The sequence below is a fragment of the Malus sylvestris genome, chromosome 7, assembly GCF_916048215.2.
Source record: "Malus sylvestris chromosome 7, drMalSylv7.2, whole genome shotgun sequence".
Classification (NCBI taxonomy): domain Eukaryota; kingdom Viridiplantae; phylum Streptophyta; class Magnoliopsida; order Rosales; family Rosaceae; genus Malus; species Malus sylvestris.
This window is the reverse complement of record NC_062266.1, coordinates 32,331,929-32,473,395: the sequence shown is the minus strand read 5'-3', so window position 1 is coordinate 32,473,395 and position 141,467 is coordinate 32,331,929. Positions and strand designations below refer to the sequence as shown.

The window sequence follows — 141,467 nt, the reverse complement described above, 5'->3', positions numbered from 1 at the left end:
AATGTTTTATTTTCTTTTTTAAGTCCAACTAATTTATATAATAAAAATTGGGAAGTGTTACTGGTACTCCAAAAATCTCATTGTACATTCCTCACAAGTGTATTTTTCTTTCCTAATATAGAAAATTTGGAGTGTAGAATGAGATTTTTGGATTGCTAATAACAATTCCCTAAACATATACAATAAATTATTTAAATTGGCCAAGTGTTTTATGGAGAAATATTCTCAAGATATTAAATAAGAAATAATATCTTGAGATAATGCAGTAATTATCCCTAATTTATTTAAATTGGAATTACTTGATTGGAGTCAATCTTCAATTAGGAATGTATTAAAGATAGGATTTGGGTAATTAATCATTATCTTTAATGATTTGACTTTTCTTTGCCAATGGCAGATGAGCTGTGGGCAGTCGTATTCAACTGCTGGGACCTTCAAGGGTGTGAGTTGCGCATGGGAGCATCTAAGAGGCCTGACCATTTATTGAGGGCAATCTTGTCTTTCTTGAGCAAAAGTCCACGTGTTACCTCTAGAATTTTTGGGATTATTTTAGGCTCTACAAATGCTCCCACACCTACTAAGCTGCATGCAGGAAAAAGATATTAGGTGTAGGAATCCCAAGCTGCTTAGGCTTGTGAAATTGTTTCCCAATTTGAATTTGATCTATTTTCTTGATTTGCAGATAGACTTCTTCTAGGAAAAGGAAACCAATTGCCCCAAATACCTATTTAATTCTGCCTTAAGCAGGGGATTAAATAAATTTGGAGAACAATCATCATTCCAACAAGGAAGAGAAGCTAGAGGAAATTTTTCTTCCCCCTCCCTTAGCTTTCTTTTTCTTTTTCCTTTGCAAATGGTCATCTCTTATTGTTGTTCTTCTTTTTTGGGCTGCACTAAGGTAAGAAAAATTTGAATTTTCTTCTTCTTGAATTTTTTGGTAGTCTTGGGACTTGAAAAATTGGTTCGACGGGGTCTGAGGACGTGGGTGACACACGACAAATAAGCCATGGGGTTGCTGTGCACTGTGGGCAGCAAGATGGTGCAGCACGGAGATCGGCTGGTGTGGGCTACGTGGACTGCTCAGCTTGGGTCGAGGTGGCTGGGCGCTAGGGGGCAGAAAGGCTGGCTTGGGCCAGGCCCTTGAGATTGCTGGGCACAGGCTCGTGTAGGCGCGAGGTGAAGGAGAGAAAGATACATGCTTGGGTCAGGTCTTTCTTGTGGATATAACGGGCCGAGAAGCCTTGGGCCTTGCTGGGGTTGAGGGGAATGAGAGAGGTACAGGGCACTCGCCCTCTCTCTGTTGAATTGGGCCGTAAGGTCACTAGGCTTGCCTGGGCTACTTGACGCGAGAGGAAGAGGGGAAGGAGGCACGTGCCTCCTCCCGTGTTGGGCTCAACGGTGCGGGCCGCGAGTAAGAGAGAAAGTGAGGGTTGCGAGCTGGGCTCTATAATCCTCAGTTTTTTTTTCTTTTTTTTTAGCTGCCTTCTACATATTTTCCTTCGTACTTTTTAGAGATTTTGAGATGTCTTCTTCCGATCGCAAAAGTGATGAATATCCTCCACCTTTATACCATCAAAGTGTTTTTTCTGGTAAGGTGTGCCACTGCTAGGAAAATGTGTTCGGCGTATTCTTCGGGTTTCCATCCTAATTCATTTGCCAGGGCATTATCGACCTTGACACCATCTTCTTGACCTGCTTACTGTGATTTTTATTTGGTGGAGGTAGAATCGTCTTTCTGCACTTCAATTGCTACTGCTGGAGTAAAAGACTTTTTCTTCGACTCCTTCAGAACTTGTGCAGTACATTTTCGAGACATGGTTTGGTCACCTTTGATCTTTCTGACTGCTTCTCCCGGGTTGCGAAATTAGATTTTTTGGTACTCGATCGAGGTCACAGCTCCAATATTCACTAGCTAGGGTTAGCACAATATCCCATTATAGAGAGATGGGTCGCTGACGATCATGAAGGTCTGCGTTAAGACAATCGATAGGATGGTTACGTCGAGTGTGATAGTGCCAATGACAGTTGAGATGAGTCTGTTGAATCCAGTTAAGACCTCTGCTGTGCGTTGGATCGTGTTTTCCAGGCTCATCTTCTAGACGATTGACATTTGCAGGATATTGATTGAGCTGCCGTTGTCCATCATAATTCTGTCAACAATAGCGTAGGCTAGTTGAACAAAAATCACCAAGGCGTCGTTGTGGGGAAAGTTTACTCCATCTATATCCTGCTTGGTGAAACTGACGATTGGTCCAAGTACAACATCTATGGCTTGAACCTGAAAGACCGATATCGCATATTGGATCTTTATCTTCTTAGAACTATTGGTGGCCCCCAGATGCTCGGATTCAGCACAGATTTCGTTGATTCAGATTGTCTTGGCTAAGGGTTGGACATCGGTGTCTGTTTCTCGCCTAGGCCGGGCAGCTGGCCTGTCAACATATTGGTCGCACTTGCCTTCCTTCACATGCTTTTCAAGGTACCTCTTCCACGTGGTGTAGTCGTTGGTTGGGGAATGCGCAGTACTTTGACTGGTCCATCCTAGATGTGTCCCTCATCATGGGTGGTGGCAGCTTGAATGGCTTGTCCTTGAGGTCACGAAGGATTTGGTTGATTGGGACAGAGTAGGGGTGGGCGCAGTTCTGTTTGATGCGGTTTTGAGTGAAACCAAACCAAAACCGCAAGTTTTTGTGGTTTGGTTCGGTGCGATTTTGAGGCTAAAACCGAAATGAAACCAAACCATTTGGTTTGGTTTGGTTTTAAACGATTTTGGTTTGGTTTCATTGTTTGAAAAAGCTATTATGGTTACCTAACCTAATTGTATCCCATTTCATCTAATTTAATAAAAACGTTTTGGTGTTTAAACTTTTGACATTAAAAACAAGTCATTCGATAGCCCAAATGCAGCATTATTTATTGTAGTCAGCAACCAAGCATGCAATACACATTCAATCTTAAGTTCAAGAAAGTTCACATCATGATGCAGGGATTGAAATCAACATACAGCCCTAAGTAATGCGAACATCTCCTTAATCAAGGTGGCAGATTCAATTTGTGTAGGTGTGTGTAATTGTGTATACTGATTGAAACCTATCTAGTATCTACCCATTATTCACATGTTATATAAAAATTAGAGGCAAATTAAATTTCAAGGCATGGACATTCTAGTAAGCAACAAGCTTAATTAATACTTAATCTGCTAAATTTAATACTTAAATCTAATTAGAAGTGGATTATATCAATAGATATGAAATTTTGTCTTTTTTTTGCAGAACCTGTGAACTTGAATCATATTCAATTTTACTCTGATTTATCAGGTTTATACTTATGAATAATTTATTTACCAATCAACAACATTCTGACATTCTGATGTTCATGAACGAAGAAAATTCGAAGACTAACCAACGAAAAACTTAACCCTCTTTTGATTCAAAACCCAACCCTGAACTCTAGAGGCTAGGAGCTGGAATGAAGGGGAGGCTGAGCGAGAAAGTTAGAAGCTTAGATGAATAAAGTTGAGCGGTACATACTAGAAGAAAGAAAAGATAGAGATTATGTGGACATATTATGATGAGGTTGAGTCCATAGTCAATGTATGAACTCGATGAAATAACCAATTAGAATTTAACATTTAATAAAGTTATGCGGTTTCGGTTTCGGTGAGGTTTTCAAAAGGCAAAATCAAAACCAAACCATTTCCTACTTTGCGGTTCAGTTTCAAAACCGCAGAACCAAACCGTTCGGTGCGGTTCAATTTGGTTTGTATTTCAATTTCGGTTTTTGATTCCAAGTGCCCACCCCTAGGACCAAGAACTTGGTGTAGGTCTTGGGCGTCATGCCTCCCTTCATCGAGGATCGATCCCTGTGTATGCTCCTTGGCTTGTTTTTGTCATTGAGCGGTTTATTGCTTGCCTTCTTCTAAGTCGGCTCTGCATCATCTTCGCCTTCTCCACCTTGAACCTTTTGACGTATGTGCGGAATGACTCATTCGGGTCTTTCTTCATATTTAAGAGGTGGTCAGATTTCTTCTTGATCAAGCGGTAGGACAAATATTCCTTAGTGAAAACCAAGGAAAGTTCGCTTAAGTTCCGAATTGATCGTGGCGGCAAGGTATGGAACTAGTCTTGCGCATTGCCTTGGAGCATCGTGGTGAAGATTTTGCACATGAGAGCGTCATTGTTGGCATAAAGTGTCATGGCGCTTTGGTAGTGCATTAAGTACCTGTCCGGATCTTCATCTCTTTTAAACAAAGTGAAATGTGGCGGGCTGAACTTATTCTTGTTTGTAAAAGGTGACCTACTCAAGTTGGTCAAGGCATCGTCAGTAATGTTAATGCATTAGAATCCACGCAGCTGTTCCATTACGAGTCTTTGTACTTTATCTTGGATTTGCGCCTAGTGAGGCAGCGGAGCCTCCACCTACCCTTAGTGTTGACCTGATGGTCTAAGTTGCTCTTCAGAATGTCATGTTCTTTTGTATCACGTTGTGCACATGGTTTGTTTTGTGTTGCTCGCCATCACGCTTGGAGATGGCTGCCAGTGGAACTCAAGTTAGACTGTTCTCGTGCTCTCTTCTGTCTGTCATGCGACTGCCTACTCTAGTGCTTCGCATGAGGATCTCCTTGTGGGCCTAGCCTCGTGTGAAGGTTTCTTCTAGAATGTCCTGAGTGCTCGTCGGAGTGTGGATCCAACCTCGAATACCCATTGACTTGTGAGTCGAGTTAGGAATGAACGCTTCTTTGCGCATCTAGGTGGGAAAAGACGTTTCCCTGAGGGCCCAAACGAGAGTGCACATTACCCTAACGCACAGTTCGTGGTGGGCTGAGCGACTCTTTGTCAAGACGTTGCTAGAATGGGTCACATTATTCTATCATTATCTTGCTTCATAACACTTCATCTGGGACACGTTACATCTCGATGTGCTTGAGGAGTTGGTTCACCAAAGTGGTTTGCTGCGCGAGGGCACTCGTCCAATTGACGACCTGCTGGGGCAGGTAGTGCTCGCCCTTTGGATTGGAAAAGTTTGGATAATGGGCGTCTCCATGTGTGATGGAAGTATAGTGGATTGCAGGTATAAAACTCGAGCCAAAAGCAGACATTCTTGCAGAAAAGTAGGGTGAAAGTAACCCTGAATCGATCGCGGGACGCATGGTCGGAATATGAATTGTCGGAGGTGGCATTGGATTGGATTGGGCCTCAGGCCAGATCATCGAAATGGGTCGCAGAGCGGGCCAACCCAGCTGGGTAGTCGGGCTAGCGCCTGCACGGGATTGGGCCTTCTTGGCCATTAGGCTGCCACGCTGTGGCCTGCTGGCTGGATGGCTTGGGCTTGGACTTGTTGGGCTGCTTGGCTGGCAGCAGCTGCCATGGTCTGGGCTTAGGTCTAGGTCTGCTGTGTAGCAAGGTCTACTGCTATGGTAGGCTGGGCCTTCTGCCCTGGGCTTGCCATGGCAAGTGGCGTGGGCTAGGCTTCCTGCCCGTGGCCTGCTTGTTCCCTAACAACGTGGTGGGCACCTGCAGCATGCATCTGGGCCTCGACTTGGGTTGCTGCTGTTACGGTGGTCTTTACCATGGGTTGCAAGGTGGTGGCGTGGCTCCGCGGTAGTGGGGCTTCTCCTGTCATCGTGATGAGCCTCAAGGATCTTCATCATGGGGCTATGTTCTCGGCTCCACTCTCCGGTCCAAATCATTGGAAGTACAGGGTTCCGTTAGTCGTGGTTTCCAAATTTCTTACCATTGTATCTTTTCCTCAGGGATTGATCAATAAATTTTTCTAAGAAAAATTAATTGATATGACATGTGGGAAATTCAACGTAACAGAAAATTCAAGAAATCAATGCAAGAGGTTTCTTTAAGTATTTGAATCAGATTTTAATGAAAGCACTAATTTGTCGATGTGGGACCCATGGTTGGAATCTGGATCGCCGGATGTGGCCTTGGATTGGATTGGGTCGCGAGCGGGGTCATCGGAACGGGTCGAAGGGTGGGCCAACCTAGCTGGGTGGTCGGGCTGGCGCCTGCACGGGATTGGGCCTTCTTGACCATTAGGCTACCATGCCGTGGCCTGTTGGCTGGGTGGCTTGGGCTTGGACCTGTTGGGCTGCCTGGCTAGCAGCAATTGCCAAGTTCTGGGCTTAGGTCTGGGCCTGCTGTGTAGCAAGGTCTACTGCTGCGGTGGGCTGGGGCTCCTGCCCTGGTTTTGCTATGGCAATTGGCGTAGGCTGGGCTTCCTGCCCGTAGCCTGCTTATGCCCTTGCAGCACGCATCTGGGCCTCGGCTTGGGCTGTTGCTGTTGTGATAGTCCTTGTCGTGGGTTGCAAGGTGGTGGCGTGGCTCTGAGGCAGTAGGGCTCATCCTGTCATCGTGATGAGCCTCGAGGATCTTTAGCGTGGGCTATGTCCTCGTCTCCACTCTTCCGTCTAAATCCTTGCACGTACAGGGTTCCGTTAGTCGTGATTTCCAAATTTCTTACCATTGTATCCTTTCCTCAGGGATTCATCAATAAATTTTTCTAAGAAAAATTTATTGATATGACATGTGGGAAATTCAACGTAACAAAAAATTCAAGAAAACAATGTAAGAGGTTTCCTTAAGTATTTGAATCAGCTCTTAATGAAAGCACCAATTGGTCGATGCAAATTTTCGCCATCTTTAATCTTGACGAAAATGAACATGCAAAACAATTAACACCTTTGATCAATGACCTAAGCCTCACGCGCCCATGAGGTGGAAAGGGTTAGGCCAAGGGATCTCCAATGCCTAAGTCAGTTTCTCTGAAGAGAATAAAGTGTTTAGGGTTTTTTTAGGGTAACAAAAGCTTCTAAAATTTGGTAGAATATGACGTATTTATAGTGATAGGGCCGGCCATAGTGTTAGGGTTTTACTCTACACGTAGGGGGCATCCTATTGGCCAAGTGTTTTATGGAGAAATATTCTCTAAATATTCTCAAGATATTAAATAAGAAATAATATTTTGAGATAATGGAGTAATTATCCCTAATTTATTTAAATTGAGATTACTTACTTGATTGGAGTCAATCTTCAATTGGGAAAGTATTAAAGATAGGATTTGGGTAATTAATCATTATATTTAATGCTTTGACTTTTCTTTGTCAATGGCAGGTGAGCTGTGGACAGTTATATTCAGCTGGTGGGACCTTCAGGGGTGTGAGCTGACTGTGGGAGCATCTGAGAGGCTAGCCCATTTATTGAGGGCAATATTGTCTTTCTTGAGCAAAAGTCTACGTGTCACCTCTAGAATTTTTGGGATTATTTTAGGCTTCTTTTGATAATTAATTATTCGTACATCCCAAAACCCAACCCCAAGGTTGAGCCAAATTTCATTCTCTATGGTCCATCACTCCAATCATTATCTATAAAGAATAAAGCCTTATAAAGTAAGGGAACATTTTGGTAGTATCAATGTGGGATAATAAAATTTCTACTCAAAATTTTTAAAAAGCAAAATGACGAAAATGTAACTCAGAGCATAGTTCATAAAAATTGCTACAATTAACCTAGAAAACTAACAATTGATAATGTAACAATGTACGTATTTAGAATAAGTTCCAAGTCATACGTATAGAGAATAAATTCCAAGTCACACTTCCCCAGTGGCGGATCTACAGAGGGACCTGGGAGGTCCCATGACCCCTCGGCGATCCTAAATTGCTGCTAGAAATTTTCCGGAGGACCCCTCGTACTCGACACGAGGTCTGTGCTACGGGTTGGAGTTGCAGGTTCTAATGGAGAAGAAGACAGCTGGGAGGGGAAGAAGAAAGAAAACAGGGCCTTTTAACAATTGGTCCAAAACGGCATAGTTTTGGCCAATTGTTTTAATTTAATAAAAAAATCAATGAGACAAACTCTGCTGTTTGTCCATGATGTTCCATATTCTTTTAAAGCCCCACATGGGCCGCATCCTTCCCGAGAGTCCCTCCCGTTTCCTTTCCCCACTCCTCTGCTTTTCCCCTAATCCCCATCTTTCTTATATTCACCCAAAACCCAATTTCTAATCCCACCCAATTCCTAATCCCACCCAATTTCATATTATAATTACATTACTCCAATATCATACCTCCACTTGTTTCAATTCTCCAAGCCACCACTATTTAGTTCAAAGTTCAAGTATGTTTTTTGGTATTCTAATCTAATCTCAACTAAATTATATTAGATATTGGTGGAGATTTTTAGTCTATTATTGATATGGTTGTTGATATGTTTTATGTTTGTATACTCATTTTATCATTGCAATTTAGATGGATTTTTTGTTTATTGGTTGATTGGTATATATTTTGTGTTTTTGGTTAAATGTGTAGTTTAGAAATGAGAAATATGGAAAGATTTTTCAAGCCAAAGCCAATAGCACCATCTAATTTTTGAATGAAGTGTATTATATTTAACTTTTCAATGTTATTTTTATCTATAAATTTTTTTACCTTTATTATTGGGACCCCCCGAATTTAAAATCCTGGATCCGCCACTGCACTTCCCTGCTTCTACATAGCTCCACCGCCACATTATCCCGCTTCACCGCCCGGACCACTCGTTCGACCTCCACCGCAAAGTCTTGAGAAATACGAGTGGTCCCAACCAACCAAGTGACCTCGACGAACTCGGACCTCCATTCAGGAACGGGACCGAACCAGCTCTTTTCGATCAAGAACAAGCTCCCATTTTCAGCCAAATCAAGCGGTTCGGGGTGAGTTTTGGCTATTTGGCTCTTGAGTCCACTGATATTTCTGACCTGAAATCGAAGTCCGGCGGAGGCGGTTTGATGGAAATCTTGGAGGGTTTGTGAGGCTTGGGGTGAGGAAAACTGGGTTGGTGCGAAAAATTGGGAAGCTTCATGATTGAATGGTCTCCATGGCTGCCTTAGATGGGGAAACTAACCTCAAGACAAGGAAACTTACTTTTAACGGTCGGGCAGGGAAAGAGGGTAAAGGTATGAAGGTTTTTTATTTTGTTATTTGTTGATGGTGTAAATGTGGGTCTTTTGTGGCCATACAAAATGGGATTTGGTGTTTTGTGGATTTAGAGAGAGATCTTAGGAAATTGAGTTTGACAAATTAATAGGGTTTTCTTTTAAAAAGGTGATGAGACAGAGAAAATGTTGGAGCTAATATATTAACATGAGCTAGTTTAGCACTGTGGATTGTAACTTGGCTACTAGATTAGTAGTGAAGGAGAATCATAGACATTTAGACATGTCACGGTTTTCTTTATTTCGTCTGAATTTACGATTTATTTAAGATTGAGTCTATTCTACTAATTAACTAACTTACAACCATACACTACAAGCTCGACACTTCAATTTTTTTTCTTCTAGTTTTTGGTATGGAAAAATACTAGTTTAATTTTTATTCTTAATGACAATATAGACTAGTCAGAATAAAATGTCAAACTTATTACAAATGTAAATTGACTTTACATTCATGTGACTACAATTTCTTGCAAATTAAAGAATCCCTAATAAGGATTAATCAGAATCTCCAACACCAAAAGAAAATCGATTAAAGTAAATTCACTTTTATTATTTTAAAAAATCTTACTTTGTTATGTCAAAAGAAAAGGATTCTCGCCGGATCATTTTCCTAGGGATTACGTGATATTATTCGTTTATCGTATATCTTACGGTCATTTTTCGTTATGTACTATTCATATCTAGTTTTAAATTTTAAATTTTAAAATAATTTCTAATTGTACAATGTACGTACGATAAATAGGTAAGATCACAGAATCTCTAGAATCTCTAAGAAAATGATCCGGCAAGAATCCTTTTCCAAAAGAAAATTCACCTTGATACTCTACTTTTATTTTTTATATTAAAAAGAAAAAGAAAAATTGTTAATGGTGTAGATGACATCCTTACGGTCAACCAAAGCAAAGAGGCTGATGCAGATGCTGCAAAAGTGGTCAGCATGATGCAATTAAATTATGAATATCATCCCCAAAGCCCACAGCACAAACACTAACCAAAACATGAACCAAATAATAGGGAAGAAGAAAGATAATTAAAAGAACACTTGTTAGCTTCTGATGCGTAAGAATCACTTTTTATATGAAGATGTGATAATATGTTAATATACAAATATTACAAATGAGCTTTATCATTATTTCTACAAATTTTATTCAATTTAAAAACAGTTTAGTTATTCATACGAATAAAATAAACTTAGCGTTTAATAATGAGAAAAAAAACAATTCTTTTGTTTTATATGAATAAAAAGGACGTATTTGTGACATCATTTTTTTATACAATTTTTTACATAAGTTTTTGTGGAGCGCATTATTTATAGGGGTGTATTCAATTGAGATTTTGAGGGATTTGAATTCTTTTAATGAATCTAAGGGTATTCAATCAGGATTTTAAGTGATTCTCTGAAATTCAAGGTGTATTCAATTAGAATTTTAAGATAGTTTATTAAAATCCTTAGAAATCCAGGTGTATTCAATTATGATTTTAAAGAAGTTTATAACATTCCAGGTGTATTCAATTAGGATTTTAAAGAAGTTTATAACATTCCAGGTGTATTCAATTAGGATTTTAAAGAAGTTTATAACATTCCAGGTGTATTCAATTAGAAATTAATTTTAAAGAATTTGAGAAAGTTGAGGAATTAGAGGGAATTGGTGAGATTTCGTAGTGTATTTTAAGCATCCACAAATCTCACCTCTCCCCATGAGATTTCGAGAGAATTGAATCAAAATTTTATATGGAATCTCTACAAATCAATTAAACTCCATAAAAATCCATGGATTTTTAAATCCATTAAAATCTCTCAAATTCTCAATTGAATACACCCCCTTAATATATTTCAACTATCCAAATTGTATATCTTTTAGGTATTTCCTTAAAGATCATGTTAACTAAAAATCACCCAAACCTAAAACCATTAGAGTTTCTTTGTAGAACTGTATTCGTTTATTTTCTTCACTACAAATGAATGTCTTAAAGGTTTTGGATTTGTCTAATTTTTTGCAATGATGATCTGTAAATGATATTCTAAATTATAGATAGTTCGAATTGTTAAAATTCATTACGAAGTGAGTCTCGCAAAAACTTACGTCAAAATTTGTATAAAAAAAGTAATGTTACAGATCTGTTTCATGAATAAAACAGTCTCTAAATAAAATAAAAAATATCTTTAGATGAAAACAATGAACAATTTGAATTAATGTTGGTACGATAAAAATGTGTCACGTGTTGATGTAACGAACAATCTAAAGGACTCAGTCTGAGTATTGTACTAAATAAAATTCAAAGGGAAGATCTTTATGAGCAGACCCAGTCGAAAACAGCTAATCTCTAGCTGCTTTAATGCGTGTGCTCTTTGTGGTCTCATTTCACATCAACACCGTCTCACTCACAAAGTATTAATTCTTAATTATTATTAATCTTATTTAGTCACACTCACACACAGTATATACAGAAAGCAGAAAAAATATATATAAATAAAATAAAGAAAGCCAGCAAAGGCTCCGCGACTTTCCCACGCTTCTTACAAAAACAAAACAAAACAAAACGCCGTTTTTGCATATATCATAGCATTTGGTCACGAATCCACATATATATAAATTACATACATGCACACAAAAATTGTATGTGGATATATTTATGGCCGATCCGTATAGCAACGTGCCCAAAATCCCAATTGACCAACCAACTACAACCTCCAATCCCAACCCCTTTATACAAATTCCTCCTACTCTTCCTAACCCTCCCACATCAACCCTACCTGACGATTTCTCCTCCTCCTCATCCCCGCGAGGCTCGACATCAGGATCGTCGAGGAGGCATCCGGTCTACCGGGGAATCCGGTGTCGGAGCGGGAAATGGGTGTCCGAGATTCGGGAGCCACGTAAGACTACAAGGATATGGCTTGGCACTTACCCTAAGCCGGAGATGGCTGCGGCTGCGTACGACGTGGCGGCGATCGCGCTGAAAGGGCCGGATACTCCCTTGAACTTCCCTAACTCGATTCTTACGTACCCAATACCGGCTTCCTCCGCCGCGAGTGATATAAGGTCTGCGGCGGCTAGGGCAGCACAGTCGAGGGCAGATATGTTGATTCCTCAGGAGAGGGAGAGCGGAGGGAGATCGGAGCCGGGTGGGGTTGATAATGAGGGTGGTGGTGGTGGGGTGGTGAGCCAGCAGCAGGAGGAGTATATGGATGAGGAGGAGCTTTTGAATATGCCGAATCTGCTGGTGGACATGGCGGAGGGAATGCTGGTGAGTCCGCCAAGGATTTCTTCCGACAATTCCCCTGGGAATTCCGACGGAGAAAATCTTTGGAGCTATTAATTAACTATTTAATCAGATTTCCAGTATCGTAGCTAGGGTCACGATTTGGATCTTCATTCGGGAAAGAAGAAGCGAAATCAATGCTTCCATTGTAACGGATATCATCAGTGCTGATTAAGGGTATGACTCACGAATCGCAACATATTAATTAATTAGTTATTTTTGTGTGTTTTTGTTGGAATGATTTTAGGTTAGCTGCTTCAGCACACGTACTGCTTTCTTTCGTTTTTGAAGCTGATTTGTATTTGTGTTAAAGCGTGTATAATACTAGCTCTGGGAAATTAATGGTTATTAGGTGATGGATTTTTCTACTACTATCGTATGATTATAACTATAACTAGATGTATATTACTAGTTTGCTGTTTTCTTTGAGTAGTGTGTACATGTGTTGACCGATGGTATGAAACTGCTCCTGAATTTGCTTATTTCCTTTTTGGATTTGTGATTAGCACCTACAAATTTAGGTCATGGTTATAATTCAAATTGCAAGACTAGAAGCAAAGGTTGTGCCCAAGATTTAGGGCATATCATGATCATATAAATACACTTTGCATTATCAAAATTACCGAAACAATCTCTTCTAAGTTACAATTTTTGGTGATTGGACTTGTTAATGATAGGGTTTAGGAGATACAAAAAAATGACGTTGAGAATGAGTTTCATATATTGATGGGAGAAGAGACCTTACATGAGCTAGCTTATATGTAAGTTGAGTTACTCTCTATGTATAGTCAATTGGTTTTATGGTGGAACCCCAACTTTCTTCAAGAGAGAACTTAACAATAAGAGAAGTAAGCAAAAGGAGAGTAGAATCAACTAGCACCCTAGTTCATCTGATTTGTTATTTTTAGGTATGATCAAGGATTTCAATAGGAAAGTAATAGTTTTCTGATTCCATGTGTTTATAACACATGAGAAAGTTTAGAAGTGAGGGCTAGAAATTGGAGAAGCAATTAAGGAATTAGAGAGCTTAGAAATAGATGAAGTAAGGAAAGGAGCTTAGAAATAGATGAAGTAAGGAAAGGAAATTGAATCAATTAGCTAGCCCCTAGTAGGCTAGTTGATACGATTCATGATTTTTAGATATTTGATTACGATTTTAAGGAGATACTTGCACTTTTTAATTCCATGTGCTAGTAAACACGTGGAGAAGTTAAAGAGTGAAACGATTATTATACGCAAACATTCAATGATTTCAATTTATATTCTTAGCAAGTAAACATGCATGTACCATATTAGTAAACACATAAAAATTATAGAGACGACGACTTAGTATCTGTTTATATATACTTGAAATCTAATTCCTACCCAGATTTGCGATTGAGAATTGGGTTTGGTTTTCAGATCAGAAGCAGCAATATAAAGGAGAAGAAGTTATTAATCCCTTGCATATAGACAATAATGATATAGTACTAGTCTTACGTACGTAGCTAGGTAGGTGTATTTGGTAAGCAGACTTTAATATGAAACTTATTATTTAGAGTGGCGGAGGTATAAGAAGAGATATTATATGCTGCTGCAACTTGTGGCAGTAGAAGGCAAAACGTTCTATTTCTATATATGCCCCCCCCCCCCCCCCCCCCCCCCTGTGTGAACTGACAATGGCCATGTCCTTCTCTCACACCCTGTCCTTCCAAAAATGGAAAAGATTCTTACAGATCTATTTCTATAATTCTTGGAATCAAAACATCATATCTGTCTAAAATGTATATATACACCAGCGCAAAAACAAACACAAAAACAGGAATAATATCTGTATTTTCATGTCAATGAGTATTGCAAATTTACAACTACTTAACCGAAAATCGGTGTTACCTGGGAATTGGAAACAACAAATAAGCAATTGAATCAGTAGCATACATAGAAAAGCTGCAACAAATGTATTTTTTCTCATCCACTGATTTGTGTCTGAAGAGATTGCCACTCGTCTGCTAATTGGTTGTTCAAATAATTACTTATAGAACACAATGGTGAATGAAATTTTAGAGGTTAGAGTGTTTTGGTTTCAGTGATCTTCTAGTTCCAGGTTAGAATGCATAGATTAAGGTTGTACACTACCACCAGAACAAAACCAGCGACTCTAGCCGTATCGATCGGTTGTGTTGCCACTACTAGAAAATCGCCATTTTATTAGAGACGGCTATAAAAGCGGTTTCTATAGAATGCTATAGGGGACTAATCAATAGACTTCCATGCCTAACAATATAAAGTGACCAACATCTGTGGCATGCTTGGCTAGAACTGACTACTCCAGAGCTTACAACAATAAAGGTCTGTTTCTGAATTTAATTTTTAGTTTTCATTTTCAAGAGAAAAATATATGGGACAGTAAGAGGAGCCAAGATGAAGAAATGAAAGAGAATGTACGAAAAAAATTGAAACTAATTAAAAAAGTTTCATACTTTTATGCTTGATTATCTCTATTAAGTAATGAAACTCTATTTGTCAATCAAAAGAGGGTGAAAATACTACTTAGTCTTCTATCACAAAAAAAAAAAAGGGCAATATAATTTCACAAGTCCAAATTTTACTTTTTTTTATTAAAGCTTCACCTACATGTGATGTTCAAATACCTCTAATATCAAAAAAAAAAAAACCAAAAACAAAAACCTCTCACTCCTCCACGTTCTCTTTCTCTCTCCCTCTCTTCTCATTTTCTAAAAAAAAATTGTTTATACACACAAAGTGTGTGGGCATATGCTAGTTTCAAAAGAAAGAGACGTATAAAAGAAACTCATTTGAAAAAAAAACAGGAACAAACTAAAAGGAGGTTAATATGAACTTTTCTATTTATTTGGAATGAGAGAAGTTATCAACAAGAAAGGCAAAAAGGGCAAAAAGGGAACGAAATGGATTTTAGTAAATATAGGATAAATCAGGAATTTGAATAATTTCAATATCCATGTTTAAGTTTTTATGACATCTTTACTTGGAAAGCGAGTCTGCACCCAAAACCCTCTATTGCCTCTATATGCTCAATCTACTTGAGTGACATATGTTGTTTTTTACTTAACTTCAACTAACACTGTCGGCGAGCATGTCCGACAGGTTTCACATCGAAATTTCAAGTATACATCAATGATTCCAATACCCAATAATCTCAAAGCCACCCGCAAAATCAATACCCTACACTCTCTCCATCTCGCTCTGTAATCTATATGTCGTATGGTTCAAAATCTAAGAGCAAGATCAATTATTTTGTTTGGTTTGGTGATGACGGAATCGATATATAGATCTAGATATAAATCTGGTGCAGCGATTTTTTTTTTTAAAAAAGGGAAAAGGCTTGTTCGGCGACAATGAGGAGATGAAGTAGAACGTTTGTTGAGATTGAGTGGGTGATTGTCGTCAGGGTTGGGGTTGATGGGGATGTTAAGTTGCTGCTGTGAATTTATCTTAGTTTTTAGAATAATGCTAATAAGACTAAATTTGTAGACAAAGTTTTGAAAACTAAAGGACATGGAAATTGATGATTGGTTTATTACTTGCACGTTGATAAACGTGCTTATTCTTATTGGTGACACATCATTTAGTTTGCAAATTTAGTCTCCCTAGCACTATCATAGTTTATATATTTTTTTTAATTGAGGTGAGAAGTTGAAGAGTTACACTATTAAGTAGAATTTAAATGAATGGTTAGGTGTCAATAAATGAGATATGTCACAGAAAGGCCACGTAGAGTTAACACTATGTAAGAGTAATGCTATTTAAACTCCATTTACTAACTTCTTTGGTGAACCCCACTTATCTATATATGTGAGACTCACATATATTAGAGAAGTGGTTAACAAGATGGTTAGTAAATGGAGTCCAAAATCACCACCCTTTCAATAGGGTTCTTTAGAGATAGGTCATTGCAATTTTTATTTTCTATACAAAAACCACCTATATTTAAAAAATAAAAAAAATGATATTATCGACACTAAGGAGAGTGGGGAAGTGGGATAAACCTTAGAATAAGTTACCAATAATGTGGTTCAAGTTTCATTTCAGCGAGAATTAAACCTAAGACCTTTCACTTATAAATGAAGAAGAATATCACTAGACTGTAGTACTAAGTGGCAAAAACCACCTATATTTAAACATCCAATTAAAACTCAAAAATTTAAAGTCATTGTCATGTAGACAAAGAAATAACCTGTTATTACAAACTAGGATTTGGATCCTCTCTGGATCCCCTCACTAGGGATCCCAGGGATCAATGCACAAGGACCGTTCATCAAAGATCGTGCGGCCACAATTAAATGCTTTTTACGCAAAACGAGGCTGCTTTACTTTTAAAAATATAAAAAACATTTAATTGTGGCCACACGATTTTTAATGAACGGTCCTTGTGCATTGATTCCCGGGATCCCAAGTGAAGGGATCCGGAGAGGATCCAAATCTTACAAACTATTTACAACTTATGACACAACACCCTAATTATGTCACCAAACTTTATTAGTACCTATAATGATGATGAAATCCTAACAATAATGATGAAATCCTAAATTTCATCTAGTTTCATCCATGTTTTTTTGGCAAGCATTTAAAGTTCATCACGTAGGTGCATTATACTTTAAAATTGTTTTAGTCAACACTTGTTCAAAATTTTATAAGCTAAAATTGAAATATGTATAATTGAAACAATATACATATATATAGGGTATTGTTATTGCCACTCTAAAATTCTCATTTTTCACTTCAAACTTTTTATATTTAGAAAAAAAAAAATACACTTGTGAGGAGTGTCAAATGAAAATTTTGAAGTGCCAAAAACAGTTCCCTATATATATTCTTTTTTTATTATATAAATATAATTCCTTATAATCTTCGTCAAAATAATTTAATTATATTTTTAAACCAAATAAGCTATCACAATTTACATCCTTTATCTTGAACCAAATGGCATTCTTTATCTTGAAGCAAATGACATCATTTATCTTCAATCATTGTGTTATTAATATGCAATGAAATAATGACATTAAATTTTGTTTTTAATCTGACATAAGCTATTAGGGGTATTTTAGGCATCCAAAGATACAAAATTGTCAGACTTAATTAAGGAAGTTGTTGAGTCGGAGCCTAGTCTTTCGGTTTTTGCTACGAAAATATACTATGGTGGGTTTTAGTATATTTTACATCGATATATTTACACTAAGGAAGTGGGATAATAAATTGGTATCGAACTCACAATTTATTACAAGCCAAGATCTTCAAATTAATGAATGACATTAATCTCTTAAAGTTTTTTTTTACAAAAATATATAAGGTGGGTTTTAGTTAAAAATAAAAAATAAATTTCAAGGGGTAAAAGTCATATTTTCAATATATTTTACATCGATATATTTACACTAAGGACGTGGAATAATAAATTGGTGTTTAACTCGTAGTGAGAGCATCAGTAGTAAATAACGAGTTATTAACAGAGAAAAAAAAAGTTTGTAAAATGGGTATATACACTATTGTAGTATAATATCGTTCACAAATTAGCTTGAAAGATAACAAAGTAACACTAGCCTCTGCTATAGAAGAAAGATACGTCATTAACCAAATGATAAGAATGCATGTGATAACCCAAGAAATATATAGCAATAATATTGCTCCCGGAGCAGAGTCCAGCTCTCTCCGATGGTCTCTTTTAATTGTCAGACAGAAGATACGATCAGTTTCATGTATTACTCATAGACCATCGATATACATGTGTGTGTGTGTGTAGATCACAGAATCCTAGTTACAGAAAACTTATTGCGTTACCTCTAAATGCATCCACGCAGAATATTGATGATGATTTCCTTTCCTTCAAATAATGAAACTCTTCTGCCATGTCTGACTTGATCTGTCACCGAGCATGGAGCTGCATCCTTTCCGCTTGATATATAATTAAACCAAACCAATAAACATCTAGGGTTGAGCGCTAGGTTTTAACCTCTTGCCCAACTTGTCTAATATATATTTATATATATAGAAAATGAATATTTATCTAATATAATTTGTATATGGGTACCCTTCGTATATATCTTAATTAAACGAAGATGAGAGTTAGCCAAACCAATTATGTTGTCCAGACAACTCTTATTTTTTTAGGGACACAAGTTTCGGTGATTAGTGATCACACATGTGATGAGCAATATATATGCTTGTACATGACCAAAATGCACAATTAAATATTAATTAAGGGCCAATTTGCACCCTAATCCAGCATTTTATTTAGCATGAGTTTACTCAAAAAGGTGAAAATTGATGACATGAACTTTTTCAAGCAGGCAGAAGATTGTCTTTTCTATTTCTCGAAATAAAAATGTCGATCAAACTAAGGTGTTAAAAACTTAAAAATTAGGGTATGAAAAAGTGGTGGTCCAAAAGACACTTTACGTTAAAACTTAACGACACCCAACTAAGATCCGCTTTAAAAAAGCGGTGAATGCTGTCGGAGCGTATAATGAAATAGCAAGTGGATAGATTCAATTGATCAGGAGGACGATTACTGTTGCTAAAGTGGCTACAAAAATTGTATGAAAAAAAAAAGAATGGGATAATGACTGATGTAGAACAGAAATTTTGTTATTTTATATGTAATAGAATTAAAAGAAGAAAATAAATATGAAACAAAAGTGATTTGCCTGACTATTATGTTTGGTACAAATGGTTATTTAATATTTTAGCCTCGGATATAAACATTTTGATTTGATTATAAATGAATTAATATTTGCTCTTGACAAAAAAAATTCAACAAATTATCTGTTGGTGCCACTTGAATGTGGATGTTTTGAACTTTTTGGGTTGTACGAATTAATGTAGTTTTGGTTTGACCTCCAAAAGACTATTGTCTTATTTTCAATTTTATTCAATAAACGTGAGTTTTCTCTCTATTTTTCTAGTAGATTGTAGGGCATGGTAGTAAATTCTAGTGTGGGAATTCCATTCTATTTTCCTTGTTATATAATCACTGCGTCAATGACTTATATGCACAACTCTATTATCGTGACATTACGTGCGAATGAGTCAATTTTATGTGTAAATTTCTTAGCACATACATTATATGATTGATATGACATATTAATGGTGTATATGTGCCATATATATTTGAAAAGGAAATTTATGCAATAACAGAGTTAGCTCTCTAAAGTTGGGAGCCGACTGTTGCTAAAGTGGCTACAAAAATTACATGAAAACAGAAAAGAGTACAACAAAGCTTGGGGGATAAGACGACTGTTGCTAACGCGGCTACAAAAATTATATGAAGAAAAAAAAACAAAAAAACTGAGGAATCCTACCTTTTTTTGCACTAGAAAATATGGTTAAACGAATCAGAACATAGCTAGGTTTGTTTTTTTTTGGAGACAAAGACACTCGGCCTTTGCATTTCAAATTTTAATTAGTCAAGAATCAAAGGAGCACTCAATGTCTCTCCATGTCGGCTGACTGGCTCGGAGGAAAAGAGCACTAGCTCTATCTAGTTGATATCTGCATTTCAATGGTCGACGTACTCATGATCTTTGAATGGATGGGCGATCACATCACACCACACCACTTGGGGTTGGTTGGTTCCTCAAGACAGTAGTATATGGAAATTGGGGGCTTAGCATACTATTGAACCGTTTTTTATAACTTGTGGATTAACTTCAACACTGCATATAAGTATTAGCCGACCATTATCGTCATTTCATTGAACATGAGGTCCAAATTTGATGACATTTAGAAAAGAGTAGTGCTATTCACATACACATTTTTATTTCTCACACATTTCTCTCAATTTTTTACCGTCAGACCGAAAATGAATTAAAGAAGATCAATGACAAAAAATTAATAAGGCATGTAGGTAAAATGAGTGTGTAGTGACACTATCCTTAGATAAAATGGAGGACGAATGCTGGTTTTTTTAGGGAGAATAAACCAATAAGCATATGTTGATAGGATAAGTGGTTTCAAGTACGTACCCTAGTCGTGATAAATGACGAGAATGTCAAAAAGGCCTCAAGAAGTTTGGATGCCAAATTGTAACACAAAGTTAGTTTGGGTGGTTAGTTGTATAATATTTAGATGATGGTAAAGAAAATGAACGATTCAATCTATGACATGTGAACAATCAAATAATGACAAATCGTCATATAAAAGGAAATGACTTCTTATACGTCAAAAACTAAATATTATCTTGATTGATTTAAAATTGTATGATCTTGCATATAAAGGAGAGTACGTAAGAAGCACCACTTCTCCTAGATGTGTTACAGGGCAAACCGGCCTGTCTCCACAACCTAACTTGACTGATCCCAACAATCAAAAATCAAACTTGAATTAAGTCAAGAAAAACTTCCAAGTTCAAACCCTTGACTAACTCCTCTTAATCCACCTAGAAATTCCTACCTTTACCCAAAAAAAAAAAAACCTAGAAATTCCTACTTGACGGCCCAAAGAAGAAAAATGGACGGAGACAGGTTATTTGCCCTCCTGTTTGGATGTTTTTCTCATTCCCTTTTATTTGTACAGTCACAGTTAAGCCACGTCAATATTTTATATTAATTTTTTTTTATAGAGATAATAAAACAAAAAACAATAAGAATATAAAATGTTGACGTGGCTTAACCGTGACCGCACAAATAAGAAGGGATAGGAAGAACATCCAAACAGGAGGGCAGACAATCTGCCTCCAAAATGGACCCTTGACTTTTAAGTTATAAATACGTCACGATGACTCACGTCCTTTAATGTTGCCTTTTCTTCTGTACAAAGGGACCAACTCTCTATATATTGTACTAGTTTTAATGAGTCCATGTGGATATTGGAAACCCTAAACCCTAATTGGGCTCATGGCGTTTTCCACCCACTCAATGGTTGGCTAATTTATAACATGCACGGTATATAGTTGTTAAAAACTAATGGTTAACTTGATAAAATGACAAAAAAGAAATTGATTAGGAAGCACGCACGAAAGTTATACTATTAGCCATTAGATACTTAGCTATCCTTAGTTGCACACAACCTAGGCAGTCCATTTTTAGTATGCCTTATATATAATGGCTAGAAACTGACTGATTAGCTCAAGAAAAGTATGAAAAGAGATTGATTAGGAAGGTTGGACCTGTCTTGGTACACAGAGGATCTTTGACTATTATGCGTTCGATGCTTCTATAACAAATGTTTCGTTATTCTAATAGAGGTAGAGCTCACTTAACACATGTAGGTTCTATCTCTATTAGAAAAGTTCTATAAATGGGGTATGAAAAATATGGTAAGAGTAGCATAACTCTTCTTTTGGCTATCTTCAATTGCACACAACCTAGACGGTCCAAAATTTGATGTGAAAATTAAGTTGACACACAAATTAAACCCTATTGATGACAATTGTAGTAATGATGCAAGTAGGGATCGTTCTAGACCGGTGATTAACTAGGGATGCTAATCAACACAAATAAGACTCAAAAACACTAAACTAGACTCTATAGACTCAAAACTAACTCAAAACACTCAAAATAGCAAATAACAATAAAAAAGACTCAATTCTAGACCTAGCAAGTGATTTGGACGAAAATAGAACTTCAAAGACTCAAAAGACTTAAAGGAAACAAGTTTTGACTCTAAAAACAAGACTTAAAAGTAAGGGGATTGGTTTTGACGAAATTGGACTTTAAAACATAAACTTTAAAAACAAACTTAACAAAAACAATTTTGGATGAAAAAAGAATGGTGAAAGGCTAGTTAGAAGGTTCCTTCTCCACACATGAAGCATATGCATACAACTCCATTTCCAGTTACTCTTTCAACAAACCATGAATGACAATGCCCCAAATTAACTAGATTGCACCAATTAATTCTCATATTTCCCTAGATTCATTGAATTGAATGGAATACGCATTACAACCAAATTATTCTTATCAAGGACCCTAACTATGGAATACGCATGATAGAGACACATATTAAAGATCATTAAGTTCAATGGAAATCATAAGCATTGACGAGGCATTCATAACTATGGAATACGCATGTTACTCTTGCCAAGGATTTACTTAACACAATCGTGACTAGCGACTTTTACTACTTATGAATATAAGTTAATAACGATTAGGTGAAATTCCCTTATACTCTAGCATCAAATTCATGCATGCGAACTAAGTATGCATCCTTAATTAACACACACGAACAAGTTATCAATCAAATAGATAAGTAAACCACATTCACGATTTATGAAATCATAACTGGAGGAAATCAAGTCATATAAAACATATGATTATGGCTTTGAATTCCCCTCTAACTATAAAGGAATTAGTTCCTCATGTTCGCAAATAAACAAAGATAAATAAATTTAAACATTGACATAAAGATAGAAAACACCTAGAAACGCTCCAACAATCCAAGCTCCTTGAATGGCATGCACGGCTCCAAGAGTCTCCTTCATTCTCCTTTGCAAACTCATGACACAAGAGGGATGTTTGGGTGAATGGTGTAGAGAAAATATGGTAGAGGGTGGTGAGAATGAAAGGGTGCGGCACTACATATATATAGGCTGAAAATCACAGCCCCTAGGTAGCAAAGGAAAAGGATTTAAAGGCCAAATTTGCATAGGAATATAAAACACAATCCTTGAAGGAAAACAAATCAGAAATCCAAAGGGAATGGGAGGATAAGGTGCGGCACTAAACTAGGAAGAGATAAGGGCTTCTAGAAACCAAAATCCCAAGGGAATTGGGTAAAAACTCACGGCACAATTTGGAGGGAAAATGGCTGAATTGCAATGCAAGGCAAAGGTCTTCTAGAAAGGTTCTAGGGGCCACCTTTGTAGGACAGTGCTTAATTGAAGATGAAATCCTAGTCAACAAAGGATTCCTAGTTGAAGTTGGATTTCTAGAAGATTGAAGTTTCCTATTCAAACAAGGTTTCCTACTTGAAGATGGAAGTTAAAGCCAAAGAATCAGCTCAAGTGAAGAATTAACATGCATTGGTATATAATATCTAAAAGCTGTTAGTATAGGGTGCAAGATTGAGACACTTGTCATAATCCTATTGAAGTAGTTAGTTGGATATTTCTTTAGTTACTATATAAGTCTAACCTCATGTAATTACTTAGTTAAGAAGAAATATGAAAGATCTTTTCTCTCTCTTTTTATCTCTTTCTCTCTCTAAAACTCTCCTCGATTCTTCCTTCGATATTCAAGATTATAATGTATGAATGATCATCTGATATAGCTTAGTATCAATCGCCATTGTAGCTTACGCTTAAGCTTCAATCGTTGTTGCTTCCGCATCTTCTCTCTTCGATTTCTATGACTTCGTCTTCTCCGAACTCTGTTCTTTACAATTTCTAGGGTTTCTGTATTGATCTTCAGTTCTTGATTGATCTTTCTATCAAATCTTGCATCAAAGGAGTTTGTGGAATTACCTTACTTGAAATTTATTCTTGAATTCACAATGGTGACTGCATCGCAACTTCAGCTGCTTCAATATCCGATTACGGCCCTGATTCCATCCATTTCTACATCAGTTAATGTCAAACTTAACGACTTGAACTACATCAATTGGCACTTCCAAATGCAGCTTCTACTCGAAAGAAATGGAATTATGGGGTATGTTGATGGCTTAACTCATTGTCTCTCTCCACAGGTCTCGAGTTCTGGTGAATGTGGTATCAATTCTCCTGTTACTTCTTCTTTTACTCTCAATGATGAATATGTTGTATGGAAAATGCATGATAAAGTCTGTTGATGCACAAAACCGGAGGTCTTGGAATAACGTAAATTCGACCGTGAATCTGCAAATAATGTAAATAACACAAGATGTATCGTGGTTCACCCCAAGGTTTGGGCTACGTCCACACTGATTGTATTGTATTTATCTGAGAGGTGGGGGAGAAAACCTCTGTAATGAGAGGAGACGTGAGAGGGGTGAGAAGGCTCCAGAAATCGCCTTCCCTAATTGTGAGGGTGATGGGTTCTTTTATAGAATAAGGACTTCTCACTTATTACATATTTTCTCATTCCTTTATCACATAATTACATTTAAGTCCCCCGAGTATTTGTACGAGATCTAAATACGAGGCCCTAAATATGGTATAAACAGTAGCCTCCCAAGTCTTCAATCAAGAGAGCCTTTTGGCTGGAGACATGAAATTCAGTCCATGTGTGGGCCGAAGTAACTAGATATTGTCTTGAATTAATGTTCGATATGAGGCAGTGCTCAATCTGAAATGATGCTCCACTAGAAGTAGTACACGCTACGAGGCTGCTCGGTTCGTGGCTTATGTTGCCTTGGTTGGCTTGGTTTGTGGCATTTGAAGGTGAGGGAGTCCCTTTTATAGAATAAGGGCTCGCTCCTCAATACATGAATGATGGGTTAGAGTTGATGCTCGCGGCGAGGCGGTTGCTCAGTAGGCGGCGATGCTCTCTAATGATGGTGAGGGAGTCTCTTTTATAGAATAAGGGCTCGCTCCTCAATACATGAATAATGTGCTAGAGTTGATGCTCTCTAATGATGGTGAGGGAGTCCTTTTTACAGAACAAGGGCTCGCTCCTCAATACATGAATGATGGGTTAGAGTCCCCCAAGTATTTTTCATGAGGCCCAGTTGAGGCCCAATATATGGTGTATATTGTAGTCCCCCAAGTCTTCGGTCAATAGAGTCTGTTGGCTGGAGACTTCAAATTGAATCCATGTATGGGCCAAATTGGCGGTTGTTCGGAGGCGGTATTTGTATACCCTGCACTGAAGCTTTGTAGGTGAAGCTTTGCAAGTGAAGCTTTGAAGCTAGAGCTATGTAAATGAAGCTTTCGAAGCTGGAGCTTTTGTCAATGAAGCTTTTGAAGCTAGAGCTATGTAAATGAAGCTTTTGAAGCTAAAGCTTTGTAAATGAAGCTTTTGAAGCTGATGGACATGAGTGATGCTCATGAATGTTTATGTTGTTTGACATGAGTGATGCTCATGGATGTTGTCATAAGTGATGCTCATGAATGTTAACATAAGTGATGTTCATGAATGTTGACATGAATGATGGTCATGAATGTTTTATGTATGATTGTCATGAGTGATGCTCATGAATGTTTATGTATGAATGACATGAGTAATGCTCGGTATAATTTGGAGTACTGGGCGTACTTTTGATCACCTGGTTGGTGGCATGAAGGAGAGAACGGGTTGTACATTTTATCACCTGGTTGGTGGCATGAATGGCTAGTTGCCAAATAATATTAGAGTACGGGTTGTAATTTTTATCACCTGGTTGGTGGCATGAATGGCTATTTTCCAAATGATATTGGAGTATGGGTTGTACATTTCATCACCTGGTTGGTGGTAATAGCGGCAGGTTGCCGAATAATTTTGGAGTACTGGGCGTATTTTTGGTCACATGGTTGGTGATAATAGAGGCATGTTGCCAAATAATTGTGGAGTACTGGGCGTACTTTTGGTCACCTGGTTGGTGCTATTTTGGGCTTATGGGCCTTCGCCCTCCACAACATGCCAACCCATTTATTTTGGGCTTTTTTTTTTACCCTCTGATGGGGTTTATACAGGTGTCTGCAAAAGATAAGAAAAGTAAATTACATCACTTTAAAGTAAGGAACCCTTATCTTCCTCCAATGTCTTCCCGTAGCTTTCTCAAAAAATAGGAACATGCATGATGAAAGTGTGGACATCTTCTTTGGCTTTAGTAAGATCTCATTTTTTTTCTTTTTCTTTTGCGTTGTCCCCCATGTGCTCTCGAGGACAGCCTTTCTTTTTCTTTTTCTTTTTTTTGCTGTCTGAAATTTTTTCTTTTCACTACGCCTCTCTGTCTCTGTCTCTGTGCTGCAGTCATGCATGTGCACCTGCACTTTATTGCTGTCATTTCTATCGCACAGTGGGAGAATCCATGACCTCCAACACCTTTTGCTTGGCGCGATTGGTGCCGGACTAAGACAAAACGACGAGGGGAGAAATCACTCATTCGCTGGCCACCATATTACGGTGAACATCATTGTTCTCGCAAATTTGAGGATAAGAATGACAACCTGACCATCTAATAACGCTCCAAATCCAATTGCTTCGAAACCTGACCTGCGCTGACCCGGCAAACCATCATCGCCCTCTGTCCCTTGGCCCCATCAGCACCTACGCTCTAGTGGGCCACGTCGTTGGACAGATGGGTAATCGCCGTTTTTGTGGCTCCCAGACCGATTTCCACAGATGGGTAATTGCTGCGCGACCCTCCAGACGGGTTCTTCGTTGAAGGACAATAAGAACAGGTCACTAAATTAATGTCTACTGCAATCTGTGACTCTTCGCACAAAAACTCAAAGAGAAGAAAATTTATGTCCTTAAGAGAAGAAAACGAAATCATCGCTTATGGATCTTAAACCTTGACTCGTGAAGTTAGAAAAGATATGATGGTGGTGTTTGAGTGCTTGGTTTCGCTGATGTATAAGGCCATTTGTGCATTCGGATCATCAGCTGTCTGGAGCTTTTGCTTCTGGACCGCGTCCTATGACTGGTGCAAGGCAGAAGTCACCAACGAGTTTGCTAGTTCAAGCCCCGCACTGCTAATTTGGTTGTTCATCTTAGGTAGTTTCTGTAATATATGCTTTGCTGTTCATGAATAAGCTTGCCTATTTGGAAGAACCAGAGGGCAAGATCTCCACGATGATTTTATGGGGCAGATTGTCAAAATGGGTCGGGTTATTTTCACGGGCCATCAAGCACAGGCATGTGACTTGGACGGAGCTCCGTGATTTGAGAAGGAGATCTACGGCGGGGAAGTGAGAGGCGCAGATGCGGAAAACGATTGTGCCATTCTGATCAGCATCAACTTCACTGATCATGTCCTGCAATTCAGCCTCAGTGGGATTCTGTCCCAAAGATCTCATCACAGTCCCCAACTCTTTGGTAGCGATGCAACCATCGCCATCTTTGTCAAAGAGGCAAAAAGCTTCCTTGAACTCGGCGATCTACTCCTCTGTTAGTTGCTCCGCCATTTTTTGTCTCAGCTCTGAAGATTTTGGCCAAACGTGGATTGCAGCTTCATCTCGTTCTCTCTTCTCATATGCTGATTGAATGGGTGTGATTGTAACTGACAAATAATGGTAGAGAGTGAGAGAAGTGAGAAAGTGTGTGGAGAATGTGAGATGGGAGAGAGTTGGTAAGAGCTTTTCTATTTCTGAGTTTTTGTGTGGATTTTACAGATTCACGGCGGAGGTGGAAATTGAGAGATAACCGACATAACTTTTCGTGTCGATTCCCATAGATGGCGTCAAATGTTGATGCACAAAACCGGAGGTCTTGGTACAACGTAAATCCAACTGTGAATCTGCAAGTAATGTAAATAACACAAGATGTATCATGGTTCACCCCAAGGTTTGGGCTACGTCCACACTAAATATGTATTTATTTGAGGGAGAGAGAGGGGGGGAGCTCTGTAATGTGAGAGCTTTGAGAGGGGGTGAGAAGCTTAGGGTTTGTGAGGGTGAGGAGGCCCTTTTATAGAATAAGGGCTCCTCCCCTAATTACATATTTGCCCCTTCCTCTATTACATAATTACATTTAAGTCCCCCGAGTATTTATACGAGGTCTAAATACGAGGCCCTAAATATGGTATAAACAAAGTCATTATGCAACTGATTACTGCCACCTTATCCCCTATTGCTATGTCTTGTGCCATTGGTAGTATGAGTTCCAAAGATCTGTGGACTAGGCTAAAAGAGCAATTTTCCATAGTCTTTAGGACTAGTATCTTCTAGATGAAGTCTAATTTGCAGACAATTAAGAAAGGATCAGACTCTGTCTCTCAATACTTGCATCGCATTAAAGAATCTAGGGACTATCTTTCTGTTGCTGGTGTGCACTTTGCAGATAAAGACATTGTTATTCTTGCATTGAATGGCCTTTCAACGAAGTATAATACATTTAGGTGTGTAATAAGGAGGGGTGAAAGTGTGATTTCTCTAAAAGATTTCTGATCACAGTTGCTTGCCAAGGAAACAATTGTTAAGAACTTCATCAATGCACTTTTCATGACAGCTATGGTTGTTAATACAAGTCTTACTACCTCAAAAGGTCATAATCTTCAAACTCGAGGTTTTTCTCACCCTCAAGGTCAATCTCAGTTTGCTACTGGTGGGTTTAAGTCATTCCAAGGAAATACGAACAAGGGTAAAAACAGGTTCAATCAAGGATCTAGATTCTATAATGCTCGACCTGTGTTTTCCACTCAAACCCATGTCTTACCTAATACTAATCCTGGCATGCTTGGTCAGTCTCCCACTCCACAATTTGGCAGCCCTTCTGCTCAAATACTTCAAATATGTCAACTTTGCAACTCAGAGGGTCACACTGCTCCATTATGTGGTTCGACTTCAGTTGAGAAAAACAAATGCCATATTTGTGGTCACAGTAATCATACCACATGGTTTTGCTTCTACAATGACCAGGGTCAGAACTATATTAGGATGCATACCACTGCACCTTATTCTCAACCGTCTTCTTATTCCATGTCTCCACAAAATGTCAACTATTCTACTTTCACACCCTCTTAGTTCTAATCACAGCAACATCTCATGCAAGCCATGCACACAATGCTTAATCATAGTGCACCTTTAACCTCAAGACCTCAAACTTCTCCTCAAGTGTGGCTCACTGACTCGGGGGCCACTAATCACATGACAGCTGACTTGAGCAACTTGTCCCTAGCATCATCTTACCCAACTAATGAGATTATACAAACTGCAAATGGTGAAGGTTTGATAATATCTCATATTAGTTCTTCCATTATTCATACACCAGTTTCTCCCATCAAACTCAACTTTGTGCTTTATGTCCCTCAGTTAACTCATAATCTTTTATCAGTACATCGAATTTGTCTTGACAACAATGGTTGGCTTATATTTGATGCTTTTTGTTTTTGGATTCAGGACAAAGTCATAGGGATGATTCTCTACAAAGGGTTGTGCAGTAATGGACTATACCCTATTCATTCTTTGACACACTCAACCTCACAGAAGAACTTTTAAGCTCGGGCACTTCTTGGATAGCTTGTTCAGTCTAATCTTTGGCATCATAGGTTAGGTCACCCTACCAATAATGTGGTTTCTTTGATGCTACACAAAGCTAATGTACCCTTCACAAAGTCCTCACTACCTACATTGTGTCATACTTGTCTAGAAGGGAAGTTTAGTAAACTCCCATTCCAACAACATGTTAATAAGTCTGTAATTTTTGAGATCATTCACAATGATATCTAGGGTCCTGCACCATGTATATCAGTTGATGGTTACATATATTACAACATCTTTGTAGATGAATGTACTAGAAATTGTTGGATCTTCCCATTAATAAATAAATCAGATTTGTTTCCCATTTTTGTTGTTTTCCATTCCTTTATTGTCACTTAATTTTCTGCAACTATCAAGATTTTACAATCTGATTTTTTTTAGGGGGGGTGAGTATACTAGTCACAAATTCACACAATTTCTCTTGACCATGGGTATTTCTCACCATATCTCTTGTCCATATACTCCTAAGCAAAATGGATTAGCCGAGAGAAAGCATAGACATATTATGGAAACCATTGTCACCTTGCTACAAACTACTAGGCCACCACCTCAGTTTTGGTCCTATGCATGTCAAACAACAACCTATCTTATAAATCGAATGCCCACTACTGTTCTTCATAACAAGTCTCCATTTGAATTATTGTTTAAAGCATGTCCTAGTCTTAGTCACCTTCGAATCTTTGGTTGTGCTTGCTTTCCTCTACTCAAACCCTATAATAGCACCAAGTTGCAAGCCAAAACAACTAAGTGTGTCTTTCTTGGTTATGCAACCAAATACAATGGGTATCTGTGCTATCATGTATCTACAAAAAAGGTGTTTATCTCTAGGCATGTCATTTTTTATGAACAATCTTTTCCTTACACAGAATTATTAGCTGCACAATCCTTCAATACCACAATTTCACACATTCATAATACCTATCCTTGCCCAGTGGCTTCTGTGACACCAAAAAATGTAGTTGTCCACATGCACCAGTTACCATTTACTCTTCTCCAAGTTCCATTCTTCCTAATCCTACCAATATACCTGCATCAATCTCCGTATCTACTCCATAGTCATTATCTCCTATTAACTCTCACAGTTCTCAGTCCATTACTGCAACAACACAAGCTTCACCTTAAATCCCTGTGGCACCTGAGTCCATTACTGATCTGAGTCCTATTTCTGCCACAGAAGCAAATGAGTTTCACCCTAATACTTTACAAGTAGTTATATCCATTCCACCATTAAACTTGCATCCTATGCAAACTAGGAGCAAAAGTGGAATCATTAAAAAGAATGCTCTTTTAGCAAGTATTCAATAATCTAGGGGCACTGATGTCCTTGATTGAACCAGCAAGTTATAAGTCTACACTCAAAGTTCCTGTGTGGTTACAAGCAATGCAAGAAGAAATTAAGGCCTTGCATGATCAAGGCACTTAAAGCTTAGTCCATTTACTTGCAAACAAGAACTTGGTGGGATGTAAATGGATTTTCAAACTTAAGAAACACTCTGATGGGTCTATTGCTCGACACAAAGCACGATTAGTTGCAAAAGGGTTTAATCAAGAGCCAGGATTGGATTATGGGGAGACCTTTAGTCCTGTGGTTAAACCTACCACAGTGAGGTTAGTTCTTGCTCTTGCTGCACATTTCAATTGGTCTCTTCGACAGCTAGATGTGAAGAATGCATTTTTTTCATGGCACATTACATGAAGAAGTATACATGTCTCAACCACCTGGTTTTGAAGATTCAACTCGACCTTATCTTGTGTGCAAATTGCATAAGTCATTATATGGTATGAAACAAGCTCCTCCAGCCTAGAATGAATGATCCACTCATTTTCTTCCTTCTTTGGGATTTCTCAGTACATATTCTGATTCCTCCTTATTTGTTAAACATGTTGGTAATGACATTGTGATACTGTTACTCTATGTGGATGATATAATCATTACTGGGACTGCCACTGCTTCTATCACACAGCTGATTCAGGCCCTTACCACTGAGTTTGATATCAAGGATCTCAGGCCACTCCATTATTTCTTGGGCACCCTGATTACTACAACTGCAACTGGCTTATTTCTGTCTCAAAACAAATATGTTCAGGATCTATTGATAAAGGTTGAAATGATTGATGCAAAGCCTTGTGATACCCTATGCCTACCTTATGACAGGTTATTAAAAGAAGATGGTGATCCTTATTCTAACCTTGGTTTCTATAGAAGTGTTGTAGGGGCATTACAATACCTCACATTTACAAGGCTTGATATTGCCTTTTCTATACATCAAGTCAGTTAATTCATGCAGGATCCTATGGTATCCCATTTCACAGCAGTTAAACGAATTTTGAGATATCTCAAGGGGACAATGCAGTTTGGCATATCGTATACTCGTGGAGATTTACAATTAAAAGCCTTTAGTGATGTTGATTGGGCTGGTGATCCCAATGACAGGCGCTCAACTACGGGTTTAGTAGTATTTTTGAGTAACAAATCCCATTTCACACATCTACGAAACCATTTATTAGTGTCGCTATGATAACCGACAAGAAACGTATATTACTGTTGGATATTAAGTAAAATCCGACAGAAAATGGATGCAGTGACGGATATAATAAGCGACAGAATTGCCAGCGTCAGAAAATGAATTTTTCGACAGAAAATACTCTAAAACCGACAGAACTTGTGTCAGATATAACCGACAGAGAATATATTATAATGAATAAATAAGAGCATTCTCTATCGGATAAAACCGACAGAAAATACTCTAAAACCGATAGAACTTGTGTCGGATATAACCGACAACGAATTTATTAATAATGAATAAATAAGAGCATTCTCTATCCGATAAAACCGACAACAAATATATTAATAATAAAAAAATATATATAAAAATATATTTGGTTTCCAAGGGGGTTGATCAAACCCCTTATGCAAAACATAATACATTATTAAACTTGCATCTGTGGAACCAACTACATAATTTAAATATGAAAACAGAGAAGATAGCATAACACCGTTGAAACAAAATGACGAAATCAGCCATCTGCATGAAAATAGAGTTGTGTATCTGAATCGTGCACAAATCTATATCATTACCAAGTAACATATGCCTAATAAAATCGACAAACTACCCAATATTTTTTGTTACATTTAAATATTTTTTTACCTTGCAGTTGGGAGCGGCATGCTTTTCCAGTGCAGAAGCTTGAGACTTGTAGATGGAAACGTTCTTTGTCATGACATCTTTCCTTTCCATGCCTTCTTTCCTTGGGAAGCCACCCACCATAACGGCGATGTTGACTCCAGTGCATGCCTCTACAACATTAGTTGTAGCAACAACACCTGATACAATACACAACAAGTACCAATTACATCAAACTCCACCACAACATACACACATAAAAACACAGTTCCATATACAGATAACAAATCAGTCGAGTATTTCTATTCGATATTTACCTTTAAGCAGAGGGAAAGCGGCATCCACCAACTCCATCTTGACACCATTCAAAGCCTCAACAGCCGGTGGAATATCGAGCATTTGCAGAATCATTGGCTGATCCGCTCTGAGCTTGATTCCCCTTGTGATCATTGGCACAAGCGCATATCCAATTTGTCCTTCAAATCCACAGTATAAACAGTTTCACACATCCTTCACTCAAAAATCATCCAAACTCACAACTCATCCAAAAGGGGAAGGGAGCATGCACCAACACAAGGAAGAGATGGAAGGGTTTTATTTTGGAAATTTTTCATTATTGTCGGTTAAAACTAACAGAAACATTTTTTTAAATGTAGACCGACAGAACATTTTCATTATAACGACAAAAAATAAATTGTGGCAAAAAATCCCCCAAAATTTCCTCCCAAAATTTTAAATCCCCCCCCCCCAAAAATTTGTTACAATTTAAAAAAATAAAATAATAATTGTTTGGTTTAATAAATAAATAAATAATATGTATTTAAATAGAATACGTTTTTAAAAATTAAATAAATAATTATTTGGTTTAATAGATAATAACCCATGTAAAATATGCGATAAAGAAACAAAAAGACAATTGTACAATGAAAATGTCATCACACAAACTAAATATTGTCTAATCAATACTTGAAAAACATAAAAAAAAAATTTAGAGCAAATTACTTTTCCCACTTCAAAATTTAGGCAAATTTAACGGAGATATGCATTCTACAAAACTATTTTCAATGATCTAACCGTCAAACTTGTTTGTAGATACTACAAGATCGCATACGTAAAAAATTACAAAAAATAAAATTCAGAGATTAGGTAAAGGAACAAAAGTTTTCGACGGTTATGAATGAAAAATCACAATTTAACGGTTATTTTGGCTCCGGTTTTGGTGATTTTTTTACAGTTACACTCCTCGACCCCATAAGAATGCAATAAATGAATTCGATCTTCAATTTAAAATATTTATACTAGTGGATACCACAAAATCTTATTTTATACTTACTGGAAGTATAATATTAACTCTAAGTGTTTGTTTAATCTACCGTTTTGACACGATATGCATTCTACGAAATTTTTTTCAACGATTCAACCATTAAACTTATTTGTACACACTCCGAGATTGCATATGTAAAAAATTGTGAAAAACAAATATTCAGAGATTAGGTAACGGAACAAAAGTTTCCGACAGTTATAAACGAAAAATCACAATTTAATGGTTATTTTAGCTTCGATTTTAATAATTTTTTACAGCTACACTCCTCGACCCTATAAGAAGGCAATGAATAACTTTGATGTTCAATTTAAAATATTTACATTTTATACTTAATGGAAGTATAACATTAACTCTAAGTGTTTGTTTAATATACCGTTTTGATGCGATACGCATTCTACGAAATATTTTTCAACGATCCAGCTGTCAAACTTGTTTGTACATACTCCAAGATCTCATACGTAAAAAATCGCAAAAAACAAACATTCAGAGATTAGGTAACGGAACAAAAGTTTTCGATGGTTATAAACGAAAGGTCACAATTTAACGGTTATTTCAGCTCCGATTTTGATGATTTTTTTACAGCTACACTCCTCGAACCTATAAGAATGCAATGAATGAATTCGATCTTTAATTTAAAATATTTACACTAGTGGATAAATCTTATTTTATACTTAATGGAAATATAACATTAACTCTTAAGTGTTAGTTAAATCTATCAATTTGATAAGATATACATTCTACGAAACTAGTTTCAATGATCTAACCGTCAAATATGTTTGTATATACTCCGAGATACCATGTAAAAAATTGTAATAAAAAAAACATTAAGAGATAATGTAATGGGACCCCTGTTTTTTTTTCTTTTTTAACCAATATAACATTTTAAATTTTACCACACAAACTAAAATATTTTTTTTAACCAAGAAATCTAAATGAACAACAAATTGAAAAATATTTGGTGTAAAAATAATAAAATAGTCAAATTCTGTCGGTTATAACCGCCAGAATACTAAAATAATAAAATAGTCAATTTATGTCGGTTATAACCGCCATAATTAACTTAAAAACCATCAGAATATGTTAAAAATATTTTAAAAAACAAATTCAAAAATATTGGCGGTTATAATAATTTTATGGCGGTTACATCCAACACTAAATATCCACCAGGAACTTATGTCGGATATAACCGACAGGATTTCGTTGTTATCCGACACTAATTGAGTGATGTGTCAGATATCTTTTATCCGACATAATGGCTTATAAAACCACCATTATCATCCGACACCTAAAGCTAATATTGTAGTAGTGTCATGGTCTTCTAAGAAGCAACAAACATTTTCGAGATCTTCGACAGAAGCAGAATATCGTGCATTGTCCTTCACTTCAGCTGAGTTGGATAGGATCTGTTGGTACCATATATTGGGCCTCGTCTTTAGGCCTCATTACTGAGCCCATAACCCATGTAAGAGGAGGAAACTCTTACTTTATAAAAGGGATCCTCCTCACCTTCACTAAGGGGAAGGAGAAAGCATTACAACAATAGAGGGCAATACCTTCTCAGCCAAACAGAGAGCAAAATGGCAAGGGTTACATCCACAGAGAGCTCATTTGCTGATCCATTGTAATCCATACATTTATACAGTGAAATGGAATCAACATCAGTGTGGACGTAACCCAAACATTGGGGTGAACCACGATACATCTTTGTGTTCTTGATCGTTTGTGTGATTCACGGTCGATTTACGTTGGTCCAAGATCCTCCAAATTTTATGCATCAACATTTGGCGCCGTCTGTGGGAAACAACACGAAAAGCTATGTCCGTTCTCTTTCATTTTTTCATCTCACCACCGTGAAACCTCACCACAATATCCACCGTGAATCTACAGAAACCCAGGAACCAAACACTTGCAGAGTCACTGCAAAAGCCATATCTAAAAAAATGCAGAAATGAAACCTCTCTCTTTTCTCATCTCCATATTATAAATAAGCACAAGCATAAACAGAAGCAAAAAACCCAAGTGCTTTTCTCCTTCTTCTTCCTCTTCCACTTGTTGGGTACGTGCAGTTTCTGTTTATTTACACATGGCTAATCAGCTCGAGACGTCGACGACGAGCCCAGAATCCATGCCAAGAATGATAGCCTTCATGTCCTCTATCCTCGAGCGGGTTTCCAACTCTAATAACTTGAATTACCAGTTAGAACCGACTCAGAAGCTGTCGTCTTCCACTCCATGACCACACCCACCATCTCAATCCATAGCTACCTCCAGAAGATCTTCAAGTACACTGACTGTAGTCCATCTTGCTTCATCGTCGCCTACGTATATCTCGACCGTTTCACCTAGATGCAGCCATTGCTACCCATTGATTCTTTCAGCTTTCACCATTTGCTCATCATTAGTGTCTTGGTCTCTGCAAAGTTCATGGACGACATTGCGACGAAGGATGAGGAAACGTCATCGTCTGTCTCGTCGTCTTCGGCCTCCTATGTCTTCGACGTTTTGGGTTCATCGACGTCGGTGTGCTTGGAGCTCTGGCAAGCCTGCGCGGGCCCATTGATTTCGTTGCCGAAGAAAAGAATTGTGGTGCTGTATTTGCCGCTGGGCCACCATTATCTCTGACAAACTCACCGGCCGATCCAAGGGTTACGGTTTTGTCACTTTCAAAGAGCCGGATGAGGCTAAGAAGGCTTGTGAGGACGCCACTACGGTCATCAGCGGTCGCCGTGCCAATTGCAACCTTGTTTTCCTCAGGGGTCGCTACCTTAGGTCAGCTTTAAACACCACTCCTCCTCCTCAACGAGGATCCAACGGTGGCAGAGCGAGGTTCATGTCACCTGCTCCCACACCTGCATCTGCAAATCACGTGCAGTGGTACTACCTAACACCAACAAATACTCCAGCTACACCATTCCACCACCAGCATCACCAGGCTGTTCCATTTTATGGCTACTCATCCACATACATTGCTACTGATATGAGTTACAATCATAAGGTGGGCTGCACGGGTGGAGCTTACATAAACGGGCATTACTCTGCTCCTCAAGTGTACCAAGCACAGCCAATGGTCGGACACAACACTTTGATGCCAATGTATCCTCTCTACTACCATCATCACCATCAATCACATACAATGGGCTTACATGCTCATATCTACTCGCCGATCATGGCCGGACACGTGGCCGCAGTCCCGACCATCATGTCCAAACCAGTATCGATTGCTCCTAACACAGCAGCAAAACTTTCATCATGAATGAACAAATACAACCCACTCTCCCAGAACAGCCCCACGAAGGAAAACATAATATATATATATATATATATATATATATATATATATATGTATATAAGGGGCTAAGCAAAGCTTGGCATCTGAGGATGGCTTTTGTCGACAACCCCCATGCAAAAGATAAGATCTTTATCTTTTTTATTTAATATGTTATTGATATATGTTATGATGAAAGTAACCTTTATTATTTAAACGTTATGATGAAACCTTCATCATGAAGGAACAAATACAACCCACTTATCCTAGAACAGCCCCGCGAAGGAAAAAAAAAATATATATATATCCCGACCATCATGTCCAAACCAGTATCGATTGCTCCTAACACAGCAGCAAAACTTTCATCATGAATGAACAAATACAACCCACTCTCCCAGAACAGCCACACGAAGGAAAACATAATATATATATATATATATATATATATGTATATAAGGGGCTAAGCAAAGCTTGGCATCTGAGGATGGCTTTTGTCGACAACCCCCATGCAAAAGATAAGATCTTTATCTTTTTTATTTAATATGTTATTGATATATGTTATGATGAAAGTAACCTTTATTATTTAAACGTTATGATGAAACCTTCATCATGAAGGAACAAATACAACCCACTTATCCTAGAACAACCCCGCGAAGGAAAAAAAAAATATATATATATATATATATATTATTCATCACCTAGTGACATATATTTAACCCAAGTACCTATACAATATTTATTCATGGCCTAGAGTATTGTGACTGTCATTAAACTATGTCACTTATACAACATGTGATTTACCACACGACTAAATAAATTATTTATTTGTAGTAGGCACATGGTACAATATTTTGCATTACCAAACTATGTCAATTTGATTTATTCATTTTACGATCATACTTATACTGTCATTTATTGTCATGAATTATTGAGCAACTAGATCCACTGATCAACATTGTTGCTGATTAAATAAGTCTACCAACTTATAGACTGATGGGCCACATGCTTACGGTGACAAATATTTAGTCCGAACAATGATCTCTTGTTTGACTGGACACCCACTTTCTCGGACACTCGCTTATTTGGACACCTATGTGCCTGGACCCAACTCAAAGACCTTACAGATAGCCCCGACTCGATGACCTTACATATGGCCCCAACTCAAAGACCCAACTTGCGGACCCTATCCGTGAATCCGACACATAGACCCAATATGTGAACCCGACAAGCGGACACGAATCATGTCAAAAATCAACTCATACTAAGTGCATGTTGACATAAAGTACATACTTGCAATGAGGAACGCCATGAGTCGAGCCGCCTCGCAACGAGTATAGCCTTTAGCCGAGCAGCCTCATAACGAGCATCACCTCGGGCCGAGCAACCACCTCGTCGTAAGCATAGCCTCTAGTCGAGCAGCCTTGCAACAAGCATCGCCTCCAGCCGAGTAGTCTTGCAACGTGTGATACCTCTAGCCAAGTATTGCTTTCTGTTGAGCATTGCCTTGTGTTGAGTACTGGTTCAGGACAATATCTAGTCACTTCAGCCCACACATGGACTGGATTTGAAGTCTCTAGCCAAAAGACTCTCTTGACTGAAGACTTGGGGGACTCATGTTGGTACCATATATTGAGCCTCATCTTTGGGCCTCATTACTGAGCTCATAACCCATATAAGAAGAGGAAACCCTTACTCTATAAAAGGGATCCTCCTCACCTTCACTAAGGGGAAAGAGAGAGCCTCACAACAATAGAGGGCAATACCATCTCAGCCAAACAGAGAGCAAAATGGCAAGGGTTGCATCCACAGAGAACTCATTTGCCGATCCATTGTAATCCATACATTCATACAGTGAAATGGAATCAACATCAGTGTGGGCGTAGCCCAAACATTGGGGTGAACCACGATGCATTTTTGTGTTCTTGAGCGTTTGTGTGATTCACAGTATGATTTTTGTTGGTCCAAGATTTTCCCGATTTTATCCATCAACAGGATCAAACAGTTATTAGTCTTTCTGCATGTTCAACTTCCTACTGTCCTTGTCCTCTTATATGACAATATCTCCGCCATTGCACTCTCTTTTAATCATGTCCAACATCAAAAGACTAAGCACATAGAGATCGATGTCCATTTTGTCAGAGAAAGAGTGTGCAAGAAACAACTCTCCGTGCAGTTTGTATCTTCACAGGAGCAATTTGCTGATATCCTCACCAAAGGATTGAGTGGACCACTTTTTCGAAATCATTGTAGCAATCTTTTGCTTGGATTATCCATGCATAAGCTTGAGGGACGGATGTTAGAGTATAGGGTGCAAGATTGAGACACTTCTCATAATCATATTGTAGTTAGTTAGATATTTCTTTAGTTACTATATAAGTCTAACCTCATGTAATTACTTAGTTAAGAATAAATATAAAAGATCTTTTCTCTCTCTCTCTCTCTCTCTCTCTCTCTCTCTCTAAAACTCTCCTTGATTCTTCCTTCAATATTCAAGATTATAGTGTATGAGTGATCATCTGATATAGCTTAACAGAAGCTGACTAATTAGCTAAAAAAAAAGTTTGAAAAAGAGATTAATTAAGAAGGCTGGACCTATCTTGGTACATAAAGAATCTTTGAATGCTATACTATTAGCCGTTAGATTCTTGATCGCCACATCAAACTGTTTATTATTCGTGCATGTCATATGAAAAAGTATAATAGAGTTTTCCAAAGATAACACCACATGAGGAAAAGAAACTAAAACTAAAACTAGACTAGAAGGAAGAAAGTCTCCAAGAAACTGACATCCTCACTTTCCTCTCCTACTTCCAACTGACCTAATCAGAAGATTAAAAGTAGGTCCCATGACATTTTTGGAGGATAAGATGAAGTTTATCAAAGTCTTTCGGTGCGACCGAGACCAGACGTTATTGTCCTTGGGGGAGGCAGATTAATGAGCCACGTGGTTCACGTGTTGACGCGGGAAGACCCACTGGATTTGCTCTGTAATCTTAGCAACCAATTAAACCTTTAAGTAATCCTAAAAGCATTTTCAGTTCGTTAAGTTATTAACTGTCAACCGTGTTTTGGAAAGTGTGACATCATTTCAAAAGGATTTTGCTTGTACTTTCCGCCACGTCATCACCGCCTCTTGTCTCCATGCATTCTGTGGTAGCTTCCTGCTGGCTTCTCTTCTTCCATGCTCAGTCATACTCGCCGATGTTTTGGTAGATTCTTGTTATTTGTTGGTCTATTTTTCCCATCGAAATATTCTTGGACCCTAAAAAGATAAAATTTAAGGGCGATTCTTAGTGCAATGGGAATATTGCTCCTCTATGATTGAAAAGGTCAAAACTCTAGTCGTGGAAACATTTTATTTGCAAAATAAAAGTAAAGTTGCGTACAATAAATGTTATTTTCCGACTTTCTCAAAACAGAAAGATTTGTTCGCTTATCGCCGAAAGGATAATTTTTTTTTATTACTTAGTGAAATTAAAAAGGCAATACTAATATTAATTACTTTTTCATATATTGTCAGACGTATTTTACAATGCTACTTTTAATAAGATTAGTAATTTACCGACCAATAACAATGAGTAGCAATTTAGTATTACAATTATAAGGCTTATTTAGAAATGCTTCTAAAATAATTGAATACGTTTTTAGAGAAAATGTTGTTAAGTTATACATACACATAATTTACTTCCTGTGAGAAGTACTAGTTATGTGCTTCTTGCAGAAAGAAGCATTTGAAGTGTTTTTTTTTAAATTCACATGCATTTTTTACTAAAGAGTGATTCCAAAATCATTTTAACAAAAAACGATTTAAATCATTTTGAAGCGATTCTAAACGAGTCCACAAAGTCATCTCATATCAAAGTGTAATTTGAACTCAAAGAATCCTTTAACTAGTGGACACAGTAACGTTGTGGAATGAATCAAACCAATTAGCCAAAACAATACGCACGTTTAAATTACATTAAAAAAAGGCCTTGGAGAAAATAAAATCAACCGCAAGTGAGCAACAAATCGGCGAGGAATATGTCTCCCCAGAGTGCAGCAGCAGGTGTGAAAGTACATCTGTTGGCTTGCAAGCAAAATACAGATTGAGTCATGAGTAATAATGATTTCTTGCATGGTCACTTGAATGAGGAAATTTTTATGTCTCCTCCTCCTGGTCTTCAACGATAGGGGGAGAATCTTGTGTGTCACCTTCACAAGTTCCTTTACAATCTCAAGTAGGCTTCTCGCCAAGGGTTTGCCAAGTTCACTAATGCCATTTTTTTATGCTGGGTTTCAACAATTCAAAGCTGACAATTCATTGTTTACCAAAAAGTTAGGCACTTCTTTCACATCCTTGCTCATTTATGTGGATGATATTGTAATTACAGGCAACGTCGTGAGTGCCATTGATTATCTAAAATCTTTTCTCCGTGATCATTTTCGGATTAAAGACCTTGGTGATTTAAAATATTTTTTGGGTATTGAGGTTTCTTGATCCAAATGTGGGATTTACATTTCTCAACGTAATTAAGTATGCATTAGAGATTCTCAAGGATTATGGTTTTTTTGGGAGCACGACCCATTGCATTTCCTATGGACGATACAAAATTATCTGATAAAGGAGAACTTCTCAAGGATCCTAAAAAGTATCGGCGTTTAATAGGACGGTTAATCTACCTCACTATAACCCGGCCGGATATTACCTATCTTGTACATGTTCTGAGTCGTTTCATGCACGAGCCACGGATACCTCATAAGGATGATGCGCTTTGAGTTGTTCGTTATTTGAAGTCTACTCCAGGTCAAGGCTTATAATTTCGTTCTGACAACCAGATCAAGTTAGCTGCATTTTGTGACTTTGATTGGGTGGGTTGTCCTATCACTCGCCGTTCAACTATTGGGTATTGTGTATTGTTGGGAAAATCTTTGATTTCGTGGCAGACGAAGCGACAGAAAATGGTTTCACTCTCTTCAGCTAAAGCGGAATATAAGGCTATGGCAGGTGCTTGTTGTGAGGTAATTTGGCTTCGGTTTTTGTTGAAGGATTTGAACATTCCCTTAGTTGGCCCTTCCGTTTTATTTTGTGATAATCAAGCGGCATTGCATATAGCCGCTAATCCTGTTTTTCATGAGCCGACTTGTCACATGGAGATGAATTGTCACTTTATAAGAGATAAGATTGTAGATGGCACTATAATGACCAAGTATGTCGGTACGGCGCACCAATTGGCGGACTTGTTCACCAAGCCTCTAGGAAAGGAAAAATTTTCAACTATGTTACGCAAGTTGAGAGTTCTTGACATCCACTCTCCAACTTGAGTGGGAGTGTTAGACAAGTAGGAAAATAGTTAGAATTAAATTATGATTGTATTCCTAACTCGTAGGAATAATCCTTGCTATGCAAGGAATGTAATTGTACATATACTTATTCACGCATCGATGAAACATACTTTTCAGCCCATATATCTTTTTTCTACAGACGTGGCCTGCACCCGAGGCATTTCGTGACCTCACTAACGAGCTCGATTCACTCCCCAGCGAGAACACTCAAACTCCAATCGGCAAACACCGACCTTGCCAAACTCCTCTCGCTGCATCTATGAGAAGTAATTCGCGACACCCACTTTCGAAATGACGCCGCCATACCTCGGGGTTCGTTCCCGTCTGGGTTCGATATCCCAAGGTTGTTTGGCAAGTCCAGGAAGACAAGGTCCAGTGGTGTGGAACATATAATTAATATTTGAGGTATACTAATAAATTGAATGGTCAGAAGAAAAAGGAACAATAGACGATGGAAGATAGAGATGCAGAGTAGAAGGTGGAGATGTAGGGAGAGATTGCTGGAGAAAGGAGATCAGGCGAAAGAAAGGCGTGGAGGTCTCATTTTTCCTTTTTTTTTTCCCTTAATTTTTTAATATTTAATTATTTTTATTTGTCTCGTCATCAAAACAGGTGGGCTCTATATTTGTCACATCACCATTTACTGGAGAAATTAAGAGTATCTCCAAATAAGATGTCAAATTTAAAACATTAAATTGATATTTGATGGCTTATGTGTTAATTTGGCATTTTGTACAATTTTTTGATCCAACCGATATATTAAATAATAAGGAAAACTAATGAAAATGGTTTCGGACAAAATAAAAGGTAAGGTGAATAATACCATGATTGACTTTTTAGTGTAAAAATGTGATTTTTTGTTAAAATGAACAGTATCATGAGCTTTTCGTTAAAGTTCCCTAAATAATAATGTCATTCTAAAATTTTTTAATCACTTTGTGGGGTCCAACCGATATGTTAAATAATAAGGAAAACTAATGAAAATGACTTCGAACAAAATAAAGGGTAAGGTGAATAATACCATGATTGATTTTTTAGTGTAAAAATGTGGGTTTTTGTTAAAGTGAACAGTATCATGAGATTTTCGTTAAAGTTCCCTAAATAATAATGTCATTCTAAATTTTTTTAATCACTTTGTGGGATCCAACCGATATGTTAAATAATAAGGAAAACTAATGAAAATGACTTCGAACAAAATAAAGGGTAAGGTGAATAATACCAGGATTGATTTTTTAGTGTAAAAATGTTGGTTTTTGTTAAAGTGAACAGTATCATGAGCTTTTCGTTAAAGTTCCCTAAATAATAATGTCATTCTAAAATTTTTTAATTACTTTGTGGGGTCCAACCGATATGTTAAATAATAAGGAAAACTAATGAAAATGGCTTTGGACAAAATAAAGAGTAATGTGAATAATAACAGGATTGACTTTTTAGTGTAAAAATATGGTTTTTTGTTAAAGTGAACAATATCATTAGCTTTTCGTTAAAGTTCCCTAAATAATAATGTCATTCTAAAATTTTTTAATCACTTTGTGGGGTACATTTAAGTAGGCAACCAATCAAATTCTTAAAATACACAACCATATTTATTATATTTCCATTAAATATACTAAAAAAATATTAAATGGATTTGACAGCAAAATACTTTGCCTTTAATTGACTCAGTTCCATGTAGGAAATTGAAGGCTCAGTTGGAGAGAGTTTGCTGCCAATTTTTACTGTTATATACCTACGTGGCAGTTTTGACATCTCTTTTGGAGATGCTCTAACAGATTTTTTAATGAACGTATGAAATTTAAATTAAATAAAAATAAATGTATGAAACTAAATGTTTTAAAAATGTTGTAAGAAGTTGTAATTATATTCAAACTTGAGGGAGTAAAATGTACTCTACTCATTAGCATTATTGGAGCACGTAAGAAGTGCGTAAAATTGGGTACTGAATAGTCAGTATCCAATTTCACTGACATGGCCCAATAAATTTAAGACATATGCCAATATCAACATTATCGTTTACTGAATAGTCAGTATCCAATTTCACTGACAATCTACGTGGCCCAATAAATTTAAGACATATGTCAATATCAACATTATCGTTATCTTCATTACCAAACGCAAACCACCCTTTAAACCCTACACCAAACAGAACTCTTCTTCTCTGATGTTCGCTAATCTACCATGCCATGACTATGGTTTCTTCTCTCCTCCATTGATCTCACCCCCGCCACAATCCCTCTTCCAACCGTTGATTCCATCGCTGCAATGATATTGACGACGACGCAAATATGTGGGTTTGACGTGGATGCCGCCGACTTGCGACAACAAGGATTACGAATCGCCGACGATCGAGCTCAGCGTGGCTGTGGAGGACAAGATTGGTGAAGTCTTGAAACGGCGGAGCCGACTAGGTCACGGTGGCCGGCTATGAAGATCTTCGCAGACTTGTTGGAGAGGAGGAAGACGATTGTTTGGTCACGGGTTTAAAGCATGGATTTGTGTTTGGTTACAGAGATGGCAAGGTTCTTGGATTGACAGATGGGTTAAACTTATTGGTCCACATAGATGGTCAGTGAAATTAAGTACTAATTGTTCAGTACCAAGTATTGATCGAGACAAATTAGGACAGGTTAATGAGGCACGTGGTTCACGCGTTTACGCGGATAGCACACTGGATTTGCTCTGTAAACTTAGCAACTAATTAAGTCTTCAATAATTTCTAAAAGCATTTTCGGTTAAGTTAAGTTATTAACTGTCAACCGTTTTTGCTTGTACTTGTCGCCACGTCACCACCGCCCCTTGTCTCCAATGCATTCTGAAGTAGCTTCCTACGAGCTTCTCTTCCATGCTCGGTCATACTCGCCGATGTTTTGATTTTTATTTGAAGGTCTACTTTTTCGATTGGAGTATTTTATTGGACCTCCAAAAGATTATTTGTTGACTTGGTGTCACTCAAAAGATAAATCTTCTTATTATTTGGTGAAATTAAAAGACACTATTATTATTAATTACTTTTTTCACATAACATCAAACATATTTTACGATGCTACTTTTAAAAGATCAGTAATTTATTCAGAACAAGTAACAATGAGTAGCAATTTAGTATCAGACTTGCTACAAATGTAAGGTTTGTTTACAAGTGTTTTTAAAATAACTGAAAGTGTTTTAAAAGAAGTTGTTTGTATGTTCCAAAAGCATAGAAATAATTCCAAAACTATTTTCACAAAAATCCATTTTCAACTATTTTAAAAACAGGTCCAAACAAGTCCATGACAATATTATCTCGTCAAAGTGTAATTTGAACTCGAAGACTCCTTTAACCAGTGGACACAGTAACGTTGTGGAATGAATCAAACCAATTAGCCAAAACAATACACACGTTTAAATTACATTAAAAAAAGGCCTTGGTGAAAATAAAATCAACCGCAAGTGAGCAACAAATCGGCGAGGAATATGTCTCCCCAGAGTGCTGCAGCAGGTGCGAAAGTACATCTGTTGGCTTGCAAGCAAAATACAGATTGTGTCATGAGGGACCGAGACCGACCTTTGACCCTGACGGCATCCACTTTAAACAAATATATTATTAAATGAGGTTTGTGTGAGTCATCCAGTCAAAACTCAGAAACCACACACTTGGCACACACAAACAATTCCACAATCCAAACCCGCAACTTCCGAAAAAGGAAGAGAGCCGTACAATTGTAAGACAGCTGTCGCACTATCAGTCCCTGGACTGTCTGCCTGGCCCCCGCCGCCCAACCCAGGAAGGATAGACCCAGCCTGTATCCGTGTGCGCGTTTTTTGTTTGCCAAGTCACCTTTTTGTGGTCACATATATACACCGAATCATCCCCACGAAAAGTACACAACCAACACAATCAATATCTCAGTCCTTTTTAATCACTATCCAGTTTCCAACTCCAAAACTGCAAAGTACCAGATTATCCACACTTCCCAGTTTCCATATTTGCTTATACGGCTCGATTCGCTTGTAGTTCAGTTAGTTAAGAGCGTAAAAAGCAAACTTCACGACTCTGGTCCCAGAAATTAATGGATGGTTGCTCTAATTACTACGTGGACCCACCGGGGGAATCGTCGTCGGCTTCGGACACCAGCAGTGCTCGCCCCATGTTCCTGACCTTGTCGGACAAGGAGGTACTGCTGGCGTCTACTTGCCCGAAGAAGCGGGCTGGACGGAAGAAGTTTAGAGAGACACGGCACCCGGTGTTTCGGGGTGTAAGGAGGAGGAACTCCGGCAAGTGGGTGTGCGAGGTGCGCGAGCCCAACAAAAAGACAAGGATTTGGCTGGGCACTTTTCCCACCGCAGAAATGGCCGCCCGCGCGCACGACGTGGCGGCAATTGCACTGAGGGGCAGGTCCGCCTGCCTTAATTTTGCTGACTCCGCTAGGAGGCTGCCTGTCCCGGCTTCTTCCAACGCCAAGGACATTCAGACGGCTGCCACAGAAGCAGCAGAGGCGTTTCGGCCTACTGAGGAGTCGGATGAGGTTTGTGGATCTCCTGTGGCGGCTCCATCGGAGTCCACGTCCGCATCGGAGCAGCAACAAGTGTTCTATATGGACGAGGAGGCGGTTTTCGGGATGCCGGGACTGCTGGCAGACATGGCGGAAGGAATGCTATTGCCTCCACCCCATTACAGTGATGATGATGACGTGGATGTTTGTGCTGACGTGCCCTTATGGAGTTTTTCCATTTAATTTTAGTCTTAATCGGCTGATTTGATATTGCTATGCTTTGGAAAAAATAACTTTTGCTGTGCTATCTGTTTTTACCAAACCCCTTTTTAAGCTTAGTTTTTTTTTATTCCAACTTTTTATAAAAGCACATTACTACCAAACCAGTACTCTACAATGTAAAAAAGCAGCTCCCGGGAGAATCGTCAAATTTTGATTTCGTTTTTTTAGTGATATTTGCCTTGCAAAAGTGCTTTTGCTCCGCACAATATTTTGACTTGTACGGAAGCACTTATGCATGATGTAATAATGTAGAAAAAATAATTATTAAAAAATGTAGGAAAATCTCATTAAATTATCAATAACAACGCAAAATTTCGAGTAATGTAATACGAACAAATAGTTCTTGATCAACTTTCAAATTGGACAATATATGAGAAGCCAATTTTCATCCTTCAGCAATGAAAGGAGTCTTAACTGCATGTTGCTACGAGGTCATTGAACAAATATTGTAAGTCGTTACTGCTCGTTGCCCGATATCTGTGCTTCCATATGCTGGCTTGCTTCTTCAAGAGACAATTTTTCCTTCTCGAGTGATTCAAGCTTGTCCGCGTTAGCTTTCTGAATCTTCTCCGGGACCTTTTCTTTGTAACCGGCTACGTTCATCGCCCTGGATAGCTTCTCCTGTTGCCTGTTAGTTAATCAAACAGTCGTCACCACTCGAAACATGTAGGAGTTTTAAAATTTAATCTGAGCTTTCTGTCACCAAGTAATTTCAATCACAAGCTTACAATTTAATGTCTTCCATCTTCTTCCGGATTTTTTCAAGGTCGGCTTCTAATGAGCGACTTCCTTGAAGCTTAAGATAAACAGAAAGGTTTTCATTTACAACACCCACCACACATCCAGTTGGAGCAGCATCGTTCTCGTTGATTACCTGCACGGATAAGAAATTTTCACATATTAACTGAATTTGCAGTCAAAAAGAAGTTCTATAATTTTGTTGCTTCTGTTGAGGAAAAGAGTAAAATTCGATAGCAAATTGCTAGAGCGGATTTTTGGAATACATCACATGACTTACCGTCAAAGATGACAAATTGGCCAGCGTTTCAATCTCCAGTTGACGGCTGCATATTATTTCCCTATCTAATGGTGTTCGACAAAGCACAGAAGCTGGCCGCCTGAAAGAAATAAACCCTAATTAGAGAAATTCACAACTTGGCAAATCAAAATTGGTCAGACTCACTCTAACAAGATATACCTTTCACGACTTTCTTTTGCAAGTGAACGAAGAGATTTCACAACAGAATCTATAAGATTCATCTCGGACTCCGCCCCTTCATTTGTCCAGCACTGTAAAAATGACAAAGATAGAAAGTTACTAAACATACTGTCTCCACAACATCATCAGAAAAGTACAGGGTCATAAGGGTGATAATGAAAACCACCATTCCCATGAGTAATCCTTTACGGCCTAAGAAGAACAATGATGCATGTGTACTTTTTTGCATGATCATTTGCCTCTAGCTTTAGGCTGTGGACAGGATCATCCAATTTATGTTTGAAAAGAAAAAAATAACCAACCAACCTCTACAGTGGAAGGATATTCGCATATCATGATTGAGGCTGGCCTCTTGTGATCCTTTGGTGATGGAAGGCGCTGCCACAGTTCTTCTGTGACGAATGGCATAAATGGATGAAGCAACCGCAGACCATTGTCAAGACATAACCATAGTGTGGCTTGTGCAAAACCCCTTTCAGACTCGAACCTTGGATTGTTGCCAGAAAAGTAAGGCTTGATAGCTTCAATAAAGACATCGCACAATTGGTACTGCCACCAAGCATACACTGCAGTGGCTGCATCCGAGAAGTCGTATGCTTCCAGTGACAAAACAGCTTTGGAGATGACTTTGTTTAGTACTGAAAGTATCCACTGGCAACTAAATGGAAGCGCATCTGGATTTACATCTGAGGGGGGAACATAATCATCCCCAAGCCTGCTCATAGCAAATCGTACTGCATTCCACAGTTTATTACACCATTGACGATAACCCACAACCCTTTGGATGTCCAGATTTATCTTATCAGACTGAAAAGACAAGTAAAGACAATCAGATATGTCATTAGATCCATGGAAGAAAAACAGTTTTCAACCAAAATATAAAGATAGAATCTTGAACCTGAGCAGTGTAAGAGACAAGGGCAAAACGGAGAGCATCTGCACCACATTCTTCAATACCCTTAGGAAAGTCCTTTACTTGCCCTTCTTTGGCTACAGTCAATTCCTTGGGATCCAAATTTCCCTCTAAAAGCCTCTGATGGAGACCTTCAAGGGTAATACCATTTATTACCTCAAGAGGATCAATGACATTCCCCAAGGACTTGGACATTTTACGCCCATGTGCATCACGAATCATAGGGTGCAAATATACCTGCAAAGCAACCGGATTCAACCTGTCACTTCAGTAACCAAACTATAATCTAAAATCAACATCATCTTTGCATGCTCAGGACCACTTTTGCAAAAATTAAAGATGGTGAGCAAAGGCATGTGTCTCTGACAAATACCCACTAGGCATCCAATCGAGCTAGTATACATATAAACACGTAAAATGGAACTCGTATTAACAATGTAGTATAATTTCACAAAAATTATTTTCCTTCAAGCTTTTACCAAGTAGAAAACACCCTGTGTCCTTAAGTACAGCATGCTACTGAATTTCATAGTCAGGCAACTGGAAAATTATAATTTAGGCAATATGCAACACACAGATAAAGCTATACATACAAAATGTAAAAAAAGTTCCCCACCTTTGTAAAAGGTACGTCGCCACCCAAAGTAATTCCAAGCATTACCATTCGAGCAACCCAGAAAAAGAGAATGTCATGCCCGGTTTCAAGAACTGAAGTAGGATAAAATGCCTTCAGATCTTCTGTATCATCCGGCCAGCCCAACACAGACAATGGGAAAAGACCAGAAGAAAACCACGTGTCAAGCACATCAGGATCCTGCATTAACTGAAATTTCCCCTCAAATGTTAGACTAGCCTGTGCTTTGGCCTCTTCTTCATTTCTCGCAACCACCCATCGCTCATCTGATGCTCCAAAATTGTCTGGACTATCACCCTCATAAACAACATACCATGCAGGAACACGGTGACCCCACCAGAGTTGCCTTGAAATGCACCAATCACGAATGCTCTCAAGCCATCTGTGACAATTGAGACCAGAAGTAAGTACAACGTTTAACCTTTTTGTTTGGAGATTTTTTTATATAAATTGTCGAGACCCAAGGCTAACAACTAGATTTCATCCAGACTTGTTCAAAACTTTCTGGAAGTATGATCTTATTATCCTTACAATGCATACACAAGAAATTCCAAGAAGGTAAAGAAAAATACCACACCTCTTCCAATCAGCAGTATACTGTTTCGGGATGATCTCAAGCTTCCTATTCTCATCATCTATGGCAGCATGAAGGGCTTCTTTTCCCATACCGCTGCATTTAACATACCATTGGGGCTTTATCATGGGCTCCACAACATCTTGACTTCTAGAGCAAATTCCAAGGCGCATCTCATTGCCCTTGGCATCTTTAAAGAGGCCCTAAATGCAAGGAGAATAAGGTCACTGAAATACCCATAAAATTGTGAACAGAAATGGATTCAAACAGACAGTCCCCTCCAACAACTAGGAAGGTTGATGCACATGCAATACAAAACTGGTGATGCTGACAAGTGATGTTATTACAAGTAGGGTATATTAAATTGAGTGAAGTGTCTGGAATTAAGAGAATGCAAACAATTTCATTCCATAAGACATTGTTTGAAAGAGTATCAAGTTGAAAATGATATTAAAGAAGTGTGGGAAGAGGTGGCGATGACAGTGTTAAAGGTGTTACTGAAATAGTAGCAGCAGTAAGCCCAGGAAGTCCCCATTAACAACAGATATGTTGATCTATTGGGTAAGCATTTAACAATCGATATGAATAAGACATACTATGTTGATAATCGGAGTTAATTTTTTTAATCAACATCTATGCATAAGCTACACGTATAGTCCTGTAAAGTGCAAACAGATACCTTCTTCTTTAGTGCTTCAGTCACTGCCTCTCGGGCTTTGAAACGTGGCATCCCTGCAAATTCTCCACCATCCTGGTTTATTTTTCCATCATCAGTAAAGATGTTGATAAATTCAAGATTATGGCGCCTTCCAACATCAAAATCATTAGGATCATGGGCCGGTGTAATCTGCAGGAGGCAAAAGAGAAAGATCAACAAATCTTTATAACCTGAAACATAAACCAGAAAAGAAATTCAACGTAATATTTCACAACTTATATGTTAGATTTACCTTCACAGCACCAGTCCCAAATTCTGGATCAACAAGAATTGCATCACATATTATACGAATCCTTCTTCCATTAAAAGGATGAATGGCATGTTTCCCATGAAGATGCCGATACCTTTCATCATTAGGATGTACAGCAATAGCAGTATCACCAAGCATTGTTTCCACTCTAGTAGTGGCCACAACAATCTCACCTAAACCTTCTTCCAAAGGGTAAGCAAATGAAGTCAAAACTCCAAATTCTACAGGGTTCTCATATCCCGGAACCTTTAGTAGCGTCCTTTCTTTTACATCAATATAGTCCACCTACATAGACCGAAAATTCGTAAATAATTAAGTACTGAAAATATTTGAGAAAGTATGCCACTAAAAGGAGAAGGCTGACCTCAATTTCAGATATTGCTGTCCGCAAGACACAATCCCAATTCACTAGGCGATTATCCCTGAAAAATAAAAGCCAAAATGTGTACTAGCCAAAATGAATAAAAGGACATTAACAAGAGGATGATTATAAATGTGGTTGATTGGAGAAGTCCTTTGGTGGTTAGTACTATCACCCAATCCTTATCCCAACTCACTAACTCAATTAAAAAATACAACTACATATAAAATCAAACAAAAACCAGAAAAAGCAAGCATCCACCATAACATCATGTTAAACCTAGAAGAACACAGCTCCTATGCCAAGCATACCTGTAGATAAGCCCTTGCTTATGAAGCCTTACAAAAGCCTCTGTCACAGCCTTTGTTCTTTTCTCATCCATTGTAAAGCACTACAATTGAGAAGAAATCAAAGGAAAAATCAACGAAATAAGTAACATATACACGTGTGTGTGCGTGTGAGAGAGAGAAAAAAACAAGCAGTTTAACAAGACAACTAATACATTGCTCCAAAAGAACTCCAGGACTCAATTGATTACCTCACGGGACCAGTCCAAAGAAGCACCCAAACGACGTAGCTGCTGTAAAATGGTGCCCCCATACTTATTTTTCCAATTCCAAACCTTTCACAATCAAAGATAACCAACCAACATTATTAAAAAGTATGGATGGATCAATTGACTTTAAAACATCAAATGTATGGATAAATTACAAGCTAGTAATAGTTCAAACTCACTTCAGCCACAAATTTCTCACGACCAATATCATGCCTGGTTAATTTGCTTTCACGCATTAGCTTCTTTTCTACAACCACCTATAAATGACACATTATGTTATAGCCAGCAAACAAATAACATATGACATATACATAATCCAGGTTCAAATTCATATACATGCATATGGTCAAGATGATAAGGTTAATAAATTCATGGAACATGAGCTATTAGCAATTCACCAATCGAAAAGGACATATCATGTGTTGTTGACTCAAGTCCAGTGCTTTTAAAGGTATTTCAAAACGCGCCTAAATTCGAGGCCATGCATACGAACCCGAGCACTAACTGGTCCTTCTCCCACACCCAAAAGAAGGCCAAATAAAAGGTACACAGCAGATTGATCTCCGCCAATGACTTTTGCTCATATTGGTAATCGTAATACACAAATACTAAACTATAGTAAATATTCGGTAATTGTTAAAAGAAACACAACCTGTGTTGCTATGCCAGCATGGTCCATTCCAGGCACCCACAAGGTATTGTAACCAGACATTCTCCGCCAACGAATTATAGTGTCCTGCATATAACAAAATTACATCAAATTAGTTTTTTTTTTATTTTAGAAAACACACTTAGAAAATCACCAAAGAACAGCACAAACACAGGAATCACCTCAACAGCAGCAGTAAGAGCATGGCCAATATGAAGGGCACCAGTCACATTGGGAGGTGGCAAAACCTATAATACATTACAAGTTAATTTTGTTTTATTTATTGGTACCCAAATCAATGCACACCCAAGAAAAAGTTTGATGGATATGACACTCACAATGACGAAAGGAGGTTTGGAGCTCTTGGCATCTGCCACAAAGAACCCTGTCTTCTCCCACCATTCATACCACCTAAATCGTCAAGCATAGATAACATAAATAACTAAGAAGTAAAATTGTTGGAAGAAGCGGTAAAAAAAAAAGAGCAACCATGACACTCACGATTTCTCTACAACACTTGGACTATACTCTTTCGCCATTAGATTCGACATCCGTTTCTTCTGGCCAAATGGAGTCTCTGGATCAATAAAGTCCTCTTCATTCTCCTCCTCCTGGTTGGAACGCTTTACATGCTTCTTTTCACTCTTTTTAGAAGAAGAACTCGACGCTTGTTGCGCCTAAAACCAAATTGATTCTTTTACCAGTCATTTCAGGCATTAACATTATCATAAGATGATTCAACACACAGCACAACACAATGTGTGGACGACACCGAAACTTGAATCCAAAACTTAACACCAAAATGCAATTCACCATCATTACCTGAAGCTTAGCAGCTTTCTCTAAAGCTTTCTGCTTTTTCAATTCCTTCTCTCTTGCCTGACCAAATATCAAAAACCCAAATCACTCCCTTTCGAAAATCCAGTAATTCACATAAGTATCCATCTGGGTCTGCAATTACAACATCAAAAGAAGCAATATTCCTTAAAATTACCTTTTCTTCCTTCTTTTTCTTCTTCTCCGGGTCTTCAATCCCTTTTCCGTTATCCATCTGCATCGAAACGACACGGTTAAACCAATCCCAAAAGCTAAAAACGGATGAAATTACAAAGATCAAATCTTTGGTTAGGTGGGTGAGCTCACAGACCGGCGCGCTACCGGCTGGAGGAGAAGACTGAAGGGGCCTCTGAACGTGGAAGCGGCGGAGAAGAGACGGCGCCGCTGCTGCAAATTTGATCTGGTTGCTGATGAAGTGGTAGAAGATGTGAGGTTGCGTTCCTAAAACCCTAAGGTGGGCCCGAATCATATGCGTATTGTTGGTATCTGATGCCAAAAATTATCTGTCAAACACTTGCAGCCCAAGCACCACATATCAAAAATGCAATGCATCACCTTTACCATATTTTTTTTAATACGTTAAAAAATATATATTTTAGGGAGAGATAAATAAACTTTTGTCATACGCGTTAATTAATTAATTATCATATGTCTGTCATTTAATACTATAATCGAGTGATATTCATTTTTATTTGTAAGTGAAAGAAAAAAAATGTAATTCTTAAATTATGAAAACTTCATTATTTTTGTCTTCTTTTATATACTAACATATGCTTACGTACTTTGTGTGTGTAAATATTTTTATTTTTATTTTTAAAATAAGGAGTAAGAAAAACAGAGAAAGTGAGAGTGAGAGTCGAGAGATATATTATTCCTATTTGTTTTACTTTTTATTATTAGATATATGCTAAAATCATCAGAATCAAATGCGTTGTTGATGACAGTTGGCAGAAGATTTTGACGTCAATCAAAATAAAAAAAAATTTGACATGTTAATAATAAAAACACTTCTAGCAAAAACATTTATAGCAAAGGTTTTTACTGTTTTTCGATTGGTACCTTTACCTTTCTCCATAAAATGCTAGCCCTAATTAAACATCACCATACAACATGCTAAAATGGCATTCCACAAAGATTTACAGCACAAAACAGTAACTTGAGAATTCAATTCTTACATCTAGAAACTGAGATTTCCCAGGAAAAATACACCAACACAATGACCTGAGAATCCGGATTCCATCGGAAGAAGTAGCCCACCGTACACGGCGGAAACAATTGGACCGATACCAATGGGAAATGCAAAAAACAAAGGGAACCACATCACGGTAAGCATTTCGGAGGAACGCATACGCATGAGAAAAAAAAGAAAACATTATATGATTAACAGGGCTGAGCACGTCATGTATTTTGAGTCTTTGATCCAACCCACCATTCGATCACTTCATGCTTTTCGATTCAGATCTACTATTTCGCTTTCTTAAGGTGAGCTGATGTAACAAACTCGGCATCATCCCTCACAAAACTCCACCAGAGGTATGTAACAGGTATGTTGATTGCGTTCCAGAGAGCGTGCGCATCTATAAAGCCTCGGTAAGGTGGGAGGTCGTATATCTCCAAGAACAGGGCAAGGGCTCCTCCTGCCACTACCACCCACAACTTCCAGCGCGATGGATGGCAACTAATACCAGCCCAAACGGCCCATGTAAGAAGCTGAACAATACCCATGGCCATGCACACTTTCACATTCAAACCTGCAAAACTTGTATAAGCTCATTGACACGGCAAACAAAAAGTTTGGCTAGAATTTGCAACAGAAAGATATGGTTAATCATTCAATGATATCGGCGGCATTTTGGAAAATGTCTTACCGTAATCAAGTTTATAGAAGTTCAGGTACAGTATGTGTGTGGTCACGAAAGCAATCAGCGGAGCAGAAACCATGACCCTTGCAGCCTCATCTCTCACATTAAAAGCTCGAAATAGGGTCAGAATGAGTGAAAATCCAAGTAGTGCTACAGAAGAAGAATAATCCAGCTTCTCTGTCAACTCTACGTCTCTACATTGGATAAGAAAGAAGCAGTTAAAAACTGTCTGAAAACAATTAACATAAGATTTGTATAAATCCATTTGCACAACACTACACTAATTCTTGTCCTGCTGTTATAAATTGCAACAATTAATTTGTATAAATCCATAGGTTGCGAGGTCTAAGGAAAGTTGACATTTTGGAGCAGATAACTTTTGTATATATAAATTACTTATGGTGTCGAGGAATTCAAAACCACTTACCGGCTGTGAAATACCCCACTCCAAAACCAGGCATTCATTGATAAGATCCCATAGATGTGCCACATACCAGTATACTCGTAGTACGTCTTCTTATTTGGATTCAAAGGCAACTTGTAGTATACAAGGATGAAAAAAGATATCCAACCATGAAATTGAATGGCAAGATTGATAGCACAGAGAGCAACAGCAATGGGTTCCTAAACAAGTTCATTAAAATGGTTAGGCCATATCAGCAAGTAAAATTAGCTTAATCAGATTAATAATCAACCGACATTCTCTACAAAATATCAGTGAAAGACCTGGATGCCATAAACACGTCGCAATGGCCATTTCCCATGGTATTTGACAGGCTTATTGCCGAGTTTCTCTCTCTCTTCCTCCCTAGCAAGCATGCAGTGGTACCTGCAGTCACTGCGACAGTCCCATTGTTTCCAGCGCAAATAGAGGGGCTCTTGCATGTACCACGGACCATCAATAGGTTTCCCATCTGAAGAAAATTTACAGTGTTGAAAGCATGTGTCCCCTACACACCCAGATTTTTCGCACTCCGCCACACAAGACCTGGAAAACCCATAAAACCGTAATGATTATCATTCCATAACCATCAGAGCGAGCCCAAAACAGATGAATACACGAAACATGACGAAATGAAATTCCGTGAATGTAAATTTTGCACTTGTGAAATGAAATCAAATCAAATAGCAGAACCAATATACTCATTCGGGTAAAGCTCCTGAATCTAATTTATGAATTATGACCCAGCATAACCATTGTTATAGCAATTAAATGCAAGTTATGTATAAAATATTTTTATTTTATTTTTTTCCTAGCATTAAATGATTGTAGAATTTTCATAAGTTTCATAATCTAAATCCATCAAGCAAGGTTCTAAAAGGCGCTAGGCGCTAGTGAGGCGCGGATACGGACCTAGCTCCTATGCGTAGCAGAGATTTTAACAACAGTGCCATCAGTTAACAAAAGCATCACACTAATCGTTGATTCGGTGTGCCAATTCCATTTCCAAGTTTTCGACCCCGGAAACACGAAAACTTAATCAAATTTCTCTGTAATTTGGTTACCCAAACCACTAAACCTAGCTCATCAATCAAACAGTTAGAGCATTCAATTGAACTAAAATACTCCAAATAAACAACTCTATGAGCTCGATTAATATAAATAAATCAAATCAAATACTGATACTGATACTGATACTGATACTGATACGAACTCAGAAAAACTGAAACAAAATGAAAGCGAAAATCCAAGTATTTTCAAAAATTAAACAGAAGATTACAGAAAGGAAGGGCATACTTGTAAATCGGATCAGCATCGCCATCACTGGCGCGAAGAGCAGGAAGCAGAGAGGAGAGCAAAGCGAGGAGGAGAATGCAACGAAGCTGCGCCATCGGATTCTCGGAAGCAGAAAGTCAAAAGCGGGAGAATCTTCTGGAGGTTTCTAGAGCTGGCGAGGAATGTTCGCGTGGAGATGCGACTAGTTGCGTCGCATGGAACCGCGCGGTTAGAGAGAGAGAACAGAGAGGTCGTCGGAGGAGGAGGGGAGAGAGAGAGAGGGGGGGGGGGCGGAGGAGGAGCTGAGTGAAGGAGCGAGAAGGGACGACGAGTTGAGGTGATTTCGTTGGGATTGTGTGTGTTGGGTGGTGAATCGAGGCGATGGGGCGGAGACCAGAATCTCGTGAGGGTCTCAACTCTAGATGATTCTGGAGGAGACACGTGTCTGGCTACTGAACGTGCTGAAGCTGTACTTCTCTCTCTCCCCCACTCCCTCTCTCAAATTTTTTTTATTTCCTTTTTTTAGTCCCTGTTTTGCCCGTGACGCGGTGAAACAACGAGGACTTTAATGGTAAAAAACTAAGAGTCATAAATCAATTTATATTATGCATATAATTTCCTCGTCGTAAAATCAATCAATTTATATTGTGTATATAATTGCGATTGAGTTTTTTGGTTAAAAGGATTTCTAACATGAATTTGTTCCATTTTCGTGATTAATAAATTGAAAATAGGCTAAAATCAAACTAACTGAACGATCTAAACATTCTAAATTAGGCTAATTTGAGTGGTTTTGTTTTACCGCAAAACGGAAAATGTAAAATTGATCCGAACGTTACCAAAGCGTAGTTAGTTCGGTTTCATTTTGTTTGGCATATATGAAATTTGCCTCGACCTTTATATCGAGTTCAAATATGATTAAATTGGTAATTGTTGTTATATTTTGATTGACTATTTTATTTTTGTAAAAATAATATCAGTGTAAGGAAAACAAGTTAGACCTCGATTGTACAGATAAATATCAATGTTGAGCAAATCGAGCTTTCGACCTTTGATTGTAAAGATAAATGCTTTTCCCTCAAACATTTAAAAAAAACAAGAAAAAACATTTACGGAGAGAGAGAGAGAGATATATACTTTCGGAGTTTGGCGCGTGGTGGCGAATATATCGTGTTCTAATCCCTATTTCCACTGCCAAGCAATCCACTCTCGAGAGCGGCAGCAGAGCGACCGCCATGACCTCTCTCATACTCTCTCTCCCTCTCACTCCCACCCCGACGCGCGCGCGCACTGTCGCCTCCAAACTCGCCCTCTCCTCTCTCCGCCAATCACATCCCTTCCCGCGGTTTCCACTCCGCCTCCCAAAACCCCTAAAGACCACCGCCGCCTCATTCGCCTACGTGTCCGGACCTGCCTCCGACGCGATTGTCAGCGAGCCCGACCCGAAACTCGATGAGTCGGACGCAAAGGTCCAGCCGCCGAGCGTGATTGGCTGGGGCCTCTTATGGAGCCTCCTGCTCAAGCACAAGCTCCGGCTCGCCGTCTCCGCCTTCGCCCTCATCGGCTGCAGTGCCTGCACTCTCTCAATGCCCATATTTTCGGGTACCAGAATTTTAACTTGGCTTCAAAGTTTCGATTTTTTGCCTGTTTGGTTGCCGAGAAAAGTGAATGGACAGAAAGGAAAATAAAATCCCTAAAACCAATGTAGCTGACTTGCTGTTTGTTTAGGGCGGTTTTTTGAAGTGCTGATTGGGCAGAGGCCGGAGCCTTTGTGGAAGCTGCTGAGTAAAGTCGGTGTCTTGTATGCATTGGAGCCAATTTTAACGGTCATTTTTGTTATCAATTTGAATACTATTTGGGAAAAAGTTATGTCCACGCTCAGAGCCCAGATTTTTGGAAGGGTTTTGATTCAGAAGGTAAAACTCCAGTCATTTCATTTTCGATCGTATCGATTAATACAAACCTGAATTCTCTTAATTTGTGATCCTGTTTTTCTTTTCTTCATTGTTGCAGGTCGAATTTTTTGACCGTTACAAGGTATGTTTGTGATAGTTTTTTTAATAAAGAGTTATTTGATTTTTTTTTTTTTGGAACTTTCTGATTGAGTTGGATTTGCTCCATATAGGTTGGTGAACTGACGGGATTGTTGACATCTGATTTGGGTTCTATTAAAAGTGTTGTGAGCGACAACATTTCGAGGGACCGAGGATTCAGGGCACTTACTGAGGCAAGCAACTCTACCACCAAGTACAAGTGAGCTTTATGTTGACTCCATTTAAGCATGTAATACCTGGTTTTGAAATTCACTCAGTTTCACCACTAGAGCACCAAATGGTTTCCCGATTTTTGGATATACTTATACTGACATTAAGTTATTTTTTGTGAATGCGGTTATTATAATTGTATGAATCAAATTGTTGCAGGAGAAATCTGGGTTAATTTTCGACTCATGCTCATGTGGGTCTAATATATGTCTTGTTTTCTTTGTTTTTATAGGTTATCGGGACAATATGCATACTGTTTACTTTGGCTCCCCAACTTGCCCCAATCTTGGCGGTGCTGATGCTCACTGTGTCTATTTTAGTTGGTATTTATCTTATCTTCAAGACTGTTTTAAATTGATATTGCATGTTTTTGTCACATAAAACTGCGGTTTTCTTTATGTGATTTAATTATATAAATCCTCACAGAGCTTAATAATGATTTGCATGCTTATATTGATTAATCTGTTAGTATGCTGAAATGTTCTCAGATTAGAAGTGACAAGCACCTCAGTGAAAGTTCATAATTTTTTGTCATTTTTTTAATTAGTTTGAACGTGGGGTGCAGATGGTACGAGAATAGAACTAGGATTATTTTATTTTGTAATGGATTAGGAATATTTTATACATCATATCAACGCTTAATTGGTGATGTTTCACCAATAATATTTGTGTATGTTAGTATCTGAATTGCCGATTGCATCATATTAGGTTCTTCACATTATCCGATCTGTACTTAATTATCCTTTTAATGGTTGTCTATTGTTTAATGTTTAACAGTAGCCTTTAGGTTGGAAATTTTGGTATTCTGTTGCTTGAAACATATTATTTTCTCTGATTTGACTGTTATCAATTTTTTCAAAGCTGTATACAAGAGATCAACTGTGCCCGTTTTCGTGGCTCATGGATTGGCGCAAGCATCTATATCTGATTGTGTGTCAGAAACATTTTCTGCCATACGCACTGTAAGTTTTCTAAAGTCCTTAGCTATATTATTTGCACACCATTAGGATTTTAGAATCATAATCCCTATCAACCTTTTGTCATTCAGAAATCAGAATTGAGTGAGAGTTAAGATTGTTTGTGCACTTTATGATCGATATGGTAACCACATGCTATTGCAGGTAAGATCCTTTGGTGGGGAAAAGCGCCAAATGATAACATTTGGTAGACAGGTAGGCTAATACAATCTAGTAAATACAAAAACAGGAAATTCCTTCTCTTTCACTAAACAAATTTCTCGTGAGTTTGGCAGGTGCTAGCTTACCAGAGCAGTGGGATAAAGCTTGGGACTTTTAAATCTGTTAATGAATCTTTGACTCGAGTTGTTGTTTACATATCTCTAATGGCCTTATATTGTCTTGGAGGAAGCAAAGTGAAGGCGGTAAGCTCTTGTAACCCTTGTAATGTTTACTTCAGATTCAGTCCCTCATCTCCCGCCATCTATTCATGTGTTCAGTCTAGCTCGTCTTGTCAGCTAACCAAATTGTGCAGAACAATTCAGGCCTTCATAATTGTCAATCACCCTACCTCCCCCCCCCCCCCCCCCCCCGGGCGGAAAACTTGACCAGAAATTGTAGTATAGAAATTTATAATATGTTTTTCTAAACTTTTCCTGCTTGCAGGGTGAACTCTCTGTTGGAACTGTGGCTTCTTTCATTGGTTATACTTTCACATTAACATTTGCTGTGAGTTCAGTTTCTATTGTTTTAAACTTTTTATACCTGTTTGCTATTTCCATCTTTATGCTATTGCTAAGTGTCTGATGTAACCTACCTTTCAGGTTCAAGGTCTGGTTAACACCTTTGGAGACCTTCGTGGAACTTTTGCTGCTGTGGAGAGGATTAACTCTGTTTTATCTGGGGTAGAAATTGATGAGGCCCTCGCTTATGGTTTAGAAAGGGAAATGCAACAAAAGAAATTACTTGATGAAAATTACAGATTGTTCCTTATAGATGGTCTGAGCGAGACAAATCAGTCAGTAAATACGCATTACATGTCAGCTCTGAAATCGGGTAGTAACGTTAGTCGCTTAGCTTGGTCTGGCGATGTTTGTCTTGAAGGTATCTAGGATACATTTTCATTGAAGTGCAGTGATTAGCACATTTGCTTTCTGCTTGTCCCCATTGTGGTTTTAGTTAATATTACATTGCATATAGGCCAATGTCTAGTTGTTAAGAAGATACAAAGTTTCCCGTAACGCGCATTGTCTGGGTATAATTTACATATTGTGGAATATAGTGTTTACTGTTGAATTTCTACTGCTGAAGTTCTACAGTGAATGCACATATACTGTGTTCCAATGTGCCTACGAGTAACCTGATTTTGTTATGCAGATGTGCATTTCTCTTATCCTTTGAGACCTGATGTAGAAGTTCTAAATGGTCTAAATCTAACGCTAAAGTGTGGAACTGTAACTGCTCTAGTTGGCTCAAGCGGTGCAGGAAAAAGTACTATTGTACAGCTACTGGCACGTTTCTATGAGGTCTTATTTTTCTTCTTTCTATATGTTTGAGGCATCAATTTCATTTTACTAGTCTTCAGTTGGTGAAAACTATGAATAAGTTCAATGTCTGATTTCTGCAGCCAAATAGAGGCTGTATAACTGTTGCAGGAGAGGATGTTCGAACATTTGACAAGAGTGAATGGGCACAGATTGTTTCTATAGTCAGTCAGGTAACGTACCTAATCCCTACACATCTGACATAACACTTTTACAAACTTCCTAATTTTCACGAAATATTAACCTTGGTTTTGCTCATATACTTTCAACATTTTTTTTAATATATTTCTCCATTTTAAAATGATACAGGAACCTGTACTCTTTTCGGTATCTGTTGGAGAAAATATTGCATATGGGCTTCCGGATGATCACGTGTCAAAGGATGACGTGATAAAAGCCGCAAAAGCTGCAAATGCTCACGAGTTCATAATTTCACTTCCACAGGTTGGTAGTCCTTGAAATATGTTGTGTTTAATCTGTGATTTCGTGTGTTATTTACTGAATGCGTATTTTGATTTTGAAAGGGTTACGATACACTGGTTGGTGAACGTGGAGGTCTACTTAGCGGTGGCCAGAGACAGGTATGAAAATCAGTTGAGAGAGAGAGAGAGAGAGAGAGAGGGAGGGAGGAAATTGGAGAGAGGCAGTGGTACTTATGCTTTTTCTATTTTTCTTTTCACCTGCAGAGAATCGCTATTGCGAGAGCTCTGCTTAAGAACGCCCCAATCCTAATACTTGACGAGGTAAACTGCCAGTTTGATTTAATCATGTTGATACTCTAGTTCCAGTCCTGATCGTCATTACAAATGAATCTGGAAATATCAGTCTCATCACTTTCATTCCCCATTACAATTTTCCAAGCCCCATCCCAGGTTAGGTTTTCATGTATTGTTCTTTGCTGCAGGCCACCAGTGCGTTGGATGCAGTGAGTGAGCGCCTAGTCCAGGATGCACTGGACCATCTGATGAAGCGGAGGACAACGTTGGTGATTGCTCACCGATTAAGCACAGTTCAGAATGCGCATCAAATTGCATTATGTTCTGATGGGAGGGTAGCTGAACTAGGAACCCACTCTGAATTATTGGCCAAGAAAGGTCAATACGCTTCACTGGTTGGCACTCAGAGGCTGGCATTTGAATGATTTCGAAACATCTCCGATTGTTGAAAACAAGTAAACGACAACGGAGCACACAAGTGAGTTGTATAACCATATAGCATAAGTGATGGCTGTGGTTACAGAACGAGAATGATAGCACAGAAAAAATTTCATAACTTTTATGGTAGATGATACCTATAATTTCTGTTGTCGTCAATTGTTAAACGGTCGAAAGCATCTACATTTGAATTACAGGAAACAATGTATATTCTGAGTAAGGAGGAAAGGCTGATTTCAATGTTGATTCTCTATCTCTGACTCTACATACTTTTGCTTTCGTTCGACATTGACTTTGATTATGCAAAAGACTGCAATGCAGGGACGATGATCCTCTCTCGTGAAACTATGAATACTTAAGAGAAGGAAAAAATAGCATTCAGGTTGGCGAGGCATTCCGTGGGAAGGCCAAGGAAGGATTGATCAGAAAGTCATCAATAGGATCAACGGTTGCCACACCAACCAGTCTGCATTTCCTTGTTTGTCCAACCTCTCCCCTCTTCCGCTTGTCATTGTTCCTTTTGATTCCTCGGATGTCACTGCCGTCTTCCCCAGCAGCGGAGGAGCCTTGTAGATGCTCCCAACCGGATCAACCTGCATAAAAAAGTACCAACCAGAGTGGTTATGAAATGTATACTAACCAGTTAGTAAGTTAACGTGGCGCTGAAATTGGTTTTTATCAAAGCACCTGGCCCGATTCCGGATTGATGCTCCCACTGAAACGGCGGCAATGGGAACGGCAAGGACTTTGTTGTTGCGGTTGCTAACGGTGGGATACAGAGCCTTCCGATGTCAAACGACACCAAGACATCTCCGAACGAGTCGCTCTCGGTCACCTCTGCAGCAGACTCAGTTCCTGCACCACCTTCAGCATTGTATTCTAAGTCCGGATATCTGGCTATGCCAAGCTTGCAGGCACTCAAAGTCTTGAAGTTTACGGTACAAAGCTTCGATTTTCGAATCTTTGGTTTGAGTGTAGGAAGGGGAAGACAAGGAGATGAAGGTTTTTGTTCTGGGATTCTGGTTTTGAGTTGGGAATTTCCAGAGAGTCGGTTTATCCTGCAGCACCCCATTTTTGGCGGGCACTTTTCTTTTGTGATTTGTTAAGATTAGGTGAACTACAAATAGGAGTTAGATCAAACGAAAACTAACGAAAAATCCAAAAAAATTTCCCTTTTAATGAAAAGCCATTTTTAAAGGTATAATGAATAGTACTAGAAAAATGTATAAATGTGGTTTTTCGTTAAAAGTGAACAGTACTGAGAGTGTTTTGTTAAAACTCCCTTAGATCAATTGGTAGAATAACACAAATTTTTTTTTTTGGTGCCCGATAATCAGATTAGGTGAACTGTTGGACTAACTTACATAGGCATGGATCCCTTGCTTTGAGGTTAGTAGTTTGTGCCCATGTGTTGAGAATAACTTATGTAGCATAAGCACATTGTAATCGGATTATCATGTGTCATGGAAGCCTTTCTCCTATACAAGAAAAAATGGCATCCAAACATAGAGGGACCCATCTTTATGATTAAGATGGACAGTCCACCTGATCTGACTGTCAGACACAAAAATTTCTTCTCTAAAATTGGAGTCCAAACCCCCTCCCATAAAAAATTTAAAAATTGGGAACAAGTGAGGTCATGGCTGATTAGTATTGGTTTGTATGAGAGGTCAAAGGTAAGACTGTTTGGAACTTATTTTAATAGTTTTGTGGTGATAATATTAATTATCTTTTTTTAGGCCAAGCCAATGGATAACAGAATGCTGTCTCCTAAAGTAGGGCTGGCACTTGGCAGAACATTAACAAAATGAGATGATGCTTCTTTTACCTACATGCTTAGTGACTCAGTTTTCCACTCTTACCAAATGTTCTCCCTCTTGTCAGGTGATCTGTCTTTCTATCTCTCTTGTCACGTAATTAGAATGCACTTACAGTTTTTTGCTCTTTCGATTGTATTAGTAAACAAGAATATACCTACGGCAGCCTTGTGGCTCACGCAGGAAAGTATTTACTCATGCACTAGAGATCTCGTGTTCGGCCCTCCTGATACCGCTTGTATCGCTGACGAAACTGATAGGGTGGATAACCAAAAAAGGCCAGAAAGACATATCACAAGACTTGGAAAGCAATGCTGTGAACAATTACTTTATACAAAAGGGCAGAAGCTCATTAGGCATACATCATTTAGCACTCTTCCTAGCTACCAACATGAAAAATGGTACTAAACATCATAAATCAGACGAACGGAAACAGAGACACGAACGATACAATACATTAGCTTACAGAAAACTTCATCGGAACCCTCCACCTCCATCTGTCGCTCTTCCTATATATCTCTCATCATACCACCAGCTACTTGGAGTCGAAATTACAGAGAAGAGTGGCACTAAGCAGTAGGAATCAGTCAAACGGTAACATATGCGCTTGATACTATGCACGAGTGAAAGACTTTGGACTTCACATGGGCATCGGGGCAATCCGCCTTATCTTTTACTGCTTCAGGTCCACACGGTTAACAGACAAGAGAAGATCTCAGAGATGTAGGAAGATTTGTGCATGATGACCAACGAATGATTGACTCGGTCACCATGAAATCTAGTTGCTCATGCTCACCAAGTCCAATTGTACGGTTTCTCTTGTTGTGAATGGCTGACGTCCTTGTTCCACCTGTCCTTTTAGCTTCAGCTGGTTTGTTAACCATTTGTCTCGTTTCAAGTCTGAACGAAAGGGAACCTGACAACAAGAGCAGCTTCCCAGTAAAATGATTGAGACGACGATAATTCTACGATACTGGTGCAGGGAACAGCAAAAAGGAACTCAAAATACCTCCATGAATTGCGTCTACTCTGGATATGCTGGCTGAAAACTCTATCGCACAACTACCTTCCTCAACCAAAGAACCAGGGCTGAAGAATGCAAAGCTTGGCATTGAGGGAATGGGGGAGGAGAATTTCAAACTATTAGAATCACCATCGCTGCAGAATGAAAACCCTCCGGATGCTAAGTGGGGAGTAAATGGTTCCACCATGAGAGCAGAAAAAGATGACCTACAAGTAAATGTAGGTGATTGGGCATCACATGCATTATGTGATGCAGTGCCAAAGCTGATGTCTTGACTCCTGGACATAGTACAGAATGAGCTGCCGGCTACATCACATTCTCCACGGCCTCCATTTTCACATTGACTCGGCTGTTTAGGATATGGTTCATGAACCCTCATCCAAGGATGATCTACAAAGGAAATTCCAAAAGAACACAGACAAGTCAACCCAACTTATAAACTCCGTTGATTTGCCAGTAACACAGAGAGTGCAAGATTACAGGAGTCATTGATGCAAATATTTTGATTTCTTAGAAGAATTACATTGTATAGACAAATAGCCAGGAGCGACGGCCTATTTGACTGAAAACGTTATAATTTTTCATTTTTTGAAGAATACTGACAAATAGATGACTATATGTATATATGCGCTAACCAAAGGAGAGCCCTTCTCCAGTTTCTTAAACGGCCTACCAATCATCTAACTTAAAGATACGGTCAAATAAATGAAATTTTCTTTTGATTCTTCTAATACAGTCATCTTCTAGAACTTAACTATATTTGCGCGTGCATTTGACCTACCTAAAACCTGCTGAGCAGTGAGCCTTTGTGAAGGATCTTTACAGAGCATTGCTCTAATCAAATCCTTAGCTGATCCAGTAATGCGATCCCAGGGATCAGATGGGAATTTCAGGTCAGCTGTCCTAACAGCATCAAATATCCGTGATTTTGTCTTCCCCCAAAATGGCGGCATTCCACTAAGAAGAATATAGAGAATAACGCCCGCACTCCACACATCTGCAGCCTGGTTATAGCCACCTGCAAGTACCTCAGGAGCTATATAAAACGGACTACCAACTAACCCATGCAAACTCTGCCCTGCTTCAACCAAAACTATTGTCAAAAATCTGAAATCAAGGTTTTAGCGGGATAAAGTTAACCAATATAAAGGAAATATGGAATTACCAGGCTTGATGTAGGTTGCAAGACCAAAATCTGCCAACTTGATTGGAGATGAGGAGGCTTTTGTGGCCAATAGGATGTTCTCTGGTTTCAAATCTCTGTGAACAACCCCATTTTCGTGACAATATAGAACTACCTGAATCAGATGCCTAAAGAGAACCCTGGCATCAGACTCGGAGAATCGTCCGTGCTTCTCTAACTGGTGGAAAAGCTCCCCTCCTGCGCAAAGCTCCATCACCAAATGGACATACTCTTCCTCTTCATACACTGCCTTGAGATCTACAACATTTGGGTGCCCAGATAACCTGGTCATAATTTCAATCTCAAGTTTAATGCCTCGCACATCGTCTGAGGTCACTAATCGATCTTTAGCAATTGATTTACATGCCAAGACCTCTCCGGTCAACTTATCGGTGCACACCCTGATAACACCAAACTGCCCCCAACCTAACTGCTCTCCTAGAATGTACCGATCTTTTAGATTTGAAGTCTCGTTTGCATCTAAAATGGAGGAAGTCAAGCTTGCGACTTTGTAACAATTGCACGGCCACATTGATGCTGCACTGCTGCTGTTGCTCCTGGCAACAGCCATACCAATATCCCGCTCCTCAACCACCCCGAACAATAATCACAATTTCAGCTCACAAGTTTCAACTTTCCGGCCTTCGAGCACATTGTTTCAAAACCGTTTTCCAACAGATGAGAAACCTGAAGTTTGAAGTCAATATCTTGATTCACAAAAGCATACTCTGTGAAATCAGAAGAGAAGCTTCCCGGGATTGTAATTAAAGTTGTCAATGAGGCTTCTATTTCAGCAGGGAATTCCTTTTCGACGTGACCGGATCACGTGGATCCAGTCCAGGGGGACATCAAGCTGTACAAATTCAGTCTCAAGCATTAAATTCAAAGCCAAAAAGCAATTACAAACGATATCCATTGGAGCAATTCTATTTACAGCAAAAACCTTGCTTTCTATTAACAGGTTGCTTCTTTTCGGACTTTTCCACACTTCAGAAAACAGAACTCAAGTTCAATTCAGACATAAATCTCCCGCTTTTCAAAAACCGCCCAAAAATAGAAACAATGGAAAATCAAAAGTTTGAGCATTTTTATGAATCGATCCAATAACAAGCTCTAATCATCTGAAAACAAAACCCAAAAAAAAAAAACCCAAAATCCATCAACCTAAAAAGTTCCCAACTTTACTTGAAAAAATAAAATTCAAACACAACCCATCAAAAGTCCAGTTGAAACTAAAGCAACCCAGATCCAAATTTTCCAAGTGCTTACAGAAAAAGCACTTATAAACGAAACCCAGAACTCCAAATCCACAGACACTCAAACATATACATTCACAGAGAGAGAGAAAGGGAAAGGTACCTGCTTGAAGAGAGATAAAGCACAAAGAAAGCAAAGGAGGCCGTTGGAACAGTGGTGGAGCTCCGCAAGACAGAGCTCTTCTGTCCTGTGGCTTCTCTCTCCTCTTTCTCTCTCCTTCTCTCTTTGGACGTTTACGCACTTGGCTATTTAGCCTACTGGCCAATATTGTAATTCTCTTTTTCTTTTTCTTTTTTTAATTTAGCATCTGAATATTTGTGAGCTGACTTAGCATTAGAGAGTTGTCAATTACCATAAATTACCATAAAGATTTTTCAGTGTACTGTGATTCGGTATATTAAATTTATAATATAAGTGATTAATTTTTTTAAAATTTTCAACCACTTGTATTATAATTTTTGATCTAACAAACTGCATTCTTTTGAATTACCTGGAGCCTATCATTGGATTTTGGCTTTGGCTTCGTCCGAGGCTGCTTTAAACTCTTCTTGTTTGCCCTTGTTTTGGCTCCTGTCTGTTTATTTACTTCAACACTCTCTCTGTCTCTCTCGATGGAGAAATACTCTTTTTTCTTTTTTCTTTTATTTATTTAATTTTTTTTTTAAGTACGGGTCTTTCTTTCTCTTCTCGCTGGGTTGGTTGTAGTACTGCGTACTCGCCTGTTACGGGAGATTAAAGTTTCTACACTAATTTTGTGTATGACTTCTATCATTGATTGACACGTGCTAAGTTTATGATAATAAAGTTAAGAATGTTAAGTTTATAATAATAAAGTTAAGAATGTTAAGTTTATTAACATGTGTTAATCAATGATAGAGAATACAGAAAGATCACACACAAAATGAGTGCAAAACATTTGAACTCGTTTTATGCTAGCCAGCCTTGGAAGTAAGTCAACTCCGTCCCTAAGTTTAGAGTTCGATTATGATGAGTCTTTCTATGACTAAACTCTAATTAAAAAAATCGCTCCAGGAATTTCGACATTCTCTTTTTCTTTTCGACATATTCTCATACACCACATTTTGATCAACAATCTAACAATGTTGTTATCGATCTCATTCCATAGTATTCTCGTTAGCATGGATTCGAAGGTTATCGATGTCATTCCATAACATTACTACACTGTTAATTAAGGTGAGGAGAATTAAACTGCTGTACACACACACAGATTTTCTTAGAACCAAAAACAAGAGGGCTACAACGTGAATGCAAGTTTGGACTTTCATGCAATGCCTGCTTAAATATGCTGATATTCATTTTATGGACGTCATCAACTATGACACTTTCTTCTTCTTATTTTCTTGTTCTTCTTAGAATCTGAGAGATTTCAGTTATAATCGACGAGAGTAAAATAAAAAAAGTTGGTAGAGAACGCACAGATGCTGTTGAAGAGATATAAATATATATATATATATATTATCAGTTATCTTGTAGAAGCTGAAAAAACGACAACTTCTTAGGGTTTATAGAATTGACAGATGATCGACGATGTACGTAGTTTCCATATCCTCTCAGCTCCCGGCCTGCTGCGCAAGCAGAAGAAGGTTTTTCTGTATTTTTCCTTAATTCTGAAAAACCCCAAACGACAACAAAAACCTAAACTTGCGTTTTCCTAGTTGAGACCTGCAGTCAATTAAACGTTCATGATCTAAGATATCAGCTAATGAAAATAAAGTACAAGCAACTCCAGGAATATGACGAAAAAGGAAATATGTACATCAAGTTATGACATGCATCACATATACACCTTTTGGGAGCGATGATGACTTAAATACAAGAGTTCGAGTGTTGGGATAAGTGTTAACTTCTTAAATTACATGTTGGATATATAGGGTCAGTGGGTTATATGTCACAGCCCGTCCCGAAAATTCAGTTATCGTGGATGTGATTTGACGGAATTACCCTTAAGGTGACTAAGGTACGTGTGACACATAAGTTGATTATTGTATACTTTCTTAAGTTTTTGGAAAAAAAATCAAGTTGGATTAAGAGTTGTTTACAATTTGTGTGGTTAGGGAATTAAAGTATGGTTGTTTTGGTTGGACCACACACACACACACGGGACATACCCTCACCCCGTGCCCTTTCTCTCCTCCCTCACAGTTCACTCTCTCTCTCTCCCTTCGAATTGTACGGACAAGGCACCAAACCCTCAAATCTTCACGGATCGACGCCAAAAATGTGAGCTTCTTCATCCTTGCAACCTCACGAGTTGAATGGTACCATTTTTAGAACTGGAAACCCTCGATATCACGTTGAAAACTCGAGGTCCGATTTGAGTAATGTTCATGCACACGTGAATTGTTGATTTTCAGGGAATTCTAAGCTTACAAGGAGCTTAGTGAGGTCTCAAGGAAACTCGGAGTACTTAGTTTGAAGATTTTGGATGTCGGGATCGTAGGGTTCGAAGTTGGCCGGTTTTTTTGGATTTTCTCCGGTGAGATTTCGTGTGTTTTTTAGCCTTAAAGTAGTGCATCGTGATTCTACATGTTTAGGGCTTCATTTTGGTATAAAATGCATAGAAAATGGTTGAGAAATGACGGAGAACAAGGAGATTGAAAAATCTCCAGTTTTCTGGTGCCGGCGAAACCAATCCAGTGACTGGAGGTAGGGGATGACGCGCGTGGACCTGTGCCTATCCTGGCGCGTGGGGGCGCGTGGCAAGTCCAAAATTTTTTCTAAAAATACCTCAACGTCCGTGACGTCGAGTAGGTCACTGTGGAATATTCATATACCCAAATTGAGCATCGTATGAGAAGTTAATACGCATTGTCGGTTATGTGCTTTAAATAACGTTTTTATTGTTGTTTCGCATATAGGTGATACATATCCCGAGGACGAGTGCATTCAAGGACATTACGGGGGTTACGACCCTTCGACATACCAGTGAGTGGGCAGTATTTTCTGTATTTACCTATATACTATTGATTTTTCCCATAAATTGAATTTAAATTAAAATATGTTTTAAAATGCCATGCATGCATATTATATGAAATATATAAATTAGTATTTGATGCATATATGTAAATTGGTGCTGTGGACGCACATGTGAGTATCAGGTGAGTTTTATGTTATTCATATGGTTTATCGATGATGTGAATTGCGTTGAGAGCTCATAACCTGCACCCCTGGTGTTAGTGCTTATATTATTCACCTGCATCACACGCTCACCTTGGATCCAAGTAGGTGCATGTCATACAGACCATTAGAGGGTTCCGACATGTCGTACAGACCATAAGAGGTGATTCCGACTTGTAGGTGATTTTAGATTATTATACAGCTATTGATGAGAGAAACACTAGAGCGTATTATTACACCTTTCTTATCGTACAAACTACTTCAGGTAGTTCCGATTTATGTGCAGAGTAGCGCTGTACAGGTTACTGTGGTGACCCCGGTTGGATTGGATATTGAGCTATAGAATTAACCGTACATGACCAAGTGCAGGGTCTCCAGTTAATTCCTTATTTCACCTGTCATAATGTTGCATCTTTATTTTGTTATTGACGCTTATAGCATGACATACTTTATGGTTTTTGATAAAGATTGGTGATTTGAGATATTTGAATAATTACATGCATATTATGTTATTTTATGGGAAAGTATACATGTTTTACATCGAGGGGGTAGAAATGTTATTAAATGAAGTGCTTTCGAAAAGCTTTGTTTTACTGACCCACTCAATTTTGTTTTGCGCCCCTCCAGGTTCTAGTTAGCGGTGTGGTGGCTCACGAGGATTTCCACGGCATTCTGACAGACTACATAAATGTAAGACTCACCTTCGGGTGTTGTAATTTAGTTATGGTCCTACTTGACTGCACTTAGTACTTATGCTCTGAATATGTGTGTTTCACACTTAAACTTACGCAAGCATGCTAGTTGGATATTATTGCTAATAGTTGGTTTTTTTTTTCCTTCGTATTTCTCTTATCTACTGCTTCCGCGTCGCACTTTTGGTTACGTCACGCCCACGTGACGACCAGCATGCCCTGATTCTAGGATCGGGGTGTGTCATTATAATTACGTGAAAATTTTGTATGAAATATTATTTCAAGACGCGTTGATTACTCGCTATTTTGACTTATTAAGTTGTGCATTAGCCTTATAAATACAATAAAGTCTTACCTAAAATTTATAGTCCATCAAATTTTGAACACTTTTTGAGACAAACCCAGACATACAAAGGATAACAGGAATACTCTCAAGTATTTACTTTACCAAGATCAAGTGTTGAGCCTTGGTTTTTAACAAAAATGGTGGAAAGATATAGAATGCTTTTGTGTTGATCACTCTTAGCAAACCTTAATATAAGTTTAAGTGTTCATAAACTACATAAATGATCTTTTATTTGTGATAGTTCTTATCTCGTTTCTCTTCGTGAGAGTTCTTCTCACTTGGTGTGATCTTGTTGTCTCCATATTTTTCACCGCCCGACCTAACTGAGGCCAGGGTCGGTGGGCAGTCCCATGCTTCTCTTTTTCTTCTTTTCTTTTTTGTTTGCTAGTTTCCCCTGCGTTTTTGTTTTCTGTCCACCTCCATGTTTCTCTTCATTCCAAATCTTATCCTCCCCACCTGGCTACTGCCTTCCTCGATCCCACTTCATTTCGGATTTGCAGTCACTTTTTCTTCATGCGATCTGTTGCGAGCCTCTCGGAAGGTGCGTATAGCTCCGACTCTAGTGGTCACACCACCATGTGTTTGTTTGGAGCTTTCTTTTAAAGTAGTTTGAAAAACATTAAAATCCAAATAACGTTTGGACTACAACCCATCAATTTGAGTTATCACTTTATATAAACCATGTCTCTTCGTTTGAATTTGTTTTCAAACCTCTAAAACTTGTTTATGAAGTCACTTTAAATGTTACATAAGTATCAAAGTATCGAGTAAACACATCTTTGCATTTGAAAATGTGCGACGATTTGGAATCTGCAAAATAATGACGACTAATTCTTCTTTTCTTCTGACTAGTCTTTGTACTAAAAAATATATGTGTTGCAAGTTGCAACCAACACAATTATATGTGATACTTCTATTCATTTATGAGTGAGTAATCTCAAATTCAACTCTTATTAAAAACGATTTTAATATCTAATTGTGATTGATTTATTGTGAGGACAAATTCATAATCATGCTAGAACACTCAATAATTAATTCTCCTGCATAAAAATTGCTTTGGGAAAAGTAAAAAGACAAAGAAAACCCTCCATGAAAACTTAGTGATTATTTAGAAGTGATTTTAAAATGATTAAAAACGCTTGTGAAGAAAATGTTTTTGAAATCAATCCCAAGACATTTTTGCTAAAACTTTTTCAGTAATTTTAAATATACTATCAAATGAGTTTTTTTATTTATTTTTAGTATATTGATATTTTTATACTAAGGATGTTCGGCAAAACCAGACAATGAGCAGCTTAATTTGATATCGAATTCACCATCTACGAGATTCAAACTTAAACCCTCTTATTTTCAAGTAAAAATAAATATACCTCATTTTCAAGTAAAGATGAATATTACCATACCGTAATATTATGTGGCACCAAACGAGCCCTTTAACGGCGAGCGTATCTTCCCATCAGAACCAGGGCATTTCAGTAATTCAACTTCCTCGTAGTCTCGACGCAATTCCAGTTTTGTACATCGCCTCCCTCCCTTTACCGCGAGAGCGACAGAGAGAGAGAGAGAGAGACTGAACAGACTGATACAAATCAAACTCTGCCCCCGAAATCAATTTAGGGTTTCCGAAATTCAAATCCCCCCAACCCCTCACCCTCCAGAGAGAGAGAGCAAGAAAGTTTCGACTTTCCGATTCTCTCCAACTCCATGATCGAATTCCAATCAACCAATTCATCCACTCGAAATTGAAAAACCCCATAAACAACAAAGGGGGAAAATCGAAGCTTTTGAGTTTCAGTTCAAAGTCTATAGCTACATAGAGATTCCAATCCGTGGCCAATGGATGTAGACGGAGGGGGAAGCAAACGGGTCTTTCACAGACTGGGTGGGCCACAATCCGACCCATCAAAGAACCAGAAGGTATGCTACCATTGGAGAGCGGGCAAGTGCAATCGCCACCCTTGCCCTTTCCTCCACAGAGAGCTACCGGCCCCGCCGTCGCAGCAAGGTCTCAACGGGACGACCTCGACTAAGCGCCATCACGCCTTCGCCGCTGACACCGACGGTCCATCGTCACGGAATCGGGGTCCCAATAACTTCAATGGCGGGACTTCTTCGACGTGGGGTCGTACAGGAGGAGCAAATAGGGTGTTTGTTAGGAAGATGGAGAAAGTCTGTAATTTTTGGGTTCAGGGGAATTGCAGCTATGGGGATAAGTGTAAGTTCTTGCATTCTTGGAGTATGGGGGATAGCTTCAGCTTGTTGACGCAGCTTGAGGGGCATCAGGAGGTGATTTTTAGATTATATATGTTGGGTTCTCATTGTTTTTATTGATTTACTTACGTGCTTCTGGGTCCTTGTTGGTATTTATGTTTTGGAATTGATGAGGTTTTGTGAACAGGTTGTTAGTGGGATTGCACTGTCTTCTGGGTCTGATAAGCTTTATACTGGGAGTAAGGATCAAACTGTGAGGGTTTGGGATTGCGCTTCTGGTCAGGTAGTTACTCATTTTTGGGACTCCAGTTTTCAATTATTTAACTATATTATATCTATGTTCCTGAGGACTTGTCGTTAAATAGATATGTTTCAATAGTTCTTTCCCTTTTTTGTGATGGGTGAAAGTTTAATGTTTGATTAGATGGGTAGAGGACTCCCGTAGTTGATCTCATTTCTCGTATTTGGATTAGGGCTTAGTTTAATCAATCTGGGCGACCTGAGAGTTTCTTATCAATTGAAAGTCTTTGCGTAATAGCTAACTTGAGTGATCGCAATTAGTTAATTCAGTTTGGATTAGGAATGTTAAAATTGTATGCCAGCTAATGACTCTGTAAAGAAATCTCTTTCTTTATTGATCACAATTAGTAAAAGCTATAAACAATGAGTGCAAGTTCTATGTGGGAAGTAGTTTCTATTAACATCACTGAATGCAGCTGTTTCTCAAATTATAGTCAAATTGAATGGAGATCACATTAGGGAGCAGAGTGTGCGAACATATGAGTGGCTTTGATGAAAAATGTAGAAGGGAAAGATAGCTTGTATTCTAGGATGCATATAAGAGAGCTTTTGACACGGTGGACTGGAGGCCGCTCTAGAGATTTGCACCCATGTCTCATATATTGTCCTTTTGTTTTCCAAAGTCACATGCTCATTGCCATTGGGCTTAGTCTAGATAGTTGGATACTATTTTCGATGTGTCTCATTGCCATTCCCAAGGGCTAGGAAAATAATCCGTGTGCTTCTATTTGTTAATGTTGCAGTGCCTGGGAGTTATTAATCTTGGCGGTGAAGTAGGGTGTATGATCAGTGAAGGTCCTTGGATTTTTGTTGGCATACCAGAAGCTGTAAAGGTAGGGCAGGAGGAATCTCGAGTAATGTAAGCTTATAGCATCAGAATATAAGGATACTTTGGCTCATTCATATATGGATATGGTTTTGTAGGCATGGAACACCCAGACTAACTCTGAACTGAGTCTTAGTGGGCCTGTTGGGCAAGTTTATGCCATGGTTGTGGGAAATGATTTGCTCTTTGCTGGTACACAGGTAATTTCTTGACTACCATTATACTTTAATTAATGTTTGGTCCTCATATCTTTCTTGTTAGGGCTTTCAGCTACATTATGTGAACTGTATTATTGAGGGAGAAAACTTTGTTTTTCTTATTTTTCATTTGAAATTTGTTAATTTATGTTGCATGCCTTTGCATTACTTATTTCCATCGCTTCCTCGCCATTTTCCTTTGTGCATATTCATGTGTGGGATCAACATATTTCCTAATATTTAGCAAAATTGTCCTTCGATGCAGGATGGTTCTATATTGGCATGGAAGTTTAATGCTGTTACTAATTGCTTTGAACCAGCTGCATCACTGAGAGGTCACACTCTTGCAGTTGTTTCATTAGTAGTTGGAGCAAATAGGCTCTACTCTGGTTCAATGGATCATTCTATAAGGGTAAGTTGGGTTCAGTATCACATGTATTCTGTAATAAGCATAAATTCTTGCTGGTGGAACACTTGAGGCCTTTAATTGCTCCATACCAGTATAACAGTTATTTCATTGGAATTCTTTTTAGGTCTGGAGCCTGGAAACTTTGCAGTGTATACAAACGCTAACGGAGCATACTGAAGTTGTCATGTCTGTTCTTTGCTGGGATCAGTTTCTTTTATCATGTTCCTTGGATCGACAATTAAAGGTGTGTTTTACTTTTATGTTTTGTAACTCTTTTTGTGGGCTTGTATACGTAACAGAGTGTTGCAGAACTGTAAAATTATTTAGTTGCTCCAATTCATTTGTTTGTGCAGGTCTGGGTTGCTACTCAAAGTGGAAACTTGGAAGCAACATATACTCACACGGAAGAACATGTATGTTTATGTTTCAATATATGTCTTCCCTCTTCAGTTAATCCCTATTCCTGCGTTGACAAAGAACAAGCTGGGTATGTTTTAAGATTTCCGCAGCCCAATGTTTGGATGAGGGACTTCAAAGTACCCAGGAACTCTAGACTCAATTGTTAAAATGCACTACAAGGGCACTACCAATGAACTAAAGCACTACAAAGCTCTTACTAAAACACTACAAATACACTTAACAAAGGACTTTCAGAATGACACCATGACAGATGTCATTTGAAAGTCTTCTCAATTGTATTGCATCAAGTCCATCTATCTAATTTTGTAGTACATTCCTAACAAATTAGCCTAGGTTCCATGGAAACTCAAAGTTCCTCATCCAAACATAGGGTAGAGGAACATTCGGGGCTGATACTCTGTGTCCCTACACTTGGAAAGTTGGAATCTCTGATGCGTGCTACACATGTATTTTGTGTTTGGGTATCGTAATCATCATTGTATTCCCCACAGTAAATGAATAACTTTGCTTGGTGTTTCACCTAGCGATGGGTTTAACGTTCAGTTTCCTGAAACTGTCATCATTAGAGGTTATTTATGATTTTCAAGGTGACTTGAAAGGTCCAGTTTAATAATGCATATGACCTTGCTGCAGGGTTTGATAACACTTTGTGGGATGCATGATTCAGAAGCCAAGCCAGTCTTACTGTGCGCTTGCAACGACAACACTGTCCGCATATATGATTTACCATCGTGAGCTTTCAACACAACCTATCTGTTGTAGTCCTCTCTTATTTTTAGAAAACTTATATTTCAAGCGTCTGACGTTGCTGCAATTGTCATCTTTGCTTCTATTGTATGGTCTAGGTTTTCGGAGAGGGGTAAAATATTTTCAAAACAGGAGATAAGATCGATTCAGGTTGGCCCTGGTGGCTTGTTTTTCACGGGTGATGGAACCGGTCAAGTGAAAGTATGGAAATGGACTGAACCAGCTGCGGTCACTGCCTGAGGAAAGGGGGATTATTTATATTGGCCACATTGTATCTGTAATTTTTTCGTTTTCTTTATCTGGGTTCTTTTGTAAGTGCAAGCTCTGAGGAACAAATTACGGGAATGCATTGAGATTTTTCTTTTTTTGGAGGATTTATAGAGCCAGGAATTAGTAGCTTGAGCACCATCCGCAGTCCGCCGTCCGCCGTCCGCAGTCCCCTGTTTTGGGTGCCATGGACGTGAAGAAGCTTCTTGGCTCATTCCAAGTTGCTATGGACTTCGGATTGTAATCTTTCTCGTCTCATTTTTGAATTAAGGGCTTTTATCTGTGGTCGGTGAAATTGGACCTTCCAATCAAAATGGTCTCAAAAGTAAAAAATCAATCAATTTGGTCCCTTCGAAAGCTTTTCGTCAAATCCTTTGTTAGTGTTCTTATGCAGCACACGAGCAGATCTCACACACCCAGTGTGCTTAGGTTGAAACGAGCATGAAACCATACTAATGCTTGGACTTTCCGTGAGCAATTTGAAAATATTATTTTCTAATCATTAAAAACGCTTTTGGTAAAAAAAAAATATATCTTTTCAATAAGAATGACAAGTCTTCAAGAAAAATTTCATAAAAAAAAAATCTAACAAAACTGCAAACGGGCTTGAAAGTCCACAGAAACCCCTTGGTGATTATCAGATCAATGGGAGCAAGGTGTGACTGGGTTACCAAACCAGATCAAACCAAACAAATAAGCCCAAGACAGCCCATAATATAGCAAGGCTGTCAGCCTTCTCTTAACTTCTATAAAGAGGAAGGACTTACCAACACTCTTTTGGAGAGATTTTTAGTGTGCTCAAAATACGAAGTGATATATTACAAGTTATTATAAAAATTGTGAGATATTTATGTTAAAAAGTTAATAACTTAGATAATCTCGAAAATAGATGCCAAATCCTAGGTAAAATGTCAGCTAATCACTTTTAACATTAAATATTGCTCCAACCGAACAGTCTTTTAATCGGAATGAGGATCCTCAAATCGTGTCCATTCATCGTACATCGTACGTTTAGAAATTATTTTAAATACTTTTATTTAAAATTAAATATGAATAGTATTTAACAAAAATTGATCATATAATATACGGACATAATTTGAAAATCTCTATAATTCTCACAAAGAGAATATGTAGAGGATACTCATTCTTTTAACTGACCTGGAATGGCTTCTAGCGTCAAATTTGACGCTGCCTACGTTTGCAATATATTTATTTTTTAATTGGTAGGTCCTCTAATCCACTAGAATATAAAGATTTAAAATGACTTTTCTTTTTGCTAAAAAAAAATGATTTTACTTTTTATTTTATTTTAAAGTGGGTCCTATATGATAGTAAAATAATAACTAACATATCAATTAAAATATAAACAAATTTAACAGCATGCTTCACAATGTCATATTAGCCATCAATTAAGAATCTAACAGAAAAAATTAACATACCTATTGAAGATGCTCTTTAAAATTAAGATTTTCAACCAATTATAAATAAGGAAAATTAATGAAAATGGCTTGAAAATTTTGAGTTTTAACGAAAATGACAAAAAAGTGCCCTAGTGAATAGTACTAGGATTAACTTTATAGAGTAAAATTGTGTTTTTTCGTTAAAGTGAACAGTATCAGAAGCTTTTCGTTAAAGTTCCCTTATAAATAACATGTAGTGTACCATCTATGTTAGGGGCACAATGAAAAATTTCTCCACTTTTTGATATGTCATTGTGACATTTGATGTCAGTATCGTAGTAACATGCATTTCAACTTTCTACATGACATCGAATTATTAGTTTGGGATGTTGTGATAGCCTCACACGGTATGTAGGCAAGGCAAGTCTCTTCTATAAGAGCATCCCCAATGGGAGCTTTATCCTCCATGAGGCTACCACATTTCTAGTTTTAATGAGAAATTTCATCTCCAATGAGTCGGAAAATGGGGCTAGATCCACCACTGGGGCTAGTAACTTGCTTTCTTAGGTAGCATAAAATCAGGCTACATCTAGCCCAAAAAAAACAGTGGGTCCCACAAAAAAGTAGCAATCCATGTGAGCAAAGTTCTATCACTCTCCATCCACTTGCGTATACATGAGGCTACCACATTTCTAGCCTTAATGAGAAATTTCATCCCCAATGAGTCAGAAAATGGGGCTAGATCCACTATTGGGGCTAGCAACTTCCTTTCTTGGGTAACATAAAATTGGGCTACATCTAGCCCAAAAAACAGTGGGTCCCACAAAAAAAGTAGCAACCCATGTGAGCAAAGTTCTATCACTCTCCATCCACTTGTGTATACATGAGGCTACCACATTTCTAGCCTTAATGAGAAATTTCATCCCCAATGAGCCAGAAAATGGGGCTAGATCCACCACTGGGGCTAGCAACTTCCTTTCTTGGGTAGCATAAAATCGGGCTATATCTACCAAAAAAAAAAAACAGTGGGTCCCACAAAAAAAATAGCAACCCATGTGAGCAAAGTTCTATCACTTTCCATCCACTTGCGTATACATTTATACTTTCCTTTTATTATTTTTTTATTTCTTTTTTCTTACTTATTTTTCTTGCAATTTGACCAATTAATGATTGTTTTAAATTCTATAAGAATTAAAATTTCAAATTGATTTAACGTTCATGGGCATTGATGGGTGAAATTTTCAAATAAATTTTTTTTTTCAAAATTGTATGATACTAATTTACCAATTGGTGCTAGGTAAATTGTTGTGTTATACGTGAAAATCAAATTATTTCAGAGGGCGAAGTAGGGGTTTGTTTCTTTCAACGGATGAGAATGAAATAAGGGAATCTAATCCAACGAACGATTCATAAGTGATGAAATCTAACTTTGTCACAATTTTGAACTTTTTAGGTTGAAGGGTCCATAAAAAAAATTAAGATAACATGTCCAAAAATCAACTTAAGAAAAGCTAACAAAAAAAAAATAAATAAATAAATTATCGCTTAATCAAATTACTACATAAATAAATATATATAGTCCCATTTAGAGCCCGATATAGCCCCTCATTGGAAGAGATTCTTTTATAAAGCCTCAAAAATTCATCGGAGCTCTAAAATAAGCTATATCCATCACTTTTCCAGCCCTATATAGAGCCCCTCATGCTCTAATTTTAGATCCCAGAGAAGCACTATTGCTAAACATAAAAAACTTGAAGATTGTTGAAATTTCGTAGTTAGGTGATTAAGAGCGTTCACCAATCAGTTAGATCACAGAAGAGACCCCACATCCTTCTAATCTTATCCACATTTAACTTGGTTTGACTGCGAAGCAAGTCGAAAGCTTCCCCCGCATGCATGCCCTTCTCCAATTTTCTAACCTGTTGCATGAATTTTCCAATCAAAGTATCCAAATGGAGGCTGAAAGTGATTATATAAAACATTATCCGAATTGGGTTTTCTCTAGAATGTTGGCCGGTAGGTTTACTCAAAGTTGAATATTAATTATTCACCTTGCAGCAATTACCCTTGCAAATACATTGAGTTTTATACAATTTTGAAGATCTGGCCAACATCTTCCTTTCCCTTGACTAAGTGTGGTTTCTAATTACCTTTGAACTAAACAATATATTCTCCCATGAAAAACGAACTATAAACATTTTTTTATTTCGTGTTTCTTCTCTCTAAACACAGAAAAGTAAATGCATGGTGATGGGGCAAGAAATTTTATAATTCAAGTGGTTATGAATGTTTATTTATGGATGTTAGGTCGGCTACGAATTTTCATCTCTCAACATCGATGAATTAGAAAATAAAAAATGCATAATGTGAATGTGTAATGTCATCTAATCAGTATACCATCACAATTTTTTAGGGAATTAACTTGGCTCCTCAATAAATTAGGTAGAGTTCCTCCTCAATTCACTCTGTGACTGATTCAAAGAATTTTATGTCTATAATCCGAATTGTTCATATTATATGTAAATTACTTTAAAGATCATTTGTACATCAATTAAATATGAGATTGTTACTCATCAAACCGTGTAAAAACAGATGGATGGATTTGAGAGAAAAATTACAAACTGTTTATCTATTTGCTGCAATTGATTGACCAAACAACCTTAGTTTTAATTATTTCTTTTTATGGTTCGGACGATAAGCACGAAGTTCTGTGAATTAAAAACTAAGTGCATTTCGAAGAACTCCTCCTCAATCTTAAGGTCTTTCTCATTTTTATAGTATCTAAGTCAACCTCTAGACTTGACATCCAAAAAACCTAACAAGCATCCATATAATCAGGCGGGATTTGTTTAGTGTATGGCCACAATGTCTTAACAAAGCGACTTAATTTCTAGCCTTGGCAATTGGCATCCCCCAAAACCAAACAGAAATCTGCTCTAACGAGTAGTAGGTAGAGCTAATAAGTAGGTAAGAATTGGTTTTCCTTTTTTATTTTTGTTTTTCAAGCTGTTTTCTTTTGCGGGGGTCACGAACCATCTTGTTTTACAAATTCTCTTGTTCGTAGTCTTTTTCTTGTTTCCTGCTGGAAAGCAGCAGTCACGTCACATTTGGTGTGGGCATTGTATGCACAAGTGGGATATGAATTCTCTCCCCTCCCTCCCCTCTTCTCTTATTTGAAGGTTTACGATTAAGTTACGTCATTATCTTATTTTATTTACTATGAGAAAGAAGAAGAGGAAACTGAGAGAGGAGGGAAGGGGAACATGGAGGGGAGAGAATCCAACCCCATACTAGTGCCCCCTTTCATTGGTTTTCTTTTTCTTTTTGTCATTCTTCATAATAATTCCAAAGACATGGTAAACTAGCAAGTGGTTTTTATTTTTATTTTTTTGGATAGGATGCAATTACATGGGCCTCGATAAAAACTTTGCCGGAAATTTCAATCCGGTCAAATTAACAAAGAGCGTCCCTCACCACCATATTTATAAATTAGTTATATTCTATAAACAATAAAAAAAAGCCCCAAAAAAACAAACCACAATCCAAAATACAAACAAAATGGGAAGTCCCTACAAGTAACACTATAAACACTCTGGATAAAACCATACGATTGAACTTTTTTGATGAGCTCTTTTAGGTCAATAAACTTGATTATTGAGTGATAAGTGATCAGGTAACAAGCTTGCAGTGTCCCTACAAATTAAACATGACTTTAATAGCATTGCCTCCACGAGCACTGGTCTCAAAGGCATCTTCCACTTCCTTCTGGGAAAATCCGAAACGGTGCGTAATAAGAGGTTTCACGTCGATCTTCCCGCTTCTCAGAAACTCGATGCAAAGTGGCCACGTATTATTGTATCGGAAAATTCCAACCACATCCACCTCCCTGTGTTCAAACACACCAAAAAGAGGAAATGTTAGATACGACCAAAATTTGTAAACTCGCACTTTGGTTTATAGTGCCCTAATAAATTTGTTGACGTAGGACAAGAAAGAGGTCGATCCTTATCGAGAAAAGAAAGAAAAATAAGACCAAATTTGCAACCGCACTCTTTGACCTAGCTACAATTAATTCCCTAACAATTTTGTTGAAGAAGGAGGTCGATCCTTATCGAAATAAAGACACCTAGTGGGCTAAAATTATACCTGGCAGAAGCAGAAGTGAGAGGGACAGTCATCATGCTGTGTCCCATTCCGACCAGGCAGACCTTGCCGCCGGGACCAGTGGCGGCGAGAGCTGTTGACATGGTTTTGTTGAAACCTACACAGTCAAAGGTCACATCCACTTCGGACTTCATGGCTTTTTTAATCTTGGCAACTTCGTCATCCAAATCCTCAGCTTTTGTTGAAACTTTGACGGTTTCATCGGCACCAAGAGACTTTGCCATAGCTAGACGCTGGTCATCCATATCCACAATGACAATTCTTGGCGCCCCAAAAGCACGAGCAGATAGCACGGAAACAAGCCCAATCGGCCCTGCTCCGATGATCAGAACAGTTGTTTCCGGAGTGACATTGGCCCTCCGACAAGCATGAACCCCAACACTCAAGGGCTCACACAATGCCCCTTCCTCCAAGCTCACATTCTCAGGAAGCTTAAAGCACAAGTCCGCAGGATGCACAATCTGTAAAACGACATGAGTATCAAACGGGTTCATAGTATAAAACACTATAACATTATGTTCAAAGCTTATAATAGAAGTTGAAATTTCGTAGTTGTGGGAATATATTACCTGGTTCGCCAAGGAACCATGAACTGGCGGGGTGGCGAAAAACTTCATGTCAGGGCAAAGATTGTAGCGGCCTCCTTTGCACTGATGACACTTTGCGCAGCTGATGCCGGGCTCTAAAGCCACGCGATCGCCAGAAACCAGATGCTTCACCTCGCTACCGACTGCATCTACGATCCCAGCACACTCATGGCCAATCACCATTGGCTCCTTAACTTCATAATCCCCACACTTCATGGTCTGAGAAAATTCCAAAAATAAAAACTTTAGAACAGGGGAGTTCACAATCAATAAACATCAATAGTGGGAAAAATACATGGAAGGGATGAGAACCTTGAGGTAATGAACGTCGCTTCCACAAATGCCTACGGCCTTGATCTTAATTCGAATATCATTGGGTCCTAAAATTAACAAATCCCAAGAAAACAAGGGAGCAAGATGTCAGCCCAAACGAGGATACATAATTTGACATGAAAACTAAAAACTAAAAACTAAAAACTAAAAACCAAAAACCAAAAACGAAAAAAAACAATTGCGAATTAAAAGATCTATGGTATTGAGTGAGATAGATGTATACCAAGTCTCGGGAGATTGAAAGTCTGGATCTTGAGGTTGTTAACACCAATAAGCCATGCAGCCTTGTTTTCTTGTTCCCCTCCTTCTCTTGCTTCCCCGTTAGCCGACTTGCCTCCCCTCCCCATATTATTTGTGCTTCCTTTTTTTGTGTGTTTGATAAAAAATGTTACGTTTATGATGGAACAAAGCGTGCCCTAGCTATAGTATTATATCAAGCCAATGAGGAAATACGATTGCTGCTCTTGCAATTTATAAATCTATACCATGATTTGGTCTTTGGTTTGCCCCTGCTATATATAGTGTTTTTAGGGTCATTATTTTATGTTTATCCGTAATCATCCTAACTATTTTTGGACAGTCTTCCTTCTGTTACACTATCCATATTTCATTAAGATTTGAGAATTATTATCTCAATGGAAACTCCTTATTCATCTAGGTTTCCGTATGTGGAGGTATTTCAAACCAATCATATTATCTAAAATTGTAGTAGTCTTTACCTTTCTTTACGGTAGAAAAGCTCCTTATTCATTTAGGATTCCTGCATGTGGAGGTATTCTAATTTAATAATGTATTATCAAATTTTATAATTTGTCTTAACTTTCTCACGTTACAGTTTGTGGTACTATAACTTTGTATGTGCATGAAATCTTTATGGACATGGGGAGCCTAACTTCCTACGTCCCAAGAGTATCTAATTTTTAAACTGTTCAAAATATTTGGGTTGGATTTAGCAAGTTGGAATCGGCGGAGTTTTTAGGGAACTGGTAGGGCTGGTTCGGTATGGGATACCGAACTGAAACCCTTGCCCCGATTCCCAAATCAAAATTTTCGGAAATCCCAATTTCAAGACCGATCCCAAACCAAATTTTCGAGATTTCGAGACAAACCGGGAATCCCGAAATAGTTTTGAGCTCATGCGTCAAAACAATTGTAACTCATTGGCCTCAATTCTCTCATGCCTATAAAGAAAGAGAGGGGAATGTAAGAAACATAGAATTCAAAAATGGATGGTATCTTGCTAATAAAACAAATCTAATCCACCATGTTTTATGAAGGCTTCATGGTTAAAAATTCAAAAAATTAAGACCGTGAACTGATAAAAAAAATGAATTTATTTAAACTTGCCTCGCTAGCAAATGTTGTTGGAAACACAAATTGCAGCTGCTGCCATTAAAGTACAAACTATTGAAGAAGAGTGCCAAATTAAATGAAGATTGCAGAACACAAACCCTTATGCAAAAAGATTTATGAAACAATAAACATTTGCACTTTTTCTCTTCGACTACAGGGCTTGATAACATGCAAGTCCCTATTTCACAGAGAGAGTTCGAGGAGGAGGCGAAGAAGCTCGGGTCTGCTAGCTTCGAGGAGGAAATAAACGAACTATAGAAGAACCATATGATTAAAAATCCCAAATTTCAAACGAAATTGAAAACCCTCAAATCCAAAACCCTAGAATTCAAATGCCCAAATTAAAAACGAATTGAAGCCACAAACAGACTTTACCACATCAAGATGACCAGATGAAGACAAGAATATTACCTTAATGAAGAGAGAAGTAAAAGGAAGCAGAAGTGGCTGTATTGATTATCGAATGCAGAGGAAGTTGTCAAATGCAAAAAGAAAATGGAAGGCTGGAGTCTGGATGTAGTGTGAAGGTAAGGGTGATAGAGTGAAAGAGTGGAGGTTGAGAGAGAGAGAGAGAGAGAGAGAGATTTGTGGGTCTAAACTGAAAGGAGTATAGGAGTAGGGAGGGAAGTGAAGGTGGAGGTGAGGTCAGAGAGTTTGGCGGAGAGGTCAGAGAGTGAAGGTGAAGGTGAGGTTGGGTTTCATTTTGAATGAACAGCTGAAATTAATTCTCAACCAATCCAACGACTTATAATATCTAAAACTATATATATGTTAACTTCAATTCAGTTTGGGAATACCAAAACAATAAGATTTTGAGACCGATTCCCGTACCGAAAAGGTCGGGATCGGTACCAAAATTTTCAGGATTTTCGGTTTGATATTTTTTCGGTTTGGTTTCGGAATTTTTTCAGTACGGTTTGGGATTTTTGGTATTTTTTTCCACCCTTAGGAAATGGTGAGTGGATGTGACGTAATGCATAGTCATATCAACGAAGCAACCGTCCATATTATTCGTTTATTGTGGACCCCGCATCCATATTATTCATTTTGAATGAACAGCTGAAATTAATTCTCAACCAATCCAACGACTTATAATATCTAAAACTATATATATGTTAACTTCAGTTCAGTTTGGGAATACCAAAACAATAAGATTTTGAGACCGATTCCCGTACCGAAAAGGTCGGGATCGGTACCAAAATTTTCAGGATTTTCGGTTTGATATTTTTTCGGTTTGGTTTCGGAATTTTTTCAGTACGGTTTGGGATTTTTGGTATTTTTTTCCACCCTTAGGAAATGGTGAGTGGATGTGACGTAATGCATAGTCATATCAGCGAAGCAACCGTCCATATTATTCGTTTATTGTGGACCCCGCATCCAATTGGACTTGTGAGTGGAAATGGATCTTCGCCGGATCATTTTTTCTAGGAATGCTAGGAATTCACTGATCGTGACCGTTCATCATACATCGTGAGGTCAGAAATTATTTCAAAATTTAAAATTTAAAATTAAATATAAATAGTACCGAACGAAAACTGACCACACAATATACGATAAAAGGTCACGATCACGTGGTCCTTAGGATCCCCAGGAAAAGGATCTAGCAAGGATCCTTATCCCTTGTGAGTGGGCATATTTTTTTTAAGACCAATTCCACCCTTAAAAAATGAGTTGGTCCAAAGTCTATTTAATCTACTCAAATGAATAGTAATTTACTGCAATGAATAGTAATTGGCCAAGTACATCTCCACCCCTAAAAAATGAGATGGGCAAGAGTCTAGTTAATTCTTATTAAAATATTATTAATTTTTTTTATAAAATAATTAAAAAAAATATTTTTAATTTCGGATATGATTTTTAACCAATCTTATCCTGCCACGTATCATTATCCGAAAGTACAATTTTTGTAGAAGATGGTTAGATATTTATATTAAAAAACATTTGTTTACTTTTTCTGTATTTTTAAACAATTTTTAAATTTTTTTATTAAGTTAATCAATCTGGACCGTTAGATTTCAAAAAGGTTGAAATCCAAGAGCCCAAAAGTGGACACATGGCCCACTATAAGATGCTGACATTTTCCTTTCTTTCTTTTTTTAATGTTGGAACTCTATCCCACGTGCCATCAGCAAAACAAGAAATTTACATGGCTGACGTCAACCTGGCGTCATGTAGGTTAGTTCCTTGCTCAGTCCATTATATGTTGAGCTCAAAGCTGACATCCACTTTGGGCCGACCTATTTTGTGGGGTGGAGTGGATTTTTTAGGTGCCAACCTATTTTTTTAGGCTTTGGGCCACCCTCCAAATGAGGGGTGAACTTACTCTTAAAAATTGGGACAACTGATGGTACACCATGATTATTCACCTTTTCCGGCGGCTGGGAAGACTCACAGAGGCATTTCAGCCTCCCACTAACCACAAGTCTGGCTTCCACACCAGTAGCGGGTTTCGAACCCGAAACCTCCAGTTTTTAATTTTAAGGAAGTATCGTAATCCGTTTTTCTGGATCACCAGCTCGTGGTTGAGTGGGTAGATGAGTAGTAATTATTAAACCCAATTTAAGATAATTTAAGATTTAGTGTTGTGCCCAAAAACTAACATATTTGGAAATAATTGTTATTGAATAAAGGAGAACATATAGGATCAACTAATATAATTTTCGAAAAATCAAAAAGTAAAAGTGAGTTATGATGATTTTTATATCATAAAATTGTATTTACTTTTCACTCTAAACAATAATTGTTTTTGTGCAAGTCCAACAATTTGGAAAGAAAAAGGCCAAGCACAAGGGCGATTGATATTCACAAATGTTTTTTTTTTTAATGTTTTCTTCGTCTTATCCCACATATTATTACCGTCGTAAACTTTTTGGGTAATTTTAAATGTTTAACTTGGTAGTGTGTTGCAGAAACAGCCCTGAGGGACTGCAAGTGGTGTCACTGTACATGTCCCCCAAATCAGAAGGGCCTCGATTTTTCATTTTTGCATGTGTATATATATTTAAATGTGTTTGTAGCCACTTAATGCTACAGTTTAGTGGTAATCCTCTTCATTTGTAAGTTTGTAAGTGAGAGGTCTTAAGTTTGATTATCGCAAAAGACAAATTTGAACCACATTATTGCAAGCCCATTGTGAGGCTTAACCCAATCCCTCACTCCTTTAGTGTTAATAAAATCGTTTGTTAAAAAAAAAAAAAAGTGTTTGTTAGCGCAGTTGTTTGTATGAAATTCTTAATCCTATTACAATTTAGTACAACTGAAAGGAAATTACAATCTTAGCATTATTCAGGTTCTAGATTTAGTTTAGCACATGACTTTTGAAATCTTAGGGTCAGCCATGTTGTGTTGAACTTTGTAGATTTTTAGAGTGTAAACTTGGTAAGTTTTTTGAATTTTTAAAATAATTTTTTTAGTAGTTTTTATGATTTATTTTTTCAATTTCTTAGAGTTAAATTAATGGTAAATTACATAAAACTACCTTAATTATTAGTCGAACCACAATATCATATCTTATGTTTTAAACATTGCAATGTCATACCTCAACTTATGAATTCTTTGCAATGTTAGACATCCGTTAAATTTTTTGTTAATTTGGTTGTTAAATGATGATGTGGCAGGAGAGGGGCCCACTATAAAAAATTAATTAATAATAAATTAAAAAATTTACTTTAATTAGTTATTTTAAAAAATACTAGTATATGAGCACACACAAAGTGTGTAAGAAAATTTTTTATTTTTATTTTTGAAATAGAAGGAGAGAGGAAGAGAGTGATAGAGAATGTGAGAGTGAGAATTTTTTTATTTTTTATTTTTTAATTAGAAATATATTAGGATTACATATATGTGAGATTAAAAAAAACAATAAAATTTAGTTCTGTTTAATTACATTTCTGCCCCATATTTTTTCTTCATGTTCAGTTTTAATTAAAGGGTTAAACTGATAATTTCATAAGATTTTTGTTGACAACAAGTGTTTTATTAATTATTCATTAATTGAAAAGGTTAAAAGCCTTTGTATAGGTTTCTGGCGATGGTGCACTTCTGAGTTATCCCAAATCCAGCAATTCATGTTATTTACAGACAAGATAAGAGAAGCAACTGGGTAGGCAGCAGTGGCCCAACCTCACCCACCTCTCCTTCTTTTGTCCATCACCATTTTCACAGAGATGGAGGAAACCCACAAATCAATTGAAGAGTGGCGACACCAATTCGAAAGATTAAGAGAAATTTTCGAAATACACAGCCCCAGCTGTTGGTACTTGCCAAGCAAATACCACAATCCCCAAAACCTACCCCAAAACCTAGTTATCTATGTCTCTCGACGTGACTACAATCGTAGCAGGCGAATGGTCAATGCCAGATCTCAGATTCTAACCTTCGATTTCATTGGTGGCTGCTCGCCGGGTTTCGATCGACACCATTTCGAGGTTAGAGTGAGAGAAGGAGGAAGAGAAAGAGATAAAGGAGGTCGCTGGAATTAGGTAGGAGGGCAACAATGGTGTTTGTAGGGGAAGGGGCAATGGATTCAGACAGCGGGCTCGTACACGGATGAGCAAATTGTCATGGTGCTGACTTGAGCCTGGCACACATGGAGGTAGCAGGAGTTCCACGGAGGACGACGAGGTGGATCTGGGTTCTTAAGCGGTGATCTGCACGGGTTTTTTTTGGGTAGAATGTCAAATTTCATTGGAAAGTTGAATACTTGAACGGGGAGAAGAAGAAGTTGAGACTTGTGAGAGATATTCGCAGGATTCCAAACAGAAGCAGTAATAGAAAATTATTATTTTTCAAAATAACTAATTAAATAATTTTAATTGATAAAATAAAATTTTCTTAATTTATTAATAATAATTTTTTTTTATTCCAATTGGCGGAAGAGTGGATCCTGATCTTGCTGCATCACCATTTAATAGTCAAATTGATTAAAAATTTAACGGAAGTTTGACATTGCAACTAATTCATAAGTTAATGTATGACATTGCAATGTTTAAAATATGAGGTATGAGATTGTGGTTCAACCAATAGTTGAAGTAATTTACTCTTAAATTAATTATGGCTTCACAAATTCGAAGTAAGATTTTTTCCCCTCCTATTCCCATTCATTCTCTCTCCTCCTCTCAAATATTATTTTTGTTTTATTATCTTTATAAAAAATCAACATAAGATATTTATGTGACTTATAAGATATTTATGTGACTTAACCGTAACTGTTTAAGTAAAAAAAAAAAAAAAGGAATGGAAGAAAGATCAGGAGGGAAAGATCCTCTCCCACAAATTCAAAGAGAAGTCTTCCATATTCATTTCATCCTTTCAGAATCAATGACACATTCACCAACGTCATAAAATGTATGCATCAAATGGAGCTGTTTGGCTTTGGTCCTTCGCGTAGGGGTGGACCCTCACCTTGTCTAATGCTTCTCCAAGAGAACGCATGCCCTTGTAAGAATTGGGATAAGTGCTTTGATAGCTGTTCTGTCAATTCATGCAAGGGCATGCGTATGTTTAGACTTTAGAGAATTATTAGTAATTTAGTGATTTTTTCTAGGCTGCAATTATTTTCACCGTTAAATTTGATTTTTTTTTAGGCAAAAAGGAGTTCAATTTAATTGTCTTTGTAATTAGGTGACTGTTGAAGATGCTCTTCACTTCAAAAGAAAAAATCACTTCGAAAATGTATTTTTGTCGTAATTCTCATTTATTGCGCTTATTTGATATGCTATCCCACAATCACTTGCAGCCAAGCCATTTATAATTGAATATTGAATTATGAAATACTTAATTTAGCCAAAATAAGAAATGTGGTTATCTCATAATTATATCATCAAATCAACTATTTAATTAATTTATTTATTTATTTTTCGACGATATCTAATCGACTATTGAGCAGAAGAGACCAAAACAAAAACTAAATTAAAAAAAAAAAGAAAAAAAAAAGCAGCTCCATTTCCACGGTAGAAATGTGTGTGCTAGAATCAAAGAGGCATGTTTAGGCACAAAAACGGATAATCGGTGCCACGAGAGCGTCCACCAAGATACGCGTAGGCAACGTAATATATTTGGTTTAGGATAAATATGAGTTAAGCTAGTGGAGCAATATAATATATTCGGCAGAGAGCTAGTTGAGCAATATAGTATATTAGTAAGAGTTTTAGTAGCATCTCTGGACTGCCGATCAAACGGCTAGTCTTGTTTTTCTTTATCAAAATGATCGATGGCCTCATTATGGACAACGACGACATTGTAGCATGATGATGAAGTTTGCAATATATGGAAAATTAGACGGCTGTGAAGTTTACATTTTTTTAGTTTATTAGTATGTTTTTTTAAGTAAGAAATATTGACCTTTGAGTTTTACTTTTATGTATGTTTTGTTGTTCCTGTCACGTTGGGTAATATCTTACAGATAATATTTTAAATAAAAGACTCAATGTTAATGTGAGGCCAGCTTCAGTGGGCTTAGTTGACTTTGTCATTAGGGTTTTCTATAATCTTATAGTTTCTTATTCTCTTGTACTCGCATAACAAAGTTGATTAGTTTTTGTACTCGGCGCATTGCTCAAGCTTTCAATTTCAAGGCAAGTGGAGATACAATTTAAAAATATAAACTAGTATATGGTTATGGCACAAAAGGCTGGGGCATGCATCATTCGATTATCTTAAGAAGTTATTTCCTTCACTATTTACAAATCTCAGTAATGTTGATTTTATATGTGACATATGTGAGTTAGCAAAACGACATCATGTTCCGTTTCCCTTAAGCATTATACGAGCAACAAAGTCTTTTTGCTCGTTCGTTCAGATGTATGGGGTCTAGCAAAAATTCTTAATCCTAGAAGAGCTCGATGGTTCCTTTCCTTTATAAAAGATGGCACCCGCATAACATGGATTTGTCTACGAAAGACAAAAGGGAAAGTGAGTTCTATGTTTCAAAGGTTCCACAAAAAGGAGGGTACCCAGTTATAGAGTAAGATTTAGGTTATGAGTTCTGATAAGGACGATGAGTTTGCGAGTCATGAACTCATTCAGTAATTGTAAAATCATGGATCCATCCTCCCCTAGGATGTAATATGCCTTCTGAGAATTAAAGTGTGCAAAATAAAGAAGCTTCTCTACAGCCTCAAACAGTCTCCACGAGCATGGTTTGACAGATTGATTAAGTTAATGAAGGCCTTTGTGTATATACAAAGTAATTCCTACCATATATTATTCTTGAAATGTAAGAAAGATAAAAGCATTGCATTGATTATTTATGCAGATGACATGGTGGTGACATGGCATGATCTTAAAGAAAGAGCTGTATTACAAACATATATGTCTCAAGAGTTTAAGATGAAAGACCTTGGTCCCTTAAAGTATTTCTTGGGGATGGAAGTGTCTATATCCCCGAAAGGTTTTTTTTTTGTTTTTGTTTTTTTCCTATCTCACGGAAATACGTGATGAAATTGCTAACATAAGTTGGAATACTTGCTTGCAAACTTGCTGATACATCTATAGAGTTGAATCATATGTTGGGTAAGTAAGAAGATCAAACACCAATCAATAAGGAACAATATCAGTGTCTTGTTGGAAGGTTAATATATTTGGCACACATCATCTCAAATATTACATATGCAGTAAGTGTGGTTAGCCAGTTCATGCATGCTCCTAGAATTTAGAATTGTAGTGCGGATAATCACATTTTGAGATACCTAAAGGCTGCTCTAGAGAAATGACTTATGTTCTCAAAACATGGTCGCTTGGACGTTTTCGGGTATACAATTGCAAACTGGGCGTGTTTTACCACTGAAAAATGTTCAACTTTAGGTTATTTCACATTTGTTGGAGGCAATCTAGTTATCGGGCGAAGCAAAGAAAAAAATGTTGTTGCCAAATCAAGCCCTGAGGTAGAGTTTCAAGGTATGTCTTATAGCATTTGTGAGTTGTTATGAGTTCAAAATTTACTTTCGACTTGGGCTTTAGACCACGGAAACCAATGAAGTCACATTGTTATAACAAGGCTACAATTGACATTGCTCACAATCCAGTTCAACATTATCGAACTAAACATGTTGACATGGAATTGGAAGCTGAACTAATTTCCGTGCAGTTTGTTAAGTCTAAAGATCAACTGGTAAATGTTCATACAAAAGTTGTCTAGCAAAGTATATCATAGCTCACTTGACAGGTTGGGCGCTAGTGACATATGCGCATCAATTTGAGGGAGAGTAAACATAGAGTCCTTGTTTGAATGCCGTAGTGGCCAATCTGTTATCCGGCTTCTCTACTTCCGCCAGTTCTACGCAGAAGCGTTTCAGATAAGTCTTAAGGATTTTTGTCTTTTGACTGAGGGGTCATCCTAAACATGGCTTTGACGTTAGCGCACATCGCGGTACACCGACTAGGTGTTTGTGAAAGGGTCAACTATGCTTTCAAAGCATTCGATGAATCTAGATGGTGATTACGAGAACCACCTCATTGTGGGAACTTTCAAGGTGGATAGGAACATCTTGCACATCCAAGCGTCGTTGTTGTTGTATAGTGCCATGGTGTTGTGGTAGTGCATGATGTTGTAATCTGGATCAGAGTCCTCGGAGCGATTTAAATCGTGGCTGAGAGAACTTCTGCGGTGGTGGCATGGTGAAATTATAGGAGCCAGTAAGGGTGGCAAAGGTGAAATTATAGGAATGCTATGAAGTAGTGGGGACTCTAGCAACCGAGAGAAGAACAAGATTTAAATTTGGATCCAATTTCTTAGCTCGCGGTTTCCATAACACTTTGTTTGCTGACATATAGCAGAATGAATTAATGGTTGCTAAAAGAAGTTGTCTTTGATCTGTAGGTCAACATTACTGTCTAAGACCTATAGCAGAAGAACGTTGTGAGGGGACTTGGAAGAGCCCTTTGCTCACTTACTGCCACAGCCTAATGAAGTATCGACGATAACCAAGATAGTTCAGTTACATTTTCGTCAATTAATTAAACAGAAAGAACAAAGAGAAAGTGCAAAATTGTGTTTCAGGTAATCAGTCATAGTTAATTAAGCCAGCTGGACACCAAAGCTCAATCAAACAAATGGGTGACAGACTGAGAGGAAGAGGCATGGTAATACAATAACATCAGTTGCATCAGAGTATAGAGGCAAATTAATAATAATTTATTCGCATACATCCATATAGCCAGGCCAATCAATTTGTAGAGAACATAGCCATGTATATTAATTCAAGAACGATTAGAGTTTCTTTGGGTTGATCACCCATCAAATTTGACGGTGGCGTGGTACATACTACATACTAAAAACGACCATAATAGAAATTGGAAGTGCAGGTGAATATACATCACCAGAATCCAATTGGTTAAAGCCAGAAAGCGAAGTTTGGTTCTCAAGATGTATCTGCCTACAAAACATAAAAGAAGATGTTCTATTTTGTACTGTGGTTTGAAGGGGAAGAGTACCCTAAACTTTCGTGGTGTCATTGCTCCTCTCAACAACAATCTTTGACATTCCAAACAACTAAAAACGAATGCACAATTACCCAATTACAGTCAGAAGCAAACCGATTGAACAATGAAAACACTTATGGACAGGCTGTATTAGCATTAAATGTGAAGGAGGAACAAACCTTCTGCATGGTGTTCTTGAAGCAAGTTTTGTGTTCATCCTTAGATGCATTGACAAGATCATTAATGTGATCCTTCAAATCCTCCAAGAAAGTGGCTTGCTCGTTCTTCTTTCGACATGAAGTGGCGGCTGGAATGGCTCATGTTGAGTTTTCTATGATTCCATTGTCAATAGTGCTTGATACATAAGTCATTCATTATGGAAAAATATACACGGATGATAGAGCAATGGCCTTCTAATTTAAAATAATGCAAACCGATCATTTCAAACTAAATCCAAATCACTTCTCAAATGCACACCATAATTTAAATACTTAATTTGTAATTAGGTGTACTGGAAAATACATACAGAGAAGAGGCAGTGACGTAGTGCAAGTTCATTATATCGGTTGAAAATAAAAAACAAACTGGGCTTAAACATCCCACAACAATCCCTAACAAACTAATTAGAATTTTAAACGTAAAATTCTACAAAATCCTGAATAATTTACTAAAACCTAATTATATTAAATCACAAATTTGAAGTAGATTTTGACATGCAATAGGTATAGAAGGTACCATAGGTGATGAGGAATCGTTTCAGACCAACCTCGATGGCGGGCGTTGCCGGGATCGTCGATCATCATCGGAAAACTGGAATCCCAACTAAACTCGTAGGTTCCAGGGAGATGATGTTGATGGGAACAAGTGAAGGAGAGGAAGTTCAATTGGAACGATCAGGAGCTAATTGGCTTTTGAAATTTGGTGAGGGAATTCACTCCTGAAATTTGGAGCAGAAGCTTTTTTTCGAATCCAAGTCGAACGGAAGAAGTCATGGAGAAACGTGATCAGGGCGGGGCATTTTTATCAGTGGCAGAAATGTAATAAAACAAACTTAACAGGCCAAAACAGGAAACACACTGTGATTATGAACAGTGCCGCACGTCCCATTGAGTTTAATATTACAAAATGTTAATAAAATCAAAGGTAAACTAATGAAAATGATTTGAAAATTTTGAGTTTTAACGATAAAGATAAAATAAAGGGTAAAGTGAATAGTAACATGATTGACTTTTTAGTGTAAAATATGGTTTTTCGTTAAAATGAACAGCACCGAGAGCTTTTCGTTAAGTTCTCTAAAATCAATTGAATAAAAAGAAAGATTCTATTAAAACCCCTCTTGATATCTGGCTTTTACTAAGACAAGAATATTAGGCTTTATAACTTTAGGGTGAAAAAAAAAATGCCTTGTGGTGAAAAAGAGAAAAAAAATAGTTACTTGCGAATGAAGCAATTAAAAGCTCATTTGAAAGTGTTTTTAAAATGAGTGAAAGCTCTTTTAGTGAAAAAGTTTTTGAAATCAAGCCTTAGTAAAAATCTACGTGAATCAGGAAAAAACACTTTTAGTACTTCCTGCAAGAAACACATATCTAATGCTTTTTTCAAAAAGCACTTAAAGTACTTTTGGAATCTAAAATCAATTTCATCAAAAAACGTTTTCAGTTATTTTAAAAGCACTTCCAAACGAGTCTGAAGGCTTCCGTCTTAAATGGTGTGATTTGAACTATTAAGCCTCATGTTAAATAAACACAACTTTTGGAGAAAAAAAAATGTCTTATAACGATTGAAGAACCTTTCGGCATAATGTAACATTACATAGTTCATATATCTTGAAGGAAATAATGGCAAATAAAAAATATTTCAACTCTGTACATCCAACTTTCCGAACCATCACAACTTGTCCTCTCAAAGAATCAGAAATTTAGTAACTTATAGCTAATTTCTATAGATTAAACATGACTTTGATGGCGTTACCCCCACGAGCACTGGTCGCAAAGGCTTCTTCCACCTCCTTTTCGGTGAATCCAAACCGGTGAGTAATAAGCGGCTTCACGTCGATCTTCCCAGTTCTCAAGAAATCGAGGCAAAGTGGCCATGTGTTCTTGTACCGGAAAACTCCAACCACATCAACTTCCCTGTGTTCAAACACAACAAAATAATTAATCAAATAAGATCACATAATTTGTTAATGTACGATAAGCTAGGGGTCGATTCTTATAAGAGAAAAATTATACGAAATGAAAACAATTTATACCTAGCAGCAGCTGGAGTTAGAGGGACAGTCATCATGCCGTGTCCCATTCCGACAAGGCAGACTTTACCGCCGGGGCGAGTGGCGTTGAGACCCGTCGACATGGTTTTATTGAAACCAACACAATCGAAGGTCACATCCACTTCGGAATTCATGGCCTTTTTAATCTTGGCAACTTCATCATCTAAGTCCTCCATTTTTGTCGAAACTTTCACGGTTTCATCAGCGCCGAGAGACTTTGCCATAGCTAGACGCTGGTCATCCATATCCACAATGACAATTCTTGGTGCCCCAAAAGCACGAGCGGCCAAAACAGAAACCAGACCAATGGGCCCTGCTCCGATGACCAGAACAGTTGTTTCGGGACCAACATTGGCTCGACGACAAGCGTGAACCCCAACACTTAAGGGCTCGCACATTGCCCCTTCCTCCAAGCTCACGTTCTCCGGCAGCTTAAAACATAGATCCGCAGGATGCACAATCTGTTAAAACGAAATGGTTATTAGATGGTCGTAATCCTATAGAATTCATATGGCACAAAGCTTAAGAAAGTCGAAATTTTTTAATTGTATCTATTAATACCTGATTAGCCAAGGAACCATGAACCGGTGGGGTGGCGAAAAACTTCATGTCCGGGCACAGATTGTAGCGGCCTCCTCTGCACTGCTGGCACCGTGAGCAGCTGATACCAGGTTCTACCGCGACGCGGTCACCGGGCACCAGATGCTTCACCTCGCTGCCAACTTTTTCTACGATCCCAGCACATTCATGTCCGATCACCATTGGCTCCTTAACCTCAAAATCCGCACATTTCATTGTCTTGAGGTAGTGAACATCGCTTCCACAAATGCCGACAGCCTTAATCCGAATCCGAACATCATTGGGTCCTAAAATTAAAAAATAGAAAACTAGATTAACATCCTTTCACAAAATTCAATTTAAAAAAAAACCGAGTGTAAGATCTAATATTTAATTTTGATCCTTTGACTTTATATTCAACTCAGCAACTTTCCATATAGGAGTTAAATAGTCAATTAATTAAAAGAATTATTTTTGTTTGTTCCTAAATCGCCCTTTTCCTATGATTTAGCTAATAAATATTGACTATTAGGCCTTTGAGCTTTCATGTTTATTTTGAAATCAATAAAAACAAATATTTTTACTAAATGTCTATACGGGTTGCACAATCAGGTCTCATTTATGAAGAGGAACATGTCCAACTCACATACACACTTCTCCTTTATATTATCTCTTATCTCTCTCAATTGTATATTCTCATGATTCGTATGTTTCTTGCATTATGGAAAAGCTAAGGCTAGCAAATCTATTTTTTACTTATGAATTGTGTTTATTCGTGTATGATAATTTTTTGTCTATGGAGATTGACAAGTACGTATTTTTAAATCTATGATTTGTGTACTGATATGAAGATACATGGAGTAAAGTTTGCATACCGAAATTACGTACCTATGTTTATGCCCTTATACTTCCGTACCTATGTCTATGCATTTATACTTCAGTACCTATGTTTATGCCCTTATATTCTGTACCTATGCCTATGCACTTATACTTCCGTACCTATGCCTATGCACTTATACTTCCGTACCTATGCCTATGCACTTATACGCTTATACTTCCGTACCTACGCCTATGCACTTATACTTCCGTACATATGCCTTTGCACTTATACTTCCGTACCCATGTATAGCACTTTGTTAATGTACTTAAAATTTTTATGGGTGTTCTTCTTTTTTCTTATGGAGATGGGAATTGTGTTAGTGATGATGTTTTGCTTTTCTTTTTTAATGTATTTTTGTCATATCTTTCACTATTATGTTCACAATTAATCAATATAAAAAATTTCATTTATTTTCTTGCACCTATTAGTACTTTCCAAAAATTTTAAAATTTTAGAATTTTGATTTAAGTGTATAAATGGGAGATTTGAGTGTGAAAGTCAATTTCCAATTTTTAGCCTTAATTATTAATTGAATATGTGGATGGCAAGTTTGTAAATAGTATATGTGATAAAGGCAATTAAATATGACATGGCGTTAAGATTTTAAAATAGGGACTTAAATTGGATAGAGAAAACCATGCAGGTTATAATCTAAAAGTAATCTTATTTAGGTCCTAAAATCTAAAAGCCCCATTAAAAAATCCCAAGAAAACAGGGAGCTATACGTGAGCAACGATATAAACGATGAAAACTAAAAACTGAAAGAAATAACCATGGAATTAAAAAAAGGGAGAGAGGTAAATACCGATACTGGGGAGCTGGAAAGGTAGGATCCTGATGGTGTTGACATCAACAAGCCAAGCAGCCATGTTTTCTTGCTTAATAGGTTTGGCTTCCTTAGCCACTTCGTTAATCAATTGCCCTCCCTTACCCATAATGTTTTTTTATACTGGGTCTGTTTTTTTCTGAATTGTCTTGCTTTCTCTGTGTTTTGTGTTTCAAAGATAAAGAGTACTTGTGTTTTATGATGGAACAAGCTTGGCTAGGGTGTGGTATTTATAGAAGTCTTGATAGTCAGATTTGGTCAAGTTGGTTTGTACACCTATATAAAATTTGGATAAGCCAAACCTGAAACACTATCTAATTCCTTGCAGAAAATAATAAATTATTTTGACAAAGTAAGACCTAAAATAATTCAATTTGAATATATATATATATATATATATATATATATATATATATATATATATAAAGTTTAGAAAGAAAAAAAAGGAAGAAGAATACTATCAGAACCATGCCCAGATCATCCCCACAAATCATGAGCAGATTAAACAAACAAAAAATAAATAATTGTTATTTTATCTTTTATTTATTGTTAGGAATTTAAAATATTAAGGTTATTTTAGGAATAAAGGTGGGTGTAGAGATAATATCTCATTGTTTTTACTTTCAATAGTGGGTGACAAAATAAGTGGGGTGGGAGGATAAGAAAAGGGGTTGGGCTTAGTAGCATTCTTTTTTTTTTCTTTTTCTCAAAGTTCTTTAATTTTGTTACGTTTTTAAAAAGAATAATATTAGAGACACTAAATTTAGAGATTAAATTTACAAACTAAATGATATGTCACAAATAAAAAAAAACACGTCTATCAACGTTGTAATAAACCAATCATCAACTTACATGTTCTTTAATTTCCAAAATTTAGTTTCTAAATTTAGTCTTCCTAGCATTACTCTTTTTAAAATTATTTGATAAGGGTTTCTGAGCACAACTGTTTTCCACACATATCCGAAAGAAGTCTTAACAAAAAGTTGGTCATTGTTCTAGGCCAAGACAGCCCCTTAATGTCACCAAGAAGACTACCAAGGATATATTGGGTTGGGGGTTGAAACCTACAATCCAGATTCACCGAAAAGCTTAAATTAGCAATGCTACCAAAGTGTCGACTAAAAAAAAAAGAGATTTTTCAATGTGCAGAGGACACGGTTAAGTACATCAAGTAATGGTACAATTGCTTGAATTTTTTTTTCTTCAAGTTTTCAACCAATTATATTATTATTACACTTGGTGTACCGAGCCATGTTCCCAGAACTGAAAAAATCATCTTAAAAAAGTTCACTAAAGAGTTGTTGAAAATCAACATCACATCTAGCCAAAATTGGCTCAAAGTATAAGCGATGTCTTGTAACTCGAGTGAATAAAACATCTATTCATAATTGAACTCATATTCTTTCAATCCCCCTTCTCTAAAGATCTTGTATAAACTAAAAAAATAAGTCACTTAGTACTACAATCTGGTAGTGTTCCTCTCACTTATAAATGAGAGGTCTTTGGTTCGTTTCTTGCCAAAGGCGAATTTGAACCACATTATTGCTAGCTCATTGTGAGGCTAAGCCCACCCCTATCTATAAATAATATCATTTGTCAAAAAAAAAAAACTAAGAAATAATATTGTCATTATACCTCTTTCTATGACTAGGTTTAGATCGAAGAACAAAGCCCCCCCCCCCCCAAAAAAAAAACATGTTTGACACTGAATTTCGCCTGAGTCCTAGCGTTATCCACAATTTACGTAGTCCATTCCACACCTCTTTCTATGACTAGGTTTAGATCAAAGAAGAAACCCCCCACATGTTTGACACTGAATTTCGCCAGAGTTCTAGCGTTATCCACAATTCACTTAGTCCATTCCACACTTGGCGGAGAGAAGGTTCTACCACATGCCGTCTTGGACGGTGCATCGGTTTTCCCAAGACTAGCAGGAATTTTCCAATTGGATTATCCAAATATTTGGAGGCTGAAACTATAAAACGTTATCCAAATGAAGACCGTTGTAACAATTAATAAGTTTGAATATGTCGGTTTGACGAAATAGCTAGGTTTGAGTATGAATACAGGTTGCTGTTAATCTTGCCCATGTTAGGGCCATGTTATAGGTTTGGGTTTACTCAAAGTGGAATCTGGAATATAAGTCGGGTGGTGCCCATGTTAGGTTTAGTGTTACTCAAAGTGGAATCTGGAATATTCAGTTCGATGGTGATATTTACATTTTTTTTTTACTTTACATATTTAAAATTTTTTTTTTTATTGGATTGAATAAAATAAAGATGATCAACAGACAAAATTAAACAAGAAGTGTGTGAATGTAAAAATAGGTGGGTGAATAGCACCATCCTATTCATTTTATTCTAAATAACTTGGCCTTACATCAAATTTTTGAGAGTCAATCCCACATCAGGGAAATGAGGGGCTTTTCATGTGCTTATAAGTAGTCAATAGATTACTCACCATATTATCAATTAATTTTATGGGAAAACCTCAACTTCTTCATGAGATTCAAACAATTTTGGAGATTATATCGAGAGGTTGCTTCCCTTTACTTCGTGGTTTGTCATAACATTGAACTAAACAATATTGTTGACAGAAAAAAAGGTAACTATAAACATATTTTGTTCCATTTTCATCGCCAAACATTAGAATTGAATGCAAGCAAACTTGTATGGAAAAATTAAAACACATGATGATAGAACAAGATGATAATAACATTAAAAAACACATGATGATGCATGATAAGTTTAAAGTACTGTCATTTTAACAGCATGATTGTGTTGCCCTATTGCACATTCCTAACACAATTTTAATTGTTGCTGCATATATATTTTCATTTACCCTTAGCGTCCGAGTAAACCCTAGCCTAGGCATCCCCCCAAAAGAACCTACTAAAACCTGCGCGAACGATCGAGTAGGTGGAGCTAACAAGTAGGTAAGAATGCTTTTGCCCCTTTATGGATCGAGTAGGTAAGAATTGTTGCCAAGAAGTTTGAGTGGAGTAGGTAGGGGGACACGAATAATCATCTTGTTTTACGAGTTTTCTTTTTGTTCTTTTTCATGGGACTTCTTTAACTCCCTGAATTATTTATATTTTTGGTCGGTTAATAAAATCTATTTGCCAATCAGTGAAGTAATTAATCCTGTTATCCATGTATCAACTAACAGAAACCGACCAAAAATAAAATAAAAGATTAATTATTTAGCAACAGTTGGATGGTCATTCTGCAGCCAGGCTTATGCATGAGATGTGCTATCTGTGTTGCCAGCAAACCTTAGGGTTTTTGGCACGCGTCCAAGGTAGGTGACGACTGACTAATTCCCACGTCAGGTATATGTGGGATTGAATCTTGCGACCGTTGGCATGAGTTGCAACGATCGATCCTGAAGTTTCCTTTTATAAAGTGCAAGAGCGAATAAAGTCAAAAGAGCCGTGGTACGTTAATAATGGATAACGAAGTGCCACGACAAGGTGTCCAGTCAGACACACGCGTATGCAATATAAAAGATCAGGAAAATTGTTTTAGTGGTCCTCTTGCAAAGAATGAAAGATCAACTTCGAATCCTTGTGAATGAAAGATCAACTGAGAGGTCTCCGCGGTTCAAGAAAGAAAGAAAACATTATGCAACGTTGAACTTTTTGAGTTTTTGTGAAGTGAGTAAATAGAATAAGCTAATTAAGATCGTAAAATTGAAATTAAGTGGTCTAAATTTCTCGGCCTAAATACTTTAGACACAGAGATTCAGAGTAAATCTCAATCCCTCTTAAAAAATATTCCTCTCCTTTATGTATATTCTCATATAATTAAAATTTTATTTTAATTTACGTAATATTTTACACCAATTTATATCAAGATGATTGGGTTTGAAAGACTGAGAGCTGAAGAGGAACCTCTTAAATCCAATATTGGGAAATTATCAACAACATAAATACGGACTATTAACATATTATTAATAATATCAACAAGGAATACCAATGCATAGAGCATATTGACAAAAAAAAAAAAAAAACAAGTTAATTGACTGTCTCTCCCAAAGTTCCTAAACGTTCCTTGTCGATATTGTCAATGTATAAATATTGTTGATATATTGGGCATATGACAATACATTTTTTGATGATTTTCTACAAGTTCCCTAAAATATCTCTAGAGATCATGCGTGGTGGATCGAAAGTTCAAGTTTCATATCGGAAAATTAACTCAAAACCTCACTTAAATTTTTTCAAGAGATCAGGGGTTTGAGCTATATCCCTGTCGGTTGGCAACTAATTCAGTCCAAACAAAAAAAATGAAAGGGTCATGTTTAATTTCTAGATGGTTAGACTTAGGGTTCTTGTAAGTTAATAAGATGAAAATATTGATGGCTTAATTTGATATCTTCTTAACTACAAGTCGAATCTCATTATATGCTGCTAGAAACTTGTTTAGTGCCATTAAGTCGATGAATTCAACTTTTGTGTCACACTTTATCTTGTTTAACTTTTTTCGCCAAATACTCTACTAAAATGTATAGCATGGCACATATGTGAGCTAGTTTTCGCTAACATGTAAATCAAGTAAGTGGCACAAGTATTAACGAGTTTAAAATTTAAATTTTTTATAAAACCAATTGAAAATCACTTGGCCTGCTTCTATCCTAATTAAAAGTAATGTTATTCATAACATATTTTTATAACACATTTTTATATAATTTTAGATGGTATCTGATGTGAATAACCACATCATTTCTATTTATATTTGGCGTGAGGTAAACTTTGTTGCAAATATTTTGGCTCACTCAAGACACCAACTGATTATAAAGGCTTTGCTCTTTTTGACTGTTTTTCGTTTCATAAAAGAGATATGGATTCTATTAACAACCAAAAATAATATTTGGACAACCATCATTAACACAAAAGTATTAGGGTGATAAGAAAAAGTAAAAGGAAATGTCTAGGGCTGGAAAAACAAATCCTGAAAATCCCAAACTATACCGAAATAATCCTGAAACTGAACCGAAAACATCTCAAACCAAAAATTCTGAACCGTTCGATACCTGATCCCGAAAAATTTTGGCATGGGATTGGGATCTGATATGGCCTCGTACGGTATTCTCAAACCAAACCGATCAATATTTTAATATAATAAATTTTATGTATATTTGAATTAATAATGGCCATTGGATTTAGTTGAGGTTCAATCTCAACCGTTCGTTACTATCTGTCACCTCACTTCCTCAAAAATTTCATACTCTCCCATCTATCATCTCACTTCCGTAAAGCTTCCTAAACCTTGGATATCATCATTATGTCTGAAGCCACAATGACTTCCACCTCTTTGCTAGCACCTAGACTCTAGGCATATTGACTTTCAAACGTAATGCAAAGACAACTTCGCCTTCACAATACAAAACCAACGTTGCTTTCATACATAACCCTGATATTCTCTCTCCCTCCCTCCCTCCCTCATCTGAGTTCTGTCTGATTTCTCCGTCGCCCAGCCAATGCAGTCACCACGACTCGCTTGTTGTTTCTTCGTCTCTCAATCTCTCCTCCACCCTTATTCTCCACCTCTGTCGGCGCCGTGGGAAATCTTTGCACGGAAAATGGCCAATTCGGAACCGTGCCGAAATCCCAAATTTTTTTCGAGAATCCTAAACTTTCGGTTTTTGGAATTTCATCCCGAAATAGATTGGTTCGAGATTTGGGATATGAGTTTCGGTTCGGGATCCCATCCCGAACAACCCCTATGCCTTAAGGTGAAAAAAAGAGAAAGGAAAAGAGTAATTTGCAATTTAAGCTTTGAAGTATTTTCATCTTGTGTTGCAAGATTTGAATAGACAAGTTAGTTTATCTTTGATTATAGGCCGATTGTACGTACATGATGCGTGTCTGTAACACTCATCGATAGTCCAAAGAAATGCAAGCAAATAAAAACAACTTTGGCAGAAAAATGATTTATATTGAAGACAATTTAGTTACATGCATACGTACGCACATAGTTAACATGTATTGATGGACTCATGTTAAATAATGAATTTACTAGTGTGGTGCATGCCGAGATCTAATACAGCTATACAATGGTCTCTGTACATCAACAAGTTTCCCGGAACTTAAAAACAAGACCATTCTTCATCCGAGACGATGACTTCCAATTTTCCAAACCATCACAAAAACTTGTCCTCTCGACGAATCCAAAATTCAGAAACTTAATGATTTATTTACTATAGATTAAACATGACTTTAATGGCGTCACCCCCACGAGCACTGGTTGCAAATGCTTCTTCCACCTCCTTCTCGGTAAATCCAAACCGGTGGGTAATAAGCGGCTTCACGTCGATCTTCCCGCTTCTCAAAAACTCAAGGCAAAGAGGCCATGTGTTCTTATACCGGAAAACTCCAACCACGTCAACCTCCCTGGCTGCAGCCGGTGTCAGAGGGACTGTCATCATGCTGTGCCCCATTCCTACAAGGCAAACTTTGCCGCCGGGACGAGTAGCATTGAGGCCCGTGGACATGGTTTTGTTGAAACCCACACAGTCGAAGGTCACATCAACTTCGGCTCCCATGGTTTCTTTAATCTTGGCAACTTCGTCATCTAAATCCTCCATTTTTGCTGAAACTTTGACGGTTCCATCAGCTCCCAGAGACTTTGCCACGGCTAAACGCTTATCATCCATATCTACGATGACAATTCTTGGTGCTCCGAAAGCACGAGCAGCGAGCACGGAAACCAGCCCAATCGGCCCTGCACCGACGATCAGAACAGTTGTTTCGGGACCAACATTGGCTCGCCGACAAGCGTGAACCCCAACACTCAAGGGCTCACACATTGCTCCTTCCTCCAAGCTCACGTTTTCGGGCAGTTTAAAGCACAGATCTGCAGGGTGCACAATCTGGTTAGCCAAGGAACCATGAACCGGTGGGGTGGCGAAAAACTTCATGTCGGGGCAGAGATTGTAGCGGCCTCCTTTGCACTGCTGGCACCGTGAGCAGCTGATGCCGGGCTCTACCGCCACGCGGTCACCAGAAACCAGATGCTTCACGTCGCTCCCAACTTTTTCTACGATCCCAGCACACTCATGTCCGATCACCATTGGTTCTTTCACCTCAAAATCCGCCAGTTTCATGTTCTTGAGGTAGTGAACATCGCTTCCACAAATGCCGACAGCCTTAATCCGAATTTGAACATCATTGGGTCCTAAATTAAGAAATCCAAACAAAACAGGGAGCAACATGTTAGTCAATACATCCATGAAAACTGAAAATAAAAAAATAAAAAGGAAAAAAAAATTAGCGATGAAATTAAAAAGTAGGGAGATAAGTAAAATACCAATATCGGGGAGCTTGAAAGGTAGGATCCTGATGGTGTTAACATCAACGAGCCAGGCAGCCATGTTTTCCTGCTCAACAGATTTGGCATCTCTAACCACGCCATTGCAGGATTGGCCTCCCTTACCCATGTTTTACTTTTCTCTGTTTGGAAGACACGAACTACTTATTCTTCAAATAAAATAGACACAGAATACACGGAATACACAGAATACACGGACTTGTTTGATTTCTTGATGAAAATAGAGTGGCTACGGGGTGGTATTTATATTGGTCTAGGTTGCCTGTGAAGGTGCAAGATCACCCGCTGTAAGTTTATAGAATCTTATATGGCCAAGCACTGGTTGTCATAGTTGTACCTTGGGGAACCTTGATTAACGTGTATCTTGAATTATTCTAGAAATATTTCGTTGAGATTGTCAAATGTTTACATGCAGAAATTAATTCGTTCTTATCATAACACGTATGATTATCACACTGTTACATGCAGAATTTAATTCATTCTTATCATAACACGTGTGATTGACACACTATTACGTGGAGAAATTAATTCATTGATATCATAAAACGTGTATATATTTGTTAACCTTTTACCATAAGTATATGAAATCTCAAAAATAATATCCACTTGTGTCATAACGCATAAATTAATAACACAGAATGATGGTATGGATGTCACACCAAAAAAGTTTGGATTTGGGCGGAGTGGTTTGTTCACAAGTATATTCCCTTAGTTACAATCACACTTTTGGATATATGCGTCTCTTGCTTAAAATTGGGATTGGTATCTCCTCTTGTGATAAACTTCTTTGTGAATCTCGAATGTCATTCGTGAATTGGTTTGACATACCGTTACTATGTCACGTAGATGTTTTCTTCTTGATTTTGGGAGCTTAACTAGTTACAAATTTTATTTATTTAAACAATAGTAAAAGATGATGAAAATCTGCATTGAGCCGTACAACAAGATAACTACAATTTGGTATGAAATTCGCCTCATCATCTTATGCACAAATTCAATTTAAAATTTCTCAACTACGACTATCTCGAATGAAGAGAAATACAATTAAAATATAGTTCGTCGACTAAATCAGCCGAATAAGTTGGAGTGCAAGATGCGCGAAGGTGTGGGCGTAGGGACCACCTAAATGTAGAATCAACGGATGTTAGGGGACTGCTGAATCGATTCCACGGCATGCAGAGTCAGATTGATGTAGCATCCGACCTCCTTATCCATCAGTTGGGTCCCATGTCGATTCAATTTGGGTAGGTAATTGAGTAATTTTGAACTTAATTAAGATAATCCTTGGAACCCCATGAGGAAACATATTCAACGTAATTACCCCATATGAACATTGATAGATGATTGATCGGATCATACCGGATAAATCTTTATTTATTCTAGGTTATCAAAAATATTTGTTTTATGACTTGTTTGAAAATACTTTTAAAATAACTAAAATCGTTTTTAAAGAAAATACTTTTGGATTCTAAAAACATTTAAAGTGCTTATTACAGGAAATACTTCAAGTGTTTTTCAAGATTCACTTACATTTTCAAAAAACATTTTCAACAAAATCACTTTCAATTATTTTAAAAACACTTCTAGTAGCCGCCACTTAGCACTACCGTCTAGTAAATTTTCTCTTCACTTGTAAGTTAGAAATCTTAACTTCGATTATGTAAAAAACAAATTTAAACCTCCTAAATAATATCAAACATATTAAAAAAATATTATTTTAGCCTATGACATCAATGTGAAGTTTATCAAATAAAATGTATGATCCATTTATCGATTCTTTGGTCGGCATATGACTCGTGAAAAAATCTATACAGTCAAATTACTAAATATTTCTCCAAAATTTGGCATATGACTCGTGAAAAAATCTGTATAGTCAAATTACTAAAATATTTCTCCAAAATTTTGCAATGTCAACATCCTACCAACCAAAGAAGACTGTTTAACTAATAACCGTCGGATAATGAAAACAAAAAAGGGTCAGTTGACAGTTGGGCTCTTTTGTTTCCAGCCCCAATTTTCTGGCGCATGAATGATGACGAAGTTTCTTCGAAGCAGAGCATCAGCATGTGAAGTTTATCAATTGAAGTCCAGCATGAAAGTGAACTAGTGAAGGAGCGGTCAACAATGGTAACCCAGATGGAAGGATGAATGCCACGGCACCGCCACCCACCCAACAGTACCCAAGCCAACGGCACCCAAGCCGCCACACCAACCACCACTTCTCTCTCGACTTTCACAGCATCCCCGATCCCCCCGATTCAATAAACTTACCGTAAAAAACGAATTGAGGAGTTACTAATCAGCATTTTTGGTATTATTAAAGGGTTATTTGGTTTGGTAGCTATTTTTAGTTATAAAAAAAAAAAACTAAAAACTCAGTTAAATTTATAAACACAAGATAAATAATTTTAATTTTCAATAAAAGTAATTTGGTGATGATTTTTAAGTTTTCAAGAAATTTGAAATAACAACTAACATTATGTTTGGATGAAGAAATTTAAGATTACTAAAAAAATTTAAAATGACGGAAATTGAAACGATGAGATTATTTTCTAGAATTTGCGAATTTACTTGTTTGGTAAACCTAAAAAAACAATGGAATTGAATACGAAATTTGATATTTTTAAACTTTCATTCATAGAAATTGGGAAATGACATATATTTACATGAAATTTAAACTTGAGAATTTGAGATCACAAATTCCAAGTTTTTGTTTCCACGTTGAAATTCTAAATTTATATATTTATGATTCCAAACAAAGGAAATGATGCATGTCAATTTATAAATGTTAATTTATACATAAATTATAAGTTTATTTCTCTCATTCAAACATAATGTAAAAAAAAACGCGAACAAAAGGTACCTAGACGAAAATTGAGATTAACTAAATAAAGACATGATATTAGATAGGATAGATGGATCGCTGAATAACTCAAGATCAACTTGACAAGCCTAAATCGGATAATAAGGTCTATGCAACGTAGGCTTGGGCTCGTAATAGACTTTTCTCTTCAAAGACAATGTTACAAGTCAAATTCACTGAAAAGTTGTGATCTATAGGTTTATAGATCAAATTCATTTGTTTGCTATGTTAAGTTTGAAATTTAAGTTTTGAGAATATTTTCCGTGATTTTGTTATTTTTTTTCCTTTTGTGCTTTCACTTAGGATTGCTTGCAAGCCAGGTTTGAGGTAAACTATAAAACCATTTTTCTGTGGTGATAGGGTTTCCCCTTCGTATTATTCTACCAAAACTTTGAGACTTTTCTCACATTTTCTGGTTTCATTTTTCTAATATTTAAAATGATAGTTTAACTTCCTTCCTATTCTTATTGTCAAAATGTGTCAAGACAAAAAAGTAAACCCAAAAATGTTGAAAATCGAATTTAATTATCGAGATATCGTGAAAAAACCTAAGTTACCGTGAATTACCAAACCAAAAAATCTCGACACTAAAAATTAAGTTTGAGGTTATGTATTTTGTAGTCTCTAATTGACGGTTTTAGTTGTTTCAATGTTGTTCGATGGCAACACGAGCGATGGTTGTGCCATGTCACATATTAAATAATGCCCTCCACAGATAAAATAGCTCATTTGCACTTAAGTTTTGTCCCCACATATGCTTATTGTTGCATAATTCCATCCACAGTACCTTTTCTTTGTCGAACATGCGCAGCAACTTAGACGCCCTTCCCCTTGCCATCCCAAAAAACCTCAACAAAATTTTGCATCAAAGAGTATTAGGTATTTTTTTTGGTCAATCAAGAGTATTAGGTGAAGGCTATGAAGGAATGTTGTAAAGCCTTATATAAGGATAGGACCGATGAAAATGGTGAAAGGTATAGAAAAGCGATGCAAGAGGCGAAGAAAGCTGTGAGAGAAGCTAAGTTAGCGGCTTATGACGATGTATAAGCGACTAGATACCAAAGAAAGAGAGTTGAATATCTATAAACTAGCTAGAGCAAGGGAAAAGAAGATAAGGGACCTAAACCAAGTGAGGTGCATCAAGGATGAGGATGGAAAGGTTCTTGCTACAGAGAACGCGGTTAAAGACAGATGGAGAGGTTATTTTCATAATCTTTTCAATGGAGGACAAGAAAGGAGTGCTTCTTTAGGGGAGTTGAGTAACTCAGAAGAGTGTAGAAACTACTCTTTTTATCGTCGAATCCGGAAGGAAGAAGTGGTTGTAGCTTTGAAGAAGATGAAGCATAGAAAAGCAGTAGGCCCAGACGATATACCAATCGAAGTGTGGAAAGTTTTGGGAGAGACATGTATAACATGGCTCACTGACCTTTTCAATAGGATTTTGAAAACGAAGAAGATGCCAAATGAGTGGCGAACGAGCACTTTGGTGCCTATCTACAAGAATAAGGGCGACGTACAAAATTGCATGAACTATAGGGGTATTAAGCTAATGAGTCATACAATGAAGCTCTGGGACATAGTCATTGAGCATAGATTGAGGCAAGAGACACGGGTTTCGGACAACCAATTCGGGTTCATGCTAGGGCGCTCAACCATGGAGGCAATCTATCTCTTACGAAGATTGATGGAAAGATATAGAGATGGGAAAAAGGATTTACACATGGTCTTTATAAATTTGGAAAAAGCGTATGATAAGGTCCCAAGAGACATTCTTTGGAGGATTTTAGAGAAGAAAGGAGTACGAGTAGCATATATCCAAGCTATAAAGGATATGTATGAAGGAGCAAAGACTGCCGTAAGAACTCATGAAGGACAAACTGAAAGCTTTCCCATAACTGTAGGATTACATCAAGGCTCATCCTTAAGTCCTTACCTTTTTGCGTTAGTAATGGATGAGTTAACAGGACATATTCAAGATGATATTCCTTGGTGTATGCTTTTCGCAGACGATATAGTGTTGATAGATGAAACTCAGGAAGGGGTAAATGCAAAGCTTAACCTTTGGAGAGAAGTGTTGGAATCTAAAGGTCTTCGCCTAAGCCGATCAAAGACAGAATATATGGAGTGCAAGTTCAGTGCAAATGGAGGCCAAAACAAGTTAGGGGTGAGGATCGGAGATCAAGAAATACCAAAGAGCGACCGTTTTCGTTACCTAGGATCTATCTTGCAAAAGAACGGAGAATTAGATGGAGATCTCAACCATAGAATACAAGCTGGATGTATGAAGTGGAAGAGTGCATCCGGCGTGTTGTGTGACCGCTGTATGCCACTGAAGCTCAAGGGAAAATTTTATAGGACGGCAATAAGGCCGACGATGCTGTATGGCACAGAATGTTGGGCGGTGAAGCATCAACACGTACACAAAATGGGTGTAGCAGAGATGAGGATGCTTCGTTGGATGTGTGGGCACACGAGAAAGGATAAGATTAGGAATGAGGATATCCGGGGTAAAGTAGGAGTAGCCGAAATTGAAGGAAAGATGAGAGAAAATCGGTTACGGTGGTTTGGACATGTGCAAAGAAGGCATACTGACGCTCCGATTAGAAGATGCGACTATGGGACAGAGGTTCAGGGCCGAATGGGTAGAGGAAGACCTAGGAAAACTTTGGAAGAGACTCTAAGAAAAGACTTAGAGTACTTGGATCTAACGGAGGACATGACACATGACCGAGCACAATGGCGTTCTATGATTCATATAGCCCATCCCACTCAGTGACTTGGATTTTCCAAGTCTCCAACCGAGAAGTTTTCCTCACTCGGGAAATTAAGGGAACACTACCTCAACCTACATGCTCCACTCACAAAGCTTCAACATACAAGCTTCAACAAAAGAAAATTCAAAGAACTTAGCGAAAAAGGTTTTGGTGTATTTAACACAATACGTTGAAATGAAGGAAAGCTTATTTATTGATATCCTCGATAAGTTACAAATATGTACATATACATGAGTCAAAATAAACAAACAAGAGGGAGCCTTCACAAAAGTTGCTTAGGAGAAGTCTCAGCAGTCGGTAGAGCCCCAGAAAGAGAAGGCACCGGAGGGGGATCATTCGGGGGATCATTCAGAGCCTCAGTACTGGATAGAACCCTAGAAGGAGGAGGCATCAGAGGTTGATCATTTGGAGCTTCATTACGCGGTACAGCCCCAGAAGACGAAGGCAGTAAATGCCTTTGGAACAAACCGACAATCTCTGATGATTAAGTAAAACCTGACCATCAGATTCCTTCATCTGGTCAAGCTTCATCTTCATGTTTGTAGCATAGTCATGTGCGAGCCGGTGCAACTGTTTATTCTCATGCTTGAGCCCTCTAATCTCCTGTTTGAGACTCATCACTTCAGCCGCCAATGATTCAACTTGACAGGTTCGAGCAAATAGGCGTTGGGCCATATTAGACACAGAACCTGCACACTGAACACTGAGAGTCAGAGAATCCTTAACAGCCAACTTATCAGACCGTTTGGAAAGTAGTCTGTTATCTTTGGGAGTGAGAAGGTTCCTGGCCACCACCGCAACGGTCATATCATTCTTCATCACGGAATCCCTAACAGTAAGAGGACAGTAGGGGAGACGAAGGATGGGCGCCATATGTTGTCTGGAGAAGGCGGGGCTGCCTCTTCAACAAGGTTCAAGTCAAAACGACGGTCGGAGGGGCCAAACATTTTCAAAGGTGTTGAAGAGAGAAGAGGTCGGACAGATCAAGATCTTAGAAGTGCAAGAATGGAGCTTCTACTGGTGGAGATTCAAGTGTGCTTTGGAACTTAATGCCAGCCCATATAAAAATCTGCACTCGACGGAGCTTCAGAAATCGAAGAGGCGCCTGCTCAGAAATCGAAGAGGCGTTTACTTTCTCAAAAGCTGGGCTGCTCAAAGACCACGAGGGTTGATCTCAGAAATCGAAGAGACGTTTGCTTTCTCAAAAGCTGGGCTGCTCAAAGACCACGAAGGCCGATCTCAGAAATCGAAGAGGCGCTTGTTTTCTCAAAAGTTGGGTTGCTCAGAGACCATGACGGCCGATCTCAGAAATCGAAGAAGCACCTACTTTTTCAGCCTTGTCAGCATCTGTCACACGCACACTCAGTTTTGCGGAAATTATGGGCATTCTGTCGAAGATTTCTAGTGAAATAGAAAGCACATGAATCTTACTGTTTAATCACCCAATTCCCACATGCAACATTAGCTCATGGGTACCACAGATAACTTTGCCTAAGTTCTCTGACAAAGTTGAGACACGTGAAGCTTGCAGCTCCCACTACATCGCTCTGACCAAGAAGGGTAAAAGAATAGCAAAGAAACAGCACTAACAAAGTTTAGACACATAAATTTTAAAGGTTTAGCTACTATATTATTACCCACAAGGGTAAAGGAACAGTACCACTGCTGGATAATTGGAAAGTCTCTGTGTGTCAACCTCTGTGCTTCGTGGCAAGGTAGACTAGCAAACATGCCCAACCTTTACTCACATTCGAGAAAACACTCCCAACAAGATTGCTTGCTCTAAAATCGAAGAGGCACCGCCCTCCGAATCTCGAGAGCCAGACTCCCAACATGATTACTTTCTCAAAAATCGAAGAGACACCGCTCTCCGAATCTCGAGAGCTAAACCCCCAGCAGGATTGCTTTCTCAAAAATCGAAGAGGCATCGTTCTCCGAATCTCGAGAGCCAGATCCCCGACAGGATTGCTTGTTCGAAAACCGAAGAGGCACCACTTTCCCAACTTCAAGAGCCGGATCTCCTTGGATAAAGCTTGTCTGTAATCTTCACACGCAACATCAGCTTTCCAGATACCACAGACCACTTTTTCAAAGTGCTCTGACAGAGTTAAAACATGTGAAGCTGGCAGCTCCCACTACCGTGCTATGACCAAGCAGGGTAAAGGAATAACATTACTACTTGTTGTTAGGGAGACTCCTATATATGTCGACCTCCATCCCCAACGGACAGGCAGACCTGCAAAAATGCTCAACCCTTCCTCATATCTGAGAGGGCACTCCCAACGAAGCCTTTCGAAATATTCAGCTTTCTTTCCCCCCGATAATACCTCTGTAAACAAGCTATACTAGAGCAAGAATATCTCATATAATCAGGGTTAAAAGCAAGAGTATCCCATATCATGCTTTTTCCCTGTCTTTTCCTTTGGCCTTGTTCTTACCTGCAAGACAAGGAGAAAGAGAGCAATCAGTCAGCACTTGGAATCAAGCTTCTAGCCAAGAACTGACTGCCTGGAACCCCTTACCTGATTACTTACCTGGCATTGCTCTCGAGTACTCATCTTCAACATCTTATGCTTCCAAGGAAGATACCGCATCTGCCTGAGGAACAAATAGGGCAAATGAGAAGGATACAATGAAGGATGTGGAGACAAGCGTAACAGCACATGTGCCGATACATCCACTACTCTGTCAAAAGAAAAAGTATCCCATATCAGCAGGGTCGAACGTACTCTAGATTTGATGGACTTGTTTTGACCCTCAAATTCTTCAGTCGGCCTTATACTCTGGAGGAAACCAGAAAACCCTCCAGCCCAGTTCAAGAATAAGCATGTGGAAAGTTACTTCTTCAAAAGCAAAAGTATCCCATATCATCTATTCTCATTTTTCTTCTCTTTATCCTTCATGCTGCCTGCAAGATAGGAAGAATGTGAACAATCAGCCGGAACTCGAAATCAAAGTTCTGATCTGGGACTGATTGCTTGGAGCTCTAATTGCTTACCTTGTCTGTCACCTCTTTCAGCAGATCCCCTAGCTCGGCGACTTGAGGGACTCCTACTACATGGTTTGTATCGCGTTTGACCAAGCCTGAAACTACAAGTAAGCTTCAAGTGAAATTGATACATTACCTTGTGCATCTCCACCTGTTAAAGATACCACCCCTGGATGAAGGAAGAGTACTTCCAGAGAAGATGCCACATCTACCTATGAGACAGATAAGGCAAGTCAAGACGATACCACACTCCGGTACTTAGAAGTTTCGTGATTATGAGATCATTCTCCCACAATATTTCCTAATGTCATTTGTACTAAATCATTCACTTGTACTCACTAAAGGAGAGCTTGAACCTATGTACTTGTGTAAACCCTTCACAATTAATGAGAACTCCTCTATTCCGTGGACGTAGCCAATCTGGGTGAACCACGTACATCTTGTGTTTGCTTTCCTATCTCTATCCATTTATATACTTATCCACACTAATGACCGGAGCAATCTAGCGAAGATCACAAAAAGCGACCGTTTTCGCTACCTAGGATCTATCTTGCAAGAGACCGGAGAATTAGATGGAGATCTCAACCATAGAATACAAGCTTGATGGATGAAGTGTAAGAGTGCATCCGGCGTGTTGTGTGACCGTTGTAGGCCACTGAAACTCAAGGAAAAATTTTATAGGACGGCAATAAGGCCAGCGATGTTGTATGGCACAGAATGTTGGGCAGTGAAGCATCAACACGTACACAAAATGGGTGTAGCGGAGATGAGGATGCTTCGTGGGATGTGTGGGCACACGAAAGGATAAGATTGGGAATGAGGATATCCGAGGTAAAGTAGGAGTAGCCGAAATTGACGGAAAGATGAGAGAAAATCGGTTACGGTGGTTTGGACATGTGCAAAGAAGGCCTATTGACGCTCCGGTTCGAAGATGTGACTACGGGACAGAGGTTCAGGGCCGAAGGGGTAGAGGAAGACCTAGGAAAACTTTGGAAGAGACCCTAAGAAAAGACTTAGAGTACTTGGATCTAACGGAGAACATGACACAAAACCGAGCGCAATGGCGTTCTAGGATTCATATAGCCGACCCCACTTAGTGGGAAAAGACTTTGTTGTTGTTGTTGTTGTAATCAAGAGTATTAGATATAGCAAAGGACTAGGTAAGAAATAAGAATGCTCTAACAATGCGTGGCATTTTTCTTTTCTTACTGTTCTAAAATGCTATTAAAAAGTTGAGCTATAGCCACGAATTCCAGGCGGCGGCTCGCCATTGTGGCATTAGCCACACTTGGGGAATAACCTAATAGCCACACTCGGGGAGTAACCGTCGCTTAATTTTCTCGCTCTTGGTAAAAGTGTCAAAATATTGAGTTAGCAAACGAGTCAAGGAGATCGTTTTGTTAAGCTTCATGGTGCAGGAGTAATACAAAGCAAACATAATGAGAAGCCCACGAAAAGCAGTACTATTATTACTTGAAAAACCATACAATGGAATGGAACTCGCTTATTGGGTTATGACATGTTAATAATCCTCCCCCTCCCCCCTCTCCACCCACCAAAAAAATAAGAAAAAAAAACTGTACATTCTACCAAGATCAAAACCTGTCTTTGTCTTTACAATTTGAACATCACTTTGATGGCATTACCCCCACGAGCACTTGTTGCAAACGCTTCTTCCACCTCCTTCTCAGTAAATCCAAAACGGTGCGTGATAAGCGGCTTCACATCGATCTTCCCACTTCTCAAAAACTCGAGGCAAAGCGGCCATGTGTTCTGGTATCGGAAAACTCCAACAACGTCAACCTCCCTAGCAGCAGCGGGAGTCAGAGGCACCGTCATCACACCGTGTCCCATTCCTACCAGGCAGACTTTTCCGCCCGGACGAGTAGTATTGAGGCCGGTCGACATGGTTTTGTTGAAACCCACACAATCGAAGGTCACATCCACTTCGGAGATCATGGCTTTTTTAATTTCAGCAACATCATCATCTAAGTCCTCCATTTTTGTCGAAACTTTCACGGTTTCATCAGCACCGAGAGACTTTGCCATTGCTAGACGCTTGTCATCCATATCCACAATCACAATTCTTGGTGCCCCGAAAGCACGAGCGGCTAAAACTGAAACGAGACCAATAGGCCCTGCTCCGATGATCAGAACAGTTGTTTCGGGACCAACATTGGCTCGCCGACAAGCGTGAACCCCAACACTCAAGGGCTCACACATTGCCCCTTCCTCCAAACTCACGTTTTCCGGCAATTTAAAGCAAAGATCCGCAGGGTGCACAATCTGATTAGCCAAGGAACCATGAACCGGTGGGGTGGCGAAAAACTTCATATCAGGGCAAAGATTATAGCGGCCTCCTTTGCACTGCCGGCACCGTGCGCAGCTGATGCCGGGCTCTACCGCCACACGGTCCCCAGGTACCAAATGCTTCACCGCGCTCCCAACTTTGTCTACGATTCCTGCACACTCGTGTCCGATTACCATTGGCTCTTTCACCTCAAAATCCGCACATTTCATGGTCTTGAGGTAGTGGACATCGCTTCCACAAATGCCGACAGCCTTGATCCAAATTCGAACATCATGGGGTCCTAAAATTAAGAAATCCCAACAAAACAAGGGAGCAAGATGTTAGCACCAATACAACTAAGAAAACAAATAACCAAGAACCATAAACTGAAAACCCAACGAAAGCTCGGAGGGAATTAAGAACAAGGAGAGAGATACATACCGATAGTGGGGAGCTTGAAAGGTAGGATCTTGATGGTGTTAACATCAACGAGCCAAGCAGCCATGTTTTGCTGCTCAACAGGTTTGGCTTCTCTTACCACGCCATTGCTGGATTGGCCTCCCTTACCCATTCTTTACTCTTCTCTGTATTTTTCTTAAAGTGTTTTCTTGTGTTTGAAAGACACAAACTTCGTCTTCTTCAAGTAAAATGGACTGAGAATACAAGGAAATTGGAATACACAGACTTGCTTGATTTGTTGATGGAAATAGAGTGGATGCGGGGATGGTATTTATATGAGTTTGAAGGAGTGTGATTTGGTCAAGTTGCGCTTGTACAGCTATGTAAAATTAGGATAATCCAAAACCAAATTATTATCCAATTTCTCTTAGGAAAAGGATTAGTATCCGTTACCAATTAACGGGAGGATATTCTTGGCTCCTTTCCGAGGAGGGGCGGTTAATTTACTTTTGTAAATTAATTTTTGACATGTAAGAAATAAGTCACTGAAAATATAAATAAAAAAATTTATGTGCACATGTTCAATGTGATTGGTATGTATATAAAATGATTTATTTCTAAGGAAATGAGCCAAGTATTTTACATAACAAAATGTGCTAGACAATGCAACAGTGTCAATCAGAAGATGAATTGCACTTGGAAGTGTCCCACAATTCCATCAATTACTCGTGTAAAACAAAATACTTCTTTTTGGAATGTTAGTAACATTTTCTTATCTTATTTGGTCATTCCGTGGTTGATATTCTATCATCTCATGCACGATTTTTGTCAAATTTATTATTCTCCGTTACAATCACACTTTTGGGTATATCACTTCCTTTGGAATTGGAATTGGTATCTGATTATGAGGAAGAGAAATGCTAAGGAGACTCTTGATGGACTCTCCACCACATCAGGTTTTTGGCACAGTTCTCGCGTTAACATTATAAAACATTTTGCTAAAAACATGAGGAGACGGAGAATACATGAAGAGTTTCACTTTGAGAAAGTCTCATTCCTTAGCACATCTCAAGAGAAAAACCTCTATGTGCAATTGCAAATTTCACCCCATAATAATTGTTAATACTATATAACAGATTTAAAATATTATTACAATGATAATTATATAATATAAAGTTCTCAATTTTAGGAGCCTAACAGGTAATATAATTCATTGATAATAAATAAATAAATAAACAGGTAAACTAATTTTTCTAAGCAACTTAAATATTTGGGGATTGATACTTGCGAGTTTCTTGGAAGTATCCGAATCTAATTAAGTCACAAGATGCGAAAAGAGTAGGTGTAGGCCTAAAATTAAAATTCAATAATGAACGGATGTTATGCATTTGCTGAATCCATTCCACGACATGCAGAGTCAGATTCACGTAGCAAACCGTCCGTTGTGGTCCAGCATCTTAATATTTAGTTTTCAGCAGTAGTTAATTTGGTGCTCAATTCCTAACAATCTTCACTACGAAGGTTTAATTTCTAAACAACGTTTTTTACTGTAAATATACACTAATCACGTTTTGGTGGTCAAATATATGAACTTTTAGTTAGAACCTAAGAGGTCACACACATGGTAAGTTCTAATAACGTTACATGAATGATGATAAGATATAATTAATTGCTAATTATATTGCATTAGTTGTTTAGGTTTATTGGATATGATTTTAATTAAAATAATTTCGGGCTTTATTTTTCTTTTGGGCATGAGGTTGATACATTTGTGGATACTAACCGTATAAATTCCATTAGTCAAATGAGTGTTTTTTATTATGATACTTGTACAGTTAGTATCCACAAATGTGTAGATAGATGTATGCAAATGTCTTCCTTAATGAATATGATTGTGATCACAAGATTAATTGGGTGTGAGTATTCTAGAATGGACCATCTCATATCAGTAACCAATTAAATGAATGAACGGTTGAATATACAACCAAGAATTTAATGGTTAAGGATTTTATTTTATTTTTTGCCAAACGATAAATTTATTATATTAAATCATATAGCATGATCCACACAACATAGACTTAGGCTATCAACTCCGATTTGAACTTATGATATGGTTTTCTGTTCAAAGGTATTTTGCTTTGTATATATTTTGCTTTCACTTAGGATTTTCTCGCAAACATAGATTTGTGGAAAACTATAAAACTATTTTCCGTGGTGATATAGTGTTATCTTTCATATTATTCAATCCAAACTTTGAGGCTTTTCTCACATTTTTGGGTAGATTTCACATTTCTAATACTTTAAATTTAGTTTAATTTCCTTCTTATTCTTATTATCATAATGGGTCACGACAAAAAATAAACCGAATATATTAAAAAACGAATGTAATTATCGAGATGTAATGAAAACCCGAATTTTTTGTAGTCTCTAATTGAGAGTTTAGTGGCCTTAATGTTGTTCTATAGCAGCACGAGATGAAGGCGAATAATAAGACATGTATCTTCTCACATATTATATAATGGCTCAATTGATAAAATAGTCCATTTGTATTTTGAAATCCCCCACAAACAAATAAAAATTTGAAAAACTGAAATAAAGAGCAAAAACAAAAAGATAACAGCCTCGCACTACTAGAATTATAGTAATAGGACACTAATATTTACACACCGTTTACAATTGGTGACTATAGACATTAAGATGGCATTCTTGGCTTTTTTTGGTGTCTTTTTAGTTAATGCCACTAATACTAGTGGCCTTCTAATTTGTGGAGAAAATTTTCATTGTGACAGGAACACATATGGTAAATTTTATTCTTTAATTTATTAACTTTTTAGTACACATATCTCACCATTTGTATAGTGACACGTGGTATACCACACCGTGTACCGATCACACTGAAAAATCTCTCCAATTTTTTTTTGGTGTCTTTTTATTTTTGGTGTCTTTTAAGCTGAGATTGGTGTCTTGCTTTTGTGTAAAAATCTAAATCCTCTCTCTCCCCTTCACAAACGTCCAACACTTCATTCGCTTCATTCTCTCTCTTTTTTCCCTCTTCTCTTCACGCAACGGAGCCGACAATGGGAGTCGAACACAAACGACAGCGATGAGAACACCAACGACCGTCAACTTGTACCTCCAAAATCCTCTTCTCGTCCTCTTTCCAACGCCCAAGTTAGTTTCATCAAATTCGAAGCCGAATTTCCTCAATTTCAAATCTAAGAAACAGTAACCGGGGGTTTTCCGGCCAATTTACGGTCAAGCTTGCCGAAATTGAACTTGACCCAAGAGGTAAAGATGATCCTCTCCTCGTGGGCTATCCCTCAGTGTAAGTTCTTTTCCAAAATAAAAGTGTTCAGCTTTTGGATTGATTCTAGATTTCAAATCTTAATTCCATTTTCTATATGCATGTCGAAGATTGGGGATGAGGAAGGTGAATCAAGGTTGTTTGTGACCTGGGCCGAGAAGAATGGAAGTTTTTGTAGGTCTTAGTTGCTGGAAGAGGTGAGGAAGAGCGTGCCGAAGAGTGGGAAGGTGATGCATTTGGTTCAGGCGTTTGAGAAGTTGCTTTCGATTTCGAGCTCGAAGGATTCGGATGAGCAGAATGGGGAGGAGGAAGCGGCGGAAGAGATTGGGAAGAAGGTGGTGAAGTGGGCATTACCCAGATTGCAACCTCAGCCTAAGGTGTCGGAAACACAGGTCTCGTCTTATTCGTTTTTCTCATCGAACTTGTTCTTGACGTCAAATAATCTCGGTCTGGATTGGCAAACTTTAGTCTCTTCTTCTTGGGATGGAAGTCTGGGAAGGTTAGCAATTATACTTGATTAAGGTTAGCATGAGAATTTGATGCACATCAGGTGTTTGTTGTATGTCCTGACTGAGTTTGGTTGTGCTCTTTTGACTAAACAGTGTCTCAAGCAGGACTTTGAATTTTGAGGGGGGCGCAAAGGAGCCGAAGAAATGTGAGTCTTGTCCTTACTGTTTTTACATTATTTGGAGATTGAAAATGATTAACTAACCCAGGTTACCTCTGTATTCCGGTTTGAATTTCAGAGCTATTAATCTTCTAGCACAATCGGATGAGGGAGATGGAAGAAGAAGAAGCAACAGAGAGCCACTAGCGCTAAGAACAAAGGTAAAGTGTAAGATCCCACATCGCCCAAGTGTGAGGATCCTGTAAGCCTTATATGTAAATTCTCATCTCTACCTAGCACAAGGTCTTTTGGGAGCTCACTGGCTTCGAGTTCCATAGGAACTCCGACGTTAAGTGAGTTCACGCGAGAGCAATCCCAGGATAGGTGACCCACTGGGAAGTTCTCATGTGAGTTCCCAGAAACAAAACCTTGAGGGCGTGGTCGGGGCCTAAAGCAAACAATATCGTGCTATAGCGGAGTCGAGCACGAGATGTGGTGGGGGCCCAGGCCGGGATGTGACAATTTGGTATCAGAGCCAATCTCTGGGCGAAAATGTGCCGACGAGGACGTCTGGCCCCTAAGGGGGATGGATTGTAAGATGGGTGACCTACTGGGAAGTTCTCGTGCGAGTTTCCAGAAACCAAACCGTAAGGGCGTGGTCGGGGCCCAAAGTGAATAATATCGTGCTATGGCGGAGTCGAGCCGGGATGTGGTGGGGGCCCGGGCGGGGATGTGACATAAACTGTGCTGAAAATGAATGGTATCGAAAAGCACTCGAAAGTTTACTTGGTTTGCGTTGCTTCTAACTTCGTTTTGTGATATCATTGTAAGAAAGGGGAAGAATTCACGAAGAAGCTACAAGAGATGATGATGGAGGAGGATAGACAGCGGAAACCAATTGCTCAAGGCCTCCCATGGACAACTGACGAACTAGAGGTATAAATACCAATTCAAAATCACATGAAAATGACTATATTTAAGTGATTTTATTGCTATTGCAAGACAGACAAGACCGAACCACTAACTTGTATGCATATCTTTGTATTTGTCATCTCAGTGCTTACTGAAACCTCCAGTAAAAGAAATAACAATACCAACAGACCTGAAGCTCCACAGTGACATGCGGGCAATAGAGCGAGCAGAGTTTGACCATCAGGTGATTTTGAATACATCATACTTAAGAATATGCGCTTTGTCTCTATATTTTCAATCACTCTCAGCTTAGTAATGCATATGAACTCTGTTTGAAAAAATTGTTTTCAGGTAGCATTTGGGAAATAAGTTTTGACTCGAGTTTGTAGAATTAACTACTCGAGTTTGTAGAATTAACTTTGTGACATCATCCTAACATGTAAATTACTTGTGGGGACAAATTTTGTAGTATAAACGTTTCTATTTGCATCGTAACATGCAATAATCTTAACATGAAATGAACAACTGTGAGATATCTATAAGGAAAACTTCATGAAGTTGCTCTTCTTAAATATGTCGCTTGGAGATAACAGATGTATATAAGTGTTGGTATGTTGGGCACGTGACAACGAATTGCCTTTCTGAATTTGCTTTTTATGTGTGTGCACCCATCAGGTGGCAGAGAAGATGAGCCTGTTGAGAAAAATAAGATGGAAAGAGAAAGACCGCTGAAGGTAAAGAGTTATTGCACTTGAGCAATTCAGTTATTGAGATGATTAAGCTCTTGGAAACAAAGGGTTCGAAGACTTTTTAAAGTTTGGTTCCAACATTTGTACAAAATTGTATAAAATATCAGTTATGCAAATTTATAGTTGTATTCTTATATTTTAATGATATTACAATTTGTTTTCTCACCAAAAACAAAAAAAAGAAATATGATACTCCAATTTGGGTGCCCACACAAGGCATCTTTTTTTTTAAAACACAATTTGCAACTTTGCCACCAATGTGAATTAGGGTGGCAATGTTTGCAGATGCCACCAATGTAATAAGGGTCTTCGTTGTTACAATAGAGTCCTCTACATAGGCCATGTTCTCTTATTTAGTGGCTGTTTGGTGGCCATTGAGGTTTGTCACCAATAAGAGTGTCCACACTTGACAATAGACACAAATAGAAAGGGTGGCTTTTAGCCAAAATTCTAGTAGTGTCGACGTCGATAAAATATCCCATTTGCATGTAAATTTTATATCCATGTCCAGCCTTTTTTGTTTATGGTATTTTCTGTTGTCTTGGTGCAGATTAATACACTATTTTATCGTTGCATAATTCCATCCACACTCCACAGTGCCACAGAATCAACGGGTATTAGGGACTGTTGAATGGATTCCACGGCATGCAGAGTCAGATTGATGTAGCATCCCTCCTCTCTCTCCACCACGTAGGTCCCACGTCGATTCAATTTTTGGTAGATTTTTTGGTCGCTTCAATTTTTTGATAGAGATAGTTGAGCAATTTTTAATTTAAACCGAGATTAGGGATGCAACCCCAGAAGGAACAATATTTGGAGTAGTTACCTCAATTGATACGGGATCATATCAGATATCAGATAAATTATTTATTTATTTTAGCCACTAAATTAATTTAGACAATAAGAGGATGATAAGGTTTGAATTCATAATGTAATGGGTTAAAAATTCAATAATTTACCACTACAAAAAATAAATTTGTCTTATTATTTTAGGCAATGATATAAATATGAAGTTTATCAAATAAAAGTGTATGATGGGGCCAGTAAATATCTGATTATTAAAATTAACATCGTCTACCACTTAGTACTACGGTCTAGTGATATTCATCTTCATTTGTAAGTGAAAAGTCTTAGATTTGATTCTCGCTAAAGACGAATTTGAACCACATTATTGCTAGTCCATAGTGAGGCTAAGCCCATCCAACTCATCTTAATGTAGAAATATCGATTGTTTAAAAAAATAAAAAACCAAAAAAACCAATATTGTCAAGGCAAACCACTTAGCCTAATATCAAATAATGTTGCAAGGTCTCCTAAGGACCAAAGAAAACTCTTTAACTAATAACCGTCAGTTGGGATTTTCTGGCGCATCAAATGTCAGTGACGAAGTTTGGAGTATGAAAGTCAAAGAGCCGTTGTACGGACAACAATTAGAACTCTGGTTAAAAGACTAATGCTAGATTTATTATATTTTTCATACTACATTTGTATTATTTATCTAATAGAAATAGAGTCACTAACACATGTGAGTTCTATTTCTATTAGAGAATAACATTTTTTTTTTGGTATAAAAAATGATAAGAATAACATTTTGCAGTTATAATAACAATTGGATAATGAATGCCCCAATAATACACACTCAAACACGCCTTGGCAATAATTGACGGGTTCATAATTGATGTGAGCAAAGTCACTTGAACAAGCCAATAAATTTTCAATGTTTGAGTATGTACATTGGAAGGTAAAACATTGTCTTAAGTTTTAATAAATTTGGAGTGTGCATTGGAGGTGGTTGAAGTTAGAACTTAATATCATTTTTCTTGTTGGGATACCTTATTAGCGTGACCTTTATCTTAGAATTAAATCTTATATTGAAACTCGTTAAGTTTCATTTGAACTCAAAAGTTATATATATATATATATGTCTTCACTTTGTAGTGCATAGGAGAGCAATTATTTTTATTCTCATACCTATATTTTTATATTTATATTTATATGTAGAGCTTTTATTCGTATACCTATATTTTTGTTTTTATATTTATATTTATGTCTAAACGTAAAGCACATATCCAAATCTTTGAGACTAAATTTGGATTAAATATTTGAGTATGTGGATTTGAAGTGTTAACCTTGGAATGCAATGATTTCGGGTTTTGTTGCACTTGAGTTCGATTCCCTTGCAATTGTTTATGAGGTGAACTAGCATTTTGGGCAGATGAAGAATATGGTCTCGACATGAATGATTGCGTCACTTTCACGCCAAAGTTAGGCTTTGGCCACAGGGTTTTAAGATTTAGTTTGATTTAGTATGAATGCAAGCCTTTCTGCTTATTGTTGCATAATTCCATCCACAGTACCTTTTCTTTGTCGATCATGCACAGTAATTTGCTCTAAAGAGATTTAGGTGGAGCAAAAGGAGTCGGTATAAATGCTTTAAGAATGGGGAATTTTTTATTTTCTTACTGTTCTAAAATGCTATTAAAATTTGGGCTATGGCCACGAATTTTGAGGAGGCGGCTTGTCACTGTGACATTTTCTTCAATAGCCACACATTGGGAATAACCGTGGCTTTTCTCGCTTGGGAATTTGATTGCATTTTCGTTCAATAGCCACACTTGGGGAATTTGAGGCGGCGGCTCGCCACCATCGAGTTAGCAAAGGAGTGGAGGATTCCTTTTTGTTAAGCTCCGCGGTAACAAAACAAACAGAATGAGAAGCCCACCAAAAGTAATACTATTATTACTTAAAAAACCATACAGTGGAACGGAACTTGCTTATTGAGTTATGACATGTAAATAATCCCCCCAACACCCCACCCTCTACATTCTACTAACAATTTGATCATCAAAACCTGTCTTCGTCTTTACAATTTGAACATCACCTTGATGGCATTACCCCCACGAGCACTTGTTGCAAACGCTTCTTCCACCTCCTTCTCAGTAAATCCAAAACGGTGTGTGATAAGCGGCTTCACGTCAATCTTCCCACTTCTCAAAAACTCGAGGCAAAGAGGCCATGTGTTCTGGTATCGGAAAACTCCAACAACGTCAACCTCCCTAGCAGCAGCGGGAGTCAGAGGCACGGTCATCACACCGTGTCCCATTCCTACAAGGCAGACTTTTCCGCCGGGACGAGTAGCATTGAGGCCGGTCGACATGGTTTTGTTGAAACCCACACAATCGAAGGTCACATCCACTTCGGAGATCATGGCTTCTTTAATTTCGGCAACTTCATCATCTAAATCCTCCATTTTTGTCGAAACTTTCACGGCTTCATCAGCACCGAGAGACTTTGCCATTGCTAGACGCTTGTCATCCATATCCACAATCACAATTCTTGGTGCCCCGAAAGCACGAGCGGCTAAAACTGAAACGAGACCAATAGGCCCTGCACCGATGATCAGGACAGTTGTCTCGGGACCAACATTGGCTCGCCGACAAGCGTGAACCCCAACACTCAAGGGCTCACACATTGCCCCTTCCTCCAAACTCACGTTTTCCGGCAATTTAAAGCACAGATCCGCAGGGTGCACAATCTGATTAGCCAAGGAACCATGAACCGGTGGGGTGGCGAAAAACTTCATATCAGGGCAAAGATTATAGCGGCCTCCCTTGCACTGCTGGCACCGTGCGCAGCTGATGCCAGGCTCTACCGCCACGCGGTCACCAGGCACCAAATGCTTCACCTCGCTCCCAACTTTGTCTACGATCCCGGCACACTCATGTCCGATTACCATTGGCTCTTTAACCTCAAAATCCGCGCATTTCATGGTCTTGAGGTAGTGAACATCACTTCCACAAATGCCGACAGCCTTGATCCGAATTCGAACATCATTGGGTCCTAAAATTAAGAAATCCCAACAAAACAGGGGAGCAAGACGTTAGCATCAATACAACTAAGAAAACCGAGAATTAAAAACAAAAAATTGAAAACCGAAGGGAAGAAGGACGGAATTAAGAACAAGGAGAGAGATACATACCGATACTGGGGAGCTTGAAAGGTAGGATCTTGATGGTGTTGACATCAACAAGCCAAGCAGCCATGTTTTCCTGCTCAACAGGTTTGGCTTGTCTAACCATGCCATTGCAGGATTGGCCTCCCTTGCCCATTTTTTTTACTCTTCTCTGGTTTTTTATTTCTGGAGTGTTTGTTTGTGTTTGAAAGACACAAACTTCTTCTCCTCCAAATAAAATGAACACAGAAGACACAGAATACACGAACTTGTTTGATTTGTTGATGGAATAAGAGTGGATGCGGGTGGTATTTATATGAGTTTGGAGGAGTGTGATCTGTTCAAGTTGCACTTGTACAGCTATGTAAAATTAGGATAATCCAAAACCCAAATATTATCCAATTTCTTTTCCGAAAAGAGTATCCGTTTCGAGAGGGCCGTTAATTCTTTTTTAATTATTTTTTGACGGGTAAGAAATAAGTCATCAAAATTATATAAAAAAAAATTTATGCACATATGTCTAACTGTGATTTGTATAAATATAAAAAAGTTTTATTTAAAGAGAAGAGTCAAGCAATATAAGTAACAAAATGTTCTATTGACAATGCAACAGGTCATACTGAACCTCTCTTTTGAAAAAAAATTCGAAAGATATATTGCATTTGGAAATGTCCCGTAATTCCATCAATTACTTGTCTATCACTGAAATAACTTTTTTTAGAATGCTAATAACATTTTCGTATCTAATGTTGATATTCCGTGGGTGATATGTTATTATCTCTTGCACAGTTTTGCCAAATATATTATTCGTCCGCTACAATCACACTTTTGGGTATATTCCATTGGAATTGGAATTGGAATTGCTCTCTCCTTTTTGGAGAAACTTGTTTGTGCAATTGTAAATATCACGCCGTAATACTATATAATTGACTTAAATATCGTTGTAAGCACATTTATATATTTAAAAAAATTTGATTTTGGGTGCATAATTAGAGATTTTTAGTGTGTTTAGAACACCGACAAATAAGTTGTATATTTTTATACAAATTGAAAGATACCTGAAAAAACCGTTTTGCCATTTATTTAATACATTTGACATATTAATCCGTGTTCCAGACACGTTAAAAAATCTCTCCCCTTAACTCGGAAGCAGCCAAATCTAAATCACAAGATGCAAAAAGAGTAGGTGAAGGCCCAAAGTTGAATGAGCGGACATTACGCATTTGCTGAATCGATTCCACGACATGCAGAGTCAGATTCACGTAGCAACCGTCCGTTGTGGTCCCGCATCTTAATTATCTAATTTTCAGTAGTGGTCGAGTGGGTTTGAAGGTTAAAACTAAGATTAGGGTATTGCAACTAAAAAAGAAACATATTTGAAGTAATTACCTGCCTTGATACATGGGATCCTACCGGATAAAATCTCAGATCACTTTTTTACCCCAAACAAAGCAAATCCTTATTCGTTGAATATTGATTTTCAAATAGTTATCCTGATAATCTTCAATTTGATTAATGTTTTTTAGAAATGACGTTCAGATGATAATTAATAGATGATATTTTTACTGTGAACATACGCTAATTGCATCTAGGTGCATGGATATATGTATCTTTATATGATAATTAACCAAAACAAGCGTTTTTTATTATGGTATTTGTACGTTTACTATCCGTAACTTTGTAAATAGGTGTATGTAAATATTGTCCTAAATGGATATGATGTTGATCACTAATGAAGATTAGTAAGGTGTGTAAATTCTAGGATCAACCAGCTCATATTATGGGCTAAATAAATAAACGACTGAATATACAATCAAAAATCTAATCGTTAAAGATCCAACAACTAAAAAGTCACATACATGGGGTGTTCTGGTTGTGATACTAGAAAATGGGTGCACTGCAAGTAAATCAACTGTGCTTTGATTTATCTTCTTGTTTTTACTTATGTTTGTAAATGTCTGATTAAGGACAAAAAAGTTGCATCCTAAATATCTAATGTTAACTATATATCACATGACTTACAGACAAAAAATTATTTAATTAAAAAAATTAAGCGGACGCTCAGTGTTTTGCTAGGGTTATTATAATTAGCTGGACAGTCTCTTTCTCTATGTGGTTGCCAGCCTATATGTTTTCTGGCAAGCATCATACTTCGAGTGACTAATTTCCACGTCAAAAATATGTGTGATATATTTTTGGAGCCGTCGAATTTGCAAATGGTCCCCCTTGTTGTTTAACATATGCAGCAGCATGGAAAGTCAACAAAGCGCCTAGTAGTAGTAGTGTGGTCAGTAATTGGATACCTCCCGATCCCTCCCAGCTGAAAAGAATCCTTGCCGAATTTTTTTTCAGAAAATTCAGAGAATTTCGTGAACGTGTCCGTTTATCATACATTATGATATCAGAAATTATTTTAATTTTTAAATTTTAAATTAAATATAAATAGTACCTAATAAAAACTGATCGCACAATATATGATGAACAGACATAACCACGGAATCCATCGAATTTCAAATCCTCGCCGGATCCTTTCCCCTCCCAGCTAACAGTGACAGTGATAGCCTAACAGGACAGGGATGATGATTCCACGCCGATATACCGTCCACTACGCGTAGGAAACAATTGTTTCTAATCATGCATGTATCCAACATGATAACGTCTCCGTTAACTGGACCGTATGCTTGAAACGAACGATCCACGTTTATGCATGTTTTTTATTTCCATATGATTCGATGGCATATGGCATATGTTGTGGGTTAGGTTTGCCCTAGGAGTGTGCTCACCAACTTCTATTAGAGAGATTTTTCAGTGCGATCAGTATACAGAGTGGTATATGATGTATTACTATACAAATGGTAGGATATGTGTATTTAAAAGTTAATAACTTAAAAAATAAAATTTCTCCTCATTATATAAAAACACATAATGTACGTACCACTCGTGTTCCAGTCAAAATGAAAAATTTCTCTTTCGAAGTTGAAATATATTAATTAATTAATTAAACTAGTTTTCGATGGATTTTTCAATGATGTAGCCAAAGTAATCATTTTGTCTAGTCGAAAGTGTTTGTGAGAGAATTTAATCAGTCCAAGTGCAATTTTATAATTAAGTGGAATATGCTTATATATATATGATAAGGTGGAATATGCTTAGATCCTCTTACTTTAGTTCACTTTTTCCTTTTGGAATAACTCTTATTTAGTTGTTATCAGGTTTATTTTTATGTACGCCTTATAAAACTCGATTTTAATTCTATTTTATCTCCTATAACTCAAAAGTCATATTTGTGGATGCAAATTTCTTCTTCCTTGATCTTGGACAAAATTACACCTATAAAACAATTAACACATTAGGGTCAATGCCAAAAGTCTCACGCGCCCACGATGAATTGGGGGGGTTTTGGCCGAAGAACCTCCTATGTCAAAGTTAGAATTTAGAGAGAAAAGTGTTTGGAGAGTATTGGGAACTTTGCAAGTGTGTTGAAATGATCTTTTGGTGAAAATGGGAGCCTATTTATAGGGATAGGGTGGCCGGTCCCCTTTGGATGTTTTTTAGGGTGTAACTTATGGTTTAATGTGTGATTTAATACATTAATTAGGCAATTAATCCATTAATTGGTTAATCAACACATTTTTGGAATAAATATTTTGGGGGTTATGTAATTTATATAGGATGTTTTGAAGGTTATGAAATAATTACCTTGTGGAAAATATAGGATGAGGATAGATGAAATAACTTTGAATTTGTTACCTATTTTGGGCACTTTTGATTTGGTTGAAAGATGATTACCCGCTGCTCACGCGTAGGAACCCCGTTGTACCTCAAGGGTATTTTTGCCCTCTTTTGTCCAAAAATCCACGTGTCACCTTGTGATTATTTTTTGCTCCACAACATTTTTACTCTCTGAAACTCAAAATCAATTTCATTTTGATTTATAGACTCTCTCTTCTCCCTGAAAGTCGCCTCCAAAACATGTGAGATCCATCACCCAATAAGAATATGTCACATGTGCCAATGAATTTAATTATATGTGTTAACCTTTTGTTGACTTTGAAAATTACAGTGCCTAAGTGGCGCGCATGCCGAGTAACTATGAGTAAACATCTTTCTTGTGAATGTAAGCGTACCAACTTGTAATCGAACTCTATAAGGAGAGTAGAAAAGATGTGATGGTCATGTCATATGTGCTGCTGACTTCATCACTTGGGCAACTACGGCCGAGGAAGTAACACCTTTTGGCCAAGAGTTATTGAACCTGAAGACATGGTTGCGTAGTTCACCGCAACGTTTAAGATCTCTTGCACTAGATTCGGTCGCCTCAACTATATTTGGGAGAATATGGGTGCGCCAAATTGGTATCAAGTTGTAGGAACACAAGTACTCAAAGGAGATGAGTGTTTTTATGGTGAACGTGGCTCAATCGTCTGAATGCCAAACTGCAAAATGCATCTAAGAGGAACCAATCATAGAACAATTCACTTCGCTGAGAACAAATGAAATGACCTCCCCATCTTCCATTAGTGAACATGATTCGGCCGTCTTATCACTTAATTACATATGTTATGTGGGTTAGGTTTGCCGAAGGCCTGTGCTCACCATCTTCCGTTGGCCTCTTATCCTATTTTCCCTTATATTTAAATAGTACTAGTCTCTTGCCACACGCATACGCGTATGGCAATTGATCTTTTTATATTTTTATATTTAAATAATTAATTTAAATATTTTTTAAAAATTATTATAAAAAAAATGAATTAAAGACGTGAAACCACCCACTAACGTGGGAGGTTTTGTTATTATTATTATTATTTTTTCTTCTATAATTTTAAATATTAAATTCATTAAAAATAAAAATATGGTTAAATACTTTAGCTTCTTTTGGTTCGATTGTAATTTATGAAATTCTTAAAGGGTAATTTATGGTATTTTGAATGTTTCACCATTTTAAGGTACTTACTTTATATATATATATATATATATATATATATATATATATATATATATATGAGATAAAGTTTCTAAATGATGTAGCCAAAGTGATTTGTCTAGAAATAAGTGCTTATGAGTTAAGTCAAAAGTCAAAGCAATAACCTAGAATGATGCAATGTATAAGAGCATCGATCTTTAGCAGCCTCGTTTACAAGGCTGTTTGGCTATTTTAACATATAAATCACAAAGCTTCAGCTTCAAAAGGCTCGTTATATGCCTCGCTATTTTGAAGTTGTGAATAGTCCCTCACTAGATTTAAATTTTAATGAAGAGGAGAAAGAAATTCGTAGGTTAGCTATTCTTATTTCATTGTTTTTCCTCCACACCATGCAATGTTTTTGCTCCACACGTTGTCTGGGTCGTAGACTGGGGATACGGCAACTAGTAAATTTGGGGACGGCAACAATGTCCTTTAGATCTGGGACAATGGTTCGCTATTGTTAGTTGCATCGACAACCACGAATCAATGAATTTTGTGGATTTGGATGAGTTTCGACTAGTCGATTCGAGGACGACGGCAAAGCCCATTAGATCTGGGATGATGGATTTGCTATTGTAGTTGCATCGACAACGATGGAAGCGATGAGATTTGGGACAATGGAGCCCCAAGTGGTCGGTAAGATCTAAAATTGGTGAAGCAACAAATGGCGGAGGGGAGAGTTTGAAGGGAAAAAAAAAAAAACAGAGAGAGAGAGAGAGAGAGAAGGAATAGGAGTGGTGAGAGAGAACTCGAAGGAAAAAAGAAAGAAAAGTGCTTGTAGGAAACTGTAGATATGGTGACTTTTTTTTGGTCAAATGATTATGTTATAGTGCTTGTTAAAATAGATACTGTTGTTGAAGATGATAAATTAAAAGGAAAACTAATGAAAAAGATTTGAAAGTTTTGAGTTTTAATGATAAGGACAAAATAAAGTGTAAAGTGAATAGTACTATGTTTGACTTTTTAGTGTAAAAATGTGGTTTTTCGTTAAAGTGAACAGTACTGTGAGTTTTTCGTTAAAACTCCCTAAATTAAATTGGTTAGTTATTTGAACTTTTCGCTGGAGAGCTGGAGAGCTGTGAAGTGTAATATGCTACTCTTGTTAGCCTTTTCTTTTCGAAGAACTTTTATTGATGATTAAAATGGCTCTTTCATTGACGTTTGGTAATGTGAAAAACATAACGACGGTCTATAAGATAAGGTAAGGGTGGAAACCCAAAATTGCACCATTTCTTTTTTAATGACAGTTTCCCCACAATTGCACCATTTCTTTTTTAATTTATTATCGTTCACGGAATGAAGATGATTTAAAACTATTACAATAATTTAAAGGAGGAGAAAATTTCGAAATCAGGAGGTATGAGTGGAAACCAAAAATTCTATTCACTAGGATATTGAACCACATACACACAATTGCACCATGTTCAACTATTTTTTCTTGGTTTGTTGGCGGCACTTAGCTTTGTAAGGATTTGGTTTGCTTGGGATTGGTTAATAATTAAGACTAGTTTTGGTTATGTGTGTTGTTTAGTTGTTGATGCGGTTGTTGTTCGCACTAGTTTTGATGTTGTTGAACTCCTATAGTGTTTTTCGTCTTGTAGACAACTTTACATAACGTTGAAGTTTGTTTTATGAAATTATTTATTTAATAAGAAAAATGACCAGGGATATTCTAGTTTTATGATGCTAATGTATGGAATTAGATCATCTCCGGATCCTCTCATTAGGGTCTCTAAGATCAATTAATAACAACTATTCATCAAAGATCGTGCGGCCACAATTTTTTCATTTTTTATATTTTTTACACAAAACGAAACTACTTTACTTTTGAAAATATAAAAAAACATTCACTTGTGATCGCATGATCTTTGATAAATGGTCGGTCCAGGGAATTCAAATACCCTCATCCTCCGGGAATTCAAATACCTCATCGATCCCGTTCCTCCAATTTCAGGAATAGGATTCCTTGTTTCGTGTGGGCTCCACCACTTTTTTTATTCCCTAATATTTAGGAAACACCGGAGTACTCTGTAATCAGAATTCAATTCCCTTTTTTTAATCTGATTACCCTTACGTAAACATGTCATTAGTGGTTCATATGTGGAGATCCACACATCGACAACTAAAACTCAGAAGTCGGCTCTATGTTAGGTGTGGATGCAAATTTATTCCTCCTCGATCTTGGACGATTTTGCACCTACAAAACAATTAACACCTTAGGTTAAGGCCAAGAGCCTCACGCGCCCACAATGAATGGGGGGGGCTTTGGCCGAAGAACCTCCGATGCCAAAGTTAGAATTTAGAGAGAAAGAGTGTTTAGAGAATTTTGGGATTTTTGCCAAAGTGTTGGAATTAGCTTTTTGGTGAGAATGGGAGTATATTTATAGGGATAGGAGGTGGCTAGGGTTTTTAGGTTTAATTAGCCAATTTATTTGGCTATTAAACATAAAATGAATGTTTTGGTGGTTTTTTGTATAATTGGCTAATAAAAAGGAAGAAATGGTGGGAAAAGGTAGAAAAAAGGTAATGGATTAGGTTTTGAATGGGATAGCCGGCCCTCCTGTGTTTTTAGGTTTGAGTGGATGTTTCAAATTGACAATTAAGGGATTGATTAGGTAATTAATCCCTTAATTAGTCAATTATTATGATTTTATGAAATATGAAAGGAATAAGTATATTATTTAGCTAATTGATTAGCTAAATAATGAAATGGGAAATATATGAATAAATTAGGTTTTAAGTTGATACCTATTTTGGGCACTTTTGACTTGGTTGAAAAAATGATTCTCTACTGCTCGCGTGTAGGAAACCCGGTATGCCTCGAGGGTATTTTTGTCCTCTTTTGTCCAAAAGTCCACGTGTCGCCTAGTGAATATTTTTGGCTCCACAAATGCCCCCACACCTGTTGGGCTACTCGCAAAAAAAGGCAGCAGGTGTAGAGATCTTCTTGCTTTAGGAAACTTAAGACTGCTTCCTATTTTGATGTTGATTCTCTCTTTAATAGGAAATTAGATCCTTCTAGGAAAGGGAAATAAATTTCTCTCAAAGCCTATATAAGTCCACCTTAAGTGGGTTATTAAATCAACTTTGGAGAGCGATTTATTCTACCCTACAAGAGAGAGATAGCTTAGAGGATATTTGTTCCCCCTCCTCTAGCAATCTTCTACATCTTGCCCGTGCAAAGGACCGTCTTTCGTTGCTTTCTTCGTCTTCTTCGTGCCGCACCGATGTAAGAAAAATTTAATTTTTCTTGCCTTATTCTTGGATAGTGCTATTGCGGGGCAGCCGTCGAGGTGGTGCGGCACATCGGCTGGTAGGGGCCAGGAGTTGGCTCGGCATGGGCCGAGGAGATGTTGTGGCAGGGACCACTGCTTGGGCAGCTTGGCTTGGCTTGAGCCAAAAGGCAGCTTGTGCAACTAGGGTCGCGGATTGTGGCGCTGGGGCGCAGTGCTAAGCGAGCCACATGGCTCATGTCCTTTGGGCTCTTGGACCTGACTCGGGCCAGGCTGGTGATTGAGAGAAATAAGGAGATTGCGGGTCTCATGGGCTGCTGGAATGTTGGGCATGCAGGCCTCCTGCCTGCTGGAATGCTGGGTTGAGCTCCCCTGCTGAGTACCATGAATGTCGTTGGCTGCTTAGTCCTCTTTGCTGAAAGAAAGGTGGGCTGCTCCAGAAAGAAGAGGTAAAGAGGATCAAGGCGGATGCATTGGCTCGTCTGATCGCTGTCGTGAAGCTTACTATGAATGAAAATGGAAAGAAGAGATCTTCCCCGCCTGCTCATGAGATGCCAGTTAAGAAAAACTGAAGACTTCTTCTGCTGCTCATGAGGGTCCGTTTGCTACCGAGAGGTATGTGATTGACATGACTTCTTCCAATGGGAAGAAAAATAAGGCTGCTAGATCTGAGCATGTGGCGTCTTCCATGTTGAGAATGGCTAGTACAATTGTGGATAAGATTGCTCAGCGTAAAGGTTTTATCATGCCCCTAGTGCCGAAGTCTGTACCAGGACGTTCTTTGGGAGCCAAGTCTGGTTCACCTTTGTAGAGACTTGCTATTATGAAGAGTGGTAAGGTGAACTCTGCTACTAAAGTGGCGCCAAAGCCTGTTCCCTTTGCTGCTGAGATTGATTCGCCTCAGATTCAAGATCTTAAGCTTGCAATTTCTGAGCTTCGTTTTGTTGCTTATGCTAAGAATGGAGTGGATGAGCTGCAGCGTGTCCGTGTTAGTCTGCTTAAGAAGAATGAGCAGCTGAAGGGTGAAAAGGATGGGTTTGAGGTTTTAAGACCTTCTCTATTTCTCCAGAAGACTTGCTTGCTTTTACTTTTAAGGCTTCCATTGGTGAAGTAGTTGGAGAAGTTAGTGCCCAGACTGAGGCAGCCGGGGGTGAAGCGCCGGATGATGCCGCTGCTAAGAGCGTTATGGCTGTTGAAGGTGTGGCGACCGAGTAATCGTGGAATGTCCAAGCTGCTGTATTGTAGTATTTTAGGTAGCCTTTAGGATTTTCTTTGTTTTTCCTTGTAGCTTTTGTTTTGCTTGAACTCCTTCAACCTTTGCTAGTTGTTTATAAACATGTTTTCCTTCGTTTTTCTTCATCTTCACTTCTTTTGTTCATGCCCTAACCTTTAGACTTGATAGACCAGTGGCAGGCATGCTACTTTTTTATAAGCAGACAAACTCGCGTAGCCTATGCAGCCGTATGTGTTGGTGTAGAACTTTGCAAAGTTGTTAGCCATAGGGTTGGCAGCCGGATGCCTTACTTACAGAAGCAGACAAGTCCGCGTAACCACTAGGCTGTTAACTTTGACTTTCTTCAATTCCGTAGGTTGCGTAGCAAGTATCACAACACTTTAGGACTTGGTGTAGGTTGTTCCGCGCTTGGCAGAGGTGAAGCTTATCGACTACGTAGCATGTCGGCAGTGGATAAAACTTCGTATATGCGCGCTAGCTTGTTTAACCTTTCACAAGAATGTGCGGTTGTATAAGTTTAGTGCGGCTTTACTGCTCGAAGGGCAAGCCGTAGGCAGTCTTCCGAAATCCGTAGGCTACCTTAGTGCACTTGGTAGCAGCTATAGGATTCCAGGGCAGCCGTCCATCGGATGTACTGCGTAATGTGCCCTCTCCGTCTCTAAGGCCCGGTTCCCCACGGATTAGGCCAAGAGACCCAAAATCCTTCAGTTAGCTAAGCCTTGAAAAAGACCATTGCGGCTACTTCTAGGAATCCCGGCGCAAGCCATCGTGCATCTAGTTATACTAGGGCAGCCAGACTCATCCACGTCTGGATATTCAGAGTGTAAAGTTTATCCTCCCGTCTTGGAGAGCTGACCCATATGGGTGTCAGAGAATTGGTTTACCCTCTCGCACTGGAGAGCATGGTTGGTCCCTCAGGGGGTGCAATTCCTGCGATGAGTCCCTAAGAATGGCGCAGTCTTCTTTTGAAGTGCAGGAGTGATTAGTTGTTGTAAGCATGCAGCCAAGCCAAGTTGTGATTACTTCTAAATTCTTCATTGAAAAACGAGTGAAACGAACGAGAACTTTAGCTGTAAGGTAAGAACTGCATAACAACTGGATAGTCCTCAGCTTGTGAGGTGGTGCCCGTCGAGCTTATTGAGTCTTCGGGTTTTGATGTAGCGGGAGGTCACACATGGTACTTCTTCAGATTGTAGGCTATCCATTGCTTTTCAATCTTTTTACCGCTTCATGGTGGTGAGGGTGTAATTGCTCTTGCCCCATACTCTGCTGATCTTATACGGACCTTCCCAGATGGGATCCATCTTTTTGGAGCCTTCTCTGCCGGCAGTGATGAAGGCTTTTCTGCGCCGTCGACATGCAAATGCCAGAAGTCTCCATCGGGTGGAGTAGGCGCAGCTAGAGTGTGCTCAGCTACTTCTGAGGCATCGTTGGGCCGCTCTGTTGCGTCACCTAGGCTCGGCGTGAAGGCGCAGTAGGGAGCTGTGGAGATGGGGCCATGTCATACGCAGCAGGAGATGCTCAACTGCCGGTATTGGGCCACTCTAGAGTTGAATCATTGAGCAAGGGTCAGCTAGGGCCGTGTGATGCGCAGCAAGAAATGGTACTCAACTACCGGTACATGTTGCTCCTATGTAGAATCTTTTAGGGTGATGAGGACAAAACTTGCTTTCGAGTGTGTCCTTCCAATGTTGCGTTCGTCAGAAAACTTTACATCCGCCAAGGTCTACGCCTTTATCGTCGCGCGTCTGGATTGGGCAGAATAGTACGTCATGAGGATGATTGCATGCGTTTGAAAGTAAAACTTGTGCTTCTGGGTTGCAACAACTATCGCCAAAGTTAGCTTTTGAATTTTTAATAACATCGAGGAGAGCTTTTGAATTGTAGAATACAGGTAACTCTGGAATACAGGTAGTCAGGCCCTCATCTCTTCTCGCATGATGGTAGAGCTTATTGCTACTTTAGATACCGTCAAACATGTGAATAAGTCCTCTGCTGCTTCTAGGGAGGTGATGTCGGGTACTTCTTCAAGTCCTTGAACGTGCATTGGCGAGCCTCATCCCAAAGTGCATACTTCTCTGCCAAAGCAAAAGAGTCTGCTAGAGTTAGATCTTCTTTCATGATCAATTTTCCGAATAGCGGGTGGTCTGCTGGAAGTCCTTTTTGGAAGGCTGCTCTAGCTATCGAGTCGTTGCATCCGACTATTTTTGCCTTCTCTACTTTGAACCTCCTCACATAGTCGCGAAGCGACTCTTTTGGGTTCTTCTTGACGTTGAACAAATGATCAGACTTCTTTTTGATCGAGCTATAGGATGAATATTCTTTGGTGAAAACCAAAGAAAGTTCGTAGAAATTCCGGATGGATTGTGGCGGCAGGGTGTAAAACCAATCTTGCGCCTCGCCTTGTAGAGTGGTGGCAAATATCTTGCACATGAGCTCATCGTTGTTTCGATAAAGGATCATTACGCTTCGGTAGCGCTTTAAGTGTCTCTCCGGGTCTTCATCCCCTTTGAAAGATGTGAAATGTGGCATGCTGAACTCGCGTGGAGGCTCTGCCTGCTCAATCTCCTCCGTGAAGGGTGACCTGCTTATGTTGGTTATGTTCCGTCGTAGTGCCTCGTCGGTGACCTCGTTGCGTTGGAAATGATGTAATCGCTTGGTCAAGAGTCTCTCTACTTCTTCCTGAATTTGCCTTTGTTGGGGTAGCGGAGCTCTCGGCTGCCCCCAGTCATGACTTGCTGGTCTAGGCTGCTCTTCCATGTGTTTGGCTCGTCTATGCCGCGGATGCAGTGCATGTGATGCGTTCCTAGTAGGCGAGCGAGTTCTTCGCATGCTGCTGGTTGAACTTGAGCTGGATTGAGTGACTACTTCTCTCCGTCCGTCGTGCTGCCTACTCTGATGTGAGGTGGAGGACGCTCCTTGTGGGCTTAGCTGCGAATAGACATTTTTCCCGGAAGGTTGTTCATGTTGACTATCGGAGTATAACCCCAACCGTGAATGTATGCTCCTCCGTGGGCCTAGTCGAGAGTGCATGCTCATTCGCGCTCTAAGACGGGAATGTACACTGCCCAAACGTTCGGCTCGTGGCTGCTTGCCGAGACGCTGCTGGAAATGTCCGTCTGCCCTTGTTCTACTTCGGGATACCTCGTCCGGGGCACGTTGGATCCCAATGTGTTGCAAAAGTTGATTCACCAAGGTTGTCTGTTGTGCAAGGGCGCTCGTCAACTCTATGACTTGTCGAGACAAGTGTTGTTCGCCATTTGGATTGGAAGAGCTTGGAAAAAATGCGCCTCCTTGGGCAGTGAAAGGGTGGTAGACTTCGGGCGCGAGATTTGAGTTGGGAAATGTCAAACTCGCGAAAAAATGTGGTGAGAATGCCCCCGGTTCGATGGTAGGTCTGGATGGTTGAGATAGTCTTGGGCCGACTTGGGCTGCTTGGAAAGCCACTGGAGCAGGATAGGCAGTGAGAGTGGGCTGCTCGTCGGGAGCAGGCTGGGTCATGAAAGCAGGCTGCTTGGCAGGAGCAGGCTGGGCCACAGGAATGGGCTGCTCGACGGAAACAGGTTGGGCCATAGGAGTCGGCTGCTTGAGGGAAGCAGGCTGGACCACGAGAGTGGGCTGCTCGTCGGGAGCAGGTTGGGTCACGAGAACAGGCTGCTTGGCAGGAGCAGGCTGGGCCACGGGAGTGGGCTGCTTGATGGAAACAGGCTGGACCACGGGAGTGGGCTGCTCGTCGGGAGCAGGCTGGGTCACGAGAGCAAGCTGCTTGGCAGGAGCAGGCTGGGCTGCGAGAGCAAGTTGCTTGGCGGGAGCAGGCTGGGCCGCGAGAGCAAGTTGCTTGGCGGGAGCAGGCTGGGCCACAGGATTGGGCTGCTCGACGGAAGCAGGCTGGACTACGAGAGTGGGCTGCTCGTCGGGAGCAGGTTGGGTCACGAGAACAGGCTGCTTG

General features: G+C 38.3%; 15 protein-coding genes, 1 long non-coding RNA gene and 1 pseudogene across 18 annotated transcripts; 6 read left to right on the top strand and 11 right to left on the bottom strand.

The window, feature by feature from the left end:
* The first annotated feature begins 11,587 nt into the window (after positions 1-11,587).
* LOC126627694 (ethylene-responsive transcription factor ERF027-like) lies at positions 11,588-12,614 on the top strand. The gene has a single exon (XM_050297206.1). The coding sequence runs from the start codon at positions 11,617-11,619 to the stop codon at positions 12,301-12,303; it is 687 nt and encodes a 228-aa protein (XP_050153163.1). The 5' UTR covers positions 11,588-11,616; the 3' UTR covers positions 12,304-12,614.
* A 19,789-nt stretch (positions 12,615-32,403) lies between these two features.
* LOC126630292 (malate dehydrogenase-like) lies at positions 32,404-32,919 on the bottom strand (the record flags this gene model as incomplete). Its single annotated transcript, XM_050300383.1, has 2 exons — positions 32,404-32,618; positions 32,736-32,919. Coding segments are annotated over 2 exons (399 nt in total), but the record flags the coding sequence as incomplete, so codon positions are not given.
* A 3,169-nt stretch (positions 32,920-36,088) lies between these two features.
* LOC126630291 (probable RNA-binding protein ARP1) lies at positions 36,089-36,995 on the top strand. Its single transcript, XM_050300382.1, has 2 exons — positions 36,089-36,204; positions 36,317-36,995. The coding sequence occupies exons 1-2, from the start codon at positions 36,089-36,091 to the stop codon at positions 36,993-36,995; spliced, it is 795 nt and encodes a 264-aa protein (XP_050156339.1).
* A 9,184-nt stretch (positions 36,996-46,179) lies between these two features.
* On the top strand, positions 46,180-47,184 carry LOC126628775 (dehydration-responsive element-binding protein 1D-like). The gene has a single exon (XM_050298609.1). The coding sequence runs from the start codon at positions 46,379-46,381 to the stop codon at positions 47,042-47,044; it is 666 nt and encodes a 221-aa protein (XP_050154566.1). The 5' UTR covers positions 46,180-46,378; the 3' UTR covers positions 47,045-47,184.
* Positions 47,185-47,344: 160 nt separating this feature from the next.
* LOC126628774 (valine--tRNA ligase, mitochondrial 1-like) lies at positions 47,345-54,293 on the bottom strand. Its single transcript, XM_050298608.1, has 21 exons — positions 54,105-54,293; positions 53,952-54,008; positions 53,780-53,836; positions 53,459-53,634; positions 53,296-53,368; positions 53,140-53,205; positions 52,961-53,044; positions 52,488-52,565; positions 52,291-52,374; positions 52,064-52,143; positions 51,756-51,813; positions 51,374-51,676; positions 51,103-51,270; positions 50,427-50,626; positions 49,832-50,231; positions 49,201-49,452; positions 48,609-49,109; positions 48,282-48,373; positions 48,102-48,201; positions 47,812-47,957; positions 47,345-47,711 (listed from the first exon to the last, which is right to left on the bottom strand). The coding sequence occupies exons 1-21, from the start codon at positions 54,261-54,263 to the stop codon at positions 47,540-47,542; spliced, it is 3,306 nt and encodes a 1,101-aa protein (XP_050154565.1). The 5' UTR covers positions 54,264-54,293; the 3' UTR covers positions 47,345-47,539.
* Positions 54,294-54,898: 605 nt separating this feature from the next.
* Positions 54,899-57,846, bottom strand: LOC126629934 (uncharacterized). The gene is made up of 5 exons (XM_050300088.1): positions 57,395-57,846; positions 56,383-56,644; positions 56,084-56,280; positions 55,663-55,850; positions 54,899-55,545 (listed from the first exon to the last, which is right to left on the bottom strand). Exons 1-5 carry the CDS (start codon positions 57,487-57,489, stop codon positions 55,259-55,261), a joined length of 1,029 nt encoding a protein of 342 aa, XP_050156045.1. The 5' UTR covers positions 57,490-57,846; the 3' UTR covers positions 54,899-55,258.
* A 664-nt stretch (positions 57,847-58,510) lies between these two features.
* On the top strand, positions 58,511-63,542 carry LOC126629183 (ABC transporter B family member 28). Its single transcript, XM_050299121.1, has 16 exons — positions 58,511-58,975; positions 59,102-59,289; positions 59,387-59,410; positions 59,499-59,600; positions 59,870-59,960; positions 60,499-60,599; positions 60,759-60,809; positions 60,890-61,018; positions 61,260-61,322; positions 61,418-61,697; positions 61,971-62,119; positions 62,221-62,310; positions 62,447-62,581; positions 62,662-62,718; positions 62,824-62,880; positions 63,042-63,542. The coding sequence occupies exons 1-16, from the start codon at positions 58,609-58,611 to the stop codon at positions 63,276-63,278; spliced, it is 2,121 nt and encodes a 706-aa protein (XP_050155078.1). The 5' UTR covers positions 58,511-58,608; the 3' UTR covers positions 63,279-63,542.
* A 200-nt stretch (positions 63,543-63,742) lies between these two features.
* Positions 63,743-64,363, bottom strand: LOC126629186 (uncharacterized). The gene is made up of 2 exons (XM_050299124.1): positions 63,979-64,363; positions 63,743-63,884 (listed from the first exon to the last, which is right to left on the bottom strand). Exons 1-2 carry the CDS (start codon positions 64,361-64,363, stop codon positions 63,880-63,882), a joined length of 390 nt encoding a protein of 129 aa, XP_050155081.1. The 3' UTR covers positions 63,743-63,879.
* Positions 64,364-65,420: 1,057 nt separating this feature from the next.
* LOC126629185 (calcium-dependent protein kinase 5-like) lies at positions 65,421-68,832 on the bottom strand. 2 transcript variants are annotated; one of them, XM_050299123.1, is made up of 5 exons: positions 68,675-68,832; positions 67,298-68,168; positions 66,914-67,210; positions 66,118-66,522; positions 65,421-66,040 (listed from the first exon to the last, which is right to left on the bottom strand). In XM_050299123.1, the coding sequence occupies exons 2-5, from the start codon at positions 67,884-67,886 to the stop codon at positions 66,003-66,005; spliced, it is 1,329 nt and encodes a 442-aa protein (XP_050155080.1). In that variant the 5' UTR covers positions 67,887-68,168; positions 68,675-68,832; the 3' UTR covers positions 65,421-66,002. The 2 variants fall into 2 exon arrangements, with proteins under 2 accessions (XP_050155080.1, XP_050155079.1); XM_050299122.1 differs by having other exon boundaries at positions 65,421-66,024.
* A 5,446-nt stretch (positions 68,833-74,278) lies between these two features.
* On the top strand, positions 74,279-78,223 carry LOC126629384 (zinc finger CCCH domain-containing protein 63-like). The gene is made up of 9 exons (XM_050299414.1): positions 74,279-75,034; positions 75,147-75,242; positions 76,003-76,092; positions 76,184-76,285; positions 76,548-76,694; positions 76,816-76,935; positions 77,045-77,104; positions 77,745-77,842; positions 77,957-78,223. Exons 1-9 carry the CDS (start codon positions 74,585-74,587, stop codon positions 78,096-78,098), a joined length of 1,305 nt encoding a protein of 434 aa, XP_050155371.1. The 5' UTR covers positions 74,279-74,584; the 3' UTR covers positions 78,099-78,223.
* Positions 78,224-78,645: 422 nt separating this feature from the next.
* Positions 78,646-96,379, bottom strand: LOC126629388 (uncharacterized). 2 transcript variants are annotated; one of them, XR_007625747.1, is made up of 4 exons: positions 96,118-96,379; positions 95,562-95,713; positions 95,276-95,452; positions 78,646-78,659 (listed from the first exon to the last, which is right to left on the bottom strand). It is a non-coding gene; the product is annotated as an uncharacterized LOC126629388 (long non-coding RNA). The 2 variants fall into 2 exon arrangements; XR_007625746.1 differs by lacking the exon at positions 78,646-78,659 and having other exon boundaries at positions 95,075-95,452.
* On the bottom strand, positions 82,880-86,635 carry LOC126629386 (sorbitol dehydrogenase-like). The gene is made up of 6 exons (XM_050299416.1): positions 86,374-86,635; positions 84,833-85,790; positions 84,589-84,656; positions 84,259-84,495; positions 83,672-84,150; positions 82,880-83,411 (listed from the first exon to the last, which is right to left on the bottom strand). Exons 2-6 carry the CDS (start codon positions 84,954-84,956, stop codon positions 83,219-83,221), a joined length of 1,101 nt encoding a protein of 366 aa, XP_050155373.1. The 5' UTR covers positions 84,957-85,790; positions 86,374-86,635; the 3' UTR covers positions 82,880-83,218.
* A 753-nt stretch (positions 96,380-97,132) lies between the features above and the next one.
* On the bottom strand, positions 97,133-100,112 carry LOC126629385 (sorbitol dehydrogenase-like). Its single transcript, XM_050299415.1, has 4 exons — positions 99,895-100,112; positions 98,213-98,517; positions 97,634-98,112; positions 97,133-97,514 (listed from the first exon to the last, which is right to left on the bottom strand). Exons 1-4 carry the CDS (start codon positions 100,022-100,024, stop codon positions 97,322-97,324), a joined length of 1,107 nt encoding a protein of 368 aa, XP_050155372.1. The 5' UTR covers positions 100,025-100,112; the 3' UTR covers positions 97,133-97,321.
* A 5,721-nt stretch (positions 100,113-105,833) lies between these two features.
* On the bottom strand, positions 105,834-107,483 carry LOC126629556 (sorbitol dehydrogenase-like). Its single transcript, XM_050299634.1, has 2 exons — positions 107,226-107,483; positions 105,834-107,093 (listed from the first exon to the last, which is right to left on the bottom strand). Exons 1-2 carry the CDS (start codon positions 107,353-107,355, stop codon positions 106,117-106,119), a joined length of 1,107 nt encoding a protein of 368 aa, XP_050155591.1. The 5' UTR covers positions 107,356-107,483; the 3' UTR covers positions 105,834-106,116.
* A 9,826-nt stretch (positions 107,484-117,309) lies between these two features.
* Positions 117,310-118,851, bottom strand: LOC126630441 (sorbitol dehydrogenase-like). The gene is made up of 2 exons (XM_050300575.1): positions 118,604-118,851; positions 117,310-118,463 (listed from the first exon to the last, which is right to left on the bottom strand). Exons 1-2 carry the CDS (start codon positions 118,731-118,733, stop codon positions 117,487-117,489), a joined length of 1,107 nt encoding a protein of 368 aa, XP_050156532.1. The 5' UTR covers positions 118,734-118,851; the 3' UTR covers positions 117,310-117,486.
* Positions 118,852-121,966: 3,115 nt separating this feature from the next.
* Positions 121,967-124,447, top strand: LOC126630290 (microtubule-destabilizing protein 60-like; annotated as a pseudogene).
* A 2,396-nt stretch (positions 124,448-126,843) lies between these two features.
* Positions 126,844-128,383, bottom strand: LOC126630440 (sorbitol dehydrogenase-like). The gene is made up of 2 exons (XM_050300573.1): positions 128,113-128,383; positions 126,844-127,973 (listed from the first exon to the last, which is right to left on the bottom strand). The coding sequence occupies exons 1-2, from the start codon at positions 128,240-128,242 to the stop codon at positions 126,997-126,999; spliced, it is 1,107 nt and encodes a 368-aa protein (XP_050156530.1). The 5' UTR covers positions 128,243-128,383; the 3' UTR covers positions 126,844-126,996.
* Between the last annotated feature and the right edge of the window lie 13,084 nt (positions 128,384-141,467).

Bases quoted from the DNA above. Each gene is read 5' to 3' on its own strand.
- LOC126627694 (XM_050297206.1), top strand. From the start codon at position 11,617: ATGGCCGATCCGTATAGCAACGTGCCCAAAATCCCAATTGACCAACCA.
- LOC126630291 (XM_050300382.1), top strand. From the start codon at position 36,089: ATGCAGCCATTGCTACCCATTGATTCTTTCAGCTTTCACCATTTGCTC. The intron at 36,205-36,316 runs GTCTGTCTCGTC...TCGTTGCCGAAG, and splicing joins AAGGATGAGGAAACGTCATC to AAAAGAATTGTGGTGCTGTA.
- LOC126628775 (XM_050298609.1), top strand. From the start codon at position 46,379: ATGGATGGTTGCTCTAATTACTACGTGGACCCACCGGGGGAATCGTCG.
- LOC126628774 (XM_050298608.1), bottom strand. From the start codon at position 54,263: ATGATTCGGGCCCACCTTAGGGTTTTAGGAACGCAACCTCACATCTTC. The intron at 52,375-52,487 runs GTGAGTTTGAAC...TGATTGTGAAAG, and splicing joins GTGAGAAATTTGTGGCTGAA to GTTTGGAATTGGAAAAATAA. The intron at 48,202-48,281 runs GTATATCTTGTT...TATTTCTTTCAG, and splicing joins GCAAAAGAAAGTCGTGAAAG to GCGGCCAGCTTCTGTGCTTT.
- LOC126629934 (XM_050300088.1), bottom strand. From the start codon at position 57,489: ATGGCGCAGCTTCGTTGCATTCTCCTCCTCGCTTTGCTCTCCTCTCTG. The intron at 56,281-56,382 runs GTCTTTCACTGA...GAACTTGTTTAG, and splicing joins GACGTGTTTATGGCATCCAG to GAACCCATTGCTGTTGCTCT. The intron at 55,851-56,083 runs GTAAGTGGTTTT...TATCCAATGTAG, and splicing joins AGTGGGGTATTTCACAGCCG to AGACGTAGAGTTGACAGAGA.
- LOC126629183 (XM_050299121.1), top strand. From the start codon at position 58,609: ATGACCTCTCTCATACTCTCTCTCCCTCTCACTCCCACCCCGACGCGC. The intron at 61,323-61,417 runs GTGAGTTCAGTT...CCTACCTTTCAG, and splicing joins CTTTCACATTAACATTTGCT to GTTCAAGGTCTGGTTAACAC. The intron at 62,582-62,661 runs GTTGGTAGTCCT...TGATTTTGAAAG, and splicing joins TCATAATTTCACTTCCACAG to GGTTACGATACACTGGTTGG.
- LOC126629186 (XM_050299124.1), bottom strand. From the start codon at position 64,363: ATGGGGTGCTGCAGGATAAACCGACTCTCTGGAAATTCCCAACTCAAA.
- LOC126629185 (XM_050299122.1), bottom strand. From the start codon at position 67,886: ATGGCTGTTGCCAGGAGCAACAGCAGCAGTGCAGCATCAATGTGGCCG. The intron at 66,523-66,913 runs GTAGGTCAAATG...TTTCCTTTGTAG, and splicing joins CACTGCTCAGCAGGTTTTAG to ATCATCCTTGGATGAGGGTT. The intron at 66,025-66,117 runs GTATTTTGAGTT...TCTTGTTGTCAG, and splicing joins AGTAGACGCAATTCATGGAG to GTTCCCTTTCGTTCAGACTT.
- LOC126629384 (XM_050299414.1), top strand. From the start codon at position 74,585: ATGGATGTAGACGGAGGGGGAAGCAAACGGGTCTTTCACAGACTGGGT. The intron at 75,243-76,002 runs GTAGTTACTCAT...TTAATGTTGCAG, and splicing joins GGGATTGCGCTTCTGGTCAG to TGCCTGGGAGTTATTAATCT. The intron at 76,695-76,815 runs GTAAGTTGGGTT...AATTCTTTTTAG, and splicing joins CAATGGATCATTCTATAAGG to GTCTGGAGCCTGGAAACTTT.
- LOC126629386 (XM_050299416.1), bottom strand. From the start codon at position 84,956: ATGGGGAGGGGAGGCAAGTCGGCTAACGGGGAAGCAAGAGAAGGAGGG. The intron at 84,496-84,588 runs GTTCTCATCCCT...GAATTTTCTCAG, and splicing joins GCGACGTTCATTACCTCAAG to ACCATGAAGTGTGGGGATTA. The intron at 84,151-84,258 runs GTAATATATTCC...GTCGTTTTACAG, and splicing joins ATGGTTCCTTGGCGAACCAG to ATTGTGCATCCTGCGGACTT.
- LOC126629385 (XM_050299415.1), bottom strand. From the start codon at position 100,024: ATGGGTAAGGGAGGGCAATTGATTAACGAAGTGGCTAAGGAAGCCAAA. The intron at 98,518-99,894 runs GTATTTACCTCT...TTTTAATTTTAG, and splicing joins TTTCCAGCTCCCCAGTATCG to GACCCAATGATGTTCGGATT. The intron at 98,113-98,212 runs GTATTAATAGAT...TCGTTTTAACAG, and splicing joins ATGGTTCCTTGGCTAATCAG to ATTGTGCATCCTGCGGATCT.
- LOC126629556 (XM_050299634.1), bottom strand. From the start codon at position 107,355: ATGGGTAAGGGAGGCCAATCCTGCAATGGCGTGGTTAGAGATGCCAAA. The intron at 107,094-107,225 runs GTATTTTACTTA...TTCTTAATTTAG, and splicing joins TTTCAAGCTCCCCGATATTG to GACCCAATGATGTTCAAATT.
- LOC126630441 (XM_050300575.1), bottom strand. From the start codon at position 118,733: ATGGGTAAGGGAGGCCAATCCAGCAATGGCGTGGTAAGAGAAGCCAAA. The intron at 118,464-118,603 runs GTATGTATCTCT...TCTTAATTTTAG, and splicing joins TTTCAAGCTCCCCACTATCG to GACCCCATGATGTTCGAATT.
- LOC126630440 (XM_050300573.1), bottom strand. From the start codon at position 128,242: ATGGGCAAGGGAGGCCAATCCTGCAATGGCATGGTTAGACAAGCCAAA. The intron at 127,974-128,112 runs GTATGTATCTCT...TCTTAATTTTAG, and splicing joins TTTCAAGCTCCCCAGTATCG to GACCCAATGATGTTCGAATT.